Source organism: Hyla sarda, chromosome 2 (genome assembly GCF_029499605.1).
Source record: "Hyla sarda isolate aHylSar1 chromosome 2, aHylSar1.hap1, whole genome shotgun sequence".
In the NCBI taxonomy this organism is placed as follows: Eukaryota; Metazoa; Chordata; class Amphibia; order Anura; family Hylidae; genus Hyla; species Hyla sarda.
The window spans coordinates 64,318,569-64,462,747 of NC_079190.1; the positions used below are offsets into that span (position 1 = coordinate 64,318,569).

The 144,179-nt window shown below is 44.4% G+C and overlaps 1 protein-coding gene across 1 annotated transcript; it reads right to left on the reverse strand.

The window, feature by feature from the left end:
* Positions 1-18,951: 18,951 nt before the first annotated feature.
* Positions 18,952-21,829, reverse strand: LOC130357622 (protein spinster homolog 1-like). The gene is made up of 2 exons (XM_056560350.1): positions 21,722-21,829; positions 18,952-20,520 (listed from the first exon to the last, which is right to left on the reverse strand). The coding sequence occupies exon 2, from the start codon at positions 20,493-20,495 to the stop codon at positions 18,981-18,983; it is 1,515 nt and encodes a 504-aa protein (XP_056416325.1). The 5' UTR covers positions 20,496-20,520; positions 21,722-21,829; the 3' UTR covers positions 18,952-18,980.
* Between the last annotated feature and the right edge of the window lie 122,350 nt (positions 21,830-144,179).

Here is a 144,179-nt window from a genome sequence, read left to right on the forward strand (position 1 = left end):
TTTAAACAGGATACTAGACCTAATCTCGTTCATTGATTTCATTTAATTTGCCCTGTGATAATTTCCATTTATTTTAAATAGACCTGTAAACATAAACCCTCAAAGGGGTTATCCAGGAATAGAAAAAAAGAGCTAATTACTTGAAAAAAAACGTTCCCCATCTGTCTCCAGGTTGTGTGTGGTTCTGCAGCTTAGTTCCATTGAATTGAATGGAGCCAAGTTGTAATACCACACACTACCTGGGGACAAATATGGAGCTGTTTTTGAAAGATATTAGCTGTTTTTCTATTGCTGGATAACCCCTTTAAAGGCAACTCCCCCCATATAGCCAGAGATTGTCTGAGCACATCATCGGAAGCAGAAGAAAGTAGCGAGGGCCGACTACCATCAGAACAGCAGTAGTGAGGATTTCGGAAGGTAAGCTTGGGTTACTTTAAATAATGGCAGCACCCGGAGGGCATGTCTAAAAATATGGAAATGGAGGTGCCTTGGGCACAGCTAAAAGGTGATGCTTGCAGGTGCTCTTCCAATCGTGGGTCACCGGAATTAACCGAAAACGGACCAGTATTTTAAAATATAAAAGATTCATTGATATACATGGACAACGCGTTTCAAGGGGCGGGAGCCCCTCTTCCCAAGAGGGGGGTCTCGCCCCTTGAAACGTGTTGTCAGTGTATATCAATAAATCTTTTTTATTTTACAATACTGGTCCGTTTTCTGTTAATTCCATAATTCCGGTGACCCAGGATTGGAAGAGCACCGGCAAGCATCACCTTTTAGCTGTTCCCAAGGCACCTCCATTTCCAGTTTTACCCTGTTTTGTATTACAGCATACACTCCCCATAGCAGTAACGGCACATTATTGTGCTTTTTTTCTCTGTTTTTCCTTTTTATATTATATTCCATGTCTAAAAATACATGATACATGCCAGGAGGTCACATCACGGGGGTCTAAAAAGTTGCACTGATGAACACAAGACTACACAACATGTATTTAACACACATAGAGTGAGGGTATGGTTGTAGTGATCTACCCCTTTATGTCTCATTGACTGTGACTTCCTTTACACATAAGACCTGCCTTCTAATATGGGCCATAACAACTAACAGACTGCCTAAATAAACAATTTGAGTAGTTCATGCATAAGATTAATAGAATCCTCCCTATCTAGTGCCCTTGTAGTGTCCCCCCCCCCCACCTTAAACAACACCTCACCCTGATAAACCTGTTGTTTTCATGTTGTTAAGGGTCCCTAGGCTCTTTACAAAAAGGGGGGGGGGGGGGGCAGTCGGTGTTGTCAGGAGCATCCTTGGGTTGTCATGGTGACTACCTCAGTCGAGCTCAAAGCTGCTTGTCAGAGCAATAGCCAGAGCAAGTGACTAAGTGTTCAGGGACGCGTGGCCGGTAGGGTCCGGTACCTCCATCCCATGCTTGACTCTGTATATCACTTAACAAAGGCATCTGCTGTGATTGGTCTATACCTTCACTAGCATTTCCATTGGGATCTAAATTCCTGAAACCTGCCAATTTACCTGTAATACTCATGATGCCCCTAGCTTGCAATTTTGGATCGCTCCTGGTTTGCCTTTTGCTTGTTGTATGCTATTGCCTGTGGTTCTGATCTAGTACTTGTGTTTGCTCTCTTGGTTCTTCTGACCCTCTGGCCCATTACTGGAGTTCCCTGTCTGTGTTCTGATACTGTCCTTTACATTTCTGTCTGGTTTTGACTTGGTCTATCTGACCCCATGGTGTAAGACCTGTGCACTTATTCAGTGTAGGGTATATGCCAAGTTTAGGGCCACTGTTCACGGTGGATTGTCTAAGTACGAGTGACTGAACAAAGTTTAGGGCTGACCTGTTCTCTACTTGAGTAGAATTGGTTAAATTATCACACAATGCTACACAATGGTCCCAGAAATAAACTGTTACTCATCTTAATGTTTATACAAGAGTTACAGATAAATTCACACAGAGAAGCATGTGCCAAAACAGCACTCAAAGTACCCACCACAGTGCAAACCAGCAACTATCAGTAGCCCTGCTATATATATCACAAAGTAGTGCTTATCAATTGCTTCAACTTATGTTTATTCTTTCCTACATTAGCGACTCCCCTCACACAAACACACAACATTTTAATTTTCTTCAATATGTATAACTTTTAATCGTTTTCTATTAGTCGATAAACAAAACCGATTCCATCCTGGTTCTTGTTCTCCATGTATATTCCCACCCGAGCACAATCATTCAATTTGTTCAGCCTATTAGTGTTTAAGATTTATACTATTATTCTTGTCACAGTGTTTCGGCAGTTGTTTAGATGATTACTAAATCTCCTTTTTATTTTCCTCCATTTCACACTGCCAGGCGGTGCAAATCTGACATTTTTATTGCAATGCAGGCATCATAACTTGTCAGTCTGTGAATGTACACAGTGCCCTTGTAGCGGCACCTCCAGCATAAGCAAAATAAATTCTACATAAAATCATGACGGAGTCAGGCAGTTTTTCTCCAGATGCTTTTATGCAATAGGATGCAGAATGCTGTGCACAATCCTCTTCTGTTATTAAAAGAGAAAAAACAAGAACATTGCGTCCCTGTATACACAGACATAGCACAGCACCAATTGGAATATTTGGAACATCTGACCATATTGTATATTTTCTTCATAAACAAGAGTGACTACTAGAAGCCACAGCAGCGTGCATCCGTGTATTGGGCTAGGTGCGGGCTACATTTTTGTTTTATTTTGCTGTGCAATGTGGGGGGGGGGGGGGAGTGGCTCCCTCTGTAGCCGTGCATCCCCTCCCCTATTTCACAGGAGGGGGTTTTAGGTTGTTAGTGGATCCAGCTTGTCGCCTAGCCTGAGGTGAGTGAATGTTAGGGTCCCATCCTATATGAGGCCACCTCCGCGTGGTGGATGGGGGGACACGTTTTGATCAAAAAGTGCGCTAAGAGCCTCCATTTTGTTGACCAAGTGTGCTGCTGCCAATTTCTTTTTTTTAATTTCTTTTTTACATGTCTTGCACTTGCCACAGCAGCGTGCACCCGTGTATTGGGCTAGGTGCTGATTACATTTTTGTTTTATTCCGTTGAAATGTAATTATAGGTTTGTTTCTAGCTACATCTTCTAGATCTTTATCCTGTTCCAAGATCTTCCAAATTTTTGGGATTGCCTGTTTAATAGTATTATTAAAGGGGTATTCCAGGATTTTTTTTTTATTTGACTGTGATACAGGGGCTGTAAAGTTAGTGTAGTTCATAATATAGTGTCTGTACCTGTATGTGACATTTTCTCACAATTCTTCTGTGATTTTCACCCCACTATTTATGTTCACCCCACTATTTATTTTTAAAATGACTGTTGTCTCGGATTTTTCCCAGCTTGCAATGCGGCCGAGACCTGACTCACTAGTCAGCTGATGACAGGGAGCATGTCTGCTTCAATGGATGGAGTGATCGCTTGGTGGCAGAGAGATGAACGGCAACTAATGCAACAGCTGTAGGCACCCTGATTTAAAACCACAGGTCTTTTGTTTCAATGGGTGGGGTGGCTGATGTGTGGGAGGGAGGAAAATGGAATTATGGGATTTGTAGTCAAAAAAAGAAAAGTCAAACAGGAAATACAAGTTCACAAAAAGCTAGCCACAGTGTTATGGTAATCTCACAACATAGCCATTTAGCCCCAAGCGCAGATGCTTCCTAAGCATGTCCATTACTGCCTACCAGCAGGGGCGGACATATCGCCTGTGCAGCCGATTCAGCTGCACAGGGGCCCAGCGTGAGAGGGGGCCTGCTGCCCTCTCCAGGTCCGGCCCCAGAGACGAGCATTAGGCCACATACCACCACATACTCCCCGACCACAGCAAGTTTGACAGCACCCGGATGGACGCTGCGTTCAACCACCCCTGCAGCCAGTGGCGTCTCTGGGGGGGGGGGCGGGCTTAAAGGGGGCCAGAGGGGGCCACGGCCCCCCCCTACATCATGATTGCCCCCCCCCCCTTGTGCCCCCCCTAGCAGCAGTAGGTCACTAGCAGCTCTCATGGCCACCAGTAAGGGGCCCGAGCCCCCGCTGCACCCCCCGCCCCCTGGAGCCATCTACTCCTCCATCCTTTTTTTAAAATAAATCTTCAGCCTGCAGCCCTGTCACCACGCAGGGGCCGCGCTATGCAGACTGGGAAGAGCAGACAGGAAGCTCCTCCCCCTCTCTCACTCCCCTGTATGCTGGACCTTGTGGAGCAGGCCCGCTGTGTGTATACAGGCCCGGACACCACCAGTATGGAAGACTTACCTGCCCAGTGCCCACTGCTGATGCTGCCCTTTTAAAGTAAGTAACTTGCTTGGGGGAGAGGGGGAAAGTTGTAGGAGACAGTGGGAGGTAGTTCAGTGTTTCCCAACCAGGGGGCCTCCAGCTGTTGCAAAACTACAACTCCCAGCATTCCTTTGGCTTTATGAGCATACTGGGAGTTGTAGTTTTGCAACAGCTGGAGGCCCCCATGTTTGGAAACACTGATCTATCTATCTATCAATCAATCTATTATATATCTATCTCCTATCTATCTATCTATCTCATATCTATCCATCCATCTATCTATATCCATCTATTTATGCATCTATCTATCTATCTATCTATCTATCTATCTTTCTCATAGCTATCTATCTATCTATCCTCATATCTATCTCATATCTATCTATCTATCTCATATCTATCTATCTCATATCTATCTATCTATCTATCTATCTATCTATCTCATATCTATCTATCTCATATCTATCTATCTATCTCATATCTATCTATCTATTTATCTATCTAACTCAGATAGATGAGAGATAGATAGATAAATAGATATGAGAGATATATAGGTAGATGGATGATATATAGATAGATACATAAATATAAATATATATATATATATATATATATATATATATAGTTAAAGTATGACGGCAGCACACCAAAGTAGTGAATCAATAAAGTGTTATTTTATTCCAGGGATATAGAGACAACGTTTCAGCGGTCTCTCACCGCCATTTTCAAGACTTGAAAATGGCGGTGAGAGACCGCTGAAACGTTGTCTCTATATCCCTGGAATAAAATAACACTTTATTGATTCACTACTTTGGTGTGCTGCCGTCATACTTTAACTATCAAGAGGAACCAGAGCACCAAGGTTCAATTGTGCCTGCACCCACCTCACCTAAACTGGATGTGCTGCTTTATATGGACTTTATATATATATATATATATATATATATATATATATATATATATAGTAAAATTTAGGGAACCGGCACTGTACAATAGGACTTAAAGTCCAAATTGGGTGCTCAGCCTTCACAGGTTCAAACTCCAAACCCTTCTTAAACAACTCCAAAAAAGGAAAGCGGCACTCCAATGGCAGAAAAAAAGGTGGAATTATTCACCCATCAAGTCAAGTGCGGCGTTTCAGCCTCACAATGAAGCCTTTCTCAGCTTCACTGTGATGCTGAAACGTCGCACTTGACTTGATGGGTGAATAAATACACCTTTTTTCTGCCATTGGAGTGCCGCTTTCCTTTTTTGGAGTTATATATATATATATATATATAAATATATATATATATATATATATATATATATATATATATATATAGATATGAGATAGATAGAAAGATAGATAAATAGATGATATATAGATAGAGAGATGATATATAGAAAGATACATAAATAGATGGATAGATAGATGATAGACAGATCGATAGATAGATGATACATAGATATGATATAGATAGATTAGATAGATAGATAGATAGATTAGATAGATAGATATGATATAGGAGATAGATGGATATGATATAGATAGATGGATATGATATAGATACATTTATATAATATAGATAGATAGATCAGTTTCCCAACCAGGGGGCCTCCAGCTGTTGTAAAACTACAACTCCCAGCATTCCTTTGGCTTTATGAGCATACTGGGAGTTGTAGTTTTGCAACAGCTGGAGGCCTCCCTAATTGGGAAACACTGATCTATATCAATCATCTATCTATTATCTATCTATCTATCTATCAAAAAAAAAAAAATATCAAGAGATCAGCAGCACACAGAAAAATTAGTGCAAAAAAGGTGGAGATTTATTGCATTATCCCAGTGTACAAAAGAAGCGGCGTTTCAGCGACCTCTCGTCGCCGTTCTCAAGGAGCTTGTACACTGGGATAATGCAATAAATCTCCACCTTTTTTGCACTAATTTTTCTGTGTGCTGCTGGTCTCTTGATTTTTTCTAGTACAAGTGACCTCTCACCAAGGTCCACACCCAGCGTGCACCATTGCATTGGTTTTCTTAATTTTGTTGTGCTGCTCTTCTGGAGTTTTTTATTTTTATTTTTATCTATCTATCCATCTATCTCCTGTCTATCTATCTATCTATCTATCTATCTATCTATCTATCTCTTATCTATCTATCTATCTATCTATCTATCTATATCATATCTATCTATCTCATATCTATCTATCTCATATCTATCTATCTATCTCATATCTATCTCATATCTATCTATCTATCTATCTATATCATATCTATCTATCTCATATCTATCTATCTCATATCTATCTATCTATCTATCTATCTATCTCATATCTATCTATCTATATCATATCTATCTATCTATCTCATATCTATCTATCTCATAACTATCTATCTCATATCTATCTATCTATATCATATCTATCTATATCATATCTATCTATCTATCCATCTATCTCCTATCTATCTATCTATCTCATATCTATCTATCTATATCATATCTATCTATCTATCTATCCATCTATCTATATCCATCTATTTATGTATCTATCTATCTTTCTATGTATCTATCTATCTCATATCTATCTCAGATAGAAGAGAGATAGATGAGAGATGGATGAAAGATAGATAGATATGAGAGATAGATAGATAGATGATATATAGATATATAGATAGATATGAGATAGATAGAAAGATAGATTAATAGATGATAGATAGATAGATGATAGATAGATATGATATAGATAGATAGATAGATAGATAGATAGGAGATAGATGGATAGATAGATGATTGATAGATAGATCAGTGTTTCCCAACCAGGGGGCCTCCAGCTGTTGCAAAACTACAACTCCCAGTATGCTCATAAAGCCAAAGACATGCTGGGAGTTGTCGTTTTGGAATAGCTAGAGGCCCCCTGGTTGGGATACACTGATCTATCTATCTATCTTATATCTATCTATCTATATATCATCTATCTATCTATCTATCCATCTATCTATCTATCTATCTATCTACAAAACTAAAGATCCAGCGGCACTCCCAGATAAGGTGCAAAAACAAAGTGTTTTATTCCCCCATGTATGTTTGACGTTTCGATAGCATCCCGCCATCTTCATCATACGTACAGTTGTACATTCTGTAGTCTCTGTGACATCACTGTGCTTCATAATAAACTGTGACATCACTGTGCTTCATAATAAACTGTGACATCACTGTGCTTCATAATAAACTGTGACATCACTGTGCTTCATAATAAACTGTGACATCACTGTGCTTCATAATAAATTGTGACATCACTGTGCTTCATAATAAACTGTGACATCACTGTGCTTCATAATAAACTGTGACATCATTGTGCTTCATAATAAACTGTGACATCACTGTGGTTCATAATAAACTGTGACATCACTGTGCTTCATAATAAACTGTGACATCATTGTGCTTCATAATAAACTGACATCACTGTGCTTCATAATAAACTGTGACATCACTGTGCTTCATAATAAACTGTGACATCACTGTGCTTCATAATAAACTGTGACATCACTGTGCTTCATAATAAACTGTGACATCACTGTGCTTCATAATAAACTGACATCACTGTGCTTCATAATAAACTGTGACATCACTGTGCTTCATAATAAACTGTGACATGACTGTGCTTCATAATAATCTGTGACATCACTGCGCCTCATAATAAACTGTGACATCACTGTGCTTCATAATAAACTGACATCACTGTGCTTCATAATAAACTGTGACATCACTGTGCTTCATAATAAACTGACATCATTGTGCTTCATAATAAACTGACATCACTGTGCTTCATAATAAACTGTGACATCACTGTGCTTCATAATAAACTGTGACATCATTGTGCTTCATAATAAACTGTGACATCACTGTGGTTCATAATAAACTGTGACATCACTGTGCTTCATAATAAACTGTGACATCATTGTGCTTCATAATAAACTGACATCACTGTGCTTCATAATAAACTGTGACATCACTGTGCTTCATAATAAACTGTGACATCACTGTGCTTCATAATAAACTGTGACATCACTGTGCTTCATAATAAACTGTGACATCACTGTGCTTCATAATAAACTGACATCACTGTGCTTCATAATAAACTGTGACATCACTGTGCTTCATAATAAACTGTGACATGACTGTGCTTCATAATAATCTGTGACATCACTGCGCCTCATAATAAACTGTGACATCACTGTGCTTCATAATAAACTGACATCACTGTGCTTCATAATAAACTGTGACATCACTGTGCTTCATAATAAACTGACATCATTGTGCTTCATAATAAACTGACATCACTGTGCTTCATAATAAACTGTGACATCACTGTGCTTCATAATAAACTGTGACATCATTGTGCTTCATAATAAACTGTGACATCACTGTGCTTCATAATAAACTGTGACATCACTGTGCTTCATAATAAACTGTGACATCACTGTGCTTCATAATAAACTGTGACATGACTGTGCTTCATAATAATCTGTGACATCACTGCGCCTCATAATAAACTGTGACATCACTGTGCTTCATAATAAACTGTGACATCACTGTGCTTCATAATAAACTGTGACATCACTGTGCTTCATAATAAACTGACATCATTGTGCTTCATAATAAACTGACATCACTGTGCTTCATAATAAACTGTGACATCACTGTGCTTCATAATAAACTGTGACATCATTGTGCTTCATAATAAACTGTGACATCACTGTGCTTCATAATAAACTGTGGCATCACTGTGGTTCATAATAAACTGTGACATCACTGTGCTTCATAATAAACTGTGACATCACTGTGCTTCATAATAAACTGTGACATCACTGTGCTTCATAATAAACTGTGACATCACTGTGCTTCATAATAAACTGTGACATCACTGTGCTTCATAATAAACTGTGACATCACTGTGCTTCATAATAAACTGTGACATCACTGTGCTTCATAATAAACTGTGACATCACTGTGCTTCATAATAAACTGTGACATCACTGTGCTTCATAATAAACTGTGACATCACTGTGCTTCATAAAACTGTGACATCACTGTGCTTCATAATAAACTGTGACATCACTGTGCTTCATAATAAACTGTGACATCACTGTGCTTCATAATAAACTGTGACATCACTGTGCTTCATAATAAACTGTGACATCACTGTGCTTCATAATAAACTGTGACATCACTGTGCTTCATAATAAACTGTGACATCACTGTGCTTCATAATAAACTGTGACATCATTGTGCTTCATAATAAACTGTGACATCATTGTGCTTCATAATAAACTGTGACATCACTGTGCTTCATAATAAACTGTGACATCACTGTGCTTCATAATAAACTGTGACATCACTGTGCTTCATAATAAACTGTGACATCACTGTGCTTCATAATAAACTGTGACATCACTGTGCTTCATAATAAACTGTGACATCACTGTGCTTCATAATAAACTGTGACATCACTGTGCTTCATAATAAACTGTGACATCACTGTGCTTCATAATAAACTGTGACATCACTGTGCTTCATAATAAACTGTGACATCACTGTGCTTCATAATAAACTGTGACATCACTGTGCTTCATAATAAACTGTGACATCACTGTGCTTCATAATAAACTGACATCACTGTGCTTCATAATAAACTGTGACATCATTGTGCTTCATAATAAACTGACATCACTGTGCTTCATAATAAACTGTGACATCACTGTGCTTCATAATAAACTGTGACATCACTGTGCTTCATAATAAACTGTGACATCACTGTGCTTCATAATAAACTGTGACATCACTGTGCTTCATAATAAACTGACATCACTGTGCTTCATAATAAACTGTGACATCACTGTGCTTCATAATAAACTGTGACATCATTGTGCTTCATAATAAACTGACATCACTGTGCTTCATAATAAACTGTGACATCACTGTGCTTCATAATAAACAGTGACATCATTGTGCTTCATAATAAACTGTGACATCACTGTGCTTCATAATAAACTGTGACATCACTGTGCTTCATAATAAACTGTGACATCACTGTGCTTCATAATAAACTGTGACATCATTGTGCTTCATAATAAACTGTGACATCACTGTGCTTCATAATAAACTGACATCACTGTGCTTCATAATAAACTGTGACATCACTGTGCTTCATAATAAACTGTGACATCATTGTGCTTCATAATAAACTGACATCACTGTGCTTCATAATAAACTGTGACATCACTGTGCTTCATAATAAACTGTGACATCATTGTGCTTCATAATAAACTGACATCACTGTGCTTCATAATAAACTGTGACATCACTGTGCTTCATAATAAACTGTGACATCACTGTGCTTCATAATAAACTGTTACATCACGGTGCTTCATAATAAACTGTGACACCACTGTGCTTCATAATAAACTGTGACATCACTGTGCTTCATAATAAACTGTGACATCACTGTGCTTCATAATAAACTGTGACATCACTGTGTTTCATAATAAACTGACATCACTGTGCTTCATAATAAACTGTGACATCACTGTGCTTCATAATAAACTGACATCACTGTGCTTCATAATAAACTGTGACATCATTGTGCTTCATAATAAACTGACATCACTGTGCTTCATAATAAACTGTGACATCACTGTGCTTCATAATAAACTGTGACATCACTGTGCTTCATAATAAACTGTGACATCACTGTGCTTCATAATAAACTGTGACATCACTGTGCTTCATAATAAACTGACATCACTGTGCTTCATAATAAACTGTGACATCACTGTGCTTCATAATAAACTGTGACATCATTGTGCTTCATAATAAACTGACATCACTGTGCTTCATAATAAACTGTGACATCACTGTGCTTCATAATAAACAGTGACATCATTGTGCTTCATAATAAACTGTGACATCACTGTGCTTCATAATAAACTGTGACATCACTGTGCTTCATAATAAACTGTGACATCACTGTGCTTCATAATAAACTGTGACATCACTGTGCTTCATAATAAACTGTGACATCACTGTGCTTCATAATAAACTGTGACATCATTGTGCTTCATAATAAACTGTGACATCACTGTGCTTCATAATAAACTGTGACATCACTGTGCTTCATAATAAACTGTGACATCACTGTGCTTCATAATAAACTGTGACATCACTGTGCTTCATAATAAACTGTGACATCACTGTGCTTCATAATAAACTGTGACATCACTGTGCTTCATAATAAACTGTGACATCACTGTGCTTCATAATAAACTGTGACATCACTGTGCTTCATAATAAACTGTGACATCACTGTGCTTCATAATAAACTGTGACATCACTGTGCTTCATAATAAACTGTGACATCACTGTGCTTCATAATAAACTGTGACATCATTGTGCTTCATAATAAACTGACATCACTGTGCTTCATAATAAACTGTGACATCACTGTGCTTCATAATAAACTGACATCACTGTGCTTCATAATAAACTGTGACATCATTGTGCTTCATAATAAACTGACATCACTGTGCTTCATAATAAACTGTGACATCACTGTGCTTCATAATAAACTGTGACATCACTGTGCTTCATAATAAACTGTGACATCACTGTGCTTCATAATAAACTGTGACATCACTGTGCTTCATAATAAACTGACATCACTGTGCTTCATAATAAACTGTGACATCACTGTGCTTCATAATAAACTGTGACATCATTGTGCTTCATAATAAACTGACATCACTGTGCTTCATAATAAACTGTGACATCACTGTGCTTCATAATAAACAGTGACATCATTGTGCTTCATAATAAACTGTGACATCACTGTGCTTCATAATAAACTGTGACATCACTGTGCTTCATAATAAACTGTGACATCACTGTGCTTCATAATAAACTGTGACATCATTGTGCTTCATAATAAACTGTGACATCACTGTGCTTCATAATAAACTGACATCACTGTGCTTCATAATAAACTGTGACATCACTGTGCTTCATAATAAACTGTGACATCATTGTGCTTCATAATAAACTGACATCACTGTGCTTCATAATAAACTGTGACATCACTGTGCTTCATAATAAACTGTGACATCATTGTGCTTCATAATAAACTGACATCACTGTGCTTCATAATAAACTGTGACATCACTGTGCTTCATAATAAACTGTGACATCACTGTGCTTCATAATAAACTGTTACATCACGGTGCTTCATAATAAACTGTGACACCACTGTGCTTCATAATAAACTGTGACATCACTGTGCTTCATAATAAACTGTGACATCACTGTGCTTCATAATAAACTGTGACATCACTGTGTTTCATAATAAACTGTGACATCACTGTGCTTCATAATAAACTGTGACATCACTGTGCTTCATAATAAACTGTGACATCATTGTGCTTCATAATAAACTGTGACATCACTGTGCTTCATAATAAACTGTGACATCACTGTGCTTCATAATAAACTGTGACATCACTGTGCTTCATAATAAACTGTGACATCACTGTGCTTCATAATAAACTGTGACATCACTGTGCTTCATAATAAACTGTGACATCACTGTGCTTCATAATAAACTGTGACATCACTGTGCTTCATAATAAACTGTGACATCACTGTGCTTCATAATAAACTGTGACATCACTGTGCTTCATAATAAACTGTGACATCACTGTGCTTCATAATAAACTGTGACATCACTGTGCTTCATAATAAACTGTGACATCACTGTGCTTCATAATAAACTGTGACACCACTGTGCTTCATAATAAACTGTGACATCACTGTGCTTCAAAAACTTTAATGCCCAGGGCGGGAAAAGGGGTTAAATAAACCAAGAAAAACCTCCAAACCCCAGTCACCAAAGTGACGGGGTAAAAAACCCTTATTGAAAATTCCCTCCCTAACTGTAAATATAAAACTTCACTTTTATTTCACTATTATTAAAAAAGTCCCCTGTAGTGAATAAAATTAGCAGGCTATTCCCTCAACTAGTGTAACTTCTCCTATCTGGAGTTCACAGTAATATGTACTTGACAGTGGCTGCAGACCACTGTCGATTGGGGAAAGTGCTGCAAATAAAATGTAATCAATCTGTCTCCCCTACATGTCGTGGTATGACCCACGTCCTCAGGGGTTAAGAGACAAATGGCTTCATCCTGTAATTTGATGTCACTGTGTATAACAACCCTGTAGTGACATCACAGTTTATTATTCTTGAATGCTGACTTAACTGTGTATATTTTCCCGGTACAATGACATCACTGTATAGTTACCCTCTACTGTAACAACACTGCGTTTATTAACCCTGTAGTGGCAAAACTGTTTATTGTCCCTGTACAGAGACATTACTGTTTATATTAACTCTGAACTGTGATGTCACTGTGCATATTTACCCTGTATTATCACTCGTAGTGCAAGGTAAATATGTACAGTGACATTAGGGTATACAGGCTTAATATATACAGTGATGTCACAGTGCAGTGTAAGTATCAACAGTGATGTTGCAGTATAGAGATAACACACAGTGATGTTATAGTTCAGAGATAATATACACAGTGATGTCACAGTACAGGGATAATACACACAGTGATGTCACAGTACAGGGATAATATACACAGTGATGTCACAGTACAGGGATAATATACACAGTGATGTCACAGTACAGGGATAATACACAGTGATGTCACAGTACAGGGATAATACACAGTGATGTCACAGTACAGAGATAATACACACAGTGATGTCACAGTACAGAGATAATACACACAGTGATGTCACAGTACAGGGATAATACACAGTGATGTCAGAGTACAGAGATAATACATACAGTGATGTCACAGTACAGGGATAATATACACAGTGATGTCACAGTACAGGGATAATACACAGTGATGTCAGAGTACAGGGATAATATACACAGTGGCAACAAAAGATACAGCGATCGGCACTTCCCTTCACGGCTAGCAGCTAGGCATGTGTGACCAACTAATGAGAATAGGAGAAATGTCCCAGTCATGCGGTGCACCGTCTACCTCCTTTTGGTGCTGACACCCCTAAAGAAGAGCTTCACAAACATCCAAACAATTTCAGCAAAGAGAAATAAGCGGGGGAGCACTCACAGAGTCCACTCACAGTTACGGTGCCAAAAACGTATTTATTCAGGTGCAGATTAAAACATCAGTTGTCTGAAGAAGCGCCCTTTGTGCGGGCGTGAAAGCTGCTTACCCATGCTTCGGGAACCTGGCGTCCAGATGATGTTTTAATCTGCACCTGAATAAAGATGTTTTTGGCACCGTAACCGTGAGTGGACTCAGTGAGTGCTCCCCCGCTTGTTTCTCTTTGCTGAAATAATATACACAGTGATGTCACAGTACAGGGATAATATACACAGTGGTGTCACAGTTCAGGGATAATACACAGTGATGTAACAGTACAGGGATAATACATACAGTGATGTCCCAGTACAGGGATAATATACACAGTGATGTCACAGTACAGGGATAATACACACAGTGATGTCACAGTTCAGGGATAATACACAGTGATGTAACAGTACAGGGATAATACATACTGTGATGTAACAGTACTGGGATAATATTCACAGTGATGTCACAGTACAGGGATAATATACACAGTGATGTCACAGTACAGGGATAATATAGACAGTGATGTCATAGTACAGGGATAATACACAGTGATGTCACAGTACAGGGATAATACACAGTGATGTCACAGTACAGGGATAATATACACAGTGATGTCACAGTACAGGGATAATATACACAGTGATGTCACAGTACAGGGATAATACACAGTGATGTCACAGTACAGGCATAATACACAGTGATGTCACAGTACAGGGATAATACACAGTGATGTCACAGTACAGGGATAATATACACAGTGATGTCACAGTACAGGGATAATACTCAGTGATGTCACAGTACAGGGATAACACACAGTGATGTCACAGTACAGGGATAATACATACAGTGATGTCACCGTACAGAGATAATACACACAGTGATGTCACAGTACAGAGATAATACACACAGTGATGTCACAGTACAGGGATAATACACAGTGATGTCACAGTACAGAAATAATACACACAGCGTTGTCACAGTACAGGGATAATACACAGTGATGTCACAGTACAGAGATAATACACACAGTGATGTCACAGTACAGGGAGGGATAATATACACAGTGATGTCATAGTACAGGGATAATACACAGTGACGTCACAGTACAGGGATAATACACAGTGACGTCACAGTACAGGGATAATACACAGTGATGTCACAGTACAGAGATAATACACACAGTGATGTCACAGTACAGGGAGGGATAATATACACAGTGATGTCATAGTACAGGGATAATACACAGTGACGTCACAGTACAGGGATAATACACAGTGACGTCACAGTACAGGGATAATACACAGTGATGTCACAGTACAGAGATAATACACACAGTGATGTCACAGTACAGGAATAATACACAGTGATGTCACAGTACAGGAATAATACCCAGTGATGTCACAGTACAGGAATAATACCCAGTGATGTCACAGTACAGGAATAATACACAGTGATGTCACAGTACAGGGATAATATACAGAGTGATGTCACAGTACAGGGATAATATACAGAGTGATGTCACAGTACAGGGATAATACACAGTGATGTCACAGTACAGGGATAATACACACAGTGATGTCACAGTACAGAGATAATACACACAGTGATGTCACAGTACAGGGATAATACACACAGTGAGGTCACAGTACAGGGATAATACACACAGTGATGTCACAGTACAGGGATAATATACACAGTGATGTCACAGTACAGGGATAATACACACAGTGATGTCACAGTACAGGGACAATACACAGTGATGTCACAGTACAGAGATAATACACAGTGATGTCACAGTACAGGGATAATACACAGTGATGTCACAGTACAGGGATAATACACACAGTGATGTCACAGTACAGGGATAATACACAGAGTGATGGCACGGTACAGAGATAATACACAGTGACGTCACAGTACAGGGATAATACACAGTGATGGCACAGTACAGAGTTAATACACAGTGATGTCACATTACAGGAATAATACACAGAGTGATGGCACAGTACAGAGATAATACACAGTGATGTCACAGTACAGGGATAATACACACAGTGATGTCACAGTACAGGGATAATCCACAGTGATGTCACAGTACAGGCATAATACACACAGTGTGAATTCGGATAGAAAAACAGATATGGTGCACATCTACAATCTTGTATAATGATCTGATTGCTTCTCAGCATAATATCAAAAACTAACAGGTTGTTAGTATACATTTTTGATCAAAAAGTACAAGCCCACTCGCCACATCAAGGCCACCTATTTAGAGTGGGTCCCTAACGTCCCTAGCATAAAATGGCGCAGCACCGGGCGGCGACCACCACCACCCAGTGGCAGAGCGACCACCACCACGACCCACTGGCAGAGCGGCCCCAATGCCACTCAAACCAGTCTATGGGCCACACACCCCCACAGACACGGCGCCATGGCAGCAACGGACGCCGCACAGCACCACACCAGTGTGAACAAGGTGTAACAGCTCACTTACCATGCTCTCCAAGTCAGACTGGGAGGCTGCTAGGAAAGAAATGGCCCTTGTGTAGCTAACTACTACTTATATAGGGTTGGGCTGAGGGGGTGGGGAAGAGTGCGGCACATGTTCAAACAAAAAAAAAAGGAGGGGATAGAAAACACAGTGCGAATTCGGGTAGAAAAAAAAGACATGGTGCACATCTACAATCTTGTATAATGATCTGATTGCTTCTCAGCATAATATCAAAAACTAACAGGTTGTTAGTATACATTTTTGATCAAATAGTACAAGCCCACTCGCCACGTCAAGGCCACCTATTTAGAGTGGGTCCCTAACGTCCCTAGCGTAAAATGGCGCGTGATGTCACAGTACAGGGATAATACACAGAGTGATGGCACAGTACAGACATAATACACAGTGACGTCACAGTACAGGGATAATACACAGTGATGGCACAGTACAAAGATAATACACAGTGATGTCACAGTACAGGGATAATACACAGTGATGTCACAGTATAACCATCTCACAGCCAGACCACCATGTAATTTCAGCAGAAAATAAAGCAGGGCCTCATGTTCAAGTTTCGCCTAAGGCCTCACAAAGTCTAGAGCCGCCTCTGGTCGGCCCTACCATGGGACTCGGTGGGACCATAAGTCCCAGGTGGCACTTTTCAGGGGTGGCATTTTGCTGCCCCCTTTTTTTTTGTGCCTAGTAGGTTCATGGTAGGGTTTGCGCCGCCGCTGCTCACTGTTCTAAAGCAGCTGCGGGGTATAATAGCGCAGTGGGCACTTTAGACAGTGAGTCTGCCTCCGGCCGACTGGGGTCTGACGAGGGACGTCGCACAAGTGACGTACTTCTGCAGACCCCGCTCAGGAGGATGTCAGTGACGTCACTCGTCAGGCCACTGCCGGAGAAGAGAAGCGCTGTGCAGGGCAGGTAAGTGTGTCTCTGTGTGTGTCTGTCTGTGTGTTTGGGGGTGCTATGGCTACCTAATGTGAGGAATCTATGCTACCTAATGTGGGGATACTATGTTACCTAATGTGGGGAATCTGTGCTACCTAATGTGGGGAACTATGCTACCTAATGTGGGGAAAGTATGCTACCTAATGTGGGGAAGCTATGCTACCTAATGTGGGGAAACTATGTTACCTAATGTGGGGAATCTGTGCTACCTAATGTGGGGAAACTATGCTACCTAATGTGGGGAAACTATGTTACCTAATGTGGGGAATCTGTGCTACCTAATGTGGGCAAACTATGCTATCTAATGTGGGGAAACTATGTTACCTAATGTGGGGAAACTATGTTACCTGATGTGGGGAATCTGTGCTGCCTAATGTGGGGAAACTATGCTACCTAATGTGGGGAAACTATGTTACCTAATGTGGGGAATCTGTGCTACCTAATGTGGGGAAACTATGCTACCTAATGTGGGGAAACTATGTTACCTAATGTGGGGAATCTGTGCAACCTATTGTGGGTAAACTATGCTACCTAATGTGGGGAAACTATGCTACCTAATGTGGGCAAACTATGCTACCTAATGTGGGGAAACTGCTACCTAATGTAGGGAATCTATGCTACCTAATGTGGGGAAACTATGCTACCTAATGTGAGGAAACTATGATACCTAATGTGGGGAATCTATGCTACCTAATGTTGGGAATCTATGCTACCTAATGTGGGGGGCTTGAATGAGCTGCGGCATATGGGAGTTCTTAATAAATAATTAGAAACTTATACAGCAAGTGACATATGGGGGTCCACCTGAGTAAGTGACACATGGAGGGGGGGTGCTGAACAATTGATGTTTTGAGGGGGGGGGGCACAGGCACATTCTTTGCACAAGGGGCCCTCTGCTGTCTGTGTCCGCCCCTGGGTAGAGAATAAGGGGTAAAGTGGAACATAGAACAAATGCAGTTTTTTTCTTAATTTTTTTTTTAATGAAGTAAACGAGATAAAGGTAAGCAATGACTTTTCCTCAGTCTGAAGCACGGTCCTCATCGGCAGGAAGCAGTGAGGAGGAGGAGGATGACGGAGGTTCTGATTCCATCTCTGCTTCTTTTTCGTCCCTCTCTATATATAGGGCCGTGGCCATGAAGAAGGCCCCTCCGATGACTGCCATTATGGTGCAGGTCATGAGGGCATACTCCAGGCTGCGGTACTTCAGAAGAGGGGATTTGGCATATCCTCGTTCGTAGGTGTCAGATATCAGGCCGATGAGGTACGGGCTGCCGGCGTCACCTAGGAGGTGATAGATTGTCATCTGCACGGCCAGGGCTGAAGATCTCCTCCACGGAGTTACTACTTTTAGTATAATGTCAGATATGAGGGTGAAATTTACTGACAGAAGCGTCTCTCCGATGAAGATGAAGATGTTGGTGGCAACGAGGCTGATGTTGCCAAAAGTCAATGCCAACAGAAGAAAAGGGGCAGAAAGCATCATCGCGCATCCACACACAAGCGGGTCCGCCCGTGGGTTGGATTTGCGATATCTTTTACTTATCTCCGTCCCTGCTACAACTCCCAGAATGCCGGAAACGACTGTAACCACACCAAATATTAGGATGTCGTGATAGTCACACGGTTCAGCACGGCAAGGGTCCTTCTCTTGTAGGAGTGTTCGTGCGTGGGTCAGGTATGACGGACCCCATACACCTATGGCTCCCACTATGAAGGATACCGCCGACGATCCCATGGTGGTTAACATGAAGCTTCGATTTTTTAATATTTTTTTCAGATCTGTCGCCCATTTGGCAAACTTCTGGGATTTGTTGTTCTTCTTCCCGTTTGTAGTCGTTCTTGGAAGCTCCTTTGTGACCAAAATCATCAAAGCCACAGCTATGAGGCCCAGGCCAGGGGTGACCCGAAACGCCCAGTGCCAATCGCCCCTTGCTGCATCAGTCACTTTGGGCCCGATGATGTATCCTAGTCCGCAGCCTACAGGTATGACGGAGTAAAACACGTTCAGCATGCGGGTCCGCTGGTCACTTGTAAAAAGGTCTGCAATGATGGAGGGGGCGATGGTGCAGAAAGTCGCCTCTCCGGCTCCAACCAGTCCACTTGTCAGCAGGAAGAGCAGGAAGTACCCATCAGGGATGAATGACAGGGTAAGTGTCATGCTCAGCCAAACGATGACTCCTGCGCAAACAGTATATTTCTTATTACAGTGGTCGCCCAAATATCCGGCAATTGGTGCGACCAGCACGTAGCTTCCAATGAACAATGTATTCAATAAGCCGGACAGACTAGCATTGGTGTTATATGCTTTCTGTATATAAGGCAGCACCCCCGCCACGCTGGAGCGATTTGCATAGATGAGCAAATTAACAAAGGCGAGGATCACTACGGTGATGATGGAACGTGCGGTGGACATCACGCTTAGAGATGGCAGGTTCTGCCTCTCAGGGATATCGCCCTTTTCTACATCCATATCACTATGGTCCTCCATTGCTTCTTCCTCCTCCTTCAGCAATGGGTCTTGTGGAGAGGCCATGGTCACAGGTCAGAGCCTGAAAACACTAGAGAGAGAGAGATAAGTGAACACATTAGACAACATGTCATCATACCTGTCATTATACAATAGATCCTTCATACAGAGCAGAAATGTCCAGCACAGAACCACAAGATAACACTAAGACCATCGCAGCCTCAGAAGAAGACGCTTCTCTATAAGTGTTTTATATGGAGACGTCTTCCCTGAGGTTACCAATGTCTGATAACCCTGAACCTGTCCGGTCCTAGTAATATCTGATAACCCTGAACCTGTCCGGTCCTAGTAATATCTGATAACCCTGAACCTGCCCGGTCCTAGTAATATCTGATAACCCTGAACCTGTCCGGTCCTAGTAATATCTGATAACCCTGAACCTGTCCGGTCCTAGTAATATCTGATAACCCTGAACCTGTCCGGTCCTAGTAATATCTGATAACCCTGAACCTGCCCGGTCCTAGTAATATCTGATAACCCTGAACCTGTCCGGTCCTAGTAATATCTGATAACCCTGAGCTTGTCCAGTCCTAGTAATATCTGATAACCCTGAACCTGTCCGGTCCTAGTAATATCTGATAACCCTGAACCTCTCCGGTCCTAGTAATATCTGATAACCCTGAATCTGTCCCAGTAATGGTGGATTATAAGGGCTTGGCTGTATGGTCACTGGGCCATGTGAACTTCATACTGTAGATACAATTGGGCTATCCTGCTATATACATTTACTAATATTGAACCTACCCCACCTCATTGGGATCTATCCGTATCCTATATGACTTTCTGCCACTATTTGATTTGAAAATTTTCCCTTTCGGGGTACCCGGAGTATTTCTATTGTTAGTACACACAGAATTCTATTATATAATATTATATTTCTGCCCTAATCTTTCTGTTATTCTTTTACTACACCACCAAATCTTTCTCATAGACTTATATCTTTTAGAACTTCATGAATTAGGACTCTTTTTCTTGGGGGCTTTTTTGGGCATAATTGCATTTTAGCAGTTTTGCAAGAAAAAGCTCTGGTCATGATACAATCTGTGCGTTTTATTATATTTAATGCCTAAGCCAAGTATTATCACAATGCTATTAGGAATATAACTTTTGTTATTTCTTTTGGAAATTAATTTCTTGGTTTTTTTTGCTAAAAAAAAAAGCAACAGCAATAAAAAAAAAACTGTCAAACAAAAAGCCCTGTGTATGTATGAATAGAAGAGGCTGAGACTTACCTTGTGGTTCTCTCTTCAGACAAGGAACGGTCAAAATCTTGAATTCTCTATCGCAAATAGAAACTCTCTAACAAACACTTTGCACCACAGGTTGTGAATGCAAAACATACTGAAGAGACTGCAGCCGGCGCGCACCTCCTTGTACAGCTTACGGTGACATCATCACAAGCATGTGTGACATCACAGGGTTCTAAACCATCTTCAGGTATGTGTATATCTGTATAGTAAATGTGAGTAGCCATATTAGTCCAGTGATGCAGATTGTAATACCTTTTTTATTGGACTAACAGAATTTTGTAGAGACAAACTTTTGGTATTCCTCCCTGATAATTTATAAAGTCCTTTGATCATTAGTCCTTGACTATTGGACTTGATAAAGGGAGGAATCCTGAAAGCTTGTCTCTACAAAATGCTGTTAGTCCAATAAAAAAGGTATTATAAGAGACTGCAACATATTTTTTGATTTGTGTGTGTATGTATATATATATATATATATATATATATATATCTATATATATAGTTCCAAGCGTGAGTAGGTGCCTCCCGCTAGGATCCGTGTCCAGGATTCTGCATACGTAGTTCCAAGGAAAATGCTGTGGCACTCAAGGTATGGTGAAAAAATGAAAACTATTCATCCCAAATGTGCAAAGAGCAATGTTTCAATGGTCTCACATCATCATTATCAAGCCACTTGATAATGATGGTGTGAGACCATTGAAACGTTGCTCTTTGCACATTTGGGATGAATAAATAGTTTTCATTTTTTCACCATACCTTGAGTGCCACAGCATTTAAATCTTTTGACCTTTTAACCCCACTAGGACCAAGGGCATCCTGGGACTTAAAGGAGTATTCCAGGCCAAAACTTTTTTTTATATATCAACTGGCTCCAGAAAGTTAAACAGATTTGTAAATTACTTCTATTAAAAAATCTTAATCCTTTCAGTACTTATGAGCTTCTGAAGTTAAGGTTGTTCTTTTCTGTCTAAGTGCTCTCTGATGACACGTGTCTTGGGAACCGCCCAGTTTAGAAGCAAATTCCCATAGCAAACCTCTTCTAAACTGGGTGGTTCCCGAGACAGGTGTCATTAGAGAGAACTTAGACAGAAAAGAATAACCTTAACTTCAGAAGCTCATAAGTACTGAAAGGATTAAGATTTTTTAATAGAAGTAATTTACAAATCTGTTTAACTTTCTGGAGCCAGTTGATATATATAAAAAAGTTTTTGCCTGGAATACCCCTTTAAGATTGAACCGATTATTATTGATATATGTCATGAATGCATCAACGGTCAGTCAGATGGTCGGACGACCAAATGATGACCACATCGGATACATACCTCCCATACCATGCGAGGCATGTGGAAAATGGATTGGTGTCAGAAAAAATAAACTGCTCCTCCCACCAAAAAACAAAAAGCTTAGCCCGAGCTGGTGATGACTTTGCTCCCATTGAAGCACTCGTGCGCTGCAAATAAAAATTGTTACCAAACATAAAATAATTGTGTTTTAACACAAAATCTACCACCTCAATAATGTAATGTCTCAAATCCACAGAATATTTAGAAATCTCATCAGTATATCCGAGATAGCTGATAATGCCAGGTTTTTCGGAATACTGGAATAGAGCGATTCAATGTCGCAAGTAAGCCACGACAGAGAATCGCTCCATGTGAATTTAGTTCTTCTGACCAGGAGTTTACTGAAAATTCAGATTGTTCAGATACCACGGACACTAGCAGGGACTCAGAACCGCAATATGTGAACACTCACAAGAATCGCAATGCGAGAAGACAGTCAAAAAACGAGGAAGGCGCGGTGGCAGAAAACATAGGAAGAAGAGCTTCGGAGCGAAACAAGGACAAACGGAAAGAGTAATAAAAGAGGATTTTCAAGTCATCAACATTTCTGCACAAATCATTACAGATGAAGAAACCTCGGTCCTGTGGAAAGGACTGGGTTTCTCTCCTACACATCATTTTGATGTTTATCGGACAATTTTGGATATAAATACATTTGTGAGAACTTTAACAGTTAAGAAACATTTTTTTGTGGAAAATGCTGATGAACCATCGGACCCACCTCAACTTTCTATAAACCCTGATTTACCACTAATGCATACGTTAGCAGAACAAATTGCTTTTAGAGATCTCTGTCTCCTTGAAAATAGTGGGATATCAATTTGTGATGAAGTGAATACTGCACATACCTTCTCCACTAAAAACCAAAATTTTTACCCCATACAGACCAGACCAGCAATTTTTGATTGGTTCCAGGACCTTATCATGAAAGATTTGTTTAATCTACAATCAAAAGTAATTCGCCGATAAAGGCGGTTCGGTAGTATGTATGGACACGGGACTTTATATCAATTTAAATGAAAATCTACTATCTGATGATAAAACTTACCTTAAACTTTGTGGGAATCCCATTGAACCTTTTAAAAAAGAACTGTTGACTCTGTTGGAAGAGGGGAAAGCCAGATCTATTTTGAACCAAAAAGAAGTGGATTATATTTTCGTGCCTGCTCCAATTATTCCTATCTTCCACTCGCTACCCAAGCTGCATAAGGACCGATTCCTGCTGCCGATGCGTCCGATCGTGGCGGGGATCGGATCCCTTAACGAGCACCTATGTGAGTGGTTGGACTCAGTACTGCAACCTCTGGTTATGCAATGCCCAAGTTATATCAAGGACACTAAGCACTTGCTAAAAATCATGGATGAATTCACATGGAGCGATTCTCTGTCGTGGCTTACTTGCGACATTGAATCGCTCTATTCCAGTATTCCGCAAAACCTGGCATTATCAGCTATCTCGGATATACTGATGAGATTTTCTAAATATTCTGTGGATTTGAGACATTACATTATTGAGGTGGTAGATTTTGTGTTAAAACACAATTATTTTATGTTTGGTAACAATTTTTAATTGCAGCGCATGGGTGCTTCAATGGGAGCAAAGTCATCACCAGCTCGGGCTAACCTTTTTGTTTTTTGGTGGGAGGAGCAGTTTATTTTTTCTGACACCAATCCATTTTCCACATGCCTCGCATGGTATGGGAGGTATGTAGACGATGTGGTCATCATTTGGTCGTCTGACCATCTGACCGTTGATGCATTCATGACATATATCAATAATAATCGGTTCAATCTTACGTTTACCCACACATGGTGTAAAAGGGAAACCCCCTTTTTGGATGTCATATTACGTGGCAACCCTGATACAAATAAAATTGAGGTTGATCCTTACAGAAAAAAGATACCAGGCAATACCATCCTAAGGGCGAATTCATGCCATTCCAAACAAACAGTAAGAGCCATACCAGTAGGTGAACTTATACGAATTAAGCGGAACAGTTCTTCCGCCGAGGTGTACCGCAGGGAAGCTGATGCAGCATGCACACGCCTGGCGGCTCGAGGTTACCCTGGATGGCTCTTGAAAAAAGCTCGGTCGAGAGTGGATCCTATGGATCGAAAATCCCTTTTTACAAGTAAGCAACCAACTGAATCACAAGATTGTCCTACATTTGTCACCACGTACAGTCCAGAATTTAATGACATCAAACGCATTGTAATTAAACACTTACCTTTGCTATCAACAGATCCCACGGTAGGGGAGATTATAAAGTCAGGTGTGAGATTTTCAGCGAGGCGGGCACCTACTCTATCCAATCTCCTTGTTCCCAGTATGGTGGACACGGCTACTGTTACCACCCAGTGGATTAGCACCAAGGGCTTCCACAAGTGCGGTAAATCGCGGTGTGTGTGGTATGTCCCTTTGCTGAAAAATGCCAGAAAATAGAAGGTACGGTGGATGGCAAATGCCATGTCATTCACAACTTTATAAACTGTGATAGCACTTTTGTTTTATATAAAATCATGTGCACACAATGTCACTTAACATATGTGGGTTCCACCATTAAGGTCCCTTAAAAAACGCATGCAAGAGCACATTAGACATGCTGCTGGCCCTTTAAGCTCGAACATTTCTAACATATCTAAACATTTTCTAATATATCATAATTCAGACACCACTTCCCTCAGGTTCTCAGGCATTGAGAAGGGGAACCTAAATAAAAGGGGAGGTGACCATATTCAATCCCTCCACAATAGGGAAATCATGTGGATTTATCTTTTGAATTGCATTCAACCCCATGGTCTAAATAGCAAAACAGATTTAATATTACTGATATGTCTCCGAATAATTTATCTGTGTTTGGTCCCATGTTTTTGTTTTTGTTTTAATTACGCGCACATGTGATGTGGACCTGTCCCTCCCCTTCCTGTGGGAATGGGGAATATGCCCTGGAGTATATAAGGGTGCCTCATTTGAGGATCTACAGGCTATGAGTAAGGATTGATAGATCAGAAACGCGTCAGCCATGCTTGGGACCCCCCTCTGTTTGTGCAATATTTCATATTTTTGATATGTTCACGGTTTGTCTGCCACCGTGAAGGCTTTTAAGGAAGAACCCTGAATAAATACGGACGTTTTACTTCTACTTGCTGGCTTTTTTAGTATTTTATTTTAGTTTTATCCACTGTGCCAGGGATGAAAATTATTCCAAAAGAAACTAACTCAACTGTCTATGCTCCCCCGTTGCTCCAATATTGGTGTCCCATTCTCTGTTCGCCGCCTTCTGCTTTTCCTGCAGGTCAGTGAATCACGGTGCGCTCAGTGTCATCATTGTTTCAGCACCAGTTTTACAAATCAGTGTGCCTCCAGTGTTACACCAGTGTTTACAAATAAGTGTGCCTCCAGCTGTTGCAAAACTATAACTTCCAGCATGCCTTGACAGCTAGAGACTGTCCGGGAATGCTGGGAGTTGTAGTTTTGGACCACCTGGAGAGACACTGTTTTGAAAACACTGCCTTAGTCAGTATTTTCCAACCTGGGGACTTCCAGCTGTTGCAAAACTACAACTCCCAGCATTCCCCTGACAGTCTTTAGCTGTCCAGGCATGCTGGGAGTTATAGTTCTGCAACAGCTGGAGACACTCAGGTTTGGTAGGTAGGTCCTTAGTCCATTGTTTTCCAACCTGGGTGCCTCCAGCTGTTGAAAAATTCCCAGCTTAAGACTGTCTGGGCATGCTGGGAGTTGTAGTTTTGCAACAGCTGGAGGCCCCCAGGTTGGGAAACACTAACTACGGCAGTGTTTTCGAAACATTGTCTCTCCATCTGTTGCAAAACTACAACTCCCAGCATGCTCAGACAGTCTTAAGCTGGAAGTTAGAGTTTTGCAGCAGAAGGTGGCATTTTGGTGGGTAGTTGGGCCCTTAGTCCAGTGTTTCCCAACCTGAGTGCCTCCAGCTGTTGCAAAACTACAACTCCCAGCATGCCCAAACAGCCAAAGCCTGTTTGGAAAACACTGGACTAAGGGCCTACCTACCACCCCCCTCGGCTTATACTCGAGTGAACTCTCCGCCCTCAGTGGTGTTCAACCTGCGGACCTCCAGAGGTTTCAAAACTACAACTCCCAGCAAGCCCGGGCAGCCATCGGCTGTCCGGGCTTGCTGGGAGTTGTAGTTTTGAAACCTCTGGAGGTCCGCAGGTTGAAGACCACTGTGGCCTTCGACATCATCCAGCCCCTCTCACCCCCTTTAGTTCTGTACTCATCTCTGCTCGGCGCTGGTCCGGTGCTGCAGGACTGTCCGGTGGGGAGGTCGTCCGGTGGGATAGTGGTTCCGGGCTGCCATCTTCATCGGGGGGGCCTCTTCTCCGCGCTTCGGGCCCAGAGTAGTCACGTTGCCTTGACGACGACGCAGAGGTACATTCATTACCAACGTCCCTCTGGGTCATCGTCAAGGCAACGCCTCTATTCCGGGCCCGAAGCGCGGAGAAGAGGCCCCCCAGTGAAGATGGCAGCCCGGAACCACTATCCCACCGGACGACCTCCCCACCGGACAGTCCTGCAGCACCGGACCAGCGCCGAGCGGAGGTGAGTACAGAACTAAAGGGGGTGAGAGGGGGCTGGATGATGTCGAAGGCCGCAGTGGTCTTCAACCTGCGGACCTCCAGAGGCCGATGGCTGCCCGGGCTTGCTGGGAGTTGTAGTTTTGAAACATCTGGAGGTCCGCAGGTTGAAGACCACTGTATCAGACATTGACAAGCGGTGATGATTATGACATGTGGTGATGATGACAAGGGGATGATGAAGGGGGTGGGGGATTATGACAAGGGGATGATGAAGGGGAGGTGTGTGGGATGATGACAGGGGGATGATGAAGGGGGGGTGTGGGATGATGACAAGAGGATAATGACAAGGGGATGATGAAGGGGGGTGGGGATGATGACAAGGGGATGATGAAGGGGGTGTGTGGGATGATGCCAAGGGGATGATGAAGGGGGGTGGGGATGATGACAAGGGGATGATGAAGGGGGGGGTGTGGGATGATGACAAGGGGATGATGACAAGGGGATGATGAAGGGGGGGTTTGGGATGATGAAGGGGGCATGATGACAGGCGGTGATGATGAAGGGGGGATGATGACAGGGTGATGATGACAGGGTGATGATGATGAGCGTGTTAATGACGGGGGTCTGGATGATGACAGGGGGGATGATGTATTTCCCACCCTAGGCTTATACTCGAGTCAATAACTTTTCCTGGGATTTTGGGGTGAAATTAGGGGCCTCGGCTTATATTCGGGTCGGCTTGTACTCGAGTATATACGGTAACCTACCTACCTAGCGGCAAACCTTTTACTTGCCTTCCTACCAACTGAACTTACTACCTGCCTAAATAACTTGCAAACTTACTACTTGCCTACCTACTTAGAGAATGTTCTACTTACCTAATTTACTACTTGCAAACGTACTACCTGCTTACCTAGCAAACATATTACCTGGGTGGGGGGGGGGCCCAGGCATATTCTTTGCACAGGGGCCCTCTGTTGTCTGTGTCCGCCCCTGCCTACCAGGTACGTAGTAAAATCACCTTATAGTGGATAACCCCTTTAAGTGGTGTATTTGAAAATGAAAAAACAAATCTTTTATTGGCTGCATTTTTTGCATTTTTATTAGGTGTTTTTAATAAATCCTCTCTATTTTGTAATTGTGCTTTTTGGTTTGCCTGCTCTATTATTTCATTAGGATAACCTCTGGCTCGTAAGCGTGTCTTGAGCTCTTCTGCTTGTAGTTGTTAGTCTATTTCCTGTGTATTAATCCTTTTAAGCCTAATGAATGTACTGCACGGCAGACCTTGTTTTGTTTGTAAGGGTGAGAGCTTTTAAAATGTGACAGTGTATTCCAAGCTATAGGTTTACGATATCCTTTAACGATTATTTGATTATCATGAATAGAAATAAGTGTGTTAAGGAATTCCAGCTTGTTATTCCCAAAAACTGCTGTGAATTTCATAACTGTATTTACTGTATTTAAATGTTCAACAAATGAATTAAATTCATGTTCAGTCCCATTCCAAATGAGTACAATGTCGACCACATAACGCATAAAGTAGCGTATATGGGAAAGAAATGAATTTGTTTCAGAAAATACATACATGTCCTCAAAAATTGCTAAAAATAAATTGGCCAAAGTGCATGAGACTGGTGTCCCCATTGCTGTACCGGTTATTTGCCGGTACCACTGGGTCCCATATACAAAAGTATTATTCGTTAGAACAAACTGTAAAGCTTCAGAAACAAAAGTAATAAATTCATGTGATTTGCCAGATTTGGCCAAAAACTGACGGATTGCCCGAGCACCCGCATCCACGGGGATGTGAGTGTACAGGCTCTCGACGTTCATAGATGCCAGTTTGTCAGTGGCTTTTAAAGAAAAATTTTGTATAGACTTGATTAATTCAGTTGTATATTTCAGATATGTTCTAGTGTGATGTAGGAGGGGTCTTAACACCCAGTCCAAATACTGAGATAAATATTCAGTAACTGACCCTATCCCCGCGACTATGGGTCTGCCGGGTGGATGGGTCAGTGTTTTATGGATCTTAGGTATAGTATACCATTTAGCTGGTTTTGGACTGGGTAGTATAAGTTTTTCAGCTAATTTTGGTGAGAGTATTTTGCTCTCAACTTGCATTCTTAATGAATTAAAAAAAAAATTGTGGGATCTTTTTTCAATGGTTCATAAGTGTTTGTGTCACTTAATTGCCATTTCGGCCTCTGTGGTACAATCCCTTGTATACATCACCACCACCAACCCTCCTTTGTCCGCTCTGGTGATGGTGATGTCTCCAAGAGCCACTAAAACTTGTAATGCTCGCATTTCTACTGGAGATAGATTTTTTGGGGCTTTGAGGTAAATGATACTTTTTATGTCATTCATGACAGCTTTTTTAAATAATTCCAGGCTACTGGGATTATGGGGGGATTAAAAGTTGAAGGATTACCTCCTAAAAATAAAGTGTCATGGTCCCCTTCCCCTTTATTAGACATACATTCCTCCTTTGATAATTCAGTTAACATTTGTTCATTAGCAAGGTCCTTAGTGGTCCACTTGGGTCTAGGAATGAAACCCAGGGGGCCAATACGGCACTGAACCTCTCCTTCCGAACTGGGTGTTTTCTCTTTTTTATTATGTTTATTGCTGAAAAACATATGCAGATAAATTTTTCTAATCCCTTTCTGCATATCAATCTCAAAGTCTTCTTGGAAATCTCTCGCTATTCCAAAGTTAAAGCCCTTGGAGAGGACCTGTATCATATCTTGATTCAGTTCATATTGTGTCAAGTTGACAACATTATTTTTATTTGGATATGGGTCCTCACTCAATTGCGGTGCCATGTGACTCCCTTGCGTTTTTGAGGATAGCTTGTTCCTTTTCCTTCTCCCCCTGCCTCGCCTCGAGGATTGCCTAAAGGGGCAGATCTTTCTGTAGTGGATATGGATACAGCTGCTGCTTGATTCTCACTATTCGCATTTGATCATCCGACGTAGAATCTGATTCAGATGTCCAAAAATCTGTGCGTCTTTTCTTTGATGCTCCTTTATTATTTATTTTCTTAATGTAAAAATTCTTCTTTGTTACTGGTGGTTTCCACGAAAAAATTAGGTTATTCTAAAAATCATTTTTGTCTCTCAGAAACTTGTCCCTTACGATATAGATTTTTTTTAAATAAAAGGTTAATTTGGCTTTCTGATATTCTTGTGGATAGTTCAGACTTAGCGTTATGCAAATCCGTTTTAATTTGCTGATAGTCTTTTTGATTTTGTTACAGCACCAATTGGGTTAACTTTAACGAGTGCTGTACGTGGGCTGCTCCCATGCGGCTGTAAACTCTATATTCTCCTGAAACTGTGATGGAGTTTTAAAGATGCGTAACCCTCTTGGGGATCTTCCACTGACCAAATAGGCTTGCAAAGAATTTATAGTCCAAAATGCCCTTGTTTCTCTGTCGGCAAGACTAGTAATTTTATATTCCAGCGCTTTAGTGCTCATTAATTGTAAGTCATTTTGCACATTGCATGATGAAAAAAAAAAACGCCTGCGTCTCTCCTTCCCACCTTTATGTCCTGATCCATTTCTGGATTAGTGTCCATCTCCATTTTTGAAAACATACTCTGCTTCAGCTTAACGTGTGCACACCATGCGGTAAAGCGCAAAGAATATTTAATCTGTATAAGAGATTTCCGCCAGGCACTGCTAGCTGTGTAAGGCTCCGTTGTATATTTCCTAGGTCTATTGGCCTGTTAGATCAGGATATAAGTCTGCTTCAAAATGGCTAGGTGGTTTTCTACGTCCTATAGTGCAATGCAGGTTCATGTAATACTTCACAGGAGAAAAAAATATTCTTGTTCCATAAAACATCTCAAAGGAAATAAGGGTGCAGACAGGTGGGGAGCGGGTAGGCGAGACGCGAGCTACACAAGACAACGTCCGTTTCGTTCCATGCTGGAACTTCTTCCAGTCTCTTTGCTTCCTTGGCATCTGAGGTGTGTCTTAAACAGGTTAGTGGGAGGAGGGGATTGGGGGAGGGACCAAAACCTCAACACTAATTAATTAAATTAATTAATTTGTTTTCTCTATTTCTTCCTTCTGTCTGAACAGGCACCTGTTGCATCTCCCTCAAGGAGATCCAAAAGTTTTAAAATTTGCCGGATAGCAACAGGTACCTGTTCAAACAGAAGGCAGAAATAGAGAAAACAAATTAATTAAATTAGAAACCAGATGAATTCTCAGAACTGGCGCTTTAGGAACAGCCGGATTAAATGATAGGGCCGAATTCAGCCCGTTTTTGTAAGGCATGATTTGATTTTAAAATATTTTATGTGTATGTACATGATTTGCACTAAAGGTGTATTAGTGTTGAGGTTTTGATACCTCCTCCAATCCTCTCCTCCCACTAATCTGTTTAAGACACACCTGAGATGCCAAGGAAGCAGAGAGACCAGAAGAAGTTCCAGCATGGAACGAAACAGATGTTGTCTTGTGTAGCTCGTGTCTCCCCTACCCTTTCCCCACCTGTCTGCACCCTTAGTTCCTTTGAGATGTTTTATGGAACAAGAATAAAGAAGTCTTTTTGATACGGCAGTTATCCGTCCTTTGTTCTTTTCTCCTGTGAAGTATTAAATGTCTAATGTTGCCTAGCAATGCACAGAATTCTGGGGAGAAGTGTGTCCACCGAGGGACCACAGTAGCCAAGACATTGTGTAAAAAGTCTCCGGCAGCCCAATTTGTTCAAGTTGTGTCTATTATCATATATAATGTATTGGAGTCATACTCTTAAAACAGTTATAATGTTAACAAGTCTTCATATAGTTCAGGGGGTGTATGGACATTTTATGTTACAAGGACTCTTTATATGCATCCAATTATATGGATGTTGTTTAAAAATGCCCCAGGAACTGTCTGTGGCCCCTGTGGTCATCCCGGTCCTCCGCCCTCCAGGACTGGATGTCGAGGGCGAGGGTCCAGAAGCGACGACCAATAGCAGATCGGGGGCAGGGGGGTTAACTTTCGGTTTCACCGTTCTCCCCACCCACAATAGGCAGGGCAGAACGGGGAAACCTATGAGGATTGGCTCCGAAGTCAACTCACCCATCAGCAGCGGCAGCGGTGGCGGGCAGCGGGTGGCGATCAGCGGCGGTGATCGGCGGCAGAAGAGGACAGTGATGTGGCTCCCTGGATCCTACGGAAGCCGGTGAGTTGCCTAGCCACATCTGGAGAGCTACAGTTTGAGCCCACTATACAGTGGTCTCAAACAGATGTTGCAAAACTACAACTCCCAGCATGCCCAGACTGCTATTCGCTGTGTGGGCATGCTGGGATTTGTAGTTTTGCAACAGCTGGAAGGCTACAGTTTGGAGATCACTGTGCAGTGGTCTCTTAACTGTAACCCTCTAGATCTTGCAAAACTACAACTCCTAGCATGCCCACACAGCAGTTTGTTGTCTGGGCCTGCTGGGATTTGTAGTTTTGCAACATCTGGAGGGCACAGTTTGGAGATCACTGTGCAGTGGTCTCTAAACTGTAGCCCTCCAGATGTTGCAAAACTTCAAATCCCAGCATGCCCAAACAGCAAACAGCTGTCTCGGCATGCTGGGAGTTGTAGTTGTGTACCTCCAGCTGTTGCATAACTACATCTCCCAGCCTTCAGCGGTCAGTAAATGCTGGGAGTTGTAGTTTTGCAACCGCTGGAGGCACACTGGTTGGAAAATACTGAGTTAGGTAACAGAACCTAACTGAAGGTTTTCCAACAAGCATGCCTCCAGCTGTTGCAAAAGTACAATTCCCAGCATGCATGGTCTGTCAGTACATACTGGGAGTTGTAGTTTTGAAACAGCTGGAGGTTTGCCCCCCCTCCCATGTGAATGTACAGGGTACATTCACACGGGTAGGTTTACATTGAGTTTCCTGCTTCTAGTATGAGCTTTGGCAAATTTTTTGCTGCGGTGCAAACTCCTAGCAGGAAACTCACTGTAAACCTCCGCCAGTGCGAATGTACCCTTAAAAAAATTCAATAAACTACACTAACACATAATAAAGGGTAAAACACTACATATACACCCCCTTACACTGCCCCCCCCTCCCCAATTAAAATGAAAAACGTATTGTTACGCCGAGCGCTCCGGGTCCCCGCTCCTCCCCGGAGCGCTCGCTACATTCTCGTTACTGCAGCGCCCCGGTCAGATCCACTGACCGGGTGCGCTGCGATACCGCCTCCAGCCGGGATGCGATTCGCGATGCGGGTGGCGCCCGCTCGCGATGCGCACCCCGGCTCCCGTACCTGACTCGCTCTCCGTCGGTCCTGTCCCGGCGCGCGCGGCCCCGCTCCCTAGGGTGCGCGCGCGCCGGGTCTCTGCGATTTAAAGGGCCACTGCGCCGCTGATTGGCGCAGTGGTTCTAATTAGTGTGTTCACCTGTGCACTCCATATATATACCTCACTTCCCCTGCACTCCCTCGCCGGATCTTGTTGCCCTTGTGCCTAGTGAAAGCGTTCCCTTGTGTGTTCCTAGCCTGTGTTCCAGACCTCCTGCCGTTGCCCCTGACTACGATCCTTGCTGCCTGCCCCGACCTTCTGCTACGTCCGACCTTGCTTCTGTCTACTCCCTTGTACCGCGCCTATCTTCAGCAGTCAGAGAGGTTGAGCCGTTGCTAGTGGATACGACCTGGTCACTACCGCCGCAGCAAGACCATCCCGCTTTGCGGCGGGCTCTGGTGAATACCAGTAGTGACTTAGAACCGATCCACTAGCACGGTCCACGCCAATCCCTCTCTGGCACAGAGGATCCACCTCCTGCCAGCCGGCATCGTGACAGTAGATCCGGCCATGGATCCCGCTGAAGTACCTCTGCCAGATGTCGCTGACCTCACCACGGTGGTCGCCCAGCACTCACAACAGATAGCGCAACAAGGCCACCAGCTGTCTCAACTGACCGTGATGCTACAGCAGCTACTACCACAGCTTCAGCAATCATCTCCTCCGCCAGCTCCTGCACCTCCTCCGCAGCGAGTGGCCGCTTCAGGCCTACGACTATCCTTACCGGATAAATTTGATGGGGACTCTAAGTTTTGCCGTGGCTTTCTTTCACAATGTTCCCTGCACTTGGAGATGATGTCGGACCAGTTTCCTACTGAAAGGTCTAAGGTGGCTTTCGTAGTCAGCCTTCTGTCTGGAAAAGCTCTGTCATGGGCCACACCGCTCTGGGACCGCAATGACCCCGTCACTGCCTCTGTACACTCCTTCTTCTCGGAAATTCGTAGTGTCTTTGAGGAACCTGCCCGAGCCTCCTCTGCTGAGACTGCCCTGCTGAACCTGGTCCAGGGTAATTCTTCCGTTGGCGAGTACGCCATACAATTCCGTACTCTTGCTTCTGAACTATCCTGGAATAATGAGGCCCTCTGCGCGACCTTTAAAAAAGGCCTATCCAGCAACATTAAAGATGTTCTGGCCGCACGAGAAATTCCTGCTAATCTACATGAACTCATTCATCTTGCCACTCGCATTGACATGCGTTTTTCCGAAAGGCGTCAGGAGCTCCGCCAGGATATGGACTTTGTTCGCACGAGGCGTTTTTTCTCCCCGGCTCCTCTCTCCTCTGGTCCTCTGCAATCCGTTCCTGTGCCTCCCGCCGTGGAGGCTATGCAAGTTGACCGGTCTCGTCTGACACCTCAAGAGAGGACACGACGCCGCATGGAGAATCTCTGCCTGTACTGTGCCGGTACCGAACACTTCCTGAAGGATTGTCCTATCCGTCCTCCCCGCCTGGAAAGACGCACGCAGACTCCGCACAAAAGTGAGACAGTCCTTGATGTCAACTCTGCTTCTCCACGTCTTACTGTGCCTGTGCGGATATCTGCATCTACCTTCTCCTTCTCTACTATGGCCTTCTTGGATTCCGGATCTGCAGGAAACTTTATTTTGGCCTCTCTCATCAACAGGTTCAACATCCCGGTAACCAGTCTCGCCAGGCCCCTCTACATCAATTGTGTTAACATGAAAGATTGGACTGTACCATACGTTACCGCACGGAGCCCCTTCTAATGTGCATCGGACCTCATCAAGAAAAAATTGAGTTCTTGGTCCTCCCCAATTGCACTTCCGAAATTCTCCTTGGACTACTGTGGCTCCTATCGTGGCTTTAACCAAGAAGAATGCCAATCCTAAGTCCTGGCCTCCTCAAGCGGAAGACGCCTTTAAACGGCTCAAGTCGGCCTTTTCTTCTGCTCCCGTGCTCTCCAGACCTGACCCATCTAAACCCTTTCTATTGGAGGTTGATGCCTCCTCAGTAGGAGCTGGAGCGGTTCTTCTACAAAAAAATTCTTCCGGGCATGCTGTTACCTGTGGTTTTTTTTCTAGGACCTTCTCTCCGGCGGAGAGGAACTACTCCATCGGGGATCGAGAGCTACTGGCCATTAAATTAGCACTTGAGGAATGGAGGCATCTGCTGGAGGGATCTAAATTTCCAGTTATTATTTACACCGATCACAAGAATCTCTCCTATCTCCAGTCTGCCCAACGGCTGAATCCTCGCCAGGCCAGGTGGTCTCTGTTCTTTGCCAGGTTTAATTTTGAAATTCACTTTCGCCCTGCCGATAAGAACATCAGGGCCGATGCTCTCTCTCGTTCCTCGGATGCCTCGGAAGTAGAGCTCTCTCCGCAACACATCATTCCTCCTGACTGCCTGATCTCCACTTCTCCAGCCTCCATCAGGCAAACTCCTCCAGGGAAGACCTTCGTCACTCCACGCCAACGCCTCGGAATCCTCAAATGGGGTCACTCCTCCCATCTCGCAGGCCATGCGGGCATCAAGAAATCCGTGCAACTCATCTCTCGTTTCTATTGGTGGCCGACTCTGGAGACGGATGTTGTTGATTTTGTGCGGGCCTGCACTGTCTGTGCCCGGGACAAGACTCCTCGCCAGAAGCCTGCTGGTCTCCTTCACCCTCTGCCTGTCCCCGAACAGCCTTGGTCTCTGATTGGTATGGACTTTATTACAGACTTACCCCCATCCCGTGGCAACACTGTTGTTTGGGTGGTCGTTGATCGATTTTCCAAGATGGCACATTTTATTCCTCTTCCTGGTCTTCCTTCAGCGCCTCAGTTGGCAAAACAATTTTTTGTACACATTTTTCGTCTTCACGGGTTGCCCACGCAGATCGTCTCGGATAGAGGCGTCCAATTCGTGTCAAAATTCTGGAGGGCTCTCTGTAAACAACTCAAGATTAAATTAAACTTTTCTTCTGCTTATCATCCTCAATCCAATGGGCAAGTAGAAAGAATTAACCAGGTCCTGGGTGATTATTTACGGCATTTTGTTTCCTCCCGCCAGGATGACTGGGCAGATCTTCTACCATGGGCCGAATTCTCGTATAACTTCAGAGTCTCTGAATCTTCTTCCAAATCCCCATTTTTCGTGGTGTACGGCCGTCACCCTCTTCCCCCCCTCCCTACTCCCTTGCCCTCTGGCTTGCCCGCTGTGGATGAAATAACTCGTGATCTTTCCACCATATGGAAAGAGACCCAAAATTCTCTCTTACAGGCTTCATCACGCATGAAGAAGTATGCTGATAAGAAAAGAAGAGCTCCCCCCATTTTTTCTCCCGGAGACAAGGTATGGCTCTCCGCTAAATATGTCCGCTTCCGTGTTCCCAGCTACAAATTGGGACCATGCTATCTTGGTCCTTTCAAAGTTTTGTGCCAGATTAATCCTGTCTCTTACAAACTTCTTCTTCCTCCTTCTCTTCGTATTCCTAATGCCTTTCATGTCTCTCTTCTTAAACCACTCATCCTCAACCGTTTCTCTCCTAAACTTATTTCTCCCACTCCTGTCTCCGGTTCTTCGGACATCTTTCCTGTAAAGGAGATACTGGCCTCCAAAAAGGTCAGAGGGAAAACCTTTTTTTTGGTTGACTGGGAGGGCTGTGGTCCTGAAGAGAGATCCTGGGAACCTGAGGACAATATCCTAGATAAAAGTCTGGTCCTCAGGTTCTCAGGCTCAAAGAAGAGGGGGAGACCCAAGGGGGGGGGGTACTGTTACGCCGAGCGCTCCGGGTCCCCGCTCCTCCCCGGAGCGCTCGCTACACTCTCGTTACTGCAGCGCCCCGGTCAGATCCACTGACCGGGTGCGCTGCGATACCGCCTCCAGCCGGGATGCGATTCGCGATGCGGGTGGCGCCCGCTCGCGATGCGCACCCCGGCTCCCGTACCTGACTCGCTCTCCGTCGGTCCTGTCCCGGCGCGCGCGGCCCCGCTCCCTAGGGCGCGTGCGCGCCGGGTCTCTGCGATTTAAAGGGCCACTGCGCCGCTGATTGGCGCAGTGGTTCTAATTAGTGTGTTCACCTGTGCACTCCATATATATACCTCACTTCCCCTGCACTCCCTCGCCGGATCTTGTTGCCCTTGTGCCTAGTGAAAGCGTTCCCTTGTGTGTTCCTAGCCTGTGTTCCAGACCTCCTGCCATTGCCCCTGACTACGATCCTTGCTGCCTGCCCCGACCTTCTGCTACGTCCGACCTTGCTTCTGTCTACTCCCTTGTACCGCGCCTATCTTCAGCAGTCAGAGAGGTTGAGCCGTTGCTAGTGGATACGACCTGGTCACTACCGCCGCAGCAAGACCATCCCGCTTTGCGGCGGGCTCTGGTGAATACCAGTAGTGACTTAGAACCGATCCACTAGCACGGTCCACGCCAATCCCTCTCTGGCACAGAGGATCCACCTCCTGCCAGCCGGCATCGTGACACGTATTGTACGGCAGCGTTTCCAAAATGGAGCCTCCAGCTGTAGCAAAACAACAACTCCCAGCCTTTCCGGACAGCCACTGACTGTACAGGCATGCTGAGAGTTTAGCAACAGCTGTTAATCACTGGCATAGAATACCCCTATTGTCACGATTCGGCTGGCAGGAGGTGGATCCTCTGTGCCAGAGAGGGATTGGCGTGGACCGTGCTAGTGGACCGGTTCTAAGCTGCTACTGGTTTTCACCAGAGCCCGCCGCAAAGCGGGATGGTCTTGCAGCGGCGGTAGCAACCAGGTCGTATCCACTAGCAACGGCTCAACCTCTCTGACTGCTGAAGATAGGCGCGGTACAAGGTAGTAGACAAGAGCAAGGTCGGACGTAGCAGAAGGTCGGGGCAGGCAGCAAGGATCGTAGTCAGGGGCAACGGCAGGAGGTCTGGAACACAGGCTAGGAACACACTGGGAAACGCTTTCACTGGCACGATGGCAACAAGATCCGGCAAGGAAGGGAAGGGGAAGTGAGGTTATATAGGGAAGTGCACAGGTGAATTCACTAATTAGAACCAGGCGCCAATCAGCGGCACACTGGCCCTTTAAATCGCAGAGACCCGGCGCGCGCGCGCCCTAGGGAGCGGGGCCGCGCGCGCCGGGACAAGACCGACGGAGAGCGAGTCAGGTACGGGAGCCGGGATGCGCATCGCGAGCAGGCGCCTGCCGCATAGCGAATCGCATCCCGGCTGGGAGAGGTATCGCAGCGCACCCGGTCAGCAGGTCTGACCGGGGCGCTGCAATTGCGAGAATGTTGCGAGCGCTCCGGGGAGGAGCGGGGACCCGGAGCGCTCGGCGTAACACCTATGTCCACCCCTATGCAATCCCTAATTTAGTCCTCAAATGCGCATGGCGCTCTCTCACTTCGGAGCCCTGTCGTATTTCAAGGAAACAGTTTAGGGCCACATATGGGGTATTTCCGTACTTGGGAGAAATTGCACTACAAATTTTGGGGGGCTTTTTCACCTTTTACTTCTTATGAAAAGGAAAAGTTGGGGGCTACACCAGCCTGTTAGTGTAAAAAAAATAAAACATTTTACACTAACATGCTGGTATTGCCCCATACTTTTTGCTTTCACAAGGGGTAAAAGGAAAAAAAGACCCCCCATATGTGGGCATAAATGCTCTGCGGGCGCACAACAAGGCACAGGAGTGAGAGCGTACTATGTACATTTGAGGCCTAAATTGGTGATTTGCACAGGGGTGGCTGATTTTACACCGGTTCTGACATAATCACAAAAAAATTTATACCCACATGTGACCCCATTTTGAAAAGTACACCCCTCACGGAATATAACAAGGGGTATAGTGAGCCTTAACACCCCATAGGTGTTTGACAAATTTTCATTAAAGTGCTGGCACCATAGGGGCTTCCTAAATGTGACATGCCCCCCAAAAACCATTTCAGCAAAATTAGCTTTCCAAAAGCCAAATGTGACTCCTTCTCTTCTGAGCATTGTAGTTTGCCTGCAGAGCACTTGACGTCCACACATGGGGTATTTCCATACTGAGAAGAGATGGGGTTAAAAATTTTGGGGGGCATTTTCTCCAATTACCCTTTGTAAAAATTGTAAATTTGGGAAAAAAAAACTGCACTTTAGTGAAAAATTTTTTTTTTTCATTTACACATCCGACTTAAACGAAAAGTCGTCAAACACCTGTGAGGTCACTGAACCCCTTGTTACATGCCTTGAGGGGTGTAGTTTCCAAAATGGTATGCCATGTGGGGGCGGGGTTTTACTGTTCTGGCACCACAGGGGCTTCCTAAATGTGACATGCCCCCCAAAAAAACATTTCAGAAAAACTCACTCTCCAAAATCCCATCGTCGCTCCTTCCCTTCTGAGCACTCTCATGCACCCACCGAACACTAGACATACACATATGAGGTATTTCCTTACTCGAGAGAAATTGGGTTACAAATTTTTACCCTTTGTAATTCAAAAACTCTACAAGAACATGCGAGTGTAAAAAAAGATTTTGAATTTTCTCCTTCACTTTGCTGCTATTCCTGTGAAACACCTAAAGGGTTAACTCACTTACTGAATGTCATTTTGAATACTTTAAGAAGTGCAGTTTTTATAATGGGGTCATTTATGGGGTATTTCTAATAAGAAAGCCCTTCAAATCCACTTCAAACCTGAACTTGTCCATGAAAAATTGCGATTTTTGAAAATTTTGTGAAGCCCTCTGATATCTTCCAAAAGTAAAAACATGTCAACTTTCTGATGCAAACATAAAGTAGACATATTGTATTTGTGAATCAAAATATAATTTATTTGGAATATCTATTTCCCTTACAACCACAGAGCTTCAAAGTAAAAAAAGCAAAATTTTCAATTTTTTCATCAAATTTTGGAATTTTTCACCAAGAAATGATGCAAGTATCGAAAATGTTTTACCACTAACATAAAGTAGAATATGTAACGAAAAAACCATCTCTGAATCATAATGAAAAGTAAAAGCATCCCAGAGTTATTAATGCTTAAAGTGACAGTAGTCAGATGTGCAAAAAATGCTCTGGTCCTTAAGGTGAAAATAGGCTTGGTCCTTAAGGGGTTAAAGGGGTACTTCCCTGCCACAGCATTTGTAACATCTTGTTCCTGAACGCTGGGTGAGGGCTGAGGGGGTTGTGATGTCACACACCTCGTGACATCTGCCACGCCCCCTCCCATAGACTTGCATTGAGGGGGTGTGGCTTGATGTCACGTGACATCATACCCCTAAAGCCCACACCCAATTTTCAGAAGAACATGTTCCGAACGCTGGGGCAGTGGAGGACCCCTTTAAGTGCTGGATAACCCCTTTACCCCAGTAATTTGTGTAGTTTTGTACCACAAATAGAACAATTTTTTTCAGGGCAATTGGAAAATAGTGGTTAAATTGAAGAATGATTAGAGACAGTACCACTAAATAAATGCAATAAAAGGAGGATTCATCTGCAACTTAATTTTGTGAGTCCTGATCACTGTGGCAGTGTGGCAAGGAAAGGGTGTATTTCCTTGGCTCACCCTGCAGAAGCTCTCACCTGCTTCTTAAGTAATGAGGCAGGAAGGAAGGGAAGTGTATATGAGATGGAGACTCAGTCTAATCTAGGCTCTTCCTAGGAGACAGCATGTGGGCTGTAGGGAAGAGACAGAGCCTGCTGAGGAGTACACAGCCCGAGCTATGAGAGGCTCAAAGAGACTGCCATGAATTGTGAGTAGAAGGTTGCAGGGGACATATGTTTAACCGGCTGAGGGAAGCTCAGCGGTTGTTAGTCAGGACAAGCTGATCTGTTTAGTCAGTGACCAGACGGTCTAGGATTTTGTTTTGTTCCTGCTTTTTGTTTATTTCTTTCCCTGCAACCTGTCTAATAAAACTGGCAAGGTGCCAGATTTGCATTATAAACGTTTGTTTGCTGGTTTATTGAGAAGAAACGCATCCTGTGGCGTAGTCCAGGACGATCCCCGAGCTAATCCCCAAGACGGGTCGTCACACCACATAACATAAAACAGAAAGTTTAATTTACTAAATGTGCATGTATTTGTGCCATAACAATCTGCATGTAAAGTTTACCGTGTATAGCGATGCAATGTGGCAATGTTGTGCATGTATGTCGCTGTGTTATAAGTACCAGGGCACAGCAACGTACATGTACATCATGTGTCCTCTAGGGGTTAAAGGTACCTAAACACCTTTTATAGCTGTTTGCGATGACTGCTGATTCTGAAATTGTAATTATGTATTGAGCTTGAATCTGGTGCTCTATGTATGATATTAGCTTGATTTTGCTGCTGTTTTTGTATTAGGAGCTTGGTTCTGGTGCTGTATTTTAGTTATGAGCTTTGTTCTAATGCTTTATTTATGTAATGGACATAGGTCTATCACTGTACTTAAATGGGCACTTAAATGCACTCCTGGTAAATAAAAAATGAATGCTAATGTACTTTGTTTAAAAAAATGAAGCTTTCTATGTTTTATTTGTGTTTAAACAAGCTGCCACTAGGTGTCTCCCTACTTCTCCAGAGCACATTTCCCCTCATCTCTTGCACAGACTTTGGACTCTTGCTGGCCTGGCAAAAGTGCAAAATCAGGAAATGCAGTCTGGAGTACTGAGGGAGGGGTGTAGACGTAGCCAATCATAGCTCATCTCACACTGAACAGCTCTGGGCTGTGTGTAGCAGAGCGAGGGAGGAAGTTCTCCTCTGTATGGCTTCAGATGATGTCACGCCTGCTGGGGAATGACCCTTCCCAATCTGTGAATCTGACAGCGAATAGAAAATACAGAGCAATATCAAGGTAGAAAACTAAAAATAAAGGCAGGGGCTGGTTTATCATGATGGGGGCAGTGAACTGGGAGCATTATAAAATTCAACAAGATCATGGCAGGTACTCTTTAAGTTATGAGCTCTGGTACTAAATTATGAGTTTTGTTCTGGCATTGTATTTATGTACAGAGTTTAGTTTTGGTCCATTATATATACTGAGTTTGGTTGTAGTACTGAATTCATAAATTAAACTTGTTTCTGCTACTAATGAATGGGAACATTTATATAACATGCAAAACTATGTATATATATTCTAAATTCATAGATGGTGTATTTGTAAAATAGAGTAACTATTTTATTTCCTTTAATAGTAGGAAGAATATTCTACACTGTGTTAAAAATTAGAATTCCTCTTATAGTAGTACAGGAAAAAGAAAGTACAAACTTTATCTATATAAAGTATGTCAGTATATCTGCCCATTAGAGAAAAAAAAATGCTTTACCAGTGTGACAGTGTACAAAGAAACAACCTAAGTGTCTGTCTAGATCAGTGTTTCCCAACCAGGGGGCCTTCAGCTGTTGCAAAACTACAATTCCCAGCATGTAGCATCATTGGTGGCAATCTACTATTAATACCTAACACCTACCAAAGCTAATAGGGAGTCTTTACTGTAGTTCTCCTTGGTGATAACTATTGAATAACCCATTTATGAACTGATGAAGAACAACAATTCCAAAACAGTCGGGTCTACAGATAGATGATATTTCTTAGCTCTTGTAAAGGGTCCAACATTAGCTAACAAAGGGGTCACCTATAGATGGCACTTGCAGGGGAGATTCAGTACTTTTCAGTACATTCCGTTTAAGATGGCGTTTAAGATGACTGGGCGTATAAGACGACCCCCAACTTTTACAGTTAAAATATAGAATTTGGGATAAACTCGCCATATAAGACTACCCCTCTACCGCGATACGGTACCTTACCATTGTTCCCCCACACTAGATAGGCAGCATAGTTCCCCCCACACTAGGTTGTCAGCATAGTTCCCCCCACATTAGTTTGTGAGCATAGTTCCCCCACATTAGGTTGGCAGTATTGTTCCCCCACCTTAGGTTGTCAGCATAGTTCCCCCCTTCATTAGGTTGTCAGGATAGTTCCCCCACATTAAGTTGTCAGCATAGTTCCCCCACATTAGGTTGGCAGTATAGTTCCCCCACATTAGGTTGTAGTTCCCTCACATTAGGTTGGCAGTATAGTTCCCCCACATTAGGTTGGCAGTGGCCCCCCACAGACATACAGCCTTCAGCCATACACAGTGTATGGCTGGAGGCTGTATGCCTGTGTACTGCCTCACCTCTGTGCTCCAACCACCGCTCCTACGGTCCGGCGTCACAATCTACTGCTATAGCCTATAGGCCATAGCAGTATGTCCCGGGACCGGAGGAGCAGTGGTCGGAGCACCGAAGATGGCGTGCTGATAACTTACCATACCGGCGCATCCTCGCTGCTCCACTCCGCTCTGCTGTTTCTATGGGCGCAGGCATGGGACATCAGTGACGTCCCTGCGTGCGCTACCTCCCGGCGGCCCCTGCATTTTAAAGGTTAACGTTGGGCCGCAGAAAGGTAACCAAAACATCCTTGTGTCCCGAAAAGATATTTTGGGACATAGGGATGTCCCAAACGTGACAGGGAAAATTAATCTTGGCCGGGACGCCATACCCGGGAGTCCCGGCCGACCGCAGCACCTGGAGTATAAGATGACCCCAGACTTTTGAGAACATTTTACCGGGTTTAAAAGTCATCTTATCAGAACTATATTCAAGAAGCTACAACACTAGAAGAGTAATAGGTGTCTTTGGTTTGGCTGATAACCCATTTAAAGGGGTACTCCGCCTATAGACATCTTATCCCCTATCAAAAGGGGACCCCTGTGATCCCGGCTGCGGCACCCCAGACATCCGGTGCACAGAGCCAACTTCGCTCTGTGCTGGATGACTGGCGATGTGGGGTGGAGGCTCATGATGTCACAGCCACACCATGCTTGTGACGTCACGGCCATGCCCCCTCAATGCAAGTCTATGGGAGGGGGCGTGATGGCATTGAGGGGGCACGGCTGTGATGTCACAAGCATGGTGTGGTCATGACGTCAAGAGTCTCCGGCACTGCACCCGACGAACTCCGAGTGCAAGAGGGAGATCTTGGGGGTCCCCAGCGGTGGGAACTCCGCGATCAGACATCTTATCCCCTATCCTTTGGAAAGAGGATAAGATGCCTAGGGGTGGAGAACCCCTTTAAGGCTGAATTGAAGGTAAGCAATTGGCCACCTAGGTGGGTGGCACTAGACAATTTTTTTTACCTTTTTGGGAGAACAATTCTGCAACAATGTCAATGGACAACTGTAGTCCAGTACAACTACTAAAACTGTGGACAGAAAAACATTGAGACAGACATTTGATCACGTGTATGTTCTTCTTGAACAATTAATATTTCACAGATTTCTGGGACACACATGAGACTATCCATGTTTGGTCAATGAATAAAAGTCTATTAAAACAGGCGTTGGGCAGAACATCGTTGCAGGATATGCTCTCACATTCATCTATGAAGTCTACGCTGTTTGTTCTTCTCTAGTGGGTACTTCCACATGATACCTCTCTGCAGGGTATAGGTTGGTGTAGAGTAATATACACAGCAGGAAGCTGCATCCCCCATTCACTATTGTTCTTCTCACTCTTAAATTCTCTCTCTTATTGCTCAGTGACTTTCCTTGACTCTGGCACTTTAGTACTTCAGTTTTCATTTTTCTATGTGAAGAGATTTTTTTCTCTTTATCTTTGACATGTTCTCTTCTTTATGCTCTGCGGGCACCTTGAAAAAAGCACAATAGCTTTATGTTATTGGAAAAAAAAAAAAACACAATGTACGAGAGGAACATTGTGGAGGTTATTCGATAATTGTTTACGAGGATCCATTTACCTTTCTCGGGATGAGAAATTGACAGGAGGAAAAGAAAATTCCATATACAGTATAATAACACTGAATGCTGATATAAAATATAATAATAAAAAAAAATGTTAACCCGTTAGTGACCAGCTTATTTTAGGTTTTTAAATGTCCGAGCATAAAGGTGGAAGAGGTGCAGGCCACTATGGGTAATGTAATTAAAGGGGTACTCCACCTCTAGACATCTTATCCCCTCTCAACCTCCAGCGGTGGGACCCCGCAATCTCGGCACCCCAGACATCTGGGGCGGAGGCTCGGGACGTCACAGTCACGCCCCGCTCGTGTTGTCACAATCACACCTCCTCAATGCATGTCTATGTATGGAGTTACATGGCCACACCCCTCCCATAGACTTACACTAAGGGTAGGAGATAAGATGTCTAGGGGAGGCGTACCCCTTTAATTGACAATATTGCAGTCATGTGATTGGAGGAGGAACCAACAACAAGAAATGTATTTAAGAGGGTTTTATTACCAAAGTCCTAGACTATGATTAAGAAATCCAAGTACAAAACACAAAAGTCGCCCACCTTGGGTCTCTGTGCTTTTGTTACTTTTTGTATGCCACAATAAAAGATAATTTGGGATCTTCATTTCATGGTTTCTGGACCTAGCTTGCTCAAGTTGGCCATGCTCCGAGGTGGGGATTACCCAGTAATTGTGTAGGTGCTGGAAGCTTCCCTAGGGAATTTACTGAATATATTTTTTATTTCATTATTTTTTATGATTCCCAGAGAACTCCTTTAACCTAGAAATTTTTACTACTGGTTGTCCCATTTTGACATAGCATCAATGTCAGGATCCGGACTGGTATGCGGAGAGGACACTGGTAATGGATCCTCTGTGTCAGTGAGGTGATGGCGTGGGCCGTACCAGGGGAACGGAGTCTAAGAGGTTACTGGTTTTCACCAGAGCCCGCCGCAAAGCGGGATGGACTTGCAGCGGCAGGTAACCCCCAGGTCGTTCCACCCAATAGCGACTCAACCTCACTGACAGCTGAGACAGGCGCGGTACACAAGGACTAGACGGAGGCGTGGTCAGATGTAGCAGAAGGTCAGGGCAGGCAGCGAGGTTCATAGTCAGGGGCAACAGCAGACAGTCAGGGTACACAGGCTTGGGAACACACTATAATGCTTTCACAGGGCACAAGGCAACAAGATCCGTCAATGACAGGAAGGGAAAGTGGGTTTATATATGTTGGGAGTGATTACCACTGATTGGGCCAAGCACCAATTAGTGGTGCACTGGACCTTTAAATATCAGAGAGCCGGCGCGCGCGCGCCCTAGAGAGTGGGGCCGAGCGTGCCGGGACATGACAGCAGGGGAACGGGGCAGGTGAAATGATTGGAATGCGAGCCGCGGGCAGCTGCGTCACCCTACGCGGACCGCATCCCCGCCGGCGATAACAGTGCAGCGCTCCCGGTCAGCGGGTCTGACCGGGGCGCTGCACACAGAAGAACGCCGCGAGTGCTCCGGGGAGGAGCAGGGACCTGGAGCGCTCGGCGTAACAGTACCCCCCCCCCCCTTAGGTCTCCCTCTCTTTTTGGAGCCCAGGAATCTGCGGACAAGCTCCTTGTCAAAAATGTTGGCCTCAGGTTCCCAGGACCTCTCTTCAGGGCCATAATTCTCCCAATCAATTAAAAAAAATCTTTTACCTCAGACGATCTTGGAGGCAAGGATCTCTTTGACAGCGAAGACATCAGAGGAGCCAGAAACAGGAGCGGGAACAGTAACCTTGGGAGAAAAGCGGTTAAGCACAAGAGGTTTGAGAAGAGACACATGGAAAGAGTTAGGAATGCGAAGAGAAGAAGGAAGATGAAGTTTGTAAGAGACAGAATTAATTTGATTCTTGATTTTAAAAGGACCGAGGTAGCGAGGACCCAACTTGTAGCTAGGGACACGAAAGCGTATGTATTTGGCAGAGAGCCACACTTTGTCCCCAGGGAGAAAAACAGGAGGAGTTCTTCTCTTTTTATCTGCATGTCTCTTAATTCGAGACGAGGCCAGTAGGAGGGACTCTTGAGTCTCCTTCCAGATAACGGAGAAGTCCCGGGTTACTTCATCCACGGCAGGAACTCCAGAAGAAGTGGAAATGGGGTGGGGGGGCAGAGGGTGACGGCCGTACACCACAAAGAATGGGTCGACCCAATCATCTTGGTGGGAGGAGACAAAATGTCGCAAGTAGTCACCAAGAATCTGGTTTACTCTTTCCACTTATCCATTGGATTGGGGGTGATAGGAGGACGAGAAATTAAATTTGATCTTTAATTGATTACAGAGAGCTCTCCAAAATTTTTACACAAATTGAACGCCTCTATCCGAGACGATATGCGTGGGAAGCCCGTGAAGACGAAAAATCTGCAGAAAAAATTGCTTCGCCAACTGTGGCGCAGAAGGAAGGCCTGGAAGCGGAATAAAGTGAGCCATTTTGGAAAAATGATCAAGGACCAACCAGATGACGGTGTTGCCATGGGACACGGGAAGATCTGTAATGAAATCCATGACAATTTGGGACCATGGTTGCTCAGGGACGGGCAAAGGATGGAGGAGTCCAGCAGGCTTCTGGCGAGGAGTTTTATCCCGGGCACAAACAGTACAAGCCCGAACAAAATCAGTAACGTCAGCCTCCAGTGTAGGCCACCAATACAGACGGGAGATTAGCTGAATGGACTTTTTAATTCCAGCATGACCAGCCAGGTGAGAAGAATGCCCCCATTTGAGGATCCTGAGGCGAAGGCGTGGAGGAACAAAAGTCTTTCCAGGGGGGGTTTGCCCCAGTGAGGCTGGAGCAGAGGAGACCAGACACTCAGGTGGTATAATATGCTGCAGAGGGGCCTCAGACTCAGAGGCATCAGAGGAACGAGAAAGGGCATCAGCTCTGACATTCTTGTCAGCGGGACGGAAGTGTATCTCGAAGTTGAAGCGGGCAAAAAACAACGACCATCTAGCCTGGCGAGGATTCGGACGCTGAGCAGACTGGAGGTAAGACAAATTCTTGTGGTCAGTGTAAATGACAATGGGCTGTTTGGAACCCTCCAAAAGATGTCTCCACTCCTCGAGTGCTAACTTGATGGCCAGGAGTTCACGATCTCCAATAGAGTAATTCTTTTCTGCCGTAGAGAAAGTCTTTGAGAAAAAATGTAATGTTACGTCCGGTAGCCTTTTCCTGCAGAAGTATGGCTCCGGCTCCGACCGAGGAAGCATCTACTTTCAGGAAGAATGGCCTCAATGGATCTGGTCTGGACAAAACTGGTGCAGAGGCGAAGGCAGTTTGAGACGTTTGAAGGCCTCATCCGCTTGTGGAGGCCACGACTTTTGATTAGCATTCTTCCTGGTCAGAGCCACAATAGGGGCCACAATGGTGGAGAAGTGGGGAATAAACTGTCGATAATAGTTGGCGAATCCCAGGAAGCGTTGGATAGCACTGAGTCCAGAAGGGCGTGGCCAATCCAAAACCGCCGACAGTTTATCTGGATCCATTTGAAGCCCTTGGCCAGAGACTAGATAACCTAGGAAAGGAAGACTGTTGCATTCAAAGAGACATTTTTCAAATTTAGCGTACAGGTGGTTTTCACGGAGTCTTTGGAGCACTTGACGGACATGACGACGGTGTTCCTCTAAGTTAGAGGAAAAAATCAAGATGTCATCCAAGTAGACCACAACACAAGTATACAAGAAGTTCCGAAAGATCTCATTAACAAAGTCCTGGAAGACTGCAGGGGTGTTGCAGAGCCCAAAGGGCATAACTAGATATTCAAAATGTATTGAAAGCGGTTTTCCACTCATCACCTTTACGGATGCGAATAAGATTATACGCGCCCCTTAAGTCCAGTTTGGTGAAGATACTTGCTCCGCGTAGACGGTCAAAGAGTTCGGAGATCAAAGGCAGGGGATAGCGGTTTTTGATGGTAATCTTGTTTAAACCGCGGTAGTCAATACATGGGCGTAAGGATCCATCCTTTTTAGAAACAAAGAAGAACCCCGCTCCAGCAGGGGATGAGGATTTCAGAATAAAACCCCTTTTTAAGTTCTCCTGGATATACTCCGTGATGGCTTGAGTCTCTGGGGCTGACAGAGGGTAAATCCTGCCACGGGGCGGAGTGGTACCAGGAAGAAGGTCAATGGGACAATCATAAGGTCTATGTGGAGGTAAGACCTCTGCTTGCTTTTTGCAGAATACATCTGAATAGTCCTGGTAAGACTTGGGAAGGCCCGGTAAAGAAGAAGCCTCAGGGGTTTGACTAGTGGAAGCAGATGTGAGACATCGCTTGTGACAAGAAGGACCCCAACTTTTGATCTCCCCGGTGGTCCAGTCGAGGGTAGGAGCATGACGCTGGAGCTACGGCAAGCCGAGAAGAAATTCAGAGGTGCAGTTAGACAGAACGAAAAATTAAATTTTTTCATGGTGAAGTCCAATGCTCATGGGCAGGGGTTCAGTGCGGTAGCGCACAGTGCAGTCCAATTTATTTACGTCCTGCGCCGGCTCCCGCGATATGAAGCAGGGTTGCGCTGCGACCCCGCATCACATCGCATCGGTCCCGGCGCTCATCCATGGCCGGGACCCGCGGCTAATACCACACATCGCCGATCGCGGCAATGTGCGGTATTAACCCTTTAGAAGCGGCGGTCAAAGCTGACCGCCGCTTCTAAAGCGAAAGTGAAAGTATCCCGGCTAGTCAGTCGGGCTGTTCGGGACCGCCGCGGTGAAATCGCGGCGTCCTGAACAGCTTACAGGACACCGGGAGGGCCCTTACCTGCCTCCTCGGTGTCCGATCGACGAATGACTGCTCCGTGCCTGAGATCCAGGCAGGAGCAGTCAAGCGCCGATAACACTGATCACAGGCGCGTTACTACACGCCAGTGATCAGCATAGGAGATCAGTGTGTGCAGTGTTATAGGTCCCTATGGGACCTATAACACTGCAAAAAAAAGTTTAAAAAAGTGTTAATAAAGGTAATTTAACCCCTTCCCTAATAAAAGTTTGAATCACCCCCCTTTTCCCATAAAAAAAATAAAACAGTGTAAATAAAAAAAAATAAACATATGTGCTATCACCGCGTGCGTAAATGTCCGAACTATAAAAATATATTGTTAATTAAACCGCACAGTCAATGGCATATGCGCAAAAAAAATTCCAAAGTCCAAAAAAGCTCATTTTGGTCACTTTTTATACCATTAAAAAATGAATAAATAGTGATCAAAAAGTCTGATCAAAACCAAAATTGTACCATTGAAAACTTCAGATCACGGCGCAAAAAATGAGCCCTCATACCGCCCTGTACGTGGAAAAATAAAAAAGTTATAGGGGTCAGAAGATGACATTTTTAAATGTATAAATTTTCCTGCAGGTAGGTATGATTTTTTACAGAAGTGCGACAAAATCAAACCTATATAAGTAGGACATCATTTTAACCGTATGGACCTACAGAATAATGATAAGGAGTCATTTTTACCGAAATATGCACTGTGTAGAAACGGAAGCCCCCAAAAGTGACAAAATAGCGTTTTTTTCTTCGATTTTATCGCACAATGATTTTTTTTTCCATTTCGCCCAGAATTTTTGGGTAAAATGACTAATGTCACTGGAAAGTAGAATTGGTGACGCAAAAAATAAGCCATAATATGGATTTTTAGGTGGAAAATTGAGAGGGTTATGATTTTTAAAAGGTAAGGAGGAAAAAAGAAAGTGCAAAAACGGAAAAACCCTGAGTCCTTAATGGGTTAAAGCCCCACACACGTTACAGATTGGGGCTAAGTGCTTGATAAGATAATAATTTGCAGATCTTAGTTACTCTACCTACTTCCTCGATTTGCATAGCCTTCTTCGCGTTGTAATTTTAATGTTGAGGAGTGTAACATGGATCCACTTGGACTGTATTATGCATTAAATCTTGTTTATACTGTTGGTAGTGTGGTGACCCAGTACAGGAGTTGCACTCTACTCTTTCTGTCCTCTGTGGTGGACTCTATTTCAGTGACCCCTGAGTCCAACGTAATTATGTGTATTTTAAATGGTTAATAAGTGCCTTATGTTATGTATGCGACTGTCTTTATAATGTTCATAAGCCTTTAAATGTTGTTATCAAGTCATGTAACCAGGGAAGGTGTCAGTGACCAGGTGACTTGTGTGGTGACCAATAGAACCCCTCCAAATTGCTCCCTTATAAACTAAGGGAGGAGTTAGCTAGCTCTCTTGAGTTCCAGTCTTGAGAACAGTCAAGACCTGAGAGTGTCTGGTATCCTGAGGAGACCCAAGGCCTAGTCACGCAGCCACGCTTCCATCACCCAGTGCCACAGAGGTGAACGTCAAAGCCTGGTAAGCTACACAAGGGGTGAAGTCTAGTCAATCCCAATCAAGTCAGTTAAAATCTGTTTAAATTCAGCGTGGGTCTGCAGCATTCTATCCAAGTCCAGTACAAGTCCCAGCGAGCCCTCAAGTCTCTAAAGTCACTGGTCACCTCCTTGGGCCTAACTTAGCTGTAAAGACTATTCCATCTCTCTGCCTCAGTAAAGCTGCCGTTCTTCCATAACTTGGCATCAGAGTCATTATTTGCCCTGCACCTAGCCCAGGATCCAGCGGCCATACCTCAGGTGGTGCAGAGGTTAACCACGCCCTGGCGTCACAAATACAAGGGGTTAATGCCATCTTCCCCTAGGGTAATAACATCTGCTCTTCATCACACCCTCACCACAGTAGTGTAAACCCTTATAAAAATATGTACACTGTATTATGGGTTTTTGTTAGCAGATAGTCAAATTTACATGTGAACACTGATCCAGCACTTTATTTCTCATAACTTACTAATGGATTAGAAGTATATACTTTGTGATATTTATTTAAAGGGATACTAAATTGCCAGCTGCAAGGTCTTTGATAACAACCAAGCTGCAATCATTTTTACTGTAGTTGTTGCAACAGGCTCAACAGTAGCTATTGCTGCATTCAGAATGTCAGTACAAAGGTTCACTTTGTTAGTAAGGGTAACACATTTAGATGTACTGGAAAACATTAGAGCAGTCTCTGCTTTTAGGACAACGACCCTCAGGAATCACTTACTGTCAGCAGGGCTGGTGCAAGGTTTTTTGCCACCCTAGGCAAACGCAAATTTTGATGTCCCTTGAACCCGCCCATTGGTCCCACCCTTTGAAACACCCCACTTTACTACTGGGGTGACACACTGTAACAAACCTCCTCCTCAAGTAATCTCCTTACTACTGGGATGGCACACTGTAACAACGCTCCTCCTCATGTAATCTCCTTACTACTGGGGTGACACACTGTAACAACCTCCTCCCGGTGTAATCTTCTTACTTCTGGGGTGATACATTGTAACAAACCCCCTCCTCATGTAATCTCCTTACTACTGGGGTGACACACTGTAACAAACCCCCTCCTCATGTAATCTCCTTACTACTGGGGTGACACACTGTAACCAATCCCCTCCTCATGTAATCTCATTACTACTGGGGTGACACACTGTAACAAACCCCCTCCCCATTTAATCCCCTTACTACTGGGGTGACACACTGTAACCAATCCCCTCCTCATGTAATCTCATTACTACTGGGATGACACACTGTAACAAACCCTCTCCTCATGTAATCTCATTACTACTGGAGTGACACACTGTAACAAACCTCCTCCTCATATAATCTCCTTACTACTGGGGTGACACACTGTAACAAACCCCCTCCCTATTTAATATACTTATTACTGGGGTGACACACTACAACAAACATAAAATTGTGCACTTACACATTCTGTAAGAATCCGCACACAAGCCCCATTGGCTGTCAGTAGTGCCATCATTGTCCTCTATATCCCGAGCGGTGGCAGAGATGAAGTTGTGATGTCATGAGGCAGAGGACATCAGTGATCATGCCTGTCTGCCTCTGAGGAGAATGTTGCCGCTGAAGGGAGTATTCCTCCGAGGTGGAAAGACGTGATCACTCAGAAGAGGCGATGGGGTTGGGGCGGATGTATGGAGGCGCACACGATGTCACAATTCTGGACGGACCTGACCTGCCTGTCTGCCTCGAGGCTGCCGCTGCACTTCAGGCTGAAGAATACAGATTATTATGGTCCTGGGGGGGTTAGAAAATTTTGTTAGGGGGTGCGTCAGTGGGGCTGGCTGGGTGGGTGCATCAGATGCTGGCTGACTACTAACTTTCTTGTAGCTGGCAAAGCGGCACCCCCATCAAGAGGGCCCTCTAGGCGGCTGCCTATTTTGTCTATAAGCAGAACCTGCCCTGACTGTCAGTGCCATCCTACACCAGGTGCCCTTGAATTTTAGTGGTCTAAACAGCTCTGAAGACTCTTTCCAGCAGAGATTCCACCAGAACCAGAGCTTCTCCCTTCAGACTGGGCACACTGGGGCTCTCCACAAACTAAGCAGATGCTTCTTCTGATACTGCAGGAACAGGAAACATGGACAACCACTCCTATACTAGCTTCTTAACTGGACATGTAATCTGCTCTTACTGACATTGGCACATGTCTACATTATTTGTGGGTATTTCTTGACAATATATGGATTTGAAGAACTCTTTGGTGGAAAACTTCTCATAGGAATGCAAACATTTGTTTCTCGGTGCCCTCACACAGCCTTTTAGGCCCTTTTCACATAAAGTATTTTTTGGGACCTAAAACATTTATAAAATGATGGTTCTACCACTCAAAAACTCAAACTCTGTCTATTCTGTATTTATGGGCATTTCCAACCATAAAAAATTACAGGTTTTTAAAATGCAAAACAGGCTGCTTTGCTTACCCATATATACCATGCAGAGAATTGACAGTCAAAAGGCAATTTTAAAATATAAATGAGTTATTGACATTGAAATTATTACTATTATTAATAATTAATAGTAAGAGATCACTCCATTCCCTACTGTTCGTTGTATGTGCCATTAGTGATACATAGGCAGCCTGATTCCTCTATTCACAGACTAGTTATAAAACAATGCTTCTTCCATAATATTTTTATTTGAAACATAGATTAAAAAAATATGTAAATACTGATGTAAAACTGATCAAATATGGAGCACATGCAGATGCATCCGCATAGCTCTGTAAAGCGTTGCAGAATATATATATATATATATATATATATATATATATATGGAATTATTATTATTAGGTAGCTCGCTCTTTATTTCCAAAGAGATTCTGCATCAGTTAAGATGGAATCCATGAGGGATTATATAAACCCTCAACTATAAATTATTAGGAATATTAAAGTCATGTATTAATGCACTAAGGTCTCATGCTTTTATGTAATCACAGAAATACTTGGAGCAGTGTTTTCCTCTATGTGTTGCAAAACTGTATCTCCCAACATGCCCAGACAGTCAACGGCTAGTTTTGCAACAGCTGGAGGCACACTAATTGGAAAAATTGCCTTGGAGACTTAAAGTGTACCTGTCATTTGCAAAAACTTTTTATATAATGTAGAGAACACCATTATATGTATATTTATAGTATACATTGGTTAAAAAATATGTATATTTTTTGGTGAAAAAATCCTAGCTTATCCCTGCAGCTATTGCCTGTGTGAGAGACAAACTACAGGAAGTGACGGCAGGATAAGCAGGGCTCTGTACACTGAGGACAAGCAGGGCTCTGTACACTGAGGACAAGCAGGGCTCTGCACACTGAGGACAAGCGGGGCTCTGTACACTGAGGACAAGCGGGGCTCTGCACACTGAGGACAAGCAGGGCTCTCTGCATCAAGGACAAGCAGGGCTCTGTACACTGAGGACAAGCAGGGCTCTGTACACTGAGGACAAGTAGGGCTGTGTACACTGAGGACAAGCAGGGTTCTGTACACTGAGGACAAGCGGGGCTCTATACACTGAGGACAAGCAGGGCTCTGCACTGAGGACAAGCAGGGCTCTGCACTGAGGACAAGCAGGGCTCTGTACACTGAGGACAAGCAGGGCTCTGTACACTGAGGACAAGCAGGGCTCTGTACACTGAGGACAAGCAGGGCTCTGTACACTGAGGACAAGCAGGGCTCTGTACACTGAGAACAAGCAGGGCTCTGTACACTGACGACAAGCAGGGCTCTGTACACTGACGACAAGCAGGGCTCTGTACACTGAGGACAAGCATGTCTCTGTGCACTGAGGACAAGCAGGGCTATGTGCACTGAGGACAAGCAGGGCTCTGTACATTGAGGACAAGCAGGGCTCTGTACACAAAGGACAAGCAGGGCTCTGTGCACTGAGGACAAATAGGGCTCTGTACATTGAGGACAAACAAGGCTCTGTACACTGAGGACAAATAGGGCTCTGTGCAGTGAGGGCAAGCAGGGCTCTGTACATTGAGGACCAACAGGGCTCTGTACACTAAGGACAAGCAGGGCTCTGTGCACTGAGGACAAGCAGGGCTCTGTGCACTGAGGACAAGCAGGGCTCTGTACACTGAGGACAAGCGGGGCTCTGTACACTGAGGACAAGCAGGGCTCTGCACTGAGGACAAGCAGGGCTCTCTGCATCAAGGACAAGCAGGGCTCTGTACACTGAGGACAAGCAGGGCTCTGTACACTGAGGACAAGCAGGGCTGTGTACACTGAGGACAAGCAGGGTTCTGTACACTGAGGACAAGCAGGGCTCTATACACTGAGGACAAGCAGGGCTCTGTACACTGAGGACAAGCAGGGCTCTGTACACTGAGGACAAGCAGGGCTCTGTACACTGAGGACAAGCAGGGCTCTGTACACTGAGGACAAGCAGGGCTCTGTACACTGAGGACAAGCAGGGCTCTGTACACTGAGGACAAGCAGGGCTCTGTACACTAACAAGCAGGGCTCTGTACAGTGAGGACAAACAGGGCTCTGTACACTGAGGACAAGCAGGGCTCTGTACACTGAGGACAAGCAGGGCTCTGTACACTGAGGACAAGCAGGGCTCTGTACACTGAGGACAAGCAGGGCTCTGTACACTGAGGACAAGCATGTCTCTGTGCACTGAGGACAAGCAGGGCTATGTGCACTGAGGACAAGCAGGGCTCTGTACATTGAGGACAAGCAGGGCTCTGTGCACTGAGGACAAATAGGGCTCTGTACATTGAGGACAAACAAGGCTCTGTACACTGAGGACAAAAAGGGCTCTGTGCAGTGAGGGCAAGCAGGGCTCTGTACATTGAGGACCAACAGGGCTCTGTACACTAAGGACAAGCAGGGCTCTGTGCACTGAGGACAAATAGGGCTCTGTACACTGTGGACAAGCAGGGCTCTGTACACTAACAAGCAGGGCTCTGTACACTGAGGACAAGCAGGGCTCTGTACACTGAGGACAAGCAGGGCTCTGTACACTGAGGACAAGCAGGGCTCTGTACACTGAGGACAAGCAGGGCTCTGTACACTGAGGACAAGCATGTCTCTGTGCACTGAGGACAAGCAGGGCTATGTGCACTGAGGACAAGCAGGGCTCTGTACATTGAGGACAAGCAGGGCTCTGTGCACTGAGGACAAATAGGGCTCTGTACATTGAGGACAAACAAGGCTCTGTACACTGAGGACAAAAAGGGCTCTGTGCAGTGAGGGCAAGCAGGGCTCTGTACATTGAGGACCAACAGGGCTCTGTACACTAAGGACAAGCAGGGCTCTGTGCACTGAGGACAAATAGGGCTCTGTACACTGTGGACAAGCAGGGCTCTGTACACTGAGGATAGGCAGGGCTCTGTGCAGTGTGGACAAGCAGGGCTTTGAACCCTGAGGACAAGCCGGGCTATGTGCACTGAGGACAAGCAGGGCTCTGTCCACTGAGGACAAGCAGGGCTCTGTACACTGAGGACAAGCTGGGCTCTGTACAGTGAGGACAAGCTGGGCTCTGTACAGTGAGGACAAGCAGGGCTCTGTACACTGTAGACAAGCAGGACTCTGTACACTGTGGACAAGCAGGGCTCTGTGCACTGAGGACAAGCAGGGCTCTGCGCACTGAGGACAAGCAGGGCTCTGCACACTGAGGACAAGCAGGGCTCTGTACACTGAGGACAAGCAGGGCTCTGTACACCGTGGACAAGCAGGGCTCTGTACACCGAGGATAATCAGGGATCTGTACAGTGAGGACAAGCAGGGCTCTGTACATTGAGGACAAGCAGGGCTCTGTACACTGTGGACAAGCAGGGCTCTGTACACTGTGGACAAGCAGGGCTCTGTACACTGTGGACAAGCAGGGCTCTGTACAGTGAGGACAAGCAGGGCTCTGTACACCAAACAATAGAATGTGGGGGATCCAGCTTCACAGCAAGGTAACTGTTAATATCCAAACTTTAATATCTTCAATAATACATGGAAAAATTAAACTAAAAACACACATGTCGACGCGGTTCGGGCTATAGCAAGCCCTTAATCATGGCCATGATTAAGGGCTTGCTATAGCCCGAAATGCGTCGGCGTGTCTGTTTTTAGTTTCATTTTTCCATGTTTTTTTTGAAGATATTAAAGTTTGGATTTTAACATTTACCTTGCTGTGAAGCTGAATCCCCCACCTTCTATTGTCTGGCAACACGGGTGGACGGCCCGCTCTATCCTAGCTCCAGCGCTTCAAACTACAGAGCCATCCTTGCACCTGTGGTCCCCTTGGTGAGTGAGCTGAGCTGCAGATTTCTTTCTTCTACTACTTCTGTACACCGAAGACAAGCAGGGCTCTGTACAGTGAGGACAGGCAGGGCTCTGTACAGTGTGGACAAGCAGGGCTCTGTACACTGAGGACAAGCAGGGCTCTGTACACTGAGGACAAGCAGGGCTCTGTACACTGAGGACAAGCAGGGCTTTGTACACCGTGGACAAGCAGGGCTCTGTACACCGAGGATAAGCAGGGATCTGTACAGTGAGAACAAGCAGGGCTCTGTACACCGAACAATAGAAGGTGGGGGATCCAGCTTCACAGCAAGGTAACTGTTAAAATCCAAACTTTAATATCTTCAAAAAAAACATGGAAAAACGAAACTAAAAACAGACATGTTGACGCGTTTCGGGCTATAGCAAGCCCTTAATCATGGCCTTGATTAAGGGCTTGCTATAGCCTGAAACGCATCGGCGTGTCTGTTTTTAGTTTCATTTTTCCATGTTTTATTGAAGATATTAAAGTTTGGATTTTAACAGTTACCTTGCTGTGAAGCTGGATCCCCCACCTTCTATTGTCTGGCAACAAGGGTGGACGGCCCGCTCTATACTAGCTCCAGCGCTTCAAACTACAGAGCCATCCTTGCACCTGTGGTTCCCGTGGTGAGTGAGCTGCAAATTTCTTTCTTCTACTACTTCTGTACACCGAAGACAAGCAGGGCTCTGTACAGTGAGGACAAGCAGGGCTCTGTACACTGAAGTTCTGTGACACGTCCGCTTACACAGCAGGATGATTGACAAGCCAGGAGTCTGCACAGAGCCCTGCTTGTCTCACACAGGCAATATCTACAGGGACAATACAGCATTTTTTTTACCTGAAAATATACACATTGTTTTTTAACCAATGTGTTTTACAAATTTCTTTTTCCAAATTTTAAACATACATATAATGTTATAATCTACATTATATAAAAAGTTTTTGCTACAGACAGGTTCACTTTATGGGGTGCAATATATCAGGTATAATGGATGTAAAGAGGCTCCAGGACTAAAAACATAATCCAAAAAAGTAATCATTTTAGCACAATGTAAGGTGCAGGTTTTTACATTATACTGTTAAGAAACTCTAATTTCCTATGGCAACATCACTTTAAACGCTGAGTGAGAAAAATGCTCCGGTGCCCCAAAATATGTGCAAGACAGACAATAACACCCTGCAATATACGTGATAACAAATTCTTCCTTCCCCCTTTCAGAAGGGATTCCAGATCCCATCAATCAAACCAGTGCTGGGTATTAGTGCTGGGTCTAGAACGCGGTATTGGGGGGGGGGGGGGACAACTGGATCTGGCTTTAACAGGAAAATTCCTTGCAGACTTCTTGCAGGTATGAAGAAGCGAAAAAGAGTTTTTGCTTCACTGAATGGAACGAGAAGGAATTGCATTACCAGAGATTACTGCTGACAAGCCTATTTTATTTGTGTCTGCAGGATACAAGCAATATGAAATATACACTCACTTCTGTGTGTTTTCCAGGCAGAATTAAAACTGTATTATACTTGTCATGGCCGATTAAAGTGGAAACCGTTCACTCGCATATTGTCCATGCTTCTCAGTTTATTAGCTATAGTCAGATGAAATTGTGTACCCGTGTCATATAATACGTGATTTCTTCAAGACACATATTGCTTTGCCGTTGCTGTAAGCCTAGATGTTTTTGATGGCTTATTCTCCAGATGGGACATCAATATTAGATCTACGAGGGTCTGACTTCCTGCACCCCCATGGATACCCCCAAATAGTATGGTAATACAAGAATGAGCTCAAGTAAACATTATTTTGGAACGTCCCAGTACTCATCTATTAGCTGCGGTGGTATAAAGGTTGTAGTGCAGCTCTAGGGTAGGGTCACTCTAGGGTAGGGTAGAAAATATGCTGCTGCTCACTTTGCTATAAGCAGACACACGGCGCCGCAGCCCTGTGTGTGCAGTAAAGTTTAAAGGCGGACACATGCGTCACAGTCTCTGCAGAATTTCCATAATGTAATTGGGGCCCAAAGAGGATTAGATCTTATGACTTTCCTTCAGACAGGCTTGTGCCCTAGAATGTTCTTGAAAGTGGTCCTCAAGTCCAATGGGGAAGGAGGTCTAGTCAGTGTTTACCTGCCTGCAAGCCTGCTGTGCAGTAGGTTAGCTAGCCCTGGCCCTGCCGGAGAAGTGTAATCCTATAGTAAAATCAATAAAAAATGCTACTTCTATTCTTTTTTCTCTTTTTTGAATCCAGTCCACACCAGGATTGGATTGAAAAAAAAAAATAGAGGCAGCATTTTTTCTTTATATCCCCTAATTCATTATGATTCAGCCTGGTTTTGGCTTTGAAACAGCAATAAAACGTAATTGCGTAAGAGCACCTTATGTGTTTCTCAATCGGAAGTTAAGGACATCACACTGAGCATTAAGAAATAACAAATCAAAGTTATTTTCATTCACATTATTTGTTTATAAAGGAGGCTTTTAAACGCTGAAAAGTAAATTGTATGTATTATTAGATTGAGATAGATAGAGTATGGGAGAATTTCAGTAGAGTGGGAGATGGAGATAAGAACAAGAGTAGTGTAGTAAGTGTTAGTTCTCAAGGCCTCCCCAAGGATGTGTAGAACCAAGCCAAGTTCTTGCAAGAAACGAAAGAGTCATCTTAAAGGGGTAAGGATGGGGGATAAGATGTCTGATCATGGGGGTCCTGCCGCTAGGGACCCCTGTGATCTCGGCTGCGGCACCCAAGAATTCCGGTGCATGGAGCGAACTTAGCTCTGTGCCGGATGACTGGTGATGCGGGCGGAGGCTCGTGACATCACGGCCACGCCACCTCAATACAAGTCTATGGGAGAGGGCGTGACGGAAGTCACGCCCCCTCCTATAGACTTGCATGAGGGGCATGGCCGTGACATCACGAGCCTCCGGCACTGCACTCAACGCTCTTAACGAACGCTGGGTGCAGCAGGGAGACCCCTGCGATTGGACCGCTGGGGACCCCCGCGATCAGAAATCTTACCCCTATCTTTTGGATTGTCTGAAATGCCGTTTTAGAGAAAAACCCTCCTCCTGCATGAGTTGTGAGGTAAAGTTAATCTGGGATAAATTGATGATAAGATGATGTGGTAACATTGACCTGCTTCTTCTGCAAGTTAAAATTGTACTGTGCTGGAAAACTGTGCTAACCATTCTTTGGTCTGATACCATACTCTTGTTTGGCACAAGAGGTTTGGAGACATATATGTTGATACGTTCCCAACCAAGAGTGGTTGAGAGAAATGCCATACACTGAAGACAAATGGATGAGAAAGGCAATAATAAATGTAGCAGAAAGTAACCGCAAGGTCAGTAACCACCTCAGGTGCATCTCAACCCTGAGAGAATTGGTGGGGTATTGTATTGTACCCAGGCCCAAAAAAGAATTGCTGTAAATTAAACAAGCTCTACAATGTTCAGGAATTTGTACCGCCATGTGTGACCTGCAACCACCAAGCTTATGGAGCCACTTTGTGTGTTTGTAGCCATCAAGTGTTTGAGCCACCGGAGAAAAGAAAAAAAATCAACTTTTCAACCGTTACATTCTGCAAACCTTCCACCTCTTACCTCAAACTGAATGGATCTTCTTTCCCCAAATTTAATGTGCTGGTTGGCTGGGTCTTCCAGCAATCTGCATGCACCTGGTCGCCACCATTTTAGCATTGTAAAGTGAATGTGTTTTTTAAGGTATAATAGTCTAGGAAAGACAATTGTAAGTTGAAATAGTTGGAGTTTTAAGGAATATTTGTATAAAAGGACTGAGCAATGCTCGGAAGACTGGGAAGGGGCGTTCCCCAGCAGGCATGACATCATTCGAAGCCATACAGGGGAGAACTTCCTCCCTCACTCTGCTACACACAGCCCAGAGCAGTTCAGTGTGAGATGAGCTATGATTAGCTAAGGCTGCACACACACACCCCTCAGCACTTCAGACTGCATTTCCTGATTTTGGACTTCTGCCAGGCCAGCAGGAGTCCAATGTCTGTGCAAGAGATTGGGGGAAATGTGCTCTGGACAAGTAGGGAGACACCTAGTGGCAGCTTTTTTAAACACAAATAAATAGAACATAGAAAGATTTTTTTTACCATAAGAAGTGCAATAGAAAAAAAAAATAGTTTTAATGACAGTGCCCATTTAAAAGTAAAACACTAAGCTCATGAGTCCATTCAGACAATAATCTAAGCTCCATCGGGACGTGAATCCACAATGGAGCTCCTATATAATAATAATGCAGTTTTTTCCCTCTGTATACATCTCAGGTGAATTCATTGTTGCGTTGCAGTTTATTGAGTAATAGAAGAATATATCCTATAGTTCACTGTGTAAACAGAAAAGACTTTGTGTTCTGCAGGATGTGACTCACATATTTCCTTCTTTCAAAATGAAATCTTTGTGATCAATTCCAGCAGCCCTGAAGAAGCCGCTGGGATTTCTTTCTCCTTGAGTAGGTCTAGAACACGTGACCTTCTGCAGTTATTCTGTACTTAATAATGTTTGTTCAATTAAATATACGGTAAGTCTAACAAGACATAGCCTTGAGACAGAGTGGGAGCACTAACTTATATTTTAGTAATGAACATCATAAGGATGATGTTCATTATACATTTAACACAACAACAAGAAAAAAAATATGTATCTGAATACAACAGACTAATGGCTTCTACATGTCTGCCAGGCTTTGTTATGTCTCCAATATTTTATTTATTGCTTCCAAGAGGGAATGCACCATAAATTTGTAGGATTGTCACTGGGAATCCTAAGTGAAGAAGTAGCATTTAATATATATACATTTCTAGAAAAACATCACTCTTATATGCTATAGAACTAATCCCTAGGGAGTGCTGATGGTAAACGCAGATACCAGAGAGAGATGATATATTATACCATGTACATACTGTTTATGATGAGATTTTATTAAAGTGATCTATTTGGGAATTGCTCAGCCGGTGGCTAATATATAGCTATTACTGGGATCAGCTTCGTCAGGAAGAGAGGAATTCCCTCTAGAAACGCGTTATGCTGCTCATCCCGAATCTGTGTAACTAATATTGCCTGTGTATATTAATGGTACATTGGAAATAAAAAGTTCATACAATATTCCTGCGAAAATTGTCTTCTTCATCCAGGCGAAGCGCTGCATAACCCGTCGGATCTTGGGTGCCAGGTACGTGCGCAATCGACTTCCAGCCTGCATCCTGACCGCCTGCCAGCAGTGCTAACATCCAGCAGCTCCTGGAACCTCGCCGCACATCACCTGCCAGCATCCCGACCGCCGGCCAGCGGTGCCAACAATGATGCTGACAGCTAGCGGCTCCCGGAACCTCGCCCCACATCACCTGCCAGCATCCTGACCGCCCGCCAGTGGTGCCAACAGTGATGCCGACAGCTAGTGGCTCCCAGAACCTCGCCGCACATCACCTGCCAGCATCCTGACCGCCCGCCAGTGGTGCCCACAGTGATGCCGACAGCTAGTGGCTCCCAACACCTCACCGCACATCGCCTGCCAGCATCCTGACCGCCCGCCAGCGGTGCCAACAGTGATGCCGACAGCTAGCGGCTCCCGGAACCTCGCCGCATATAACCTGCCAGCATCCCGACTGCCCGCCAGCAGTGCCGACATCGATGCCAACAGCTATCAGCTCCCGGAATCGCGCCTCACACCGCTTTTGAGTACATCCCAGAGTTGTGCCTGTAATGTTGCACAACTCTAAAAGGTGAGCGGTATTTCATTTATTCTCTTTAAAATCAATTCCTTTCTTTACAAATGTAACGGCACTATCACGCGCCATCTCTGTGTTTTCTCTTTCATATATTCCCCCCCTCACCGGTACATATCATGCATTTTTTCTATTGGGGATAAAGTGCCTCACCTATAATTTGCCCATGGACCATAATATAACCAGAATAAAAATGTGTGCTAGCTGAACACATCTTTTCCACTAAGTGGAGAAGGGTTCTGCACATTTACCAAGAGACATTCACTAAAGAGAACAAAAGTAGAACTACAAGTGCCAGAACAGCACTCAAGTAAACTATCTCCAGAAGTCACATGTTTGTGTACAGTGCACAATTCAAAAGGGACAGTGACTAGTGTCCAAATACTTCTTTCTCCGGGACTCAAAAATTGTATTACAAAGTACAATACTAAATTAAAGCAACGATCCAAACTTGCTTTGTATTAATCTCACTCAGGAGTAAAGTAAAGTTTATATATATATCTATATTTTTTTTCTTCAAAACCCCTGACTACAGAAGTCGTTCTATGCCTGGTCTTTTGTAGGACTTTGGCGCTGGACGAATGGAATTGCCCGAACCATGAAAGTAAAACCAGGTCTGATTAATGTACAAAGATGTATATATCTAAAATAAAAGAGAGGCAGAGCTTCCCATAGGGCGGTATCGTTACAGGTATCAGGAGCAGGAACAGTGAGTGAAGTGCACTGAAATGAATACGGCTCACCTGGTGTTGTTGTGTAAGGGACACAACAACCGTATGCGCATGGCTCAATCAAGACCAAAAGATGTGGTGGTGCTGCTTCCCCGGCATCGGTGTAGAGGAACTCCAACCGATAGGTATATGAATAGATGATCACAGGAAAAGGACCGGTATTGGTAGCGCAAACCACTGCAGGAGATGTTTCAAGTAGGTTATTTCTTTATTAAGCCGTATAACAACGCGTTTCAAGGGTACAATGCCTCTTCATCAGGTAAAAATGGCTTACCTGAAAGGTAAGCCATTTTTACCTGATAAAGAGGCATTGTAGCCTTGAAACGCGTTGTTGTACGGCTTAATAAAGAAATAACCTACTTGAACCATCTCCTTCAGTGGTTTGCGCTACCAATACCGGTCCTTTTCCTGTGATCATCTATTCATAATGTACAAAGATGTCATACACAGAAAAATCCCTAAGGATCAAAAAGATGACCCAACGTTAAATTAGCATAATACACAGGAAAGCACATATGTTTACAGGTCAAAAGGTACTTTATTGATACAAAAATTGTCATGAAATACACAAAATTATTAAAAGCCAGTAAAAATGGATATGGAAGTCCAAGAGAAATGTCAAGGAGGACAAGAACTAAAGATGGTGGCTAGGAAATTACATGCAGCATAAATACAGAAAATCCAATTATGATCCCCATAGTATCACCAGGTCCATGCCAAATATTAAGTACAAGGTGTATCAACAATGGTAAATGCTATCAGATACAATATATAAACATAAGACAACAGTGTGCAAGTAAACCGAAATGAGAGGATAGCATACCACGCCACACGCCAAACCCAACGTTTCGCTATTGCTTCATTATGCTGCATGTAATTTCCTAGCCACCTTCTTTATTTCTTGTCCTCCTTGACATTTCTCTTGGATCTCCATATCCATTTTACTTGCTTTTAATAATTTTGTGTATTTCATGAAAATTTTTGTATCAATAAAGCATCTTTTAACCTGTAAACGTATGTGCTTTCCTGTGTATTAATGTACAAATATGCAACGCTTTTCGCTGCACACGCGCAGCGAAACGAATTGCATCTTTGTACATTAAACAGACCTGGTTTTACTTTCGTGGTTCTGCCAATTCCATCCGTTCAGTGCCGAAGTTACTCCTGTCTTGCTTCCAGTCACTCTCTTGATCATATCTATTTCAGGAAGGCTGCGGACGATATGTTGATAACCCATGCGCTCTCCATTGTTGTGTGTGAATTCATACAACCTGTTTTGGTAAGCGGCTGTTGACTCCCACCCCCCCCCCCACCCCCATACCCCCACCCTGCCATCTCTAGATCCTACACATGGAGTGCCTTCTGCTCTCTTTATTTTTCTGGGCCTTGTGTAGGGGGAACAGCTTTCTTGAAAAGGACGTTGAGGGTTCACAAAGAGATGCAATTTTTCCTTAAACAATGCCACATCTGTACAGGTTGTGAGTGGTATTGTAGTTCAGCTTCATTTACCTAAGTGGAGCTGAGATGTGACACCATATACAACCCATAGACAGGTGTGGCTATGTTTTTCTGGTTCTAGCCCCTATAACCCCTTAGGGATGGAGCCAATTTTGACCCTAAGGACGGGAGCATTTTTTTGCAAATCTGACCTCTGCCACTTTTTGCAGTAACAACTCTAGGATGCTTTTAATTATGAATTTGATTCTGAGATTGTTTATTCGTTACATATTCTACTTTATGTTAGTGGTAAATTTTTTGTTGATAAAAATTCCAAAATGTCATGAAAATTTTAAACAATTTGCATTTTCTAACTTTGAAACTCTCTGCTTCTGAGGAAAATGGTCATACCAAATAAATTATATATTGATTCACATATATAATATGTGTACTTTCTGTTGGCATAATAAAGTTGACATGTTTTTACTTTTTGAAGACATTAGAGGGCTTCAAAGTAAAGCAGCAATTTTCAGAATTTTCATGAAAAATTCTAAATAGGAATTTTTCAGGGCCCAATTCAGTTTGAAGTGGATTTTAGGGGCCTTTCTGTAAGAAATTCCCCATAATGGACCACATTATGAAAACAGAACCCCTGAAAGTATTCAAAATGACATTCAGAAAGTTTGTTAACCCATTACAGTGGGGATCAAAAGTCTGGGCACCCCAGGTAAAAATTTGTATTAATGTGCATAAAGAAGCCAAGAAAAGATGGAAAAATCTCCAAAAGGCATCAAATTACAGATTAGACATTCTTATAATATGTCAACAAAAGTTAGATTTAATTTCCATCATTTACACTTTCAAAATAACATATTCTACTTTATGTTAGTGGTACATTTTTTGTTGATAAAAATTCCAAAATGTCATGAAAATTTTAAACAATTTGCATTTTCTAACTTTGAAACTCTCTGCTTCTGAGGAAAATGGTCATACCAAATAAATTATATATTGATTCACATATATAATATGTGTACTTTCTGTTGGCATAATAAAGTTGACATGTTTTTACTTTTTGAAGACATTAGAGGGCTTCAAAGTAAAGCAGCAATTTTCAGAATTTTCATGAAAAATTCTAAATAGGAATTTTTCAGGGCCCAATTCAGTTTGAAGTGGATTTTAGGGGCCTTTCTGTAAGAAATTCCCCATAATGGACCACATTATGAAAACAGAACCCCTGAAAGTATTCAAAATGACATTCAGAAAGTTTGTTAACCCATTACAGTGGGGATCAAAAGTCTGGGCACCCCAGGTAAAAATTTGTATTAATGTGCATAAAGAAGCCAAGAAAAGATGGAAAAATCTCCAAAAGGCATCAAATTACAGATTAGACATTCTTATAATATGTCAACAAAAGTTAGATTTAATTTCCATCATTTACACTTTCAAAATAACAGAAAACAAAAAAATGGCGTCTGCAAAAGTTTGGGCACCCTGCAGAATTTATAGTATGCACTGCCCCCTTTGATTGTTCTCAATCATCATCTGGGAAGATCAGGTGGTGTCAATGTCAAAGGTTTTAAATGCCCAGACTCATCTGACCTTGCCCCAACAATCAGCACCATGGGTTCTTCTAAGCAGTTGTCTAGAAATCTGAAACTGAAAATAGTTGACGCTCACAAAGCTGGAGAAGGCTATAAGAAGATAGCAAAATGTTTTCAGATGACAATATCCTCTGTTTGGAATGTAATTAAGAAATGGCAGTCATCAGGAACAGTGGAAGTTAAAGCAAGATCTGGAAGACCAAGAAAAATATCAGACAGAACAGCTCGCAGGATTGTGAGAAAAACAATTCAAAACCTACGTTTGACTGCACAATCCCTCCAGAAAGATCTGTCAGACACTGGAGTTGTGGTACACTATTCCACTATAAAGAGATACTTGTACAAATATGGTCTTCATGGAAGAGTCATCAGAAGAAAACCTCTTCTACGTCCTCACCACAAAAATCAGCGTTTGAACTTTGCAAATGAACATATAGACAAGCCTGACGCATTTTGGAAACAAGCTCTGTGGACCGATGAGGTTAAAATTGAACTTTTTGGCCGGAATCAGCAAAGGTACATTTGGAGAAGAAGGGGAACAGAATTTAATGAAAAGAACCTCTGTCCAACTGTTAAGCATGGGGGTGGATCAATCATGCTTTGGGGTTGTATTGCAGCAAGTTGCACAGGGAACATCTCACGAGTAGAAGGAAAAATTGATTCAATAAAATTTCAGCAAATTTTGGATGCTAACTTGATGCCATCTGTAAAAAAGCTGAAGTTAAAGAGAGGATGGCTTCTACAAATGCATAATGATCCTAAACACACCTCGAAATCCACGGGGGATTATATCAAGAGGCATAAACTGAAGGTTTTGCCATGGCCTTCACAATCTCCTGACCTCAACATAATTGAAAATCTATGGATAGACCTTAAAAGAGCAGTGCGTGACAAACAACTCAGAAATCTTAAAGAACTGGCAGACTTTTGTAAGTAAGAATGGGCAAAGATACCTCAAACAAGAATTGAAAGACTCTTGGCTGGCTACAAAACGCCTTTACAAGCTGTGATACTTGCCAAAGGGGGCAGTACAAGATATTAACTCTACAGGGTGCCCAAACTTTTGCAGATGCCATTTTTTTGTTTTCTGTTATTTTGAAAGTGTAAATGATGGAAATAAAATCTAACTTTTGTTGACATATTATAAGAATGTCTAATCTGTAATTTGATGCCTTTTGGAGATTTTTCCATCTTTCCTTGGCTTCTTTATGCACATTAATACAAATTTTTACCTGGGGTGCCAAAAATTTTGATCCCCACTGTAGGTGTTTCACAGGAATAGCAGCAAAGTGGAGGAAAAACAAAATCTCCAATTTTTACACTAACATGTTCTTGTAGATTATATTTTACTTACTTTAATTTACATAGGGTAAAAGGAGAAAAATCCCCGCAAAATTTGCAACCCAATTTTTCTCGAGTATGGCAATACCTCATATGTGCATGGAAAGTGCTCTGCGAACACACAACATGGCTCAGGAGGGAAAGAGCAACTTTGGGATTTTGGAGAACGAATGTTGCACTTTAATTTTTGGGGGGTATGTTGCATTTAGGAAGCCCTCATGGTGCTAGAACAGCAAAAAAAAAAAAACTCTGCATGGCATACTATTTGGGAAACTACACCACTCAAGAAACATAACAAGGGGTATAGTGAGAACACCTCACAGGTGATTGATGACTTTTTGTTAAAGCTGGACGTGAAAATGAACATTTTTATTTTAACACTAAAATACTGGCGTTACCCCAAATTTTTCATTTTTACAATAGGAAATAGGAGAATAGGTAATAGGAGAAAATGCCCCACAAAATTTAAAACTCAATTTCTCCCAAGTAAGGAAATACCCCATATATGGTAGTAAAGTACTCTGCTGGCGCACTACAGTTCTCAGTAGAGAAGGAGCCCAATTGGGCTTTTGGAGAGAGAATTTGCCTGAAATTAAAGTTGGGGCCATGTGTGTATACAAAGTCCCCATTGTGCCAGAACAGCAGACCCCCCCCCCACACACACACACACACTCACACATGACACTATTTTGGAAACTACACCCCTAAAGGAACATAACAAGACACCTCACAGGTTTTTTGAACAGTGGGCTGTAAAAAGGAAAAATTTGATTTTTAACTCTAAAATTCTGGTGTTACCCCAAATTTGTCATTTTCACATGGGGTAATAGGATAAAAATGCCCCCAAAATTTTAAGCCAAATTTCTCCCAAATAAGGAAATACCCCATATGTGGTCGTAAAGTGCTCTGCTGGTGCACTACAGGTCTCAGAAGAGAAGGAGCACCTTTGAGCTTTGGAGAGAGAATTTGGTTGGAATGGAAATCGGGGGCCATGTGCATTTACAAAGCCCCCATGCTGCCAGAACAGTGGACCCCCACATGTGACTCAATTTCGGAAACTACACCCCTCCCCTCACGAAATGTAATAAGGGGTGCAGTGAGTATTTACATCCCACTGGCGTTTGACAGATCTTTGGAACAGTGGATTGAGCATTTTTCATTTTTACTGATGACTGTTCAAAAAATCTGTCAGACACCTGTGGGGTGTAAATGCTCACTGCACCCTTTATTACATTCTGTGAGGGGTGTAGTTTCCTAAATGGGGTCACATGTGGGGGTCCACTGTTCTGGCAGCATGGGGGCTTTGTAAATGCACATGGCCTTCAATTCCAGCCAAATTATCTCTCCAAAAAACTTTACATCCACATATGAGGTAGAAAAGAAGAAGAAATGGTGTTACAAATTTTGGGGGGCTTTTTCATCTATTACCCCTTATGAAAATGAAAAATTTGGGGTAACACCAGCATTTCAGTGAAAAAAAATAAAAATTTTCTTTTTCACGTCCAACTTTAACGAAAATTCGCCAAACACCTGTGGGGTGTCAAGGCTCGCTATACCCCTTGTTCCGTTCCTTGAAGGTTGCAGTTTCCAAATTGGGGTCACATTTGGGTGTTTTCCTTTTTGCATTTATGTCAGAATCGCTGTAACTAGTAGCTACCCCTGTGCAAATCACCAATTTAGGCCTCAAATGTACATAGTGCGCTCTCACTTCTGAGACTTGGTGTGCGCCCACAGAGCACTTTGGGTCCACATATGGGATATTTCCGTACTCAGGAGAAATTGCGTTACAAATTTTGGGGTCTTGTGAAAATAAAAAGTATGGGGGGGGGGGCAACACCAGCATGTTAGTGTAAAATGTTTAATTTTTTGTGCACTGTTATGCTGGTATAGACCCCAACTTTTCCTTTTCATAAGTGGTAAAAGAAGAAAAAGGTGAGAGAGCACCATGCACATTTGAGGATGCATGGGGGCGGACCTGGATGCAAGCATGGCGCTTGCCTCGTGCACCACAAATACTCTACGGCAGTGATTCCCAAACAGGGTGCCTCCAGCTGTTGCTAAACTCCCAGCATGCATTGACAGTCAATGGTTGTCCGTCAATATTGAGAGATGTTTTTTGCAACAGCTGGAGGCTCAGTTTAGGAAATAGTGGCGTACAAGGCATTTTTCATTTTTAAGGGGGGCGGGGGGCTGTGTTAGGGTGTGAATATGTGGTGTTTTACTCTTAATTTTACGTTAGTGTAGGTGTAGTGTAGTGTAGTGTTTTAGGGTACATCCACATGGGTGGGGGTTCACAGCAAGTTTCCTGCTGGGAGTTTGAGCAACAGCGGTAAATTTGCCACAGCTCAAACTTGCACAAACCTCCAGCTGTTGCAAAACTACAACTCCCAGCATGCACTGACAGACCGTGCATGCTGGGAGTTGTAGTTTTGCCACAGCTGTAGGCACACCGGTGGTGAAACCAAATTAGGTAACAGACTAACTCAGTGCCTTCCCACCAGGGTGCATCCAGTTGTGGCAAAATTACAACTCACAGCATGCACGGTCTGTCAGTGCATGCTGGGAGTTGTAGTTTTACAACAGCTGGGGGCACACTGGTTGGGAAACATTGAGTTAGGAAACAGACTCTAAATCAGTGTTTCCCAACCAGTGTGCCTACAGCTGTTGCAAAACTACAACTCCCAGCATGCACTGACAGCCAAAGGGCCTGCTGGGTATTGTAGGTATGAAACAACTGGAGGAGAACAGTTTGGAGACGTCTGTGTAATGGTCTCAAAACTGTGGACATTCAGATGTTGCAAAACTACAACCCCAAGCATGCCCAGACTGTGCAGGCGTGCAGGGAGTTGTAGTTCTGCAACATCTGAAGGGCCAGATGTTACAGAACTACAACTACCAGCATGCCTGGACTGTCTGGGCATGCTGAGAGTTGTAGTTTTGCAACATCTGCAGGACCACGGTTTGAAGACCATTGCGTAGTGGTCTCCAATCTGTGGCCTTCCAGATGTTGCAAAACTACAACTCCCAGCATTCCCAGACAGCCAAAGGCTGTCTGGGCATGCTGGGAGTTGTAGTTTTGCAACTTCTTAAGGGCCATGGTTGAAGATCACATACCAGCAATCTTTATACTGTGGCCCGCCCACGCCGATCATCCCCGCAGCCGTTCACACGATTGCCATCCCGACGCTGCCATCGGTTATAGGACTGCTGTTGCCGCCAGCGGTAAGTCGGCTGCATCCATCCTCTGTTACCCCCACTCTGCCCGGACTACCAGTGGTGGGCAGATCGGGGATCTTGACTTTTGACCAATTTACATTGTTTAAAAATATTGTATATTTTTAGTTGAAAAAAATGCTGTCCCTGTAGCCATTGTCTATATGTCTCTATGATGAGTCCAAAAACAGGAAGTGAGGGCGGGACAAGCAGGGCTCTGTGCAGGCTCCTGACTTGTCAATCATCCTGATGTATGAACCAGGAGCATGTTATAGAGCCTCAGTGCACACTGTCCTGCTTTTTCTTACTCTACAGAGCCCTGCTTGTGTACCCTCACTTCCTGTATTTGGACTCCTCCTAGAGACACACAAACAATAGCTACAGGGACAAAAATATACACATTTTTTAACCAATGTATATTACAAATATACATATAATGGTATTATCTACATTATATAAAAAGTTTTTGTTGACGACAGGTACACTTTAATATGCACTTGCATACATAGACATTTCCCTGCACGTACCGCCCCCTCCTCATAGTCATGCCAACTTTATTCTTTGACGAAAGTGATAAAACACAGAGAATAAGGAACAAGGAGGCATTTTTCTTTATTTTAAAGAAACAAAGCCGTTTAATGGATTAGCACCACATACTGTCTAGTCGGATAAATTAAAGGGGTATTCCAGGAAAAAACTTTTATATATATATATATATATATATCAACTGGCTCCAGAAAGTTAAACAGATTTGTAAATTACTTCTATTGAAAAATCTTAATCCTTTCAGTAATTATGAGCTTCTGAAGTTAAGGTTCTTCTTTTCTGTCTAAGTGCTCTCTGATGACACGTGTCTCAGGAAACGCCCAGTTTAGAAGAGGTTTGCTATGGGGATTTGCTTCTAAACTGAGCATTTCCCGAGACAGATGTCATCAGAGAGCACTTAGACAGAAAAGAACAACCTTAACTTCAGAAGCTCATAAGTACAGAAAGGATTAAGATTTTTTAATAGAAGTAATTTACAAATTTGTTTAACTTTCTGGAGCCAGTTGATTTATATATATATATATATATATATATATATATATATATATATATATATATATATAAAGTTTTTTCCTGGATAACCCCTTTAACCACTTAACCCTTTAAGGACCCAGCCAATTTTCACTGTAGGACCCGGCCATTTTTTGCACATCTGACCACTGTCATTTTAAGCATTAATAACTCTGGGATGCTTTTACCTTTCATTCTGATTCTGAGATTGTTTTTTCGTGACATATTGTACTTTACGTTAGTGGTAAAATTTTGTCGATACTTGCATAGTTTCTTGGTGAAAAATTCCAAAATTTGATGAAAAAATTGAAAATGTTGCATTTTTTTTAACTTTGAAGCTCTCTGCTTATAAGGAAAATTAATATTCCAAATAAATAATATATTGATTCACATATACAACATGTCTACTTTATGATTGCATCATAACGTTGACATGTTTTTACTTTTGGAAGACACCAGAGGGCTTCAAAGTTCAGCAGCAATTTTCTAATTTTTCACAAAATTTTCTAAATAAAAAATTTTCAGGGACCAGTTCCGTTTTGAAGTGGATTTGAAGGGCCTTCTTATTAGAAATACCCCAAAAATGACACCATTATAAAAACTGCACCCCCCAAAGTATTCAAAATGACATTCAAAAGGTTTGTTAACCCTTTAGGTGTTTCACAGGAACAGCAGCAAATTGAAGGAGAAAATTCAAAATCTTCATTTTTTACACTGGCATGTTCTTGTAGACCGAGTTTTTGAATTTTTACAAGGGGTACAAGGAGAGAAATCTTCCTAAAATGTGTAGCCCAATTTCTCTCGAGTAAGGAAATACCTCATATGTGTATGTCAAGTGTACGGTGGGCGCAGTAGAGGGCTCAGAAGGGAAGGAGCGACAATGGGATTTTGGAGAGTGAGTTTTTCTGAAATGGTTTTTGTGGGGCATGTCGCATTTAGGAAGCCCCTATGGTGCCAGAACAGCAAAAAAAACACATGGCATACTATTTTAGAAACTACACCCCTCAAGGAACACATTAAGGGGTACAGTGAGCCTTAAAACCTCACAGGTGTTTGACGACTTTTTGCTAAAGTCGGATGTGTAACTGAAAAAAAAAATTTTTTTCACTAAATTGCTGGTTTTCCCCCACATTTTATATTTTTACAAGGGGTAATAGGAGAAAATGACCCCCAAAATTTGTAACCCCGTTTCTTTTGAATATGGAAAAACACAATGTGTGGAAATCAAGTGATCTGCTGGCGCACTACAATGCTCAGAAGAGAAGGAGCGCCATTGAGCTTTTGAAGACAGAATTTGGTTGAAATAGAAGTTGGGGTCCATGTGCGTTTACAAAGCCCCCCCGTGGTGCCAGAACAGTGGAGCCCCCCCCCCCCACGTGACCCCATTTTGGAAACTACACCACCCACAGAATTTAATAAGGGGTGCAGTGAGTATTTACACCCCACTGGCGTTTGACAGATCTTTGGAACAGTGGGCTGTGCAAATGAAAAATTACATATTTCATTTTCACGGACCACTGTTCCAAAAATCTGTCAGACACCTGTGGGGCGTAAATGCTCACTGTACCCTTATTACATTACGTGAGGGGTGTAGTTTCCAAAATTGGGTCATATGTGGGGGGTTCCATTGTTCTGGCTCTATGGGGGCTTTGTAAACACACGTGGCCTTCAATTCCGGACAAATTTTATGTTCAAAATCCCAATGGTGCTCCTTTTCTTCTGAGCATTGTAGTTCGCCCGCAGAGCACTTTACATCCACATATGGGGTATTTATATACTCAGAAAAAATGGGGTTACAAATTTTGAGGGGCTTTTTCCTATGTTTCCTTGTGAAAATGAAACATTTTGCGTAACACCAGCATTTTTGTGAAAAATTTTTTTTTTCATTTTTCCATCCAAATTCGTCAAACACCTGTGGGGTGTAAAGGCTCACTATACCCCTTGTTACTTTCCGTGAGGGGTGTAGTTTCCAAAATGGGGTCACATGTGGGTATTTATTTTTTTGCGTTTATGTCAGAACCACTGTAAAATCAGCCACCCCTGTCCAAATCACCAATTTCGGCCTCAAATGTACATAGTGCGCTCTCACTCTTGAGCCTTGTTATGCGCCCGCAGAGCATTTTACGCCCACATATGGGGTATTTCTGTACTCAGCAGAAATTGCGTTACAAATTTTGGGGGGCTTTTTTTCCTTTTAACACTTGTGAAAATAAAAAGTAAAGGACAACACCAGCATGTTAGTGTAAAATTTTTTTTTTTTTTTACACTGACAGGCTGGTGTAGCCCCCAACTTTTCCTTTTCATAAGGGGTAAAAGGAGAAAAAGCCCCCCAAAATTTGTAACGCAATTTCTCCCGATTACGGAGATACCTCATATGTGGCCCTAAACTGTTTCCTTGAAATACGACAGGGCTCTGAAGTGAGAGCGCCATGCGCATTTGAGGACTAAATTAGGGATGGCATAGGGGTGGACATAGGGGTATTTTACGCCAGTGATTCCCAAACAGGGTGTCTCCAGCTGTTGCTAAACTCCCAGCATGCCTGGACAGTCAGTGGCTGTCCGGAAATGCTGGGAGTTGTTGTTTTGCAACAGCTGGAGGCTCCGTTTTGGAAACACTGCCGTACAATACATTTTTCATTTTTATTGGGGGGACAGTGTAAGGGGGTGTATGTGTAGTGTTTTACCCTTTATTATGTGTTAGTGTAGTGTAGTGTTTTTAGGGTACAGTCACACTGGCGGGTTACAGTGAGCTTCCCGCTAGAAATTTGCGCTGCGGCGAAAAGTTTGCCGCAGCTCATACTTGAAGCAGGAAACTTACTGTAAACCCGCCCGTGTGAATGTACCCTGTACGTTCACATGGAGGGGCAAACCTCCAGCTGTTTCACAACTACAACTCCCAGCATGTACTGACAGACCGTGCATGCTGGGAGTTGTAGTTTTGCAACAGCTGGAGGCTCACTGGTTGGAAAACCTTCAGTTAGGTTCTGTTACCTAACTCAGTATTTTCCAACCAGTGTGCCTATATCTGTTGCAAAACTACAACTCCCAGCATGTACTGATCGCCGAAGGGCATGCTGGGAGATCTAGTTATGCAACAGCTGGAGGGATCGCAACTACAACTCCCAGCATGCAGAGACAGCTGTTTCGGCGTGCTGGGATTTGCAGTTTTGCAACATCTGGAGGGCTACAGATAGAGACCACTGCACTGTGATCTCCAAACTGTGGACCTCCAGATGTTGCAAAACTACAAATTCCAGCATGCACAGACAGCAAACAGCTATGTGGGCATGCTGGGAGTTTTAGTTTTGTGGGCATGCTGGGAGTTGTACGGGTTAAGGACCTAGGGCGTACGGATACGCCTTGAAGTCCTGGTACTTAAGGAATTTCAGTCCCCGCCGCGCAAAGGGCGGGGACCAGACCGGGGTGACTGCTGATATCAATCAGACTCCCGTCCCCCCACAAACCCCCCCCCCCCCCCCCGTCGGCGATCGGCGCAAATTGCAAGTGAATTCACACTTGCGATTTGCGCCGATTCCGGGTCATACGGGTCTATGGTGACCGGGTGACCCAGAATATAAAGGGGGTCGTGGTTGTCTAAGACACCTTCGATCCCCCTGAAGGCATAGGAGTGAGGTGGCAGGGGTGCCACCCCTCCTATCCTTTCTATTGGTCTGCTATTGATCGTCAGAGGCGACGACCAATAGCAAATCGGGGGCGGGGGGGTTAACTTTTGTTTTCCCTGTCCTGCCCACCCACAATAGGCGGGGCAGAACGGGGAAACGAAGGGGACCGAGCGCCGACATCCACTTACCGATCCAGAGGCTGCGGCGACGGTGATCGGCGGGCGGCGTGACGTTTGTCAGAAGAGGACGGCTCCCGGGATCCTACGGAAGCCGGTAAGTTGATCTGGAGGGCTACAGTCTGAGACTGTGGTCTCTAAACTCTAGCCCTCCAGATGTTGCAAAACTACAACATCTGGAGGGCTACAGTATTTAGACCAGTGCATAGTGATCTCCAAACTGTGACCCTCCAGATGTTGCAAAACTACAAATCCCAGCATGCCCAGACAGCAAACAGCTATGTGGGCATTCTGGAATATGTAGTTTTGCAACAGCTGGAGGGCTGCAGTTTGAGACCACAATACAGTGGTCTCTAAACTATATCTCTCCAGATCTTGCAAAACTACAACTCCTAGCATGCCCACATAGCTGTTTGCTGTCTGGGCATTCTGGGATTTGTAGTTTTGCAACATCTGGAGGGCCACAGTTTGGAGATCACTGTGCACTGGTCTAAATACTGTAGCCCTCCAGATGTTGCGAAACTGCAAATCCCAGCATGCCCAGACAGCAAACAGCTGTCTCGGCATGCTGGGAGTTGTAGTTGGGTACCTCTAGCTGTTGCATAACTACATCTCCCAGCATGCCCTTCGGTGATTAGTTCATGCTGGGAGTTGTAGTTTTGCAACAGCTGGAGGCACACTGGTTGGAAAATACTGAGTTAGGTAACAGAACCTAACTGAAGGTTTCCCAACCAGTGTGCCTCCAGCTGTTGCAAAAGTACAACTCCCAGCATGTACGGTCTGTCAGTAATGCTGGGAGTTGTAGTTGTAGTTGTACAGGGTACATTCACACAGACAGGTTTACAGTTAACTTCCTGCTTCAAGTTTGGGCTGCGGCAAATTTTTGGGCTGCAGCAAACTCCTAGCGGGAAACTCACCGTAACCCGACAGTGCGAAAGTACCGCAAAAACACTACACTACACCAACACATAATAAAGGGTAAAACACAACATATACACCCCCGTACATTGTCCCCCCACAATAAAAATTAAAAAAGTCTTGTATGGCAGTGTTTCCAAAATGGAGCCTCCAGCTGCTGCAAAACAACAACTCCCAGCATTTCTGGAAAGCCACTGACTGTCCAGGCATGCTGGGAGTTTAGCAACAGCTGGAGTCACCCTGTTTGTGAATCACTGGCGTAGAATACCCCTATGTCCACCCCTATGCAATCCCTTATTTAGTCCTCAAATGCGCATTGCGCTCTCTCATTTCAGAGCCCTGTCGTATTTCAAGGAAACAGTTTAGGGTCACATTACCGTACTCGGGAGGAATTGCACTACAAATTTTGGGGGGATTTTTCTCCTTTTACCACTTATGAAAAGGAAAAGTTGGGGACTACACCATCCTGTTAGTGTAAAAAAATATATATATTTACACGCTGGTGTTGCCCCATACTTTTTATTTTCACAAGCGGTAAAAGGAAAAAAAAGACCCCCAAAATCTCTAACGCAATTTCTCCTGAGTACGGAAATACGCCATATGTAAGCGTAAAATGCTCTGCGGATGCACAACAAGGCTCAAGAGTGAGAGCGCACCATGTACATTTGAGGCCTAAATTGGTGATATGAACAGGGGTGGCTGATTTTGCAGTGGTTCTGACATAAACGCAAAAATAAAATACCCACATGTGACCCCATTTTGGAAACTACACCCCTCACGGAACGTGACAAGGGGTATAGTGAGCCTTAACACCCCACAAGTGTTTGACAAATTTTCATTAAAGTTGGATGGGAAAAAGAAAAAAAAATTTTTCACTAAAATGCTGGTGTTACCCTAAATTTTTCATTTTCACAAGGGAAAATAGGAAAAAATCCCCCCAAAATTTGTAACCCCACCTCTTCTGAGTAAGAACATACCCCATATGTGAATGTAAAGTGCTCTGCAGGCGAACTACAATGCTCAGAAGAGAAGGAGCGCCATTGGGATTTTGAAGAGAAAATTTGTCTTGAATTGAAGGCTATGTGTGTTTACAAAGCCCCCATAGTGCCAGAACAATGGACCCCCGACACATGTGACCCCATTTTGGAAACTACACCCCTCATATAATGTAATAAGGGGTACAGTGAGAATTTATGCCCCACAGGTGTCTGACAGATTTTTGGAACAGTGGTCCGTAAAAATGAAAAATTTAATTTTTCATTTGCACAGCCCACTGTTCCAAAGATCTGTCAAACGCATGTGGGGTGTAAGTACTCATTGCACCCCTTATTAAATTCTGTGAGGGGTGTAGTTTCAAAAATGGGGTCACATGTGGGGGGGTCCCCTGTTCTGGCACCACGGGGGGCTTTGTAAATGCACATGGCCCCTGACTACCATTCCAAACGAATTCTCTTTTCAAAAGCTCAATGGCGCTCCTCCTCTTCTGAGCATTGTAGTTTGCCAGCAGAGCACTTGACGTCCACACATGGGGAATTTCCATACTCAGAAGAAATGGTTACAAATTTTGGGGTCATTTTCTCCTATTACCCCTTGTAAAAATGTAAAATTTTGGGAAAAAACTGCATTTTAGTAAAAAAAAAATTTTTTTCATTTACACATCCAACTTTAACAAAAAGTCGTCAAACACTTGTGGGTAGTTAAGGCACACTGTATGCCTTGTTACGTTCCTTGCGGGGTGTAGTTTCCAAAATAGTATGCCATGTGGGTATTTTTTGCTGTTCTGGCACCACAGGGGCTTCCTAAATGCGACATGCCCCCAAAAAACCATTTCAGCAAAAGTTGCTTTCAAAAAGCTAAATGTGGCTCCTTCTCTTCTGAGCATTGTAGTTCGCCAGCAGACCTTTTACGTCCTAACATGAGGTATTTCCAAACTCAGAAGAGATGGGGCTACCAATTTGGGGGGCATTTTCTCCCATTACCCTTTGTAAAAATGGTAAATTTGGGGAAAAAACTGCACTTTAGTGAAAAAAATTTTTTTTTTCCATTTACACCACCGATTTTAATGAAAAGTTGTCTAACACCTTTGGGGTGTTAAGGCTAACTGGACCCCTTGTTACGTGCCTTGAGGGGTGTAGTTTCCAAAATGGTATGCCATGTGGGGTTTTCTGCTGTTCTGGCACCATAGGGGCTTCCTAAATGTGACATGTCCCCCAAAAACCATTTCAGAAAAATTTACTCTCCAAAATCCCATTGTTGCTCCTTCCCTTCTGAGCCCTCTACTGCGCCCGCCGAACACTTGACATACACATATGAGGTATTTCCTTACTCGAGATAAGGCCGGGTCCTTAAGGTATATTTGGGCTGGGTCCTTAAGGGGTTAAGCACCTGCTGTAATTTTACAGTCTAAACAAAGGATCTGGTATTCGTACACTGGGCACAGTCATTTTGTTTGAATTTTAAACAGAAAATGTCACCACTGCCAATTCTGATAAATCATTTATATTATATATATTCGCCAGTATGTGGCAGCTGTTGAGGAATCGGATCACTTTAATAAATAATAAGCATAATGCAGAGCGATAATGTGGCCATTGTTTGTAGGCGATGTGCATATTTATGGCCTCTTCTACAGCTCCTCGTTCCTGTCATGTAAAGTGATGTATCTGTGAAGACAGGATTTAGAAGCATGCGTCAGAAAGGAAAGGTGACTGAGGGCAGGAACAGCACGTCTGCCTATATTTGGAGCCTTTTTAATACGATAAGAAAACAGTGTGACAAATTCCTATTTGAAGGTATAATATCACTTATCCTACTTGCCATGGTGTGCTGCTTAAATTAAATGCTAATATGTCATGAATTTGCTAGCAGGCTCTTACATTTCTACATTCTCAGCCGAAGAGCAAATATTTCTTGACGTATCTGGTGTATTATTGTTCAGCGAGAGATTTATACTACTAACAAGGGTTGGCAGAATGTACTTTCCAGTCCCTTCTTATGCATGTAAGGGAAATATACCACACAGGCTTCAATGGTGCCCTTAGTGGGATGGGACCCAAGTGTGGTTGGTCACATCCCCTATGCTACTTGCTGTCAAGAACCTTTGAGGATTCCCTTCACCTTTGTGCCCATAAACAGCAATAGTGCCCTTTTTTGCCTAAAAAACAAATAGTAAGAGTGCCCCCTTTGGGCCCCAAAACAGTAAGGGTGCTGAAGGGGTTCCTATGTGCTCTTAAAGAGAAAATAAAAATGCATGTGCACTGTTGCTGTTTTAAGGGCACAAAGGCGAGCATGCCGCACACTGAGGGCACAACAGACTGTGACACCTGCATCGGGCTGCATCATGCTCCCCAAGCCTCAATAAGAAGCCTGTGTTAGTATACAGCGGGAGAGGGTTGAGGAACTATAAGAAGAAGAAAAAATCGGTAGGTAGCCACTGGAGGGTTTTCCATACAACAAATCCCGCATAAGCATGAGGAGAGAGGTGACCTAAAGGTGGACTGTACTCTAAGCAATTTTTCTTAACAATATGTCCAGGCTGCCTGCATTGAAAAATGGGGCAGTGATACCGGAGGTGCACAGAAGGTGAGTAAAGGGTTGTTTTCTTGATGCAGGCAGCTTGGGCATATTGTTAAAAACATGCTTTTTACATGAGTCCCCCTTTAACCATGAGTGAAACTGAATATAGATTGCAGAGATGCAAGAATGTCAGAGGGAAGGTAACAGAGGAGGATTTTGGATCTGTGGGATATGATAAGGGTATGTATGAACATTTTAAGTGGCATGGAGGTTGAGGTTACAACAGATTTGAGGATTATTTTAGAGCTGGAGGCAGCTGGAAATGATCAGGGATTGGGAATGTTGTACAAAGCACTGGGCAGAACCAAGGTTATTCCATAGACTTGCATTGAAGGGGCTGGGGCCGTGACGTCACGAGTGGGGCACGGCTGTGACGTCACGTGCCTCTGGCGCTGCAGCCTATGCTCTAAACAAACGGCTACAGCAGGGGGATTGCGGGACCCCAGTGATCAAACATCTTATCCCCTATCCTTTGGATAGGGGATAAGATGTCTGGGGCTGGAGTACCCCTTTAAGTGACTGGGGAAAGTATGGAGCCAATAAATCTCATAGTTGTCATAGTTCGGCTGAATGGGATTGGGAAGTGAGGATGTATTTGGTTTATCCCATATTGGCCCTGATTTACTATTGTAAACCCGACATGTTTTGTCAGGTTGTGTGCCAGAATCGGGCGCATTGCGCCAGAATGTGCACCAGAATTCTGTCTGTGCCAGACAAATGAAATGCCCGATCAACTCTCCATTTTACTGAGAAAATTTTTACGGAAAAGGGGCGTGTATGTCGAGAAAAGGGGGTGTGGTCACAGAAAAGGGGCGTGTTCCCAACATTTTCACAAAAACCCTACATATTTACTAAGGTTTCCACAGAAAATGTGGTAGATTTGAGCCCTACAGATCAGAGCATGTGTAGAAAAAAGCTAAATATAGGGAAAAGTGCAAAATGTCGGAAAACTTAGTAACTATCATGGGAAAAAAATTGTAAGGCATGAAAACCCACAAAGAAAACTACACAACACTCTTAGTAAATCAGGGCCATTGGCCCTCATTTACTAAGAAAATTGGGTTGTAAGTCTATCTTGCTTTCTTACCCGACTGCTTTTTCCCCCTGGTATTTACTATTATGTCGCATCCTGTTTGTCGCACGTGGGTTTTGTTGGTTTTGGTTTCCAACTCCTCTGAGCTGTCGGGAAAAAATCCACAACAATTCAACAAATTCGGGTTGGAAACCTTAATAAATATGTGGGAAAGCTCAGAAATGTCGGGTAACGCCCCTTTTTCGGGTTTGGGAGAATCCACATCGGGTCCGTCGGGAAAAAATGTTGCATCGTGTCGCAGACTGGCGCACGATGTCTGCGACATGGCGCAGACAAAGATGCGACAAAAACCAGACAAAAGAGGTCGGGTTTAGAATAGTAAATGAGGGCCATTGTGTTTTAGGAAGCATGGTGAGACTGGGGATATTTTAAGAGAAAATTCTCCTCAATATCCATTACTGAGATGTACTTCACACCAAGGATTATCTATGTCTGTATAACCCTTGTTAATGACTTTGATACTCTTTTACACATCTCACCTAGTTTCTTGTATTCCTATAAATTCTTAATCCACTAAATGAATTCTACCCATTACGTAGGTTCTTCTGTTACTGTCAGTCCCAAAGTTACATCTGATCCTACTAGACACAGGATCAAAAGCAAAATATAAAAAATCATAGCACTTCTGATGTATTTCTTCAGGACACATTTTCTACATTTCAGAAGATAGACCTGACCTAATAAAAACTTGTTTTATTTCACATTAATAAATACTAAGACGAAAAGAGGAAACATATAAAAAAAAAGATATTTGTATTTATATTGAAGCAAAAGTATTTTCTTTTAGCAGAAAGCTGCAAGGTAGCATTCAGAATCGCAGTAATATAAACTGATTGTAATTATCTCATTGTAATTATCTATGATTCTGTCAGTAAATGTGAAAACAATATATAATTATCTATTGTAGCGTAGAAAAAAATTGTGATAGTGGTAACATAGTGAATATAGGGAAGAATAGCAATGGCAGAGCGTTTGACTGAACAAAGAAGAAAGGTAAAAGTGAAGGAAATAGTATTACAGGGGGGCTCCTCCCATAAAGATGAATGGAGGGGGCATGGCATGATGTCACAACCACAGCCGGCCCGAAGTCAGCGTTCTGAACATAAATGTTCAGAATGTTGGGGTACCAGGCTGGAGATTGCGGGGGTCCAAGCGGGAGCCCTCCCCCCTGCAATCAGACATCTTATCCCCTATCCTTTAGATAGGGGACAACATGTCTAGGGGCGGAGTACCACTTTAATAATCGAGTGGTGAATGTCAATCAGTGGTCAATAATGCTCTACCTTAAACTTAGATAAATGAAGGGGGGGTTAAAAAAAAGAATAAAAAAGAATGAGAAAAACTAAGTTGGTAAGAGAAATTGGAGACCAGATGGGGTGATAACCAGGGGCATTGCTAGGTCTGCAAAAGACCGGGGGCTAGAGCCCCTAGCCAAAGCAATGCCCCTAACCACATCCCAGTCACGCCACTAACCACGCACTTATTCCCACCCAATCGCGCACAGTATATCAGGAGAAATATTATCACCATACATATTATCGCCATACTGTTAGTGACCATATCTAACTAAAACTAAGACCAATATTACCAATAATACCAGTACAAAAAAAAAAAAAAAGGTAAGCATCTCCAAACAAAATGACACGTGCACATGTGCACACTGCTAGTTTTGTGTGTTGCCATTTGGAACAGATAATACTGCCATACAATGACCACCACCACCATTACCACTGGCTAATAACACTATATTTGTTACTGAATAAAATAAACTATACAAAAGACCATATTCCCAAATACATTCACCATAAAGAGGTAGATATCAGCTGTACACAGGATCTGTATACCATATAAGTGATTATATACAGGACCATATGGAGGTTGATACCAGCTGTACATAGGATCTGTATACCATGTAAGTGATTATATACAAGACCATATAGTGGTAGATACCAGCTGTACATAGTACAGAAAGACAAAGAAAGTAACAGTAGAGAGAAAAAAAGAGAAAAAGGCACACGTGCCCCTAGTGTATTATTGTAAGATATTTGGCAGATGTAAAAGACTTACACTTACCAAAGGATGTTGCGCTGAGGGCACAATACCATGTGGTGTATTGACAGACAATGCTCTGTATGCAGCCCAGATCCTACGGTTAAGTCCTCGCTCCCCGGTTCACAGTAGCAACAAAATGGCAGAAATAAAAGTGGATCTTAACCATGCGCAGTTACTTTACGGGCAAGAAATGCGTTGTTTGCTGTGCTTTAAATAAACCTTATGAAGTGATCTCATAAATACAGCCCCCATTCATTCAACTGTAACTGTGCCCGATGAAGATCCACTTTTATTTCTGCCATTTTGTTGCTAAAGAAAGTAACAGCACAACTCCAAGGTTTCGGTGTTATGGTGTAATAAATCTTCAGCCTTGATATGAACACCAAAACCTTGGAGTTGTACTCCATAAGTGATTAAGGGTACGTTCAAACCTGCATATTTTCTGCTGGAGATTTACTGTAGCAGATTTTGCTACCGCTTAAAGTGAGTGGGCAGCAAAATCTACTAAAGCAAACCTGCAGCAGAAAATATGCACGTGTTAACGTAGACATAAAATGACATATAGGGATTCACAGATGGCATCTTTTCTGATCAGCGGCATTCTCTTTCCTTTTCTTCTCCATTTGGATCAGACCAACATGATGGCTTCTTCCAGCCAAAACTTCATCTCTTCGGCATCTGCAGGACAAACATGTTAGACTCCGCATTTTTCCAGTGCCCTCCTCTACGCAATCTCCCCATCTATAAGCCTCCATACTATAAAAAATGCCACCTTGGTGTCTCGCTCAGTAAAAATGAGCACGTGGGTAGCCAAGTAGTCAGGTATGTAGGTAAGTAACTAGCCAGGTAGTTAGGTAGCCATTTTTTTACGTAAGCAGATAGGTAGTCAGGTATGTAGCTAGGCAGTTAGGTAGGCATGTATGTAGATAAGTTAGGTTGCCAGTATGACAGTAGGTGAATGTTTCCAAACCAGGGTGCCTTCGCCTTCAGCTGTTGCAAAACTATAACTCTCAGCATGCTCACACAGCATTTGGCTGTCTAGGCATGTTGGGAATTGTAGTTTTGCAACACCTGGAGGCACTCTGGTTGTGATACACTGCCTTGGAAGGCTTCTAAGGCAGCATTCCCCCGACTAATGTACCCCAAGCTGTTGCAAAATTACAACTCTCAGTTTGCTCAAACAGTCTTTGGCTATCTGAGCATGCTGAGAGTTGGAGTTTTCCTACATCTACAGAGAGACATAAGATGGTGGTGGGGTCGTGGTGTAGCCAACACCTCTACCCCACCTCTTCACCATGTGGGTAAAATACCTTTCTGCCGAGCCGGACCTTCCAGGTCTACACTAAGCCTGCCGAATGCCGCGGCTACCCTGAGGTCGAGGGTCTCCACTCCGAACTGAGGGACGGGCCGGCATCTTCTGGTGGGCTGTGCCAGGGCCGGCCAAAGACATTGTGCTGCCTGGGCCTAAAAGTGAAATCCTAAAAAGTGCCATAAAATTACACCTCATATTAAAGAGCTACACAGCAATGCAACTAACATTAATCTGCAGCATTAGGTATGCAGCAGTTCCTCACATTAGATAAGCAGCATAGTTCCCCCACATTACGTAGGCAGCATAGTTCCCCCACATTACGTAGGCAGCATAGTTCCCCCACATTAGCATAGTTTCCCCACATTGGTATAGTTTCTACACATTATCATAGTTTCCCCACATTGGCATAGTTTCCCCATATTAGGTAGCAGTTTCCCCACATTAGGTAGCAGTTTTCCCACATTAGCACAGTTTCCCCCACATTAGCAGTTTCCCCACAATAGGTAGCAGTTTCCCCACATTAGGTAGCAGTTTCCCCACATTGGCATAGTTTCCCCACATTAGATAGCAGTTTCCGCACATTGGCATAGTTTCCCCACATTAGGTAGCAGTTTCCCCACATTGACATGGTTTCCCCACATTAGCACATTTTCCCCACATTAGGTAGCAGTTTCCCCACATTAGGTAGCATAGTTTCCCCACATTAGGTAGCAGGTTCTCCACATTGGCATAGTTTACCCACATTAGGTAGCAGTTTCCCTACATTGGTAGCCATTTCCCACATTGGCATAGTTTGCCCATATTAGGTAGCAGTTTCCCCATATTAGGTAGCAGTTTGCCCACCTTAGGTAGCAGTTTGCCCACATTGGCATAGTTTCCCCACACTAGGTAGCAGTTTGCCCATATTAGCATAGTTTCCCCACATTAGGTAGCAGTTTCCCTGCATTAGCATAGTTTCCCCACATTAGGTAACAGTTTCCCCACATTAGGTAGCAGTTTCCCCTCATTAGCACAGTTTCCTCACAATAGGTAGCAGTTTACCCACATTAGGTAGCATAGTTCCCCCACATTAGGTAGCAGTTTCCCCACATTAGGTAGCAGTTTCCCCACATTGGCATTGTTTCCCCACATTAGGTAGCAGTTTCCCCACATTGGCATAGTTTCCTCATATTAGCACAGTTTCCCCACATTAGGTAGCATAGTTTCCCCACATTAGGTAGCATAGTTTCCCCACATTATGTAGTAGTTTCCCCACATTAGGTAGCAGTTTCCCCACATTGGCATAGTTACCCCACATTAGGTAGCAGTTTCTCCACATTGGCACAGTTTCCCCACATTAGGTAGCAATTTCCCCACATTGGTAGCAGTTTCCCACACTGGCATAGTTTCCCCACATTAGGTAGCAGTTTCCCCACATTATCACAGTTTCCTCACAATAAGTAGCAGTTCCCCCACATAAGGTAGCATAGTTCCCCCACATTAGGTAGCAGTTTCCCCCCATTAGGTAGCAGTTTCCCCACATTGGCATAGTTTCCCCATATTAGCACAGTTTCCCCACATTAGGTAGCATAGTTTCCCCAGTTTAGGTAGCATAGTTTCCCCACATTATGTAGTAGTTTCCCCACATTAGGTAGCAGTTTCCCCATATTGGCATAGTTTCCCCACATTAGGTAGCAGTTTCTCCACATTGGCACAGTTTCCCCACATTAGGTAACAGTTTCCCCACATTGGTAGCAGTTTCCCACACTGGCATAGTTTCCCCACATTAGGTAGCAGTTTCCCCATATTAGGTAGCAGTTTGCCCACCTTAGGTAGCAGTTTGTCCACATTGGCATAGTTTCCCTACATTAGGTAGCAGTTTGCCCACATTAGCATAGTTTCCCCACATTAGGTAGCAGTTTACCCACATTAGTATAGTTCCTCCCCCCGACACAGGCACACACAGAGACACAAACACGCCGATAGACACACAAACACAGAGACACACTCACCTGGCTTATCTCCGTCGGGAGCCTGACGAGTGATGTCACTGAAGTCACTGACTTGCGCGACGTCCCTCATTAGACCCCAGCCGGCCAGCAGGCTCACCGTTTTAAAGTGGCGCAGTGGCAGGGCCGGTCTAGGTGGCTCAAGGAAATAAATAAATAATCGGCCCCATGCGAGTCCAGGGGCTAATGGCATTACACCCGGGGCTATAGCCCCGTTAGCACCTAGTATGTCTTGTAAAGAATTGTGCTGAACTGAAGTAGAAATAGGTGCATTATTGGGTATAGCTGGGACAATTTTATCTGGCAACAGTGTACTTTCCCAGCACCATTCAGGGAGAACATCAGCATATCGGCAGAACATATCCTGCAGTGTACATGTACAAGGTCTGTTGAGTTCAGTAGACCAAATGTAGTCTGCTAGTGACTATGTTCAGTCAATTTCTCAGAGTATACTATGCAATATACTACATTTCTGTGAGTACTTTAAGGCAGGACCTCCTACACCGTAGAGACCTGGAAAAAAAAAAAAAACAGTATGTGCTCGGAAATGGTCACTAGAAGACTAAGTGCCACTTCCTGGGTACACCAAGATGGCTGCGGCTGTGAAGCTGTGCCGCAAGCCACTTCTGGGTGTACCCATGAAGTGGCACATGCGCAGTAGGCACTAAGACAGAGCGTGGAGGCAGAGGAATGAAGTGAATACTGATGAGAAAGTCCAAACACTGAATGAACAGCACGGAGGGTACTGTGCCTGAGCCCTTGATTGTAACCCCGCCCTAGGCTGTCCATTTGCATCTTTAAAAAAAAAAAGGATAACAGGGAAACTCAGCAACGAATCAGGGCATACTAGGGATCATTTTAATCAGTGTCACCCACACTACCAGCCAGTACCACTGGTTAGTGCAGGTGAAACTGGTGACCGTTTTCCATTAAACCCCCGTTAATAGTGGGTCAAAATTATTTTCTCCCATATCACCTTAAGTTTGCAGTAAAAATGCAGTTCTCTATTTTTTTAAGTATAGAGGATAAACATGACATTACCATGTTGCACATGCTTTATATTTTCTAACTGTACCTAATATCGTGAAGTCCCAAGATGGCATCTACTGCCAAGTGAAAAACCCAAGATATGGACAAATTTCAATAATGAAGGTTTGTGCCTAGTTAAGCAGCTCATTACGGTATGCTCAGTGCCATAAGGTAACTATGCACAATGCAACAATGGGGAACAAAAGCCTCGGGCTACAAATTAACAAGGAAAACACAACCGGATTGAATATTTGTTGGATGAGCTTCAAACAAACTATAAAATGGTGGATACTCATATCTGCTTGTTATGAAGAAGTGAAGACAATCACTGTTCAATGGTTTCTTTATTCAATTGGTCATTCATATGATGTTTACAAGTGTGTTTTTTTTTTTTTTTTGCTATTCTCAATGTTAAAGGAGTAGTCCAGTCCTGAAAAACTTATCCCTTATCCTAAGGGGATAAGTTTCAGATCGCAGGGGTCCGACTGCTGGGGCTCCCAGCGATCTTCTGTATGGGTCCCCGGAAGCCTGCGGGGAGGGGGCGTGTCGACCGCCGCTTCGTGCAGTGGTCAACACGACCCCTTCCTGTTGGCTGCCGGGGCCCCGTACAGGAGATCGCGGGGAACCCCAGCGGTCGGACCCCCCGCGATCTGAAATTTATCCCCTATCCTTAGGATAGGGGATATGTTTTTCAGGGCTGGACTACTCCTTTAAAATGATCTCATTACCAGACAAACACTACAAAAGTGTGAATATACCTTTAGTGTGCGTACACACGTATAGTATCCTGATCATATTTGGCGCACAGAATTTGAAGCTGCAGATTTTATGCTACAGAGTTCAGTGTAAACTAAATGTCTTAAAGGGGTACTCCACTGCCCCAGCGTTCGGAACATTTAGTTCCGAACGCTGGGTGCGGGCTGTGGGGGTCAGGACCACACACCTCGTGACGTCACACAATGCCCCCTCAATGCAAGTCTATGGGAGGGGGCATGGCACTACGCCCCCTCCCATAGACTTGCATTGAGGGGGCATGGCATGTTGTCAAAAGAGGTGTGGCCGTGACGTTACGACCCCCGCAGCCCGTACCCAGCGTTTGGAACTAAATGTTCCGAACGCTGGGGCAGTGGAGTACCCCTTTAATGGGGTTGTTCAGCTGCTCGCCACTTCTTCCCTGTTCCTGCAACTTCCTGACCATACAACAATTAGTGGGGAAATTTTTATTATTAAATGAAAAAGAAAAAGAAAAAAAAAGAAAAAGTTTATATAGTGCAACATTGGCTATTAATAGAGAGGCCCTTGTAGAGGTTCTTGTGTATGCCTTGTATATATATCTTAGTTATTGTGGCATACATGGGTTATCTGCCATCTTATTTATCTACCGATATGGATTCCTAAGGCAGCAAAGTCCTACAAACTAGTATATTTTTTTCAGTTTTTCTTTTTCATGTATTTCTAGGTGTCCGTCCCTTTAAAATAGATTTGTCATCATGTGGAGTTTATAGGGCAACAAGTTCGATCCGTATTATTCTCAAGTGAGAAGATTCTTTGTGTTCTCTGGCTGAGGATTCTCCAGCCGCTCTCAGAGGAGCCAATCATTCCTTTGTCTTGTTCTGCCAGCACATCGCCGCACATAGTGGATTGCAAAAAAGTGATAACTTTCATGCGGCAGAAGAGGCAGAGTTCAGACATTTTAAACCTTAAGACTTTTATTTGTACATTTCCTTCCATCCCTTATCGTATAAACACTGTATTCCCTGCACGTCTCATTCTTGAAAGTCGTTTGTGTTAATGAGAAAAGCATTGACAAGCTGGTATTTATCAGTTCCTTAACATAACCATTGCCCTTTTATCTCTTCGCTTCCATATTGGATAGTTTCAAAATAGAAAACAAATTCACTTAAAATATCAAATTTAGCTATTGGAACACAAAACGTGAGCAAAGTCATCTCTGAGAAAATGGAATAAACTGAAGTTGTTTTGCTGAGTGTGTGAACAGGAGCCGTCTACCACTCCAACTTAAAGGGGTATTCCGCCCTTAGACATCTTATCCCCTATTCAAAGGAAAGGGGATAATATGTCTGATCGTGGGGGTCCTGCCGCTGGGGTCTCTCGCAAACTCAGCTGCTGCACCTCAGACATCCGGTGCATGGAGGGAACTTTTCTCCATGCCAGATGTCTGGCGATGCGGGGCCGAGGCTCGAGACTTCACGGTAATGCCCCTTCAATGCAAGTCTATGGGAGGGGGCCGCAGCGGGACCCCCGCGATCAGAGATCTTATCCTGGATGCTTTGGATAGGGGATAAGATGTCTAGGGGCAGAGTACCCCTTTAACCTCTTAAGGACCAGGGGTTTTTCCATTTTTGCATTTTCGTTTTTTCCTCCTTACCTTTAAAAAATCATAACTCTTTCAATTTTGCAGCTAAAAATTCATATGGTGGCTTATTATTTGCGCCATCAATTCTACTTTGTAATGACATCAGTCATTTTACCCCAAAATCTACGGCGAAACGGAAAAAAAATCATTGTGAGACAAAATTGAAAAAAAAATGCCATTTTGTAACTTTTGGGGGCTTCTGTTTCTACACAGTACATTTTTCTGTAAAAATTATACCATCTCTTTATTCTGTAGGTCCATAAGATTAAAATGATATCCTACTCATGTAGGTTTGATTTTGTCATACTTCTGAAAAAAATCATAACTACATGCAGGAAAATGTATGCGTTTAAAATTGTCATCTTCTGACCCCTATAGCTTTTTTATTTTTCTGCCTATGGGGTGGTATGAGGGCTAAATTTTTAATTCATACATACACAGCAACTAAGTAAAGAAACCACGGCTGGTCCGCTACAACATAACACTTCCAACAATATAGAACCAGATCATGTAAAATGACTTTTATTGACACATATGCAAAAAATACATACAATAAAAATAAGAAGAGAATAAAATAAGGCACTACAATGGCAGTCACAGCAGATGGGAGCAGGCAAGTGGTGTGGCCCTACATGGAGTACAGGGAATAACTGGTGCACCATAGAAAATGCAAATGTAAACATGGAAGAGGTCACTGGATATTATTACAAGATGGCTATAAACATACGGGTAACAATTAATGTAACAGTGACACATCAAAGAATGTCCTAAATGGGAAAGAATACAATAAACAGAGAGTAACCAATCGAGAAATGAATGAGACACCATAAAGTCCTCCTGCCATGCAGCCACACACCTACCTCCTCCTACCCCTAGGAGAGCAGGCAGCGGCTCACGCTGCTCAGTGTGAGCTGGGGCGCCACCGATGTTGCTGTGCTGCGCTCGGAGGTTAACCCTCTGTTCGCCAGCACTCCTACTGCATTGAGTGTTCAAAATTCCCTCTCAGAGCATACTGCTGCAGTGTCTGCTGGTCCTGCACTGCTGCACGGTGCAGTGCAGCAGGCTGGGGGGTCATTTTCACCTGCCAATTAACCCCTTTCCTTCCCAAATCCCCTGTCTGGATGCTACTGGCTCAATTGGCACCTACACCGTGCTTCCTCAGAGCCACGGTGGTCGCCCCAGGGGTTAACAGGCCTGGGGGAGCGGGCATGTGGGGTACGGTCGTTCAGTATTTTACACGTTTATTTGCTTGTTATATCCTAGTCACTTCGTGTCAACTCCTGCTTACCTCGGCTACATAAAAGGTACGTAGTGTAATGGTTACTCTGTGTATAGAGCGCTAGCTGGGTGGGTGGTTCAGTACAGGCAGCTCCTGGCCGGAACCTATCTCCGCAATTTGGTAGCAGTTGATGGCATGTGAAAATAGAAGGGAAATTTTTTTTTTTTTTTTAATTATAAAAAAAAAAAAAACTGCACAGTCTTAAGGGGGGGGGGGGGTATACTGGCCAGTTATGTTGTTACTGACACGTCTTCAGGGCATGTTTCACCAGTTTGACTGACTATGCATGCGACTGTCTGCCGACACGTCTGCAGGTTAGTCTATGGTCCAGGCACGGCCGATTGTTACTGACACGTCTTCAGAGCAACACCACGCTATCATGAGACTGTCTACCGACACGACTGCAGGTTAATCGAGGGTCCAGGCATGGCCGATTGTTACTGACACGTCTTCAGAGCAATACCACACTATCATGCGACTGTCTACCAACACGTCTGCTGGTTAAATCTAGGGTCCAGGCATGGCCCATTGTTACTGACACATCTCCAGAGCAATACCACGCTATCATGAGACTGTCTACCGAAACGTCCGCAGGTTAATCTAGGGTCCAGGCATGGCCGATTGTTACTGACACGTCTTCAGAGCAATACCACACTATCATGCGACTGTCTACCGACACGTCTGCAGGTTAATCTAGGGTCCAGGCATGGCCGATTGTTACTGACACGTCTTCAGAGCAATACCACACTATCATGCGACTGTCTACCGACACGTCTGCAGGTTAATCTAGGGTCCAGGCATGGCCGATTGTTACTGACACGTCTTCAGAGCAATACCACACTATCATGCGACTGTCTACCGACACATCTGCAGGTTAATCTAGGGTCCAGGCATGGCCGATTGTTACTGACACATCTTCAGAGCAATACCACGCTATCACCGGCTATTGACACGTCTTCAGAGCAACCTTTACGCATGACTGACTACTGACACGTCTTCAGAGCAATACCACACTATCATGTAACTGTCTACCGACACGTCTGCAGGTTAATCTAGGGTCCAGGCATGGCCGATTGTTACTGACACGTCTTCAGAGCAATACCACACTATCATGCGACTGTCTACCGACACGTCTGCAGGTTAATCTAGGGTCCAGGCATGGCCGATTGTTACTGACACATCTTCAGAGCAATACCACGCTATCACCGGCTATTGACACGTCTTCAGAGCAACCTTTACGCATGACTGACTACTAACACGTCTTCAGAGCAGTCTAGGTACGTTCACACTCCCGATTGTTACTGACAGGTCTTCAGAGCAATTACGCTATGACTGTCTACCGACACGTCCTCAGGTTAAATCTAGGGTTTAGGCATGGCCGATTGTTACTGACACGTCTTCAGAGCGGTCTAGGCATGTTTCATAGTTATTTGTTACTGACACATCCTCACAGCAATGTCACGGTGTGTTTGTCCTTTAACTCTTTTCCAGGTTGGTCCAGGTCAGGTTCACAGCCGCGGTTGCTTCTGTCCAGTCCTCAGAGCAGTAGCGTGCGCAGTGGCCTACTCTCGCTATCGTACACCGGATATGCACCTAGTGCAGGGAGCTCATACGTTGTTTCCTGATTAATTCCGTTTTGTCTCTTTGTTTAGTTACAAATCTCAGGCTGTACAGGCCGCGGCGGCCGCCACGTTCCTGGCTCCTGTCCAACCGGTCCCGGGTCCCAGTTTCCAGCCGATGCCCCTGGCACATGATCCCCAGGCTAGCACCTCAGGTAGGATGCTCGAGTCCCCGAGGGTCAGTCAGACGCACATCAGTCCTGCCCTTAGGAAGGACATTTTGGAGGGCCATGATGTCAACTTGGTGTCCTTGCTCATCGCCACCCATGATATCACCGAAACCCGGGTGGTATCCTGCGGGGAACTGTCGGTGATGTTTAAGGATGCCAGACTCAGCTGGAAACTTACCATTCCGGAGTTTGTTATTGCTTTTAGCATGTTCCGAGATGTGATCTGCACTGTCAGGCCAGACAGGAGAGAGGAGTTGGACGCCTACCTGTTGAATGTGACTGACCTTGGGTACAGGTTTGGCAGTTCAGCTTTCTATGGCTTTCACAGGTCTTTCTCGGCCAAAGCAGCTGCCGCTTTGGCTCAGTTTAACTACACTACCGACTGGGCCAGAGTGGACACCGAGTTGTTTTGCCAACACTTCGCCGGCTTGAAGGCGCCAGCTTGCTCCACGTGTCAGTCTATCTCCCACACAGCGGCTTGGTGCGACCTCGACCCCAAGGAGGCCCCGGTGGATAGAGGTTCTGGCTCGATGGCAGCAGCAGGCCATAAGAGCGTGCCTAGTGTGGACAAGATGGGGAGGCCAATTCGATTCCTAGGTCGGAACCAAATATGCAACAATTTTAACATTTCCACATGCAACTACAAACAAGTGCAGACTGTTGCATGTGTGTTTCAGCTGATACCGAGTCCATCCTAGGGCAGCGTGACTAGGCAGCAATTCTCCCAGGCGTGACTAGGCGTGGTCCGGGTATCGGCTCTGGGTAGGGTTCTGAGGGCACATCTAGACCAAGGATGGGTGAGGTGGCTCCTGGATGGCTTCCGTCAGGGCTTCCACACAGGATTGGTGGCCCTACCCCAGTCCACTCACGAGTGTGACAACCTGCGCTCCACCTCCGATGATCCGCAGGCAGTGTCGGAACTGCTTCAATTGGAGGTGGACAGGGAGTTCATCATCGGACCATTCATCATTCCACCATTTGAGGAATGGAGAGTCAGCCCGATTGGCATTGTGGTTGGGAAATTCTCCAATAAAAGGCGTCTCATTTATGACTTGTCAGCGCCTCATTCTTGCCTAGTCCCGAGCCTCAACTCTCTGATTCCCTCCGAAGAGTTCGGTATGAAGTATGCGTCCATCGACCACAAAGATCCTCCAGTTAGGGCGGGGGGTATTTTTGTAAAAAACAACATCGCAGATGCCTTCAAGCTCCTTCCAGTCAAACCGGACCTGTGGCAGTGGTATGGCATCAAAAGGGAGGACAAGTACTACTTCGCAGTCAGGCTCACGTTCGGTTCGAAGAGTAGTCCTTGGCTCTTCAACCAGCTGGCTATAGCCCTACACTGGGCTCTCGAGCAGGTGGTGGGGTGCAGACATATACTCCACTACCTAGATGACTTTCTGCTAATTGAGCCACCAAGGGTTGTCCCATCTCAGCTAGCTTCATTGCTTTTCGCCACTCTACCTTGGCACTGTCTCACAGCACCATTAAGGGGTATTTAGCAGGGGTTCAGCATTTTACAGCCATGCAGCACCCGGGTACTCCCTCACTGTTTGCAGCCCAGCCTATCAAGGCCATACTGAAGGGCATCAGCAATGTGGCACCTGCTAAAGTGCCCACCAGGGTTCCTGTCTCAGGAGAGCTGTTTAGGGGAATGTCCGATATGTTGGACTCCTCCCCTTTCGGTTTAATTCCTAGCCTAGTCATTAAAGCTGCCATATACATGGGCTTCTACGGGTTCCTACGACCCAGGGAGATCACACACTCTTCTCACACAGGGACAGGGTTGGTCAGAGGTCAGTTGTCCAGCAGGGGTCACACCCAGGTCCTCACATTCACCACCACCAAGACGTCACGGCATGAGGTTCAGGTCACCTTCTTTCCCACCGGGCACAAGTGGTGCCTGGTGACAGTCTTGGACGCCCTCCTAGTTGCCACCGCACACGCCTCTCCTACCAGTCCACTACTCCCGGTGGCTCAGCGGCCACTGTCCACCTCCTGCTTCATTCAGAAAGTCCGCACGCTAGTAGCTGCGGCCGGGCATGACCCGAAGCTCATTTTGGGTCATTCGTTTCGCATGGTGGCAGCCTCAGCTGCTTCCCAGCACAAAGTGCCTGCACATTTAATCAAGTCCATGGGTAGGTGGAAGTCGTTCTGTTATGCCAGGTACATTCACAACCCGCATGTTGAGGTGGCTCATGTGTTTACGTATTTGGCTTTGTAACTGCTTGCTGTCTAAATAAATACTTTACCTAAACACGTTGTCTTTTGCCCTCTATAGGCATGCCCACGCTTTACAGTTTTGGCACACCTCAGACCATAGGGTAGGTTGTTAGTACGTGTTCCATATAAGCCACGACCACAAGTGTTAAGCCCTTGGGCTGTATTTGTGGGAGGGGGCGGTTTCCTATAAATACTCCCCTCCTGCAGCAATCAGGGCATGTGGTGTTGTGCGAAACCCACCCTAATCCTGCCCTTTATTTCAGCTTTCTGTAGGGCATGCCCTCTATAGGCGTGCCCACGCTTTACGGTTTTGGCACACCTCAGACCGTAGGGTAGGTTGTTAGAACATATGTTGGTAAGTACGTGTTCCATATAAGCCACGACCACAAACAGAATTCATATAAATGGTATTCTCGTTGGTATTGGGCAGATTCCGATCGCTGTTAGACGTGTAGGAATGAGTTGGGCACTCTTTCACATATATGGTGAACCTGCCCCCAAATCCAATCTTTTTGGTGGGAGGTTATTGCAATTATTCCTTCCATTATGGCAAAAAAAGATCAATTTTACACCTGAAATGGTTTTGTTGGGGTTCCTTCTTTTGATTGCTATCCTAGCTCCACATGTTTGGTTTCTCTTGGTGGCTAGACAACTTATTCCAACACACTGAAGATCCACTACCCCTACCACAATTGCACAATTATTTGAGAAAGCTTCTCAATAGTGTAGAAGGAAGAACTAGCTTCCTGGCAAAACCACACCTTGTTCATTTTTAGAACTTCTTTATTCTATAATTCATCAATTATAAAGTTGTAGGGCTCAATCACCCCCAAAAAATATACACTAGACCACATACTGTTTATAGTTGATCTAGAAACTTAGGTGGGATTAAAGGAGTACTCTGCCCCTAGACATCTTATCCCCTATTCAAAGGATAGGGGATAAGATGTGTGATCGCAGGATCCCACCACTGTGGACTAGTGTTGAGCGGCATAGGCCATATTCGAATTTGCGAATATTTGCGAATATATGGACGAATATTCGTCATATATTCGCGAATATTCGCATATTCGTAATATTCGCGTTTTATTTTCGCATATGCGAAAATTTGCGTATGCGAAATTTAATATATGTGAAAATTTGCATAAACCGAAATTAGCATAGCCAAAAATTCGCATATGTGAAAATTCGCACACCTGTCTCACACAGTAGTATTAGAGCCTTCTTTACACTACACAAGCTGGAAGCAGAGAGGGATGATCACTGTGATATGTACTGTGAAAAAGAAATAATAAAAGAATATTCGTAATTACGAATATATAGTGCTATATTCGCGAATATTTGCGAATTTGCGAATATGCGATATTCGCGAATAAAATTTGCATTGCGAATATTCGCGAGCAACACTACTGTGGACCCCCGCTATCTCGGCTGCGGCACCCCAGACATCCGGTGAACTTCGCTCCGTGCTGGATGATTGGTGATGCGGGGCGGGGGCTGGTGATGTCACGGTCATGCCCCGCTCGGGACGTCATGCCCACGCCACCTCAATTGAGGGTGTGTGGCTGTGATGTCACGAGCGGGGCGTGACCACAACGTCACCAGCCTCTGGCACTGCACCCGGCGCTCTAAACGAATGCGGGACCCCCGCGATCAGACATCTTATCCCCTATCCTTTAAATAGGGGATAAGGTGTCTAGGGGCAGAGTACCCCTTTCATCCCTTCTTTTCTTTTTCCTTTACCTCCCCTTTTCTCTTTTTCTTTCTCCCATAATTTTTTTTCTTCTTTTCTTTCTTTTTCTTCTTTCTTTTCCCTTTTTTAAATGAGTTTTTTTTTCTTTTGTAAATTGCTTAGGCAACAGAATTGTTGTGCTCTTGTGTGCTATTATTGTGCAGTAATAATAACCTGGAAATTCTTTGTTATTGTAAAAAAAAGCAATTTGACAAAAAAATATAAAGCTTTCAGTAAGAAAAATAAAGCATAGGAAATTATTAGGCAGGATCCAGTATAGGTGAGATATAAGAAATAATACAGAAAACTATTACTGCACAAAATGCACTGATACACCAATAATTGAAACTCAGAAGCTGTGGAATTGTGACAATTTGACCGTCCAGTAAACAATCCAGCTATCTATCATCACATTGTGATCCATTATCACAATGTGGCAGATGTGTCGGAGATGTCGTTTTTTTGTTGATGCTGTTTCTCTCTTTTAATATACTCAGTACAGTAATCCCTCAACTTACAATGGCCTCAACATACAATAGTTTCAACATACAATGGTCTTTTCTGGACCATTGTAACTTGAAACCAGCCTCAACATACAATACTGCAGACAGTCCAGATCTGTGAAACGTGTCAATGGCTGGAAGATCTGACCAATCAGTATGGGCATTCACTGGTAAAACCCCTTTATTACTGAAGTGTATGCACTGAATTCCTGTTTGGTAGTGCCCCCTACAGTACAGGGAGGTATTACATGTTCTGTACTCTTTACCTGTACCTCTTTACTCTTTACCTGTACCAGGGTTACCTGCTCCTTTGGACACCAGGTAAAGGCGGCTCCGTATTACTTTTTTGGGACACTGTACAGGACCCTGAAGAAGCTCCTGTCCTCTACATCGACCAGTGTTTCCCAAGCAGGGTGCTCCCAGCTGTTGCAAAACTACAACTCCCAGCATGCCCGGACAGCCTTTGGCTGTCCGGGCATGCTGGGAGTTGTAGTTTTGCAACAGCTGGAGGCTCCCTGCTTGGGAAACACTGACCTAAACAGTGATTTACAGCTCCCAGCAGATATTTGTTACTTTTATATGTAAGGACTTGCTTTATCTATATTAGTTATCTACTAATTTTTCTTTAATTCTCACTTTTTCCTATTTTTTGGTTGACATTTTGGGGCTTCAGAACCAATTACCAGGTTTCCATAGAGTTCTGGTCTCAACATACAATGGTTGTCCCGGAACCAATTATATAATTATATACGTTTATTGATATGCATTAAAAATAAAGTGGTCCCTCAAGATACAATATTAAAGGGGTTATCCAGGAAACAAACTTTTTTATATATATCAACTGGCTCCAGAAAGTTAAACAGATTTGTAAATTACTTCTATTAAAAAATCTTAATCCTTTCAGTACTTATGAGCTTCTGAAGTTAAGGTTGTTCTTTTCTATCGAAGTGCTCTCTGATGACACCTGTCTCGGAAACTGCCCAGTTTAGAAGCAAATCCCCATAGCAAACCTCTTCTAAACTGGGCGGTTCACGAGACATGTGTCATCAGAGAGCACTTAGACAGAAAAGAACAACCTTAACTTCAGAAGCTCATAAGTACTGAAAGGATTAAGATTTTTTAATAGAAGTAATTTACAAATCTGTTTAACTTTCTGGAGCCAGTTGATATATAAAAAAAAGTTTTTTCCTAGATAACCCCTTTAATATTGTAACTTGAGGGACCACTGTATTTTTAATGCATATCAATAAACGTATATATTTTATATGATTTAGTGACTCAATTTTTATTTTTTTGCTATGTATCATCATTAAAAGCATAAAATGTCTCTTGTGCTCCGATAATCTAATCCATCCTTGAAGCTTTCCCACTAATAAGCAGAAAAAAAGCCTCCATTACATTAATGTACATTTAGTTCTGATGTCTTTACTCCCTGTACACAGAATAATTGTCTCACACTTTTATATTATAAAAAAACATAAGTCAAGGAGTCGATGTCACTCAGTCCTCTGTGCTATCTCCCCGGCTCTCTCCATAGAGATAATAGGTTAGACTTTTCATGGTGTTTTGGGATTTCTCTTTCAGAAAACATCATTCTAAAAAAAAATAATAATTGTGAGCCGGCACCTTTAGAAGGTCAGGGGATTGTTTAAAAGACCTTTTTTTTTATCTTGTAATTATTTCTGACAATACAAAGGCATTTCCAGCTTTTATCAAATGAAAGGAGGGAAAAAAAACTGTTCCCAAAAGAACTAATGTGCAGCTATATGGCAGAGTAAATGGCCTTATCTGGCTCCTCAATACTTTTGTTTCATTCGATGAGTTCTTACTTAGGAACAAAGGGACGTACTAAAGACACATTTACACTTCCGCTCTTATCTGGAATGAAGAATCGGGATATATGTTCATGAAAGTGTCTTAAGTAAAAAGTACTTCTGGTGCTCACTTTTATCTTCGCAGTCTCATACAAGGACACATTTTTTCCAATTAACAATCTCTATAGTAGGTTATATATTCAGCGAGCACTTCTGACATCTACTCATAGGTCTCCACAGATGGAGGTCACTGAGAATATCCTTTATTACTGTTCATTTTACACGCTCATTTGTTATAAATTTTGACAGCTAATGGAAATAGCGTGCTGAATTATTCTGCCTAGGTAGGTCCTTTGGTGTATATTTAAGAGACCTCTCATCTCTGATGTGTCTGTTATAGTAATTATATCCCCAATAACATTGAAATGACTCTGGAGCATTGTGCCATTCCTAGGTAATTCTTCTATAAAATGCATGAATACATTGACAGCTAGGAGGTACCATTCCAATTGACAATGGGGTGTGCCCCTATACATAGTAATACTGTCCAATTAACGCTAACAGTGATTCAGCCTACTGACAAAAGGAATAGTAACACCAAGTTATTCATTCATACACTAGCTGAGTACCCAGCATTGCCAGGTTTTTCCTACCTAATCCTTGTGGGGGAGGAAAAGCAACAAAGGAGGAAGTTTTTGTCCCCTTATCCCAACCTCACATCCCATCCTCATATCCCGACCACATATCTCGACCTCACATCCCAAACTCACATCCCCACCTCATATCCCGACCTCAAATCCCCACCCCATATTCCATCCCCATATCCCATCCTCATATCCCAGCTTCATATCCCAACCTTATGTCCCAGCTTCATATCCCAACCTTATATCCCGACCTCATGTCCCATCCTCATATCCCGACCACATATCTCGACCTCACATCCTCACCTCACATCCCCACCTCATATTCCATCCCCATATTCCATTCCCATATTCCATCCCCATATTCCATCCCCATATCCCATCCTCATATCCCAGCTTCATATCCCAACCTTATGTCCCAGCTTCATATCCCAACCTTATATCCCGACCTCATCTCCCAATCTCATATCCCAACCACATATCTCGACCTCACATCCCAAACTCACATCCCCACCTCATATCCCGACCTCAAATCCCCACCCCATATTCCAGCCCATATCCCATCCTCATATCCCAGCTTCATATCCCAACCTTATGTCCCAGCTTCATATCCCAACCTTATATCCCGACCTCATGTCCCATCCTCATATCCCGACCACATATCTTGACCTCACATCCCCACCTCACATCCCCACATCCCCACCTCATATTCCATCCCCATATCCCATCCTCATATCCCAGCTTCATATCCCAACCTTATGTCCCAGCTTCATATCCAAACCTTATATCCCGACCTCATCTCCCATTCTCATATCCCAACCACATATCTCGACCTCACATCCCAAACTCACATCCCCACCTCATATCCCGACCTCAAATCCCCACCCCATATTCCATCCCCATATCCCAACCTTATTTCCCTGCTTCATATCCCAACCTTATATCCTGACCTCATATCCCATCCTCATATCCCGACCACATATCCCAACTTTATATCCCAACCTTATATCCCGTCCTCATATTCCGACCTTTTATCCCATCCCCATATCCTGTCCTCATATATCATGCTCCTATACTGTCCTCATATCCCATCCCCACATCCTGTCGTCATATCTCATCCTCATATCTCGTCCTCATATGGGACTGAATTGTGATGAAGACATTGTAAGCTGAAAAAAGAAGGCGCGTGGCTTTGTGGGAGTGGGCGTGATTTGCCAGCCAAAAGGGTAGAAAATAAAGGGAGTATGGCTTAAAGGGGTGTCGTGGCTTTGTGAGATAGGGTGTTGCATGCAGGGAGGGTGTGGCTTGAAAGCCGGACTGACGCACTCACCTGGGGATGCAGAGCGGAGCTTGTGAAGTAAGGTATCATGACGAGACCCATATACTTGCATGGGACTTACAACAAAAACCCCATCCTCCACATAAGGGGGTAGGTGAGGGTTAATTTAACTATCTTATATTTTTATTTGCCATACAAGTAATATGTGGCCAAGTAATAACAAAATATCTCCAGCCATACGGATGTTAAGCAGTAACATATTTCCAATAGACTTGTCTGGGACTTTAAACGAAAACCCTGACCCTCGCAAATCGCTAACAGGAGACATGAAGGAGGGGAGGAGGATCAGCACAGGGGAGCAGAGCGTTTACTATGAGGATCTAGTCCAGACATCATGGTGCACTCAGGCCTTAGGAACGCTCCCAGTGCACCAAGCTACCTCATTTGAATAAGGAAGAAAAACTATGGAAGAGAAAGGTTGTGAATCACCAAACGCCATCAGCATCACCTGCACTAAGAGGTGGAAAACTTTCCAAATGCATTGTATATAATAATGTGGTGTCCCGCTACCGTACATCGTACCGTACCTTGTGTGCTAAGTCCCCATAGTCAGAGTTCCTGCGTATCAGTAGGATCCTCCTAGTGGTATAACCCCTTGTCACCTCTTCCTTCTTTAATTTAAGTGTTTGATGTATATAATTTATATAATTAATATGTATGTATAGTACGTCCAGGACCTTAGGTCACATGACTATTAAGCCTACTGTTAGGTTAAGCTTAAGGACCTTTCAGGTCACGTGAGTGGGTCACATGATGTACCACAATGCTTTGTGAAAGGACTGACAGTTGGTGGAACCAATAAGCTATGAGCCTGCCCCCTTGCCATATAAGGGCGTTGTTACCCAATCATCACTCTCTTGGTTCCTGTACTGCAAAGCAGTAACATCTCTCTTGAGTTCCGGACTATCAGAGAGAGAGAGGAGTTCTGTGTATACCTGCAAGACAAAACCTAGGCCTGAAGCCTGCTAACTAGAGATGTCGCGAATTGTTCGCCGGCGAACTCAGCATGTTCGCGTTCGCATCGCCGGGCGAACATATGTGAAGTTCGATCTGCCCCCTATACTTTAACATTGCGGTAAACTTTGACCCTGTGAGTCAGAGTCAGCAGACACATTACAGCCAATCAGCAGCAGTCCCTCCCTTCCAGACCCTCCTACCTCCAGCACGGACACCATTTTACCTTCATTCGGCATGCTGCAGGCTTAGAAAGTGGAGGGACAGAGAAGCTGCTCCCGCTGTAATAGGGAAAGCAATAGCTAGGATGCTGCTAGGTGGTGTATTCAGGGTCCACTTTACTCCTAAAGCACTAGTCTAACATCTGCTTTAAGGACAGCACCCAAAAAAGCCCTTTTTAGGGCTAAAATATCAGTCCGTGTCTCTTGCAACAGCTGGAGGCACCCTGGTTGGGAGGGAACCGCTGGTTAAAAGGAGTGCTCCAGTGTAAAACTTAAGTTCCTTCAAGCAACTAACTACAGTATTAAAAGGGCTATAAGTTCAGTCCGTGTGTCTTGCAACAGCTGGAGGCACCCTGGTTGATAGGGAACCGCTGGTTAAAAGGGGTACTCCAGTGTAAAACTTATGTTCCTTCAAGCAATTAACTACAGTATTAAAAGGTCTATAAGTCCAGTTCGTGTGTCTTGCAACTGCTGGAGGCACCCTGGTTGGGGACCTCTACTTAAAAGGGGAACTCCACTGGCAACCTTTTTTGCTCATTGTCACACTAGTGCAAATCACATTTGGTGTGAAAGTTGTTCAAATAAATAAAAAAAATACCTTTTTTGGCTGTGAAGTAAAACCAGTCAGTTCACGTCACAGTTGTGAGTTTTTTTTTGCCTACAGGGCTAATTGTGTCACCCTAGTGCAAATCACATTTGGTGTGACACTTGTGCAAATAAAAAAAAAATATTTTTTGGCTTTGAAATAAAACCAGTCAGCTCACTTCACAGTTGTGAGTTTTTTTGCCTGCAGGGCTAATTGTGTCACCCTAGTGCAAATCAGATTTGGTGTGGCACTTGTGCCAATAAAAATAAAAAATACCTTTTTTGGCTGTGAAATAAAACCAGTCAGTTCACGTCACAGTTGTGAGGTTTTTTTTTGCCTGCAGGGCAAATTGTGTCACCCTAGTGCAAATCATATTAGGTGTGACAGTTGTGCAAATAAAAAAAAAATACCTTTTTTGGGTTTGAAATAAAACCAGTCAGTTCACGTCACAGTTGTTAATTTTTTTTGCCTGCAGGGCTAATTGTGTCACCCTAGTGAAAATCATATTTGGTGTGACACTTGTGCAAATTTAACCCCAAAAAAATGACAGGCAGTGGCAGGCCACCCCACAGCGGCCGTCGTGGTGTTGGGATTCCCTTTGACCCTAGAATAATGGCCAGTGTTCAGAGGCCACGTACCCTGAACCCCCAAAGATCTGAGGACATATTTGACTGGCTATCACAAGATACCCAATCTTCTTCAGCTTCCGCTCGGAACCTTGACGCACCATCCTTCTCCTCTAGCTTAGCTTCGGGCACCTCTCATGCTACCACTTGCCCGCTGCCGCCACCACCAACACTAGCACCACAGCAGCTTTACTTGATCCGTCAGAGGAGTTATTTACACATCAGTTTGAAGACATGAGTGATGCGCAATCATTATTGCCAGAGGATGTAGTTAACAGGGATATGTCTCAGTCAGGCAGCATTACACACATGGACGTACTGTGTGATGATGATGTTGTACCCGCTGCTGCTTCCTTTCTTGAGGTGTCAGATAGCGGTGAAGGTGTTGATAATGATGATGTGTCCGTGGATGCCACGTGGGTGCCCGCTAGAAGAGAAGAACAGGGGGAAAGTTCAGATGGGGAGACAGAGAGGAGGAGGAGACGAGTTGGAAGCAGGGGGAGGTCGTCGCAAGGAGCTAGTGGCACAGTCAGACAGGATGCATCGGCACCCGGGGTCAGCCAGACGGACGGCAATCAACGCATGCTGTTGCCACCACCAGAATGCCGTCATCGCAGAGCTCAGCAGTGTGGCATTTTTTTGGTGTGTCTGCCTCTGACAACAGTGAGGCCATTTGGAACCTGTCCCAGAAGAAACTGAGTCGTGGGAAGTCCAACACCCACCTATGTACAACTGCTTTGCGAAGGCACATGATGTCACATCACAAACGCCTATAGGATTAACAAATCAGTACAAGCAGCACACAAACTCAAAGCCGCCATCCTCCTCCTGGTCCAGCATCTTCAGCCAGGTCAACCACTGCTGCCCTCCTTGCCCCCTCTCAACCACCCGCCTCTCCGTCTCTTGCCTTGAGCACTTCCTGCTCATCTTCCCACAGTCAGGTGTCTGTCAAGGAGATGTTTGAGAGCAAGAAGCCAATGTCTCAAAGTCACCCCCTAGCCCGGTGTCTGACAGCTGGCTTGTCTGAACTGCTAGCCCGCCAGCTTTTACCATACAAGCTGGTGGAATCTGAGGCCTTTAAAAAATTTGTAACCATTGGGACACCGCAGTAGAAGGTACCCGGCCGAAATTTTTTTGCACAAAAGGCAATCCCTAACCTTTACTCCATTGTGCAAAAGGAAATTATGGCATGTCTGGCACACAGTGTAGGGGCAAGGGTTAATCTGACCACTGATACCTGGTCTGCAAAGCATGGTCAGGGCAGGTATATCACCTACACTGCACATTTACTGCCACGTTACTGGACGCTCATGCGCAATGCCTGTAGGCTCATGCGTCCTTTTGAGGAGGTGACAAACCTGGTCAGTCGCACCGAAGGCACCATCAGCTACATCATACCGTTTGTTTTCTTCCTGGAGCGTGCCCTGCGAAGAGTGCTGGATCAGGCAGTAGATGAGCATGAAGAGGAAGAGTTGTGGACACCATCACCACTAGAAACAGCCTGATCAGCATTGCTTGCTGGACCTGCGGCAACGCTGGAAGAGGATTGTGAGGAGGAGGAGTCAGAGGAGGAATGTGGCTTTGAAGAGGAGGAGGAAGACTAACCACAGCAGGCATCCCAGGGTGCTCCTATCTGGTTCTATCCTATCTGGTTCCCGTGGTGTTGTACGTGGCTGGGGGGAAGAAGATTATACCTTCCCAGACATCAGTGAGGACGAGGAACGGGACATGAGTAGCTCGGCATCCAACCATGTGCAAATGGGGTCTTTCATGCTGTCGTGCCTGTTGAGGGACCCTCATATAAAAAGGCTGAAGGAGAACGATCTCTACTGGGTGTCCATGCTACTAGACCCCCGGTATAAACATAATGTGCCTGACATGTTACCGCATTACTGGAGGTGGAAAGGATTCAGCAGGTCCAAAATAAATTAAGAAGTATGCTGTACACAGCGTATAAGGGTCATGTCACAGCACACCAGGAATCTAACAGAGGAAGAGGTGAAAGTAATCATCCTCCTCCCACGAACACGCCGGCAAGGACAGGATGCTTTACAGACATGCTGTTGATGGAGGACATGCAGAGATTTTTAAGTCCTACGCATCGCCACAGCCCTTCGGGGTCCAACATTAGAGAACGACTTGACCGACAGGTAGCAGACTACCTGGCCTTAACTGCCTTAACTCGACACTATGAGGAGCGATGAACCCCTTGACTACTGGGTGTGCTGGCTTGACCTGTGGCCTGAGCTATCCCAATTTGCGGTCGATCTTCTGGCCTGTCCCGCTTCAAGTGTCCTATCAGAAAGGACCTTCAGTGCAGAAGAAGGTATTGTCACTGAGAAGAGAAGTCACCTAGGTAAAAAAAAGTTTAGATTACCTCACCTTTATTAATAGGAATGAGGGATGGATCCTGTAGGGACTGACACTGGGCGATACATTTGATTGAACAAGGCCTGATCAAATGAGCTGCCTTGGGCTAAAAATGGTCCACACGCTGCTGTATTTTACCTCTGAATGCCGAATGACTTGCGTGACTTATCCGCCACCAACTAGGGTTCAAGCCGCAATGTTTTTGGGCACTTTCAGCCTGGCGAAACAAACAGAAATTTTTCTGGCCGCTGCTACAGCAACAACTGCAACAATACAACATTTTTCAGGCATGTGTACATGCCTAATTTTTCTGGCCTCTGGTGCTGCACTTTTTCTGCTGCTGCAATTTTTCTGGCCACTGCTACAGCAGCAGCTGCGAGAATACCAAATTTTCCAGCCATGTGTACATGCCTAATTTTTCTGGCCTCTGGTGCTGCACTTTTTCTGGTGCTGCAATGTTTCTGGCGGCTGCTTTCATCTTTATTTGATGAAAAATTTTATTTGGAAAAGGATTTCTCTGTGATTTTCACCGTCCTGCATCATACAGTCTTCTGGACTTTCTGATAATTTAAACTTGAATTTTCCAGAGTACTAACCATTACACCAAGGAACGCTTGTTGCGTGTTATTTTTAACTTAAATTTTCAAAAATAAAATACAGAGAGGGATGAACTCTGTTTCTTTATTTGATGAAAAATTTTATTTAGAAAATAATTTCTTTGTCTGTTTCTCCGTCCTGCATTATAGAGTCTTCTGGACTCTTGGATATGCGCTAGTTCTTATTTTTCAGCCATGTGTACATGCCTAATTTTTCTGGCCTCTGGTGCTGCACTTTTTATGCTGCCGCAATTTTTCTGGGCCCTGCTACAGCTGCGGCTGAAACAATACCAAATTTTTGAGCCATGTGTACATGCCTAATTTTTCTGCTGACATATCTGTCCATTTTAGCAACCATGCATATTAGATGTATGGTAAGGGTAGCATGGTGGCTCAGAGGTTAGCGCTGCTGACTTACAGCGCTGGGGCCTTGGGTTCAAATCCCAAGTGCCTGGGGTTATTCGATTCTGTTTTGATTTTTCTTACAGGCGGAAATGTACATGAATTTATATTCACAGGTTATATAACTGGCACAAAATAGTGTAACCAAGCTAGTGCTACATTATGAGTAATTTCCTTTGTATATACTCTGTACTATACATGCTATTCTCTATTCACAGGGTTGCTTAACAGGCACAATATAGTGTAACCAAACTAGTGCTATATTATAAGCATTATAAAGGTGTACTGAATTTTGTGTAATGTGTAACCACGCCTGACGAAAAAGCCATAACTGCTTTGAAACGCGTTGCGTGGATCCTTTGTGTGCAATACATTTACCCATATATACTTCTTGTGGCAGCGCAATTCATCTCCCTTTCTCGGATCTCCTTTTATCTATAAATCCTGAGTAGGAACTGCTCAGGTATTTAGTCAGCCTTTTATATAAGGATCTTTTATTGGTGATGAGCTCACATTTTTTTTGGTGTGTTTTTATAAAACACTGAATAAAAATTACGTTTTAGGCACTATCTTTTTTCATTATAGAATTTTTTGATTTATTGCCGGATAGTTACCACCAAGTGGGGTGGATGAGGCCAGAACTATACTCATCATATCTATTGATTTTTTACATGATTACAGAATGTTATATCCATTTATGTCTTTTTTAACTGGGATTTACCAGAAAGATTAAAGTATAATGAATTTAATACATTTAAGGCAACAATTTAACTACCGTATATACTCGAGTATAAGCCGAGTTTTTCAGCACGATTTTTCGTGCTGAAAACACCCCCCTCGGCTTATACTCGAGTGAACTCCCCCACCCGCAGTGGTCTTCAACCTGCGGACTTCCAGAGGTTTCAAAACTACATCTCCCAGCAAGCCCGGGCAGCCATCGGCTGTCCGGGCTTGCTGGGAGTTGTAGTTTTGAAACCTCCGGAGGTCCGCAGGTTGAAGACCACTGCGGCCTTCAACATCATCCAGCCCCCTCTCACCCCCTTTAGTTCTGTATAGTACTCACCTCCGCTCGGCGCTGGTCCGGTCCTGCAGGGCTGTCCGGAGAGGAGGTGGTCCGGTGGGATAGTGGTTCCGGGCTGCTATCTTCACCGGGGAGGCCTCTTCTAAGCGCTTCGGGCCCGGCCTCAGAATAGTCACGTTGCCGTGACAACGACGCAGAGGTGCGTTCATTGCCAACGTACTTCTGCGTCATTGTCAAGGCAACGCCTCTATTCCGGGCCGGAAGCGCGGAGAAGAGGCGCCCTCGGTGAAGATAGCAGCCCGGACCACCTCCTCACCGGACCACCTCCTCTCCGGACCACCTCCTTTCCGGACAGCCCTGCAGGACCGGACCAGCGCCGAGCGGAGGTGAGTACTCAGAACTAAAGGGGGTGAGAGGGGGCTGGATGATGTTGAAGGCCGCAGTGGTCTTCAACCTGCGGACCTCCGGAGGTTTCAAAACTACAACTCCCAGCAAGCCCGGACAGCCGATGGCTGCCCGGGCTTGCTGGGAGTTGTAGTTTTGAAACCTCTGGAGGTCCGCAGGTTGAAGACCACTGAGGGCGAATGATGAGAAGAGGATGATGAAGGGGGGGGGGGTGTGGGGATGATGAAGGGGGGGGGTGTGGGATGATAAGGGGATGATGAAGGGGGGGGGTGTGGGATGATAAGGGGATGATGAAGGGGGGATGTGTGGGATGATTACAAGGGGATGATGAAGGGGGGATGTGCGGGATGATAAGGGGATGATGAAGGGGGGATGTGTGGGATGATGATAAGGGGATGATGAAGGGGGGATGTGTGGGATGATGACAAGGGGATGATGAAGGGGGGATGTGTGGGATGATAAGGGGATGATGAAGGGGGGATGTGTGGGATGATAAGGGGATGATGAAGGGGGGATGTGCGGGATGATAAGGGGATGATGAAGGGGGGATGTGTGGGATGATGACAAGGGGATGATGAAGGGGGGATGTGTGGGATGATTACAAGGGGATTATGAAGGGGGGATGTGTGGGATGATGACAAGGGGATGATGATGAGGATGTTAATGACGGGTCTGGATGATGACAGGGGGGGATGAGGTATTTCCCACCCTAGGCTTATACTCGAGTCAATAACTTTTCCTGGGATTTTGGGTTGAAATTAGGGGTCTCGGCTTATACTCGGGTCGGCTTATACTCGAGTATATACGGTACATTCTTTAAATTACTTTACATCGAGTCATAAAAGTGACATAAATTAGTGTTTCATTAAATCAACATTCTTTCATGGTTGTCTCAAGACGTGGTGAAGAAATCTTCTCTATTTTTTAATTGTAGATATTATATGGTCTTAAGAATTCAGAAGTATGAATGCATATTCTCGTGGTACGGCTTCTACATTTCCAAGGCTTTTCTTTATTTATCATTCAAAAAATATTATTGCGTATAAATGTTCAAGTGGATCTCAATCTTTCATCATCATGTCATTTTCTGGTCTACAATTTTCTGCCTATCTATTTCATATCATTATAGCTGTCAGAACTCCATTTTCTGATACAGAGCTCCATATGCCCTGCATGGACATAGATATAAATGATAACTTGCTCGCTACAGTCACCACTAAAGAGAGTTTAGAAACTCACTACATAGAATTTATACATTAAATGGGTTGTTGCTGCAAGAAAAATATTCTAAAAGGGTTGAGACTAACTTCCAAAGGGGTACTCTCCTGCCCGCTGCCCTGCCGCTGCTATTCTGATGGTGTCTGCTCCCTATTGATCACCGCTTTCTGGTCCCTAACTTGGCATTCAGGATATGCTTGACCAGCCATTTACTGGCCCCAGCTGAGTCCTGTTCGAACCCCTATTCAAATGGCTACTCCACCCCTAGACATCATGGCCGCGCCCCGCTCTTGACGTCACAGCCATACCCCCTCAATGCAAGTCTATGGGAGGGGGCATGATGGATGTCACGCCCCCTCCCATAGACTTGTATTGAGGGGGCATGGCCATGACGTCACAAACGGGGCATGACCGTGACGTAAGGAGCCTCCCCCCTGCATCGCCAGTCATCCCGGACAGAGCGGAGTTCGCTCCGGGCACCTGATGTCTGGGGTGCCGCAGCTAAGATCTGTGAATCCCTGCGACCAACATCTTATCCTCTATCCTTTGGATAGTGGATAAGATGTCTAGGAGCGGAGTACCCTTTTAACTGTGCTACCATTTCCTTGCTATCCTTGTTATTTGTTACCTAGTTTATACCTGCTACATATGTTTTTCTTTCTGTTGGATTGTCTTACAGCTTTGCTCTATTCAAAAGTCCTGGGGGTATCTGAGCTACACTTAGGACCCAGGTAAGGTGACTGCTATAGGTGAAGACCAGCACTGCCATCTTGTGACCAGCCATGTTGTTACAACGGGAAGCGTTGGTCAGTCAAGCATGTCCTCTGGCTATCCATGTAGTACAAGGATGGCTGGAATCCAACAATTTGGCACTCTGTTCTGGTGCAGGGTCTGAGCATGGGCCCCTCCCCGTTGTCCATATACCCTAATATCTCTGTATCAGAGCATTCTTACATCAGAATGTGACTATTATACAAATATGATTCACAGGTATATCAATGCAAAGCCTCTGCTCATGTGTATTCTATTATCATTTCTGCCTAGAACATTTTAGGACTATGGGTGAATGTAATGTTATTCTTGTGTTACATTGAAGGATTGTTTTTTTATTTGGATAGCTGACATTTGTGAAACATTCCATGACCTTTCTGTGAGATTTAAATTGTGTACGCTGTATGTGTGCTGAATGTAAATGGAACGAATGAACTCTTGTATTATTATTACTACAGCAAAACCTTGGTGGGTAATTAATGTCATCAGTTCACAATAAGCTTTACATCTACTTGTCAATCACTTTATAAGATGTCATCTAGCCATTTATTAAGGACAATAATGTCACTAAAACCTCAACATACAGGATAATGATATGAATTAGAAAAAATAAGACAGGAAAGACTTTCAAAAGTAGCCAGAAGAATTGTTGCTATCTGGAGTATTATGTTTGTTCAATTCTGCTACCTACAGACTGTATGACATAAACATACAGATCATTTTATGTGGAAAGAAAGTGTCTTCTATTTTCTGTCTTTTGACCTGAATAAAAATGATTGATACATAGATAGATAATACAGATTGATTCATTCAATTTGGGTATGCTGTGACTTACAGTATATACTCGAGTATAAGCCGACCCAAATATAAGCCGAGGCCCCTACTTTCACCCCAAAAACCCAGGAAAAGTTATTGACTCGACTATAAGCCTAGGGTGTGAAATACATCATCCCCCATGTCATCATCTAGACCCCCGTCATCATCCAGACCCCCATCATCACCCCCCCCTTTCATCATCACTGCCTGTCAATCCCTTCATCAGTGGTCTTCAACCTGCGGACCTCCAGATGTTGCAAAACTACAACTCCCAGCATGCCCGGACAGCCGTTGTATAAGCCGAGGGCTTGCTGGGAGTTGTAGTTTTGAAACCTCTGGAGGTCTGCAGGTTGAAGACCACTGCAGTCTTCGTCATCATCCAGACCCCCCCCCCTTTAGTTTTCTACTCACCTCCCCTTGGTGGGAAGGAAGGGTGAACTGGTCCGGGCCATCTATGCTGCAGGGACCGTCCTTTGGGGAGGATTAGTCATTCCGGACTGTCCTTTTTCACCAGGAGCCCTTTTCTCCACTCCGGGCCCGGCCCCGGACTAGTGACGTGGCCTTGACAACGACGCACAGGGACGTTCATGCGCAGCCTCCCTCCGGGCATGCTGGGAGTTGTAGTTTTGCAACATCTGGAGGTCCGCAGGTTGAAGACCACTGAGAAGGGATTGACAGGCGGAGAGTTCACTCGAGTATAAGCCGAGGGGGGCGTTTTCAGCACGAAAAATCGTGCTGGAAAACTAGGCTTATACTCGAGTATATATGGTATAAACAGCATTGTGAGGCAGTCATTGTATTTTTGGCACTTTGCCTTGTTGGCCTATTGTGGAGTATGTTTTTTATGTGCTTCTTATACTTTATGGATAATTTATAAATCTGACTATGCATATGCACTTATTTATATGTATGCAAAGCAGCCTTCCACATAGCCCATTTATCATATCAATAGGCCTTGACCTCCTTTTCCCATGTAGATTTATTTTAGTTTTTATATGTGGTTATTGGTTTTGTATAATAAAGATTAATAGTAACATATTAGCACGCTGGGTTATCTAATTAACCCCTTAAGGACCAGGGGTTTTTCCGTTTTTGCATTTTTGTTTTTTCCTCCTTGCCTTTAAAAAATCATAACTCTTTCAATTTTGCACCAAAAAATCCATATGATGGCTTATTTTTTGCGCCACCAATTCTACTTTGTAATGACATCAGTCATTTTGCCCAAAAATCGACGGCGAAACGGAAAAAAAAATTATTGTGAGACAAAATTGAAAAAAAAACAAACGCTATTTTATAACTTTTGGGGGCTTCCGTTTCTACGCAGTACATTTTTAGGTAAAAATGACACCTTATCTTTATTCTGCAGATCCATACGATTAAAATGATACCCTACTTTTATAGGTTTGATCTTGTCATACTTCTGGAAAAAATTATAACTACATGCAGGAGAATTAATACGTTTAAAATTGTCATCTTCTGACCCCTATAACTTTTTTATTTTTCCGCGCATGGGCCAGTATGAGGGCTCATTTTTTGCGCCGTGATCTGAAGTTTTTAGCGGTACCATTTTTGCATTGATAGGACTTATTAATTTTTTTGCGCGTACGCCATTGACCGTGCGGTTTAATTATGCAGGCGGCGATACAATTTATGTTTATTTTTATTTACACTGTGTTTTTTTCTGGGAAAAGGGGGGTAATTCAAACTTTTAATAGGGGTGGTGTTAGATGATCTTTATCCACTTTTTTTTCACCTTTTTTTTGCAGTGTTATAGCTCCCATAGAGACCTATAACACTGCACACACTGATCTTTTACATTGATCACTGGTTTCTCATAGGAAACCAGTAATCGATGATTCTGCCGCATGACTGCTCATGCCTGGATCTCAGGCACTGAGCAGTCATTCAGCGATCGGACAGCGAGGAGGCAGGTAGGGATCCTCCAGCTGTCTTGTAAGCTGTTTGGGATGCCGCGATTTCGCCGCGGCTATCCCGAACAGCTCCCTGAGCTAACCGGCATGCTTTCACTTTCACTTTAGACGCGGCGTTCAGCTTTGAACACCACGTCTAAAGGGTTAATAGCGCGTGGCACGGCGATCAATGCTGCACGCTATTAGCCACGGGTCCCGGCCGTTGTTAGAGGCAGTTTCACCACAGTGGCCCCGATCAGCCCGACTGAGCTGCCGGAAAGGCTTTTTTTTTTTTACTATAGACCTGAAGGGTTAATACCGGGCATCACCGTGATCGGTGATGTCCGGTATTATCCACGGGTACCGGCTACCGTTAGCCACCAGGATCGAACTGATATGAAGCGGGGTCACCGCGTGACTCCGTGTTATATCGCAGGAGCGGGCGTAGGACATACAGTTACGCCCTGTGTCCTTAAGGGGTTGATATATTGAGTCTACTGGAGATGTTTCGTAAAAGTTTAGATGTTGGATTTGGCTCTCCATACTGTAGTTTACACCATTAGAGAAGGTCTTAGATTTTATAGGTGTATTCATCTATTGTAGATTTTCCTTTGGTGCTCAAGTTACTATTAGCATTCAAACTTAACCCTTAAGAGTATCTATCACTAATATGCTGAATCCCTCTTCCTTTACAGCAATAATTATAGAATAAAAGGATAAATCTATTCTGCTCTATGTGACTGTCATTTTTATTCAGTACCTTACATTGCAGCAGTCCTGAACACTATGCATCTTAAGGAAATAGCTGCTCATGAATATTCAATAGGTATTTGCATAGCTGTGAATACTAAGTATAGTTTTTGCCAAAAAAAAAAATTTAAGTGGATCCTATCAGAAAGGCTTTCTCCCACTTCTTTCTGATGGATTAAATCTTGTTTTTGGCAAGTACTAGAAAAAGCAAAGAAACTATAAATATGGTTTTAGCAAAAATGCATTCTGATATGACATATCTGAGAGGTATTATTAAGAGGTCTCTTCTACTATTAGACTATATTGGATCTTTTATATGATTTATGGTATGTGTCACCAAAGGCTGCCTAAACAGTGAGAACATTGTCTTTTTCTGTTTTCAGTAGTGCTGAGGACTTATGGTTTATGATAGAGCTGTATTTGCCATTATGCACCCATGGGCCTGTGCCTAGGGCAACAGTGTTAAAGGGGTACTCCACTGCCCAAATGTTTGGAACATTTAGTTCCGAACGCTGGGTGCGAGCTGCAGGGGTTGTGACACCACGACACCCGCATCCAGTGTTAGGAACTAAATGTTCTGAATGCTGGGGCAGTGGAGTGCCCCTTTAAGGAGGGCAGAGCACATAAAGGGGTACTCGGTCCCTAGACATCTTATCCCCTATCCAGGGTGGAGTGCCCCTTTAAGTGAGTAAAAACAATATATAAATATTGCATGTGGTTTTTGGTGTGTATTTGGACAGAAAATATTTTGACACACTTGGAATTACCCAAATGGGGGTGTATTCATCATGAGGGCTTTGAGCAGCACAAGCTGTAAATATGACCGCGATTATGGGTATACATTCAGGAGATAAATAAAGGCCTCCAATGAGAAATCCCTTACTGTATGAAAAACATGTTAACTAAATACTTTTGTGTCTCTTCCCTAGATCCGATCAGATCAAAGATGTCAGAGTAAGGCTCTAGCTATAAAGCCAATGTAACCACTGCTGCTGCCAGTACCATTCTTAGCTTTCTTATTGTTATTGTTTGTTATAGCCGACATAAATGCACACAAATGGTAGTACAGCTACTATCTATAGGACCCAAGTAGATATTCCTTTCTGACCCACAAAAGCTTCATTGGAGGCTATATTAAAAAAAAAGAACTATAAATGGTTATGTTCCAGGAAAAACATATAAATGGAACAAAAAAATGAGATGCTACAACCATATCTGTATAATAAACAAAACAAGTCATCATTAATTCATCATTTTTCAGATCAGTATATCCAGATAAAATCAAGAACAGTAAATGGCAGCATCACTGGAGACATGTCATATATTAGATATAATAATATAATACAAATACATAATATAAAGAGACACGCAGAATGTATTACAGGAGAAAACAATCAATCTAACTGTACAATGCCGGAGCATAAATCCCCAGAATTTGTATTATAAATAGGGTGAAAAAAAATATGGCAGGGTATAATTGGTCGTACCAATGGGATACGCAATCCTCAGCTGTTCAGAAAGAATTCATCCAAATGGCAAAATGAATATATTATGCTATCTACAGAGCCACAGTCAAACAGGGATAATGCCAAAGCCTTCATCAAGAGGGTGGTGTCAAACTGGTGCAGAGAAATATTCAAACATATATCAACCAATAGGAAAAAAACATAATAACTTGGATTAAAATGAATTGGCAATTCCCCTAATACCTAGATGAGTGTCAGTGTCATAACTTGTGATGTCCATTGCTTTGTCCTAAATTCAGCATCACATAACCTGCAACGAACCGACATCAGCACTCCACAAGGTATCATGATACTGAGAGTGCAGTGCTTACATGTGAACAACCTAGGGAGTGAAGGGGTTCTGCATTTTAGCATCATGACATTTAATAATATGCTTTTATATTGTGATAGTTGTTTTTATTCTATTTATCTACATAATGATGTGGGCAGCCATCCTGCTTTGGCTCCAGGCAGATACAAAAAGGACACTTCTTTGACCTCTCTGAAACGTCAAATAATCTGCATCGTAAAGAAGTTAGTTGAACACTACAGCAGATGCCCCAACAAACACTCTTGTAGGCCGCACAGGCATTAGGCCATTGGGCATAAAAGGTCAATAACCTGACCTGCTTCATTTATTGTGGGTGCATGGTGAGGTTTTATTTTTGGGGGTGGGGGGGGGGAGTGTCACATTGAGCTTTTTTACTGTGTAGAAACAAAAAAGAAGCATTATTGTTGGTAGGGCAGTAAGGAGACTCTATTTCTCTGAGAAAGGCCCTAAGGGTGCACTATTGTCACGATGCCGGCTGGCAGGTAGTGGATCCTCTGTGCCAGAGAGGGATTGGCGTGGACCGTGCTAGTGGACCGGTTCTAAGCCACTACTGGTTTTCACCAGAGCCCGCCGCAAAGCGGGATGGTCTTGCTGCGGCGGTAGTGACCAGGTCGTATCCACTAGCAACGGCTCACCTCTCTGGCTGCTGAAGATAGGCGCGGTACAAGGGAGTAGGCAAAAGCAAGGTCGGACGTAGCAGAAGGTCGGGGCAGGCAGCAAGGATCGTAGTCAGGGGCAACGGCAGAAGGTCTGGAAACACAGGCAAGGAACACACAAGGAACGCTTTCACTGGCACTAAGGCAACAAGATCCGGCAAGGGAGTGCAGGGGAAGTGAGGTGATATAGGGAAGTGCACAGGTGAACACACTAATTGGAACCACTGCGCCAATCAGCGGCGCAGTGGCCCTTTAAATCGCAGAGACCCGGCGCGCGCGCGCCCTAGGGAGCGGGGCCGCGCGCGCCGGGACAGAACAGACGGAGAGCGAGTCAGGTAGGGGAGCCGGGGTGCGCATCGCGAGCGGGCGCTACCCGCATCGCGAATCGCATCCCGGCTGGCAGCGGAATCGCAGCGCCCCGGGTCAGAGGACGTGACCGGAGCGCTGCCGCGGGGAGAGTGAAGCGAGCGCTCCGGGGAGGAGCGGGGACCCGGAGCGCTCGGCGTAACAGTACCCCCCCCCTTGGGTCTCCCCCTCTTCTTAGAGCCTGAGAACCTGAGGAGCAGACTTTTGTCTAGGATGTTGTCCTCAGGTTCCCAGGATCTCTCTTCAGGACCACAACCCTCCCAGTCCACTAAAAAAAAATTTTTCCCTCTGACCTTTTTGGCAGCTAAAATTTCTTTGACCGAGAAGATGTCCGAGGAGCCGGAAACAGGAGTGGGAGGAACAGATTTGGGAGAAAAACGGTTGAGGATGAGTGGTTTGAGAAGAGAGACGTGAAAGGCATTAGGGATACGAAGAGAAGGAGGAAGAAGAAGTTTATAAGAGACAGGATTAATTTGACACAAAATTTTGAAAGGACCAAGATAGCGTGGTCCCAACTTGTAGCTAGGGACACGGAAGCGGACATATTTCGCGGAGAGCCATACCTTGTCTCCAGGGGAAAAAACGGGGGGAGCTCTTCTTTTCTTATCCGCGAACTTCTTCATGCGTGATGAAGCCTGTAAGAGAGAATTTTGGGTCTCTCTCCATATGATGGAAAGGTCACGAGAAATTTCATCCACAGCGGGCAGACCAGAGGGCAAGGGAGTAGGGAGGGGGGGAAGAGGGTGACGGCCGTACACCACGAAAAATGGGGATTTGGAGGAAGACTCAGAGACCCTGAAGTTATACGAGAATTCGGCCCATGGGAGGAGATCTGCCCAGTCATCCTGGCGGGAGGAAACAAAATGTCGCAAATAATCACCCAAGATCTGGTTAATTCTTTCTACTTGTCCATTGGACTGGGGATGATATGCAGAAGAAAAATTTAATTTAATCTTGAGTTGTTTACAGAGAGCCCTCCAGAATTTAGACACGAATTGGACGCCTCTATCCGAGACAATCTGCGTAGGCAACCCGTGAAGACGAAAAATGTGTACAAAAAATTGTTTAGCCAACTGAGGCGCAGAAGGAAGACCAGGAAGAGGGATGAAATGTGCCATTTTGGAGAATCGATCAACGACCACCCAAATAACAGTGTTGCCACGGGAAGGGGGTAAATCAGTAATAAAATCCATACCAATCAGAGACCAAGGCTGTTCGGGGACAGGCAGAGGATGAAGAAAACCAGCGGGCTTCTGGCGAGGAGTCTTATCCCGGGCACAGATAGTGCAGGCTCGCACAAAGTCCACAACATCCGTCTCCAGAGTCGGCCACCAATAGAAGCGGGAGATGAGTTGCACAGATTTCTTGATACCCGCATGACCTGCGAGATGGGAGGAGTGACCCCATTTGAGGATTCCGAGGCGTTGGCGAGGAGAAACAAAGGTCTTTCCTGGAGGAGTCTGCCTGATGGAGGCAGGAGAAGTGGAGATCAGGCAGTCAGGTGGAATGATGTGTTGCGGAGAGAGTTCAACTTCTGAGGCATCCGAGGAACGAGAGAGAGCATCGGCCCTAATGTTCTTATCGGCAGGACGAAAGTGAATCTCAAAATTAAATCGGGCAAAGAACAGAGACCACCGGGCCTGGCGAGGATTCAGCCGTTGGGCAGACTGGAGGTAGGAGAGGTTCTTGTGGTCGGTGTAGATAATAACAGGAGAACTTGATCCCTCCAGCAGATGCCTCCATTCCTCAAGTGCTAATTTAATGGCTAGAAGCTCTCGATCCCCGATGGAGTAGTTCCTCTCCGCTGGAGAGAAGGTCCTAGAGAAAAAACCACAAGTGACAGCATGCCCGGAAGAATTTTTTTGTAGAAGAACAGCTCCAGCTCCCACTGAGGAGGCATCAACCTCCAATAGGAAGGGTTTGGAAGGGTCAGGTCTGGAGAGGACGGGAGCCGAAGAAAAGGCAGACTTGAGTCGTTTAAAGGCGTCTTCTGCTTGAGGAGGCCAGGACTTGGGATCAGCATTTTTTTTGGTTAAAGCCACGATAGGAGCCACAATGGTAGAAAAATGTGGAATAAATTGCCTGTAATAATTGGCGAACCCCAAAAAGCGTTGGATAGCACGGAGTCCGGAGGGGCGTGGCCAATCTAAGACGGCAGAGAGTTTGTCTGGATCCATCTGTAGTCCCTGGCCAGAGACCAAATATCCTAGAAAAGGAAGAGATTGGCATTCAAACAGACATTTCTCAATTTTGGCATAGAGTTGGTTGTCACGAAGTCTCTGAAGAACCATACGGACATGCTGGCGGTGTTCTTCTAGATTGGCAGAAAAAATTAGGATATCGTCCAGATATACAACAACACAGGAGTATAACAGATCACGAAAAATTTCATTGACAAAGTCTTGGAAGACGGCAGGGGCGTTGCACAGTCCAAAGGGCATGACCAGATACTCAAAGTGTCCATCTCTGGTGTTAAATGCCGTTTTCCACTCGTCCCCCTCTCTGATGCGGATGAGGTTATAGGCGCCTCTTAAGTCCAATTTAGTGAAGATGTGGGCACCTTGGAGGCGATCAAAGAGTTCAGAGATGAGGGGTAAGGGGTAGCGGTTCTTAACCGTGATTTTATTAAGACCGCGGTAGTCAATGCAAGGACGTAGGGAGCCATCTTTTTTGGACACAAAGAAAAATCCGGCTCCGGCAGGAGAGGAGGATTTACGGATAAAGCCCTTTTTTAGATTCTCCTGGACGTATTCGGACATGGCAAGAGTCTCTGGGGCAGAGAGAGGATAAATTCTGCCCCGGGGTGGAGTAGTGCCCGGGAGGAGGTCGATAGGGCAATCATAAGGCCTGTGAGGAGGTAGAGTCTCAGCTTGTTTTTTGCAGAAAACATCCGCGAAGTCCATATAGGCCTTAGGGAGACCGGTTACTGGAGGAACCACAGAGTTACGGCAAGGGTTACTGGGAACCGGTTTTAGACAGTTCTTGGAACAAGAGGACCCCCAACTCTTGATCTCCCCAGTGGACCAATTCAGGGTAGGGGAATGAAGTTGAAGCCAGGGAAGTCCAAGGAGAATTTCCGAGGTGCAATTGGGGAGGACCAAAAGTTCAATCCTCTCATGATGAGATCCGATGCTCATAAGAAGGGGCTCCGTGCGGAAACGTATGGTACAGTCCAATCTTTCATTATTTACACAATTGATGTAGAGGGGTCTGGCGAGACTGGTCACCGGGATGTTGAACCTGTTGACGAGAGAGGCCAAAATAAAATTTCCTGCAGATCCAGAGTCCAAGAAGGCCACTGTAGAGAAGGAGAAGGCAGAGGCAGACATCCGCACAGGCACAGTAAGACGTGGAGAAGCAGAGTAGACATCAAGGACTGTCTCACCTTTGTGCGGAGTCAGCGTACGTCTTTCCAGGCGGGGAGGACGGATAGGACAATCTCTCAGGAAGTGTTCGGTACTAGCACAGTACAGGCAGAGGTTCTCCATACGGCGTCGTGTCCTCTCTTGAGGTGTCAGGCGAGAACGGTCGACCTGCATAGCCTCCACGGCGGGAGGCACAGGAACAGATTGCAGGGGACCAGAGGAGAGAGGAGCCGAGGAGAAGAAACGCCTCGTGCGAACAGAGTCCATATCTTGGCGGAGTTCCTGACGCCTTTCGGAAAAACGCATGTCAATGCGAGTGGCTAGGTGAATAAGTTCATGTAGATTAGCAGGAATTTCTCGTGCGGCCAGAACATCTTTAATGTTGCTGGATAGGCCTTTTTTGAAGGTCGCGCAGAGGGCCTCATTATTCCAGGACAATTCTGAAGCAAGAGTACGGAATTGTACGGCATACTCGCCAACGGAAGAATTACCCTGGACCAGGTTCAACAGGGCAGTCTCAGCAGAAGAGGCTCGGGCAGGTTCCTCAAAGACACTTCGGATTTCCGAGAAGAAGGAGTGTACAGAGGCAGTGACGGGGTCATTGCGGTCCCAGAGCGGTGTGGCCCATGACAGGGCTTTTCCGGACAGAAGGCTGACTACGAAAGCCACCTTAGACCTTTCAGTGGGAAACAGGTCCGACATCATCTCCAGATGCAGGGAACATTGGGAAAGAAAGCCACGACAAAACTTAGAGTCCCCATCAAATTTATCCGGCAAGGATAAGCGTATCCCAGGAGCGGCCACTCGCTGCGGAGGAGGTGCAGGAGCTGGCGGAGGAGATGACTGCTGAAGCTGTGGTAGTAACTGTTGTAGCATAACGGTCAGTTGAGACAGCTGTTGGCCTTGTTGCGCTATCTGTTGTGACTGCTGGGCGACCACCGTGGTGAGGTCAGCGACAACTGGCAGAGGAACTTCAGCGGGATCCATGGCCGGATCTACTGTCACGATGCCGGCTGGCAGGTAGTGGATCCTCTGTGCCAGAGAGGGATTGGCGTGGACCGTGCTAGTGGACCGGTTCTAAGCCACTACTGGTTTTCACCAGAGCCCGCCGCAAAGCGGGATGGTCTTGCTGCGGCGGTAGTGACCAGGTCGTATCCACTAGCAACGGCTCACCTCTCTGGCTGCTGAAGATAGGCGCGGTACAAGGGAGTAGGCAAAAGCAAGGTCGGACGTAGCAGAAGGTCGGGGCAGGCAGCAAGGATCGTAGTCAGGGGCAACGGCAGAAGGTCTGGAAACACAGGCAAGGAACACACAAGGAACGCTTTCACTGGCACTAAGGCAACAAGATCCGGCAAGGGAGTGCAGGGGAAGTGAGGTGATATAGGGAAGTGCACAGGTGAACACACTAATTGGAACCACTGCGCCAATCAGCGGCGCAGTGGCCCTTTAAATCGCAGAGACCCGGCGCGCGCGCGCCCTAGGGAGCGGGGCCGCGCGCGCCGGGACAGAACAGACGGAGAGCGAGTCAGGTAGGGGAGCCGGGGTGCGCATCGCGAGCGGGCGCTACCCGCATCGCGAATCGCATCCCGGCTGGCAGCGGAATCGCAGCGCCCCGGGTCAGAGGACGTGACCGGAGCGCTGCCGCGGGGAGAGTGAAGCGAGCGCTCCGGGGAGGAGCGGGGACCCGGAGCGCTCGGCGTAACAACTATTACTGCAAGGGAGCACTATTACTGTTTTTGGTATAAAGGTTGCACATCTATTGCGTGCGGTACTATTACCATCAGTACGCAAAGTGCTGCAAAAGTGAGGAGCCAAACAGTCCAAACACAATTGGACTGCAAACTCTGCAGAGATAAGGTGTGAGCAGGAGAAGCCTTCATGGTAGTCTGGGTCAGATAGAGAAGAACAGGAAAGGTAAAAGAATCAGAGAAGACGTTGTCTGTAGTCACTGAATGTAACCGAACCGTAAACACTTCTAGAAGATCTGCAGAGCCTGTGTGGATTGACATGAGCCTCTACTGTTGTAAACATGCTTTACCCGGGTTAAGGGCCCATGAATATATGATTGTGATGTGCATCTAGAGATTCACTTTTCAGCAGCTACATACACTATAGAAACTTCAGGCATGGGTTGACTTACTGACTTCTATAGAAGATTTTCCTAGGCATGTTCTGGGACCTGTGCAGAGGTCACTGTGAAGAAAGGAGATGGGGAGCTGTGACCATTACCCATTGTGAATGGTTGATATTTTTATTGTAAACCTGCCTGTGATGATAGTTAGGAGACAGCTAAAAGGGATTTCAGGTTAAAATCGATTAATTAACATATATTAATAATTAATATGTGGAAAAACAAAACAAAACCATTCTTACAAAAGTATGTTTAACATTAAAACTTAAGAACAGAGCTCATTTTCTGATGACACGTTCCCTTTCTATCCACTGTAAGCAAGCAGCAGGTGAAATGATGGAATGGAGGTCTGTATCCCTGGGGCTCCTTGCTTCAGTGACATTAGACTGGAGTTTGGATCCTGGTTTTGGGGGTGATTGAAGGTTCTGGAGATAAAGGGGGGTATGTATAAAACTTTGTACTCCATTATTTTGGCTGTAATTATTATTTTTTTTTTTTTTGGTGCAGTTGTTTTTTGCGACAATGTTTTGTGCCAAACCAAATAGAACATTTTTTACAAAGTGATGTTGCAAGTCGTAATCTCAGTTGAAATCATGCAGTGGTCAGGAATTTATGATTTGCAACTTTTCAGTTTGTCGCATATTTTGGCGCATCTACACTTATTTAGTTGCAATTCATCACCAGTCCTCAGCTGGCTTAGATACTGACTGTGGACAACATTATTTTTTTTTTTACATAACTGTTTATTTATCAAAAGTTTAAAATTTTTCCAAAACAAAGCGAAACAAATACAAATAAAGGAAGAAAAAAATAAATAAACGTTGCACATTTGTCGCACGCAAGAATTAAAGGGGTTCTCCAGTGCTTAAACATCTTATCCCCTATCCAAAGGATAGGGGATAAGATGCCTGATCGCAGGAGTCCCCCCGCTGGGGACCCCCGGGATCATGCATGCGGCACCCCGTTTGTAATAAGTCCCTGGAGCGTGTTCGCTCTGGGACTGATTACCGGTGACTACAGGGCGGGCGGAGTGTGACGTCACGCTCCGCCCCGCAATGCAAGCCTACTGGAGGGGGCGTGATAGCTATCACGCCTGTCCTCGGGGCTCCGGCGCGTCCTCTTCAGGATCCCCTGCATCATCAGCGCTCTCCATCGTCGTCATCACGTCGCTGCGCACACCACCCCGTCATCCAATAGGAGCGGCGTGCGTAGCGACGTGATGGCGGCGACGGAGAGGGAGGATGCCGGGGAAGCAGAGGCCTTGCCGGAGCAGCGACAGCGATGGAAGGCGACATCCAGGGCAGCGGTGATGGTCCGGAGCGGCGGGGACACGTGAGTACAACCTCCAATATCAGTGGTCTTCAACCTGCGGACCTCCAGATGTTGCAAAACTACAACTCCCAGCATGCCCGGACAGCCGTTGTATAAGCCGAGGGGGACATTTTCGGCACGAAAAATGGTGCTGAAAAACTCGGCTTATACTCGAGTATATACGGTAGACATAAAATGTGATGCCACTGTCACTTTATGTTTGTCAGAGTTTTTTCATGAACGCTTCTCTATTGCTCGTTCTTTTGCTTCTAGTCTTGTAAAATTCAAAGTGTTGTTTTGCGCTAGAACCACGTTGTAGAGTATCAAAATCTTTGGATTATCTGAAGCCAAATTAATGAATCTTTGTATCAATGAGTATTAAGCAAACCTCTAGTGCAAACCTCAATTTATTGCTAAAAAGAAATCAAAGTACAAGCAGTATCATAAAGCTTCCGCTATCTCACAAGCCTCATAATCCCCCTCCCTTTTAATAAACAGGAATTGATTCCAGTAGAGGAAAGTAAGAACATGTTCCCTAATGAAATGTTTCTCTACAGCATAGGTCTCCAACCTGAGGACCTCCAGATGTTGCAAAACTACAACTCCCAGCATGCCCGGACAGCCAACGGCTGTCCGGGCATGCTGGGAGTTGTAGTTTTGCAACATCTGGAGGTCCGCAGGTTGTAGAGCAATGCTCTGCAGTATTTCTTCTTTTTTCCGTTCCGATTTTAAAAAGAACATAAACAGAATTAATACATGCTAAAATAAGTGAGGACTAGAGATGAGTGAACTTACAGTAAATTCGATTCGTCACGAACTTCTCGGCTCTGCAGTTGATGACTTTTCCTGCATACATTAGTTCAGCTTTCCGGTGCTCCAGTGGGCTGGAAAAGGTGGATACAGTCCTAGGAGACTCTTTCCTAGGAATGTATCCACCTTTTCCAGCCCACCGGAGCACCGGAAAGCTGAACTAATTTACGCAGGAAAAGTCATCAACTGCCGAGCCGAGAAGTTTGTGACGAATCGAATTTACTGTAAGTTCGCTCATCTCTAGTGAGGACCAAAGCTATTTTCAAGCGGCACCTTGCCGTGTCTGTCGGAGGTATACTTTAGATGCATTCGCCAACATATGTCACTGAGGACTACAGAGAAATGCCATCCATAATACATAGGCTTTAATGATAAAAACATTTTTTACCATGTGGTGTACAGTTGTTTAATGCATGCTTCTTGGAATAGGGCAGCCTGCTGTGCTATTTCATACATTGAAAGAATGGCAAACCCATCATATACGAAGGAGGTCAAAAGGGGGTCTTACTATACATTTTCCATATACGCCGGCATACAGTAAACCAAACACTGATAATGTAATATGAAAATAGCCTAAAGCACTGTCAACTATCACAAGAGGTCTAGTGTTCTTTCTTCTTGATACTTTGTTCTTTTGTTATTTATATTCAGGATAATGCTTTCTGCTCATGTGTCTGAGGATAGAGAGATGTCTCACTAATCCCCACATTAAAGGAGATCTCTGGTGACCCCGACCTCTCTCATTGAAGAGTGCATTTCACCTACTGGTAGACAGCAGGCACTCTATTCATTTTGATGGGAGCGCCGAAAAGCCCAGAGAACAGCACTCGGGCATCATTGGCGCTCTGATAGAAATTAATGGAGGGCGTGCCGTCTACTGATAGACATGTTCCTCAATGATGGAGCTGGGGTCCTGTCCCGGAGTTTGTGGAGGGGGTCCAAGTGGTTGGGCCCCCCCCCCCCCCCCCCCCGAAATCAGCTACTTATCCCCTATCCTGTGGATAAGAAATAAGTTAATTTCCCCCAGAGTTCTCCTTTAACTACCAAGATCTATCATTTAGATATGGAAATAGAACACATATTAGAATTTTTAAGTTTTACTATTTTAGATACTCTAGGGCAATATCATTTGAGTATTGTATGCACTGTTTGGGGATTGTATGTGTATGAAGCCTTTATTTTAGGTATGGGATGGGTGCAGCTCACTTAATCTAAATATAACCGAGGTTACTGAGATGGACTCCCACACCCCGGGAGTGTATAGACAAAGTGAGAAAACAAAAGATATCTCCGTTATATGAATGAAATTAGTGGAGAAAAATAAGTGTAAAAATATAAATACAGTGGTCCCTCAAGTTACAATATTAATTGGTTCCTGGACTACCATTATATGTTGAAACCATTGTATGTTGAGACCATAACTCTATGGAAACCTGGTAATTGGTTCTGAAGCCACCAAAATGTCATCCAAAAATAGGAAAAAGTGAGGATTAAACAAAAATAAGTAGAACTAATATAGATAAAGCAAATCCTTACATATAAAAGTAAGAAAGATCTGCTGGGAGCTGTAAATCATTGTCTATGTAGAGGACAGGAGCTTCTTCAGGGTCCTGTACAGTACATGCAATGTCCTAAAAAAGTTTAAAAAAAAAAGGAGCTGACCTTATTTGGTGTCCAAAGGAGCAGCTAACCCTGGCACAGGTAAAGAGTAGTACAGAACATGTAATACCTCCCTGTACTGTAGGGGGCGCTACCAGACAGCCAGTCAGTGCATACACTTCAGTAATACAGGGGTTGTACCAGTGAATGCCCATAATTAGTCAATTCTTCCTGCCATTGACATGTTTTACAGATCTGGACTGTCCATAGAATTGTATGTTGAGTCTGGTTTCAAGTTACAATGGTCCAGAAAGGACCATTGTATGTTGAAACCATTGTATGTTGAGGCCATTGTAAGTTGAGGGATCACTGTATGTGATATTGTGAACCAGGTGTATAGTTAATGGTATATAGTAAGTAAATTGGATGTTATTCTATGCAAATAAGTAACATAAATGAATACAATATAAATACATTTATTAAGATATTGGTGTACTAGGCGGTGTAGTTACAGGGCCCTTGTGACTCACAACCAATACATATAATCATTTGTATAATGATCTGGGATCTAGAATATAACCAGCCCTAGAACGGTAACTGTCTTTGTGTGATACAGCTTGGACAGTACTTTTTAGGGCAAGCTGGGATTTGGAGTCTCCGTGGGTAAAGTCTTTAGCAAATATCCATATATAGCATATACCCACTGGATATATTCGTTGGTGATAAAGTAGATAACAAATGTGGGTAGTGACTGTTATTGCCGGTATTTGCAGTGCATGCTGGGATTTATAGTCTCCGCAAGTGAGATTGTTGATGGTATAGTGGATAAAAACCAAAAAATAGCAACAGTTAATGCCGTTGTGCAGCACTGGCAGGATCCTCTGTTAACCGCCGAACAAATAGACTGATAATCCGAAGGTAGAAAACAAGATAGATCTTACCCGCTCCTGTGTGAGTCCTCTCCCCGCAATGTAACTGTCCAATGGGGATTCACTAGTTTGCGCATGCGGCACTAACTGGTAGCAGGTACAGGGAGATCTGGAAGGTAGGAATGATTCGCGGACTGCGCCGCTTCCCAAACGGTAGCCCTCCAGATGTTGCCAAACTACAACTCTCAGCATGCCTAGACTGCCCAGGCATGCTGGGAGTTGTAGTTCTGTAACATCTGTCCCTTAAGATTTAGCAATTTTCATGACATTTTTGAAAATTGCTGCTCTACTTTGAAGCTCTCAAATTTTTTCAAAAAGTTAAAATATGTCCATTTTATGATGCCAACATAAAGTGGATATATTGTATTTGTGAATAAAAATAAAATTTATTTGGAATATCCATTTTCCTTACAAGTAGAGAGCTTCAAAGTTAGAAAAATGCAAAATTTTCAAAATTCTCATGAAATTTGGGGATTTTTCACCAAAAAAGGATGCAAGTAACGACGAAAATTTATCACCAAAATAAAGTAGAATATGTCACGAAAAAACAATCTCAGAATCAGAATATTCGGTAAAAGCGTCCCAGAGTTATTAATGGGTAAAGTGACGGTGGTCAGAATTGCGAAAAAGGGCTCAGTCCTAAAGGTAAAAAAGGGCTGCGTCCTTAAGGTGAAAAAGGGCTGCGTCCTTAAGGGGTTACGCTGCTTACTACCAGCCAACCCGTGAAGATCCATTTCCAATATAAACGTGGCCAATAAGCATAATGTATGGTGGACTGAAAATCCATCATATAAAAAGCTTGTTATTTGTTACAAATATCCCTGCTATTTTTCTACTGGCTATGAAATTTTAAAAACAAAAAGTAAAAAAAAAAAATCAAGCTATACTTCAATAAAATAGAGGCCTTTCTTTGACTTACTTAAGGAGCTGCTTTAAAAATCTAAGCACTCTCCTTGTCTTGACCTCCTTTATTTCTTATATAGGTAATATACACTTACAACATCATTTGCATTTAGATTATGTTTCGCTCCTAGGACCTCTGCAACTGGATGTATTAAAATTCACAGCCTTATTTCCTTACAAGTTCTTAATTTTAAATGAGATACAAACATTCAACTTTGCAAAGAGCAAAAAGAACTCTTTAGCTGCATAACAGGTGATATTATTAACCCATAACCTTACCCTGGATCTTCATCGCTGCACCAATAAATTCATTGATATTCAGTAGCACACTCAAAGGAACCACACATTGAAATACTGAAGATTTCTCTGTATAAAAAATGTATCATGAATAAAATATCCAAATTTTTTATGGTGTGCGTATCTATTGCTATTTATGTACAATTCTTTATAGCAACATGAAAAAGTTATCTGCTTACATTCTTGTCCCAGACAACAAGCCATGTTGGTTTCTTATGAAACCTCAGTGACATCGAAATGTTTATTGAAGCAAACCCCTGTGCAAATAACAGATTCTTTGGACAGCGATAAAAATCCTTCTGGCTCGGTTCACACAGTGTTTTACATCAGAGCAAGTCAAGAATGTGGTTACTGCAACATGACTGGGACATCTGTGGTGGCCCAGTACGGGATGGTGTGTCCCCATACTTCTCCTGCCCTGTCAGGAAGAGTCTCTCCATATCCCCAGGGCCCCATTTATGTGTTATCCCCTATGTACATAAGTTGTATAATAAAATGTACTGTTTCTTTAATAGCTGTAACCATGTGATTGTTACCCAGGAGGCATTAGTGACCAGGTGACCCCCCCAAGTGACCTATGGGCTCCTTGCACAGCCCCCCTATAAAACCAGGGGAGGGGCTGCAATCTCTCTCTTGGCTCATTGCTATTCCTGCTGAGGTCCAGTGCAGTCGTCTCAGAGTGTGTCCAGAGCCTAAAGTCAGCAGCCACAAGTCAGCTCAAGTAAGCTCAAAGTCATCTTCATGTCAATTGTCAAGTCAGTCAAGTCAAGTCTTCTATATAGTCACCGTGGCCTGCACTAAAGTGTCTCTACATACTGCAAGTCCCAGCAAGCCTGCGAGGTCCCCCTATGTCACTGGTCACCTCCTTGGCATATTGCCTGTACTCCATAGACTGTATCACCTGTCTACCCTCAGTAGAGCTACCGTTGTCCGTAACTTGGTGTTGGTGTCTTCATTGCCCTCGTGCCTAGCCCAGGACCAGCGGTATTACCTTCGGGTGGATGAGGCTAAACAATGCCCTGACGTCACAACAAGAAGGTGTTAAAGGGGTATTCCAGGAAAAAAATTTTTTATATATATATATATATATCTCAACTGGCTCCAGAAAGTTAAACAGATTTGTAAATTACTTCTATTAAAAAATCTTAATCCTTTCAATAATTATCAGCTGCTGAAGTTGAGTTGTTGTGTTCTGTCTGACAACAGTGCTCTCTGCTGACATCTCTGATTGTCTCGGGAACTGCACAGAGTAGAATAGGTTTGCTATTGGGATTTGCTTCTAAACTGGGCGGTTCCCGAGACTCGTGTCATCAGAGAGCACTTAGACAGAAAAGAACAATTCAACTTCAGCAGCTCATAAGTACTGAAAGGATTAAGATTTTTTAATAGAAGTAATTTACAAGTCTGTTTAACATTCTGGAGCCAGTTGATATATAATAAAAAAGTTTTTTCCTGGATAACCCCTTTAATAAAATCTGCCCCTAGGGTTACAACAGCTACCCTGCATTGCACCCCGCTGACACCACAACTTTTGGCATCACGAACAGGATACGGGTGTGCGCCATATGCCACAAGCCACAAGTCCTCCCCCCTACTCTGAACAGTGTTCAATACTGTTTGAAAAAATCGCATGCCGATGCGACAGAAGTTTGTGCCAGAGAGTGTACGGGACTTTGTCATTGAGAAGTGTTTTACTAGGGGCGCTTGTGAAATAGAGGGGGAGGTGAAGGAAAGACCATTGTTTGCTGCTGTGGAGTGTAAAGAATAGGTAACTGAAAGAGTTAAATTGGTCCAGTGTTTCCCCCCCGCGTTTGAGCAGTCGCAGCTACGCTCCTTCAGTCCCCAGCGGTGACGCCTCTTCAGTGTTGCGAGGAGGAACCAAAGATCCGCCCTGTGTTGCACAGGGGAAAACTTTACCAGCCGGACCAAAACAGGAAGCTCCCTGGATGCAGCCATATTGGAGGTTCTGGCGGCTGCATCCGGCTGTGCTGTCTACTACCCAGCACCAGCTGCGGGCATCAATATCCAGTCTCCGGTGCCGGTAACTAGCCACATTAACCCCCTAGGACCCAGGTACTAGCAAAATAGAGGTGGCGCGTACCCCAGAGTGCTCCCCCGAGCCAAGACTAGGCCGCTGCAGCACCTCAACCAGCATCTTAAAGTGACAGTGCACTCAATTCATCTTAAAGTGACAACGCACTCAATTCTTCTTAAAGTAGGAGCACACTCAATTCATCTTAAAGTGACAACGCACTCAATTCTTCTTAAAGTGACAGTGCACTCAAATAGTCTACAGGATGTTGGCACCCAGCTCTCCGGATCAACCAGGTGACAGTGCCCCTTTATCTCCAGCAGCTGGATCATCTGCTGCCCCATCAGCCAGAATGCTACCAGTCCTGCCTGCAGTTCACATCAACAACCTGGGTGTTCCAGCATCAGCACCGGTATTCATGAGGAACCCTGTCCTCCCTACCTACAATGGAGACCCCTTCACCCCAAGGGATTTCAAGGAAAGGATCCAGAGTCTGTTTGTCCTTTACTCTTTCCCTCCAAATCAACAGGTGCCATTGCTCAGAGGACAACTACAGGGGCCAGCACTAGAGGAAGTCCCCACCTGGCCAGCCTCCGAGAAGGCAACTGTAGATCAGATCTTTGAAGGCCTGTACCAGGTATTTGAGTCATATTCCCCTTCAGAGGTACATCTCCGGCTGTATGAAAAGTGACAGAAGCCAGGTGAGACTTTAAGAATTTATGCTGTAGCCCTACAGAATGCCCTAGAGACTGTCCAAAAACTAGATGGTATAACTCCCGAGCAGGGCAACAAGGTGTTAATGGACAGATTTAACGATGGGGCTCATTATAAGTGGGACAAAGCCCAGTTGAGAATGTTAGCAGTCCATAACCCTAATTTGTCCTTTTAAGATACTGGCTGTTCAAGTGATTGAGTCTGGGACTGAGTTAGAGTAAGTTTGTACCCCTGACCAAGAGGCACTAGGGGTGGTAGTTAGGACCATACCACCACGATCACCGGCCCCTGCCCCAGTATCATCTGCTTTGCCAGTCACCACAGCCTCTGACCCGCAAATTGTTAAGCAGTATATTGAACAGTTGACTAAGTTGGTGAAGGAGCTTGCCACCCGGGCCGCTCCACCTGACCGTGATTAGCTCCCACATAGAAGACCTGTCCCTGTTCCTGCTCCCCGCAATTTCAACCCTTCGCCCAATAGGCCCTCGAGGACTCAAAGGCCCTTTTGTTCTTACTGCAATAAGTCAAGACATTGGAAGATGCAGTGTTAGGATTTAAACAGATTTTCCCTGAGGTCGCGGACCGGCCCTCAGCAAAACAGTCACCAGGTCCAAACCCCGAACAACCTAAGTCAGGGCTCCCACTTTATGTCGCCTCCTGCCCCTATGTAAAAATTGTTGTAAAGTGGGATGGTCTTACTGCGCCAGGCGGCACCCAGGTCGCTACCCCTGGCATGACTCGTCCACACAGGTTGCTGGGATGAAGCGTGGTACAGGAGGATGAGGCAAGACGTGGTCAGGATAGAGCTGAAGGTCAGGGCAGGTGGCACAGTAGCAGGGTCAGGTCACGGAACAAGGATCAGGTACACGGATAGACAGGAGCACAGGAGCCTTCTCTCAGACACTAAGGCAACAAAGATCCAGGACAGGCGGAGGTGCACACACTTATAGGAAAGGAACAGGTGAAGACACTATTTAGTAGACATGTGCAATTCGGTTCGGCACGAATGTCTAAATTAACGAATTTTACCGTTTTCGTGCATTCGGACCGATCCGAATGCACGAAAACATATTTTGAACATTCCCGAATAGTCACGATAATACGAATAGCAAAGTAACGAATACATTCGACCATATGCTGTAAATAACGAATGCATTCGTTATCCGTAAACGAATGTGAAGAATTCGTTCTGATAACAAAGATAATAAAAAGGATACAGATAGTTTGATTTTTCTGATACATTCGGTATTCGGGTACATTCGGTAAATCTTTTTATTCTTTTTTTGGACTTTAGCGATCCTAAAAAATTATGGCGATACCTTTTTTATTAAAATTTCGTAGGGTATCATAAAAAATCATAATAAAAAAGATACAGTGGTGATGGAAAAAATTGTATCTAATGAAATGTATCATTTTTATTATGAAATGTTTATTCATTTTTAAACAGGGATCAATTTATGTGAGCGGGTAAAGCACTAAAAATGTAGCCGACAATAGTAAAAATGTAGTGTGTGCGTGTTTTTCACTTTTTTTTTTAAACATTTTTTAGGTAGTACTACTACTCCCAGCATGGAACACACTCTTCCATGATGGGAGTAGTAGTTACCTGTACTAATTGACAGATCGCAGGGGTCCCTTGCGATCCTCTTGTATAATGTATAGATGCAGTGGCAGCTCTTCTATGGTCCCCTGCACTCACGTATATATACACATATTCATATTTCCCGCAGAGCTGTGATTGGCCAGATGGTTCCAGCCAATCACAGCTCTCTGTGAGAAATAGGAATATGTGTATATATACGGCCGTGCAGGGGACCATAGAAGAGCGGCCACCGCATTCATACATTATACTAGAGGATCGCAGCGGCTGTCAGGAGTGATACCCGCAGTGATCTTCCCTTTACTACAAGTACTACTACTCCCAACATGGAGTACACTCTGCTCCATGCTGGGAGCTGTAGTACCTGTATTAATAGACAGATCGCAGTGGGTGTCAGAAGTTACACTCGCTGCCATATGTCTATTAATGCAGGTAATACAGCTCCCAGCATGGAGCAGAGTGTGCTCCATGTTGGGAGTATTAGTACCTGCAGTAAGGGACAGATCCCAGGGATGTCACTTCTCCTGACACCCGCTGCGATCGTCCTTATGTGAATGTCGGGATCAGCTGTTCTCAGGGCTACAGAGCCGGGAGAACAGCTGACGCTGAGCCGTAGGTATACAGCGTATATCTACTGCCCAGCAAGAACTTACAGTGAGCTTGCAAAGTGTATACAGTATACACATTGCTGGCTCACTTAACCCCTTGCTGAGCTGTGCGCTATGCGCAAGCCCAGCAAGGGAAGAGTTAACTTACACTGCTGGACAGTGTAGGTTAACCCTTTGGGCGGTATACACTATATACAGCTATCTATAGATAGCTGTATACAGTGTATACACAAGACGAAGTCCAGCTTACTTCCCTCGAGTCCCGGGCCGGGTTCGTGTAGCTCCGCCCCCTAGTGATGACGTCATTAGGGGGGCGGAGCTACAGAAGGGAACAAGGCTAGTTAATCTGAAGCTCTGTTCACATTGTACGTTTTGTATAATGTGAACAGACCCTCCTGGCAGTGTCTACCCAGACAGGGAGACTCCAGCTGTTGCTAAACTACAAATCCCAGCATGCCCAGACAGCCAATGGCTGTCTGGGCATGCTGGGAGTTGTAGTTTTGCACCAATTGGTGGCTCCCTGTTTCGGTAGACATTGCATCATGGGTGCTCTCCCCAGCGGACAGCGCCAAAAATGTCATAACCAATTTTTTGTGTTTTTTTCTTCTCGTTTCAGATCCGTGTATGCAGAGGATTACTGCGGATTCGATGGATTACGGCGGATTATTTAATTTTTCCTTTAATAAAATGGTTAACGAGGGCTGTGGGGGAGTGTTTTTTTAAATAAAATAATTTTTCCAATGTGTTGTGTTTTTTTTTTTTTTTTTATTGAATTTTCAGGGTTAGTAGCGGAAGCTGTCTTATTGACGGAATCCATTACTAGGCCAGGGCTTAGTGCTAGCCCCAAAAACAGCTAGCGCTAACCCCCAATTATTACCCCGGTACCCACCGCCACAGGGGTGCCGGGAAGAGCCGGTACCAACAGGCCCGGAGCGTCAAAATGGCGCTCCTGGGCCTAGGCGGTAACAGGCTGGCGTTATTTAGGCTGGGGAGGGCCAGTAACAATGGTCCTCGCCCACCCTGGTAACGTCAGGCTGTTGCTGTTTGGTTGGTATTGTGCTGAGAATGAAAATACGGGGAACCCTATGCGTTTTATTTTTTTATTTAAATAAAAAAAAAAAACGCATAGGGTTCCCCGTATTTTCATTCTCAGCACAATACCAACCAAACAGCAACAGCCTGACGTTACCAGGGTTGGCGAGGACCATTGTTACTGGCCCTCCCCAGCCTAAATAACGCCAGCCTGTTACCGCCTAGGTCCAGGAGCGCCATTTTTGACGCTCCGGGCCTGTTGGTACCGGCTCTTCCCGGCACCCCTGTGGCGGTGGGTACCGGGGTAATAATTGGGGGTTAGCGCTAGCTGTTTTTGGGGCTAGCACTAAGCCCTGGCCTAGTAATGGATTCCGTCAATAAGACAGCTTCCGCTACTAACCCTAAAAATTCAATAAAAATAAAAAAAAACACAACACATTGGAAAAATTATTTTATTTAAAAAAAACACTCCCCCACAGCCCTCGTTAACCATTTTATTAAAGGAAAAAATAAATAATCCGTCGTAATCCATCGAATCCGCAGTAATCCTCTGCATACACGGATCTGAAAAGAGAAGAAAAAAAAACACAAAAAATTGGTTATGACATTTTTGGCGCTGTCCGCTGGGGAGAGCACCCATTATGCAATGTCTACCCAAACAGGGAGCCACCAATTGGTGCAAAACTACAACTCCCAGCATGCCCAGACAGCCTTTGGCTGTCTGGGCATGCTGAGAGTTGTAGTTTAGCAACAGCTGGAGTCTCCCTATCTGGGTAGACACTGCCAGAAGGGTCTGTTCACATTATACAAAACGTACAATGTGAACAGAGCTTCAGATTAACTAGCCTTGTTCCCTTCTGTAGCTCCGCCCCCAATGACGTCATCACTAGGGGTCGGAGCTACACGAACCCGGCCCGGGACTCCAGGGAAGTAAGCTGGACTTCGTCTTCTGTATACACTGTATACAGCTATCTATAGATAGCTGTATAAAGTGTATACCGCCCAAAGGGTTAACCTACACTGTCCAGCAGTGTAAGTTAACTCTTCCCTTGCTGGGCTTGCGCATAGCGCACAGCTCAGCAAGGGGTTAAGTGAGCCAGCAATGTGTATACTGTATACACATTGCAGGCTCACTGTAAGTTCTTGCTGGGCAGTAGATATAGGATGTATACCTACGGCTCAGCGTCAGCTGTTCTCCCGGCTCTGTAGCCCTGAGAACAGCTGATCCCGACATTCACATAAGGACGATCGCAGCGGGTGTCAGGAGAAGTGACATCCCTGGGATCTGTCCCTTACTGCAGGTACTAATACTCCCAACATGGAGCACACTCTGCTCCATGCTGGGAGCTGTATTACCTGCATTAATAGACATATGGCAGCGAGTGTAACTTCTGACACCCGCTGCGATCTGTCTATTAATGCAGGTACTACAGCTCCCAGCATGGAGCAGAGTGTACTTCATGTTGGGAGTGGTAGTACTTGTAGTAAAGGGAAGATCACTGCGGGTATCACTCCTGACAGCCGCTGCGATCCTCCAGTTAGTGTTGAGCGGCATAGGCCATATTCGAATTCGCGAATATATGGACGAATATTCGTCATATATTCGCGAATATTCGCATATTCGTTATATTCTCGTTTTATTTTCGCATATGCGAAAATCCGCGTATGCGAAAATTAACATATGTGAATATTAGCACATACAAAATTTACATACGCGAAAATTCGCATATGCGAAAAGTAGCATATGCTAATTTTCGGATATGCGAATTTCTGCACGCCAGTCTCACACAGTAGTATTAGAGCCTTCTTTTCACCACACAAGCTGGAAGCAGAGAGGGGTGATCACTGTGATGTGTACTGTGAAGAAGAAAAAAAAAAAAAAAAAAAACGAATATTCGTAATTACGAATATATAGCGCTATATTCGCGAAATTCGCGAATTCGCGAATATGCGATATTCGCGAATAATATTCGAATTGCGAATATTCGCGAGCAACACTACCTCCAGTATAATGTATGAATGCGGCGGCTGCTCTTCTATGGTCCCCTGCACGGCCGTATATATACACATATTCCTATTTCTCACAGAGAGCTGTGATTGGCTGGAACCATCTGGCCAATCACAGCTCTGCGGGAAATATGAATATGTGTATATATACGTGAGTGCAGGGGACCATAGAAGAGCAGCCGCTGCATCTATACATTTTACAAGAGGATCGCAAGGGACCCCTGCGATCTGTCAATTAGTACAGGTAACTACTACTCCCATCATGGAAGAGTGTGTTCCATGCTGGGAGTAGTAGTACTACCTAAAAAATGTTTTAAAAAAAAGTGAAAAACACGCACACACTACATTTTCATTATTGTCGGCTACATTTTTAGTGCTTTACCCGCTCACATAAATTGATCCCTGTTTAAAAATGAATAAACATTTCATAATAAAAAAGATACAGTTCGTTAGATACAATTTTTTCCATCACCACTGTATCTTTTTTATTATGATTTTTTTGTGATACCCTGCGAAATTTTAATAAAAAAGGTATCTCCACTATTTATTAGGATCGCTAAAGTCCAAAAAAAGACTAAAAAGATTTACCGAATGTACCAGAATACCGAATGTATCCGAAAAAAAACAACCCGAATACCCGAATACCGAATGTATCCGAAAAATCTAAACCGAAAATATTGCCGAACCGAAATTTTTTTCCAAAACGAAAAATCGAAACGAAATTAAACGAAAATTTTTCTAGTGCACAAGTCTACTATTTAGGGCATACTGGCCCTTGAAATCACAGCTCCAGCGCGCGTGCACGCGCACGGGGGCTGAGAACACGGAAGACCAGGAAGGTGAGTGACGGGCTGGAACTCGCATGCGGGTGTGTTCCACGATGCAAATCCCAGCCCTACTGGCAGCGGGGACATGAGAGGAGAGCGCTCACTGCCAGCGTGTCTGGCCAGAGCGCTGATGTTACATTCTTGGAGGGTTTCAGGAGTGGGCAAAGGCTTTAAGTGGTCCGCAGGTTTCTGTAGAATAGTTTTGTTATGGGTGCAGGTAAAGCAGGAACGAACAAATTCTGCAACATCGCGTTGAAGGTGCAGCCACCAGTAATGCTGTTAAATCTGTTAATTAGTTTTTCGTTTTCCAGGGTGAACAGGTAGCAAAGAAGAATGTTCACAATTCAAGACTTTACGTCTCAGTTTTGCAGGCACAAAAGATTTTACAGGTGGTACTTGCTGAAGATGGACAGGAACTAAAGGAATCAATCACTCAGGAGGAATATTTTGCCTTGGGGTGGAGTCCAAACCTGCAACATCAGAGGACCTGGAAAAAGCGTTAGCCCGGAAGTTTTTGTTAGCAGGCCTAGGAGGAGGCGAAGAAAGAGTTTTTGACTGGATCGGCAATGATTTTGGCAAAACTGTCCCCAACATGTGATTTCATCAGATTTCCAGTCTAGTTGAGGAGAATGACGTTGAAGCCAAGGAAGACCAAGAAGAAGCTCCGAAGTACAAAGTGGTAGCACATAGAACTCAATGTTTTCCTTATGCAAATCTTCTACTTGCATGATGAGAGGTTCAGTGCGGTATAGCACCTTACAGTTCAGATTATGTCCATTAACAGAGGAAATGTACAAGGGCTTGGCAAGACGAGTCACTGGAAGACGAAGTTTCTGGACCAGGAAGGCACCAAGGAAGTCGCCAGTGGAACCAAAGTCCAAAAATTCAGAAGTGTAGAAAGACGTCTTGGCAGGAGAAAAGACCTGAACTGGAATGAGGAGAGGTAATATTCACATCTAGGGACGCCACTCTTAATTGTCTAAGATGCAAGCGTTCTCCCGGACGCGGAGGACGTTTAGAACAGTCTTTGAGAAAGTGCTCCGGACTGGCACAATATAGGCACAAATTCTCATTGCATTGCCGGGATCTATCCTGATGCGCTAGGCGAAAGTGATCCACCTCCATAGCCTCTTTGGCAAGAGGCAAAGAAGACGGAAGAGGTGGGGGTTGGAACACAGGAGCCAGTCTGGGTAATCGCTGTGTTCAGGCAGGTTCTTTTTCCAAATGAAGTTCTTCCTGCCTCTCGGCAAAACACACATCAATACGGGTGGCCAAATGGATAACTTCATTTTTAAAGGTGGCACACAAGGCTTCGTCGTTCCAAGCCAGTTCAGAAGCCATTGTGCGAAATTGAACAGCATCGTCGCCCACAGAGGAGTTAACTTGACAAAGACAGAAGAGCCATCTCTGCAGAGGAGGCTCGTGCGGGTTCCTTTGCGGAATTCTGCCAGGAAGGCCGTCAAGTTTGAGGAGACCAGATCATTACGATCCCAAAGGGGTGTAGCCCAGACCAAGGCTTTACCTGAAATTAGACTGACCACAGATGCCACTTTAGCACGCTCCATCAGAGACTGATTCACCATGAGTAGAGATGAGCGAATTGGAGCTGACGAACCCGAATTCGTTACGAATTTCATGAAATATTCGATTCGCAATGAATGCGAATATCGCCGCGATTCGATTGAGCAAATCGCTTCATTAAACTTCATTTTACAGCGTTCCAGGCTATTGGAGACCTAAAATGGCGGATCCACATGTGAGTACATGGGGCAGGGGATTATGGGAGGGCGGGAAACAGCGGCGGGAATGAAGGTAGGCGGGATGACCCTGAATCCCATGAGAGATGCAGCCTATCAGTATTCATTGACCCCTGTGATGTCACAGCCCTATATAATCGGCAGCCATCTTGCCTCTCTTCATTTCGTCTATGCACTCAGATGGAGAGGACGGGACTGCGTGTGTGTGAATAGCTCATATCCCAGCGTTACACTGCAACTGCTAGTCACATCAGCATTAGGGAAAGGCAGGAGTGCAGAGTGCTTTGCTGTTACTCTGAGAAGGATCATTGATAGCTAAACCTCCTATTCACGTTATTGAGCATTGCAGCAGAGAGGGGCAGATAGCTGTTCTGCCTCATACAGATCAACAAGCTGCCTGACCTTTATAAACCATCTTATCTCCTAATTTTTCAGCGCAATTCCGTGTTTTTTTTTTTTGCTCCACAAATCATCTGCTGCTCACAATTGTGTGACAGAGTGCAATTTAGGGTTTAATCCCTGTATTTATTTTTTATTTTTTTTTTTGTGATGCTGCACTGTTGGGTCCTGCTGCTGTTCACAAATACATTATTTTCAGTGGACTGTAGTGCATTTGTCTGCCCTCATACGAGCATACCACATGCCTACATCAAAGCAGTCTACTATTCTGTATCTGTAACAAGTCAAGATACAGGGAAAGTCCTGACTCCTCACAAAAGTAATCACCTGCTGGTGTTTTTAAAAAATACTTATTTTTTCTGCGTATTGTTGCGCATATTATTGCCCTCATCAGTGCATACCGCATAGGTACTGTTACGCCGAGCGCTCCGGGTCACTGCTCCTCCCCGGAGCGCTCGTGGCATTCTCCTCTCTGCAGTGCCCCGGTCAGACCCGCTGAATGGGAGCGCTGCACTGACATTCAAGATGGGGATGCGATTCGCATAGCGGGACGCGCCCGCTCGCGAATCGCATCTTAAGCCACTTACATGCCCCGGTCCCCGGCTGTCACGTTCTGGCGTGCGCGGCTCCGCTCTCTAGGGCGCGCGCGCCAGCTCTTTAAGATTTAAAGGGCCAGTGCACCAATGATTGGTGCCTGGCCCAATCAGTCTAATTAGCCTCCACCTGCTCCCTGTCTATTTAACACCACTTCCCCTTCACTTCCTGGCCGGATCTTGTTGCCTTGTGCCAGAGAAAACGTTTAGTGTTGTCCAAAGCCTGTGTTCCAGATCTTCTGCTATCGCCATTGACTACGAACCTTGCCGCCTGCCCCGACTTTCTGCTACGTCCGACCTTGCTCTTGCCTTGTCCTTTTGTACCGCGCCTATCTCAGCAGTCAGAGAGGTTGAGCCGTTGCCGGTGGATACGACCTGGTTGCTACCGCCGCTGCAAGACCATCCTGCTTTGCGGCGGGCTCTGGTGAAAACCAGTAGCAACTTAGAACCGGTCCGCCGGCACGGTCCACGCCAATCCCTCTCTGACACAGAGGATCCACCTCCAGCTTGCCGAATCATAACAGGTACATACAAGTATTGTACCGTTTTGTACCTGTTAATCTGTCAAGGGGCTACATACTGTCAAAGTCCAAACAATAGTATTCACCGGGTGGTGTTTTACAAAAAAACAGTTTTTTCTGTGTATAGTTGCGCATATTACTGCCCTCATCAATGCATAATGCATACATACATCCAAGTATTGTACCATTTTGTACCTGTCAATCTGTCAATGGGCTACATACTGTCAAAGACCAAACAATAGTATTCACCGGCTCGTGTTTAACAAAAATACTGAGTTTTTTCTGCGTATTGTTGCGCACGTTATTGCCCTCATCAGTGCATACCGGATAGGTACATCCAAGTATTGTACTATTTTGTACCTGTTAATCTGTCATGAGGCTACATACTGTCAAAGTCCAAACAATAGTATTCACCGGCTGGTGTTTTACAAAAAAACTGAGTTTTTTTCTGCATATAGTTGCGCATATTACTGCCCTCATCATAGCATACCGCATACGTACATCCAAGTATTGTACCATTTTGTACCTGTTAATCTGTCAAGGGGCTACATACTGTCAAAGTCCAAACAATAGTATTCACTGGCTGGTGTTTTAAAAAAATGCAGAGTTTTTTCTGCGCATAGTTGTGAATATTGCTGCCCTCATCAGTGCATACCGCATACGTACATCCAAGTAGTGTACCATCTTGTACCTGTTAATCTGTAAAGGGCCTACATACTGTGAAAGGACAGCAATAAGTAATCACCTGCTGTTGTTCTAGACAAATGCTGGAGTAATGGCAGAGGCCTAAATACTTCAGGCAGAGTTGGCAGCAGACTTGGGGCGAGTGGCAGCAGGAGTCGCAGCAAGAGGCCTGAGCTCCCGTTATCAGCCAGCGGTCGTGTCTCGACCAGCAACTCATCTGCCGTCGTCGATTGGTTAACACGCTCATCCACATGATCACAAGTGACATCTGACACCCCCAGTCAACAGTCGGTGGGTTCCTCAGACACAACCCTCAGTTTGCATGGCCCAGGAGCAGTCCCTGTCCTCCCATTGCCTTTGTCCTATGCTGTTCCCTCTCCTAAAGAAGTATCTTATGCTGTGTGTTCAGCTCCACTATTTACTGAGGACGATCTAATAGAGGACAGTCAGCAGCTACTGGCCAGCCAAGAAGGGGAGGAGACATGCGCCGCTTGCTCCGCTAGGCGGCCAAGTAGTGATGCGGAGAGTGACGTGGGAGGCAGTGTTGCAAGGGTTCAGGGTCCTGAAGCAGACACTGTTGGGGAACCTGAGGAGGACATCAGTGACGTGCATACACCTTTTGATGATGATGAAGCCGGTCGCAATTGGGAGCCGGGTGCATCATCAGGAGAAGAGAGTTGCAGGTTGCCCTTGAGGCAGCAAGGCGGTAGCATGGTTGGCAGTTAGCGTGGTGGCAGGAGTGGGAATTCAGGAGCCAAATGTGCCTGGGGGAGACCACCTGCTTCGCGGCAGCCTACCTTTCCGGGAGGTAGTGGAACAGGGGTTCCTGGAGACGGCGCCAGTAGCAGTCAATTAGTGCAAACTGCGGGTGGGAAAATCAGCTACTCGGCGGTGTGGAAGTTTTTCATAAGGCATCCAGAGCAGGTTCACGTAGCCACATGCAAGATCTGTCGGCAGAAGGTGAAGCGTCGTCACGGTCCCAATGCCGGTACCACGGCCCTGCTTCAACACATGCTTTGCCACCATAAAGCGGCCTGGGAGAACCGTGGCTCCGATGTAGTGGTCCAGCCTGCTGCATCACCCAGTGGCCATCCGCTCCCTCCTTCATCCAGCCAAGGCTCCACCACCTCAGCCGAAGGGAGCTGTGTGTCAAACCCTCCTTCTGTCGCTCCTGCTTCTCCCACTTTTAGCCAGCCATTCCGCCAACAATCCATCGGCGAAGCCATATCCAAGAGACAACAGTATGCGCCCCACTCATCCAACGGCACAGATGTTGAATGTGCTCCTGTCCAAGTTGCTGGTGTTGCAGTCCCTCCCTTTTCAAGGTGGACTCTGCACCTTTCAGAGAATTGATAGCTTGTGCCGAGCCAAGGTGGAGAGTCCCAAGCCGTAATTTCTTTGCGAAGAAGGCAGTACCAGCCCTGCATAAGTTTGTACAACAGAAGGTGGGCCAGTCCTTGAGCCTGTCGGTGGTTTCAAAAGTGCACGGCAACGCCGACGTGTGGAGCTGTAACTACGGGCAGGGACAATACTTGTCTTTTACGGCCCACTTTGTAAATGTGGTTCCTGCACAGCCACAACAGCAACTTGGACAGGTCACACCACTTCCTTCTCCACGCTCTCGCTCTCAGGCAGTTGGTCCTGTTACAGTGTGCGATGCCGCCTCCTCAATCTCCACCGTGTCCTTGGCCTCCACTG

Excerpts from the sequence above, each read along its gene's own strand:
- LOC130357622 (XM_056560350.1), bottom strand. The coding sequence starts at position 20,495 with ATGGCCTCTCCACAAGACCCATTGCTGAAGGAGGAGGAAGAAGCAATG.